At 37.8% G+C, this 121,896-nt stretch overlaps 1 long non-coding RNA gene across 1 annotated transcript; it reads right to left on the reverse strand.

Moving 5' to 3' along the window:
- Positions 1–2,927: 2,927 nt before the first annotated feature.
- LOC131410928 (uncharacterized) lies at positions 2,928–113,569 on the reverse strand. The gene is made up of 2 exons (XR_009221437.1): positions 113,358–113,569; positions 2,928–3,629 (listed from the first exon to the last, which is right to left on the reverse strand). It is a non-coding gene; the product is annotated as an uncharacterized LOC131410928 (long non-coding RNA).
- Positions 113,570–121,896: the final 8,327 nt, after the last annotated feature.

The raw sequence follows: 121,896 nt of genomic DNA on the forward strand, positions 1-121,896 counted from the left end.
ATTTTGATTCACTGCTGGGACTTCTTCCTTAAAAATAGTTCCAAGTTCTCCGGAACCCAGATTTAGTACAAGAAAATTTGACAGACAAAGCCTTACTGAGCCAATCTTAGAAGAAAAGTTCCTGATAGCTGAAGAGGAGTTCTAAGAGCAGGTTGGTGTTTGGGGTAAAGACCTAGAAAAGGAAATGGGAACGGCTAGTTTCCATTAGTGGAAATAGCTATTTTGTAATATGGAGAAGAAATGGTTAAAGAATATTCTTAGGACATTTTTATGTGTAGTGAGAAAGACACTTCCATCATTAGTCTTCTCTCAGTCTTCAAGAGTTCTGGAGTTGGAGTTCTCTCTCAGTGTGTGTGTGTGTGTGTGTGTGTGTGTGTGTGTTTTAAATACAACTCCATGCTGCTACCAGTGCCAAGATGGCTCAGCTTATTCAGGTTACATATATTAAAGGTATATGTTTAATAAAATTTACTATTTTATGTTTTTTCCACTTTTTATCTTATTCATTTAATAGTTCATTATTATTTGTGTTACTTTATAAAACTACAGAAATTTAGAGCTAAGAAATATTATAAAATGTATGTAGTCCTGTACCATCGTTTACTGATAAGTAACCTGAGGGCTAGCGAAGTTAACAAGTTCCATATATAACGCAGCTAGTGTGGGAGGCAGTGAGAGCCAGAGACAGGTCAAGAATCGAGTTTCTTGATTCCTAGTGTCTCAAACGTGGAGTAGAAGCCAACCTTTTCTTCCTTCAGGGAAGAAATTAACATTTCTGGCAGAATGCTTAAGCAAATTTCTGATGAAGTTTAATTTAAAGTCTTGTTATGGGACGCTATTTCCTTGCCATGCAGCTGCCAGTCAAGAGTGACCTTTAATCAGGCTTTTTTTTTTTTCGTTTATATCTAATCCAGTTCTCAAGTTTTGTTGCACATTAGAATCACCTGGGATAGTTTTTAAATTTCCAAACCCAGATCAAACCCCATACCAATTAAATCAGAATGTCTAGGGGTGGAAGCCAAGCATCAATATCCAATATCTTTTAAAGATCCTTCCCTAGGGGTGAGCCCAATGTGCAGCAAACCACTGACGTAGCCTAACAACAATTAACTAACTGTTTCTCCCTCTCTCTCTCAAATGGCCCTGCTAAGAGTGCATCTTGGAATTGATCTAGTAGGTGCATTTTCCTTTGTATGGATTAACTATTTTTCTAAAGTTTACCCCTCTTTGCATTATCTTCCAAAGTTAAATGATATGCTCAGATACTTTTAAAGTAATAACTTTTAAAATAATAACTTTTAAACCCATTCCTTAAAGTCTTTACACTTACATTAGGAAAATCTAAGAGAATCTAGTTACACTGGATGAATAAAATCACAACTAACAATTTACTGTCAGAAAAAGTCTTTGATTAATACCAAGTAAGTATTTAACTAAGCACATTACATTTCTTCCACGATTGTGGAAGCACTTGCTTGCTCTTTATTATACAATTATTGAACTGCTAATGCTCTAATCACTTTTTTTTGGCTTTTTCCCATCTATGGCTGTAGCTCTAATTGAGTTTACTATGAAAGTAAATTATGCAATTGTCCATAATAAGATTGGCAGGACAATTTCCCTACTTCCTGAACAGCCAATCACAGAACCACAAAATCTGGCAGAAAATACTAGAAATCAGGAAAATCCTACTTTTCTGTCAGACTACTTGTCTAAACTTTGTTCCCTATGCATTTATTACCTTGTAAGATTAAATTATATGCTTAAAGTATGTGAAAGCAGCCAAAACTAATATATTGATACGGCAGAAAGAGCTATTTATTGAACTTCCAATATGCACCAGGCTCTAACTGAATACCTATACGCAATACCTTATTTAATCTTCACAAAAATTCTAAGACACATCTTTGTTTTACAGTAAGGTAAACCGAGACTCTGTAAAGTGAAGTAACATGTCCAGGACAGCCTGGTTGGGAGATAGCAGAGTCTGGATTCATACTGTCAAAGAATAAGAAAAGAACACTAGATTATTGTTGCTGTTGCTGTTAAATCCAAATCCATTGACTTGCCAGGCAAGGGAATGTAGGCCAGTGAAGATATTCCCTGAATAGTTGACTGAAGGAAAAAAGTCAGGGATTTAATTGCTAAAAAAGAGGAGTTCATGATGTTTATTCTAGCACAGTATTGAAAATTTAGCCCTCTGGACAAAAACAAATAAATATATATTGTCTGTGTATAGTTTGTTAGGACAAATTCCAATTCTCCCAAAGCCCTTGTAGCCAGAATTTATTTATTTTTTAAAATTCTCAAAACTCAATCATGACAATCCAATTTTTAAAAATAAGGCAAAATGGGGCCAGCCCCGTGGCTTAGCGGTTAAGTGAGTGCGCTCCACTGCTGGCGACCTGGGTTCGGATCCCGGGCACGCACCGACGCACCGCTTCTCCGGCCATGCTGAGGCCGTGTCCCACATACAGCAACTACAAGGATGTGCAGCTATGACATACAACTATCTACTGGGGCTTTGGGGGGAAAAATAAATAAATAAAATCTTTAAAAAAAAAAAAAATAAATAAGGCAAAATGTTTGAACCAAAATTTCACCAAAGAAGATATACAGATGGCAAATAAGTACATGATGACACGCTCAATGTCATTAGTCTTTAGGGAAATGCAAGTTAAAACCATAATGAGTTCAGATCTATTAAAGTGACTGAAATTCAAAAAATTAACAATACCAAATGCTGGCAAGGATGCAGCGAAACTGGAACTCTTTTACATTGTTGGTGGGAATGCAAAATGTACAGACGTTTTGGAAAACAGTTTGGCAGTTTCTTAAAAAGTTAAACTTATGTCTGTCATGTGACCTAACAATCTCAATCCTAGGTATTTATCCTAGAGAAATGAAAATTCATTCATACAAAAATCTGTACATAAATATTTATAGCAGCTTTACTCATAATCTCCAAAAACTGGAGGGAAAAAACAAATATCCTTCAAGAGGTGAGTGGATAACAAACTGTAATATACTCATACAATGGACCACGGTTCATCAGTTAAAGAAATGAATTATGAAAAGTGCAACAACATGGATGAATCTCAAGGATTATGCTGAGTGAAAGAAGCTAGCTTCAAGGCTCCATATTCTATGATTCCATACATATAATACCCTAGAAAAAGCAAAAATATAGAAACAGAGAACAGATCAGTGGTCACCAAGAGTTGGGTGGGGGGTAGTATTTGACTACAAAAGGGCAGCAGGAGGAAATTTGGGGATGTGATGGAGTTATTCTATGTCCTGATTATGGTGATGACTACACAAATCTATACAAGAGTTAAAACTCACAGGACTAGATACATAAACACACAGAGAGAGAGAGAATTTTATGACATATTAATATTTTTTAAATAAAATGAAATCTTTAGTCAGAGGAGAAAAAAGTCGCATTGTTCATTCACCAGGAAAGAATCTTCATTTGGGTCTAATAAGGGTCTGGTGTAGCGGGGACACTCAAAGTTCAGGATCATTTATCAGCTTTAGTCGATTGGAATCAACTGTGATGACGCCCAACATTCAGCCTTCAAATCTCCTAGAAAGAGCTGCTGTACTTCTTCCAGTCCCTCTTCAGCCTGAGGAAAACAAAACGAGCACACAAAGCATAAGCAAATCATCAGATTTTAGAGTCTATGCCACCGTATTGCTTCAAATGTCACTCTCACAAGATTCCATTTTATTTGTTCAAGTGATTCAAGTTCTTTTGATGTAGAATTATTTGATACATGAAACTGCAGGATGGTGGCTGTTCAAAAGCAGTTAAGGCCCTATTAACTATACACTTGAAAGTAGCAACAATTAGAAAGAACATAACAAATGTTTGTAAAGCATCCCTTAAACAAATGTCTGTTTGGACAAGCCCGAAAAAAGTGCAATATCCAATGGGTTGGTTTTTCCCATCCTGGACATCCAACTGACTTATTACTGAAGTTTACACAAGGATCCCAATGCAATAGGAGTTATTAGCTAGTACACAAATGTTACGTTCTTCAATGAGTAAAATATCTAAAATGATTCTATTATCTAACATCTTTAGACAAGCAAGTCTAAACTTTTTTATTGAATTTGTATAGCACACACAGTCTACACAGTGTTGTTTGCTATTATTGCAATTGTAAGGAGTTTCAAATGCAGCATTCAAGGACCTCAAGCCAAAGGAGAAAGCTGTGCTCAAAGCAGTGGAAACCAGGATCTCCAACCTCTCCTGGTGGGTTTGCATATCAACAGACAGCTAGATGAGAGAAGAATAATCCATCTTAGATACTAGCAATATAGAAATATCACAACCCAAAGTGGCATATAATACTTTCCCAAATGGCATCCTCCTTCCTTTCTCCAAGGCCCACAGTGTGAGGTGATATTACCATGGTATAAATATACCAAATCACATGTACACAGCCTGAAATTTTGGTAAGTTATGTCAGTATAATTCTTGGGTATCTTAGGTTACCACAGAAAATGTATAATTGACCCAAGTAGTGCAAAATTTTTCCTTGACCTCTGGGCCTCATAGCCAGTCATACTGGGGGCCTGCCCTGCCCACCAGCGTGCCTGCACCAGTCATGCACTGCCAGGCCTCACAGCCAGCCATGCAAGGGGTTTGCCCTGCCCACCAGCATGCCCACAATGGTTGCATGGCACCAAACCTCACAGCCAGCTGGCCCAGGGGCCAGCCCCACCTACTAATGTGCCTGCAGCAATCACAGCCCCACCACAACAGAAGGGCACACTCAGCCCACACAGGGGACCACCATGGGGCATCTGGCTCTGGCGACCAGAGGAGAGGGCACTGCTGGGCCCCACAGCACATCTCCTACATAAAGTCATTTTTCCAAGGTCAGGAGACATCCCTGACCTACCTAATACATAGAAATAAACATAGAGAATTAAACAAAATTAGGCAATAAAAGAACAAGACAAATCTTCAGAAAACGAACTAAACAAAACAGAGATAAGAAATCTACCTGATAAAGAGCACAAAGTAATGGTCATAAGAATGCTCCCTGAACTCAGGGGAAGAACAGATGAACACAATGAGAACTTCAACAAAGAGTCAGAAGATATAAAAGGGAACCAATGAGAGCTGAAGAGTCCAATAACTGAAATTTTAAAATTCACTGGAAAGAATAACAGCAGATCAGATGATACAGAATAGATCAGTGATCTGGATGACAGAGTAGAGAAAATTACCCAAGCTGAACAGAAAAAAGAAAAAAGAATTTTAAAAAGTAAGGACAGTTTAAAGGACTTCTGGGACACCATCAAGCATACTAACATTTGCAGTATGGGATCCCAGAAGGAGAAGAGAGAGAAAGAGGTAGAGAATTTATATGGAGAATAATAGCTGAAAGCTCCCCTCACCTGGGGAAGGAAACAGACATCCATGTCCAGGAAGCACAGAAAGCCCCAAACAAGATGAACCCAAAGAGGCCCATGCTGAGACACATTATAATTAAAATGTCAAGAATTAAAGATCAAGAGAGAATCTTAAAAGCAGCAAGAGAAAAGCAGCAAGTTACATAAAAGGGAACTCCCAAAAGACTATCAGCTGACTTGTCAGCAGAAACTCTATAAGCTAGAAGGGAGTGGCATGATATATTCAAAGTGCTGAAAGAAAAAAACCTACAACCAAGAATACGCTACCCAGCAAGGTTATCATTCAGAATGGAAGAAGAAATAAAGAGTTTTGCAGACAAGCAAAAACTAAAGGAGTTCATCACCACTAAATCAGCCTTACAAGGAATGTTAAAGGGACTTCTTTAAGAGGAAAAGAAAAGGTCACAAATGGAAATAAGAAAATTATCAAGAAAAAAATGACTGGTAAAGGCAAATATATAGTAAAGGTAGTGGATCAACCACTTATAAAACTAGTATGAAGGTTAAAAGACAAAAGTACTAAAATCATCTATAACTACAATAAGAGGTTAAGGGATACACAAAATTAAAAGAGGTAAAATATGAAATCAAAAACATAAAACATTGGGGGGAAGTAAAAATATACTTGCTTTTAGAATGCATTTGAACTTAATAAACCATCAACTTAATATAGACTAGTACTATATATATAGTTGTTATACGAACCTCATGGTAATCAAAAACCAAAAACCTATGATAAATACACAAAAAATAAAGAGAAAGGAACCCAAACATGCCACTAAAGAAAGTCATCAAACCACAAGGGAAGAGAACAAGAGAAGAAGAAAGGAACAGGCGAAATACAAAAACATCCAGAAACGAATAACAAAATGGGAATGAGTACATATCTATCAATAATTACTTTAAATGTAAATGATTAAATGCTCCAATCAAAAGACATAGGGTGGCTGAACAGATAAAAAGACAAGACGTATATATATATTCTGCCTACAAGAGACACACTTCAGATGTAAAGACACTCACAAAATGAAAGTGAAGGGGTAGGAAAAGATATTTCATGCAAATGGAAACAAAAGAAAGCTGGGATAGAAATACTTAGACAAAATAGTCTTTAAAACAAAAACTGTAACAAGAGACAAAAAAGGGCATTACACAATGATAAAGGGGACAATCCAACAAGAGGCTATAACACTTGCAAATATCTGTGCATCCAACATAGAAGCAACTAAATACATAAAGCAAATATTAATAGACATAAAAGGAGAAATTGACATAACACAATAATAGTAGGGGACTTTAACACCCCACTTAAATCAATGGATAGATCATATAGACAGAAAATCAATAAGGAAACTTAGGCCTTAAATGACACACTAGACCAGATGGACTTAATAGATACATACGGAACATTCCAAAAACAACAGAATACACATTCTTTTTGAAAGCACAGGGAACATTCTCCAGGATAGATCACATGTTAGACCACAAAACAAATCTCAGTAAATTTAAGAAGATTGAAATCATATCAAGCATCTTTTCTGACCACAACAGTATAAAACTAGAAATCGATTACAAGAAGAAAACTGGAGTGGCTGGCCTGGTGGTGCAGTGTTTAGTTTGGCATTCTCTGTTTTGGCCACCTGGGTTCATGGGTTTGGATCATGGCCTTCATCAAGCCATGCTGTGGCAGCATCCCATATACAAAATAGAGGAAGATTGGCACAGATGTTAGCTCAGGGCCAGTCTTCTTCATCAAAAAAAAAAAAAACTAGAAAAAACACAAACTCATGGAGGCTAAATAACATGCTACTAAACAACCAATAGATCAACGGAAAAATCAAAGAGGAAATCAAAAAATACCTTAAGACAATTGAAAACAAAAACATAACAGTACATAATCTATGTGAAGCAGCAAAAGCAGTTCTAAGAGGGAAGTTTGTAGTGATACAGGTCTATCTCAAGAAGCAAGGAAAATCGCAAATAAATAATATAACTTTACACCTATAGGAACTAGAAAAAGAAGAACAAACAAAGCCCAATGTTAGTAGAAGGAAGAAAATAATAAAAATCAGAACCAAAATCAATGATATTGAGACTAAAAGAACAATAGAAAAGATCAATGAAACTAAAAGCTGATTCTTTGAAAAGATAAACAAAATTGATAAAACTTTAGCCAGACTCATCAAGAAAAAAAGAAAGAGGGCTCAGATGAATAAAATCAGAAATGAAAAAGAAATTATAACTGACACCATAGAAATACAAAAGATCATAAGAGATTATTATGAACAATTATATGCCAAAAAATTGGACAACATAGAAGAAATGGATAAATTCCTAGAATCATATAATCTTCCCAGACTGAATCAGGAAGAAATAGAAAATCTGAACAGACTGATTACTAGTAGTAAAATTGAATCAATACTCAAAAAACTCCCAACAAACAAAAGTCCAGGACTAGATACCTTCACAGGTGGATTCTACCAAACATTTAAGTTCTCAAACTATTCCAAAAAATTGAAAAGGAAGGATCACTCCCAAACTCATTCTAGGAGGCCAGCATTACCCTGATACCAAAACCAGACAAAGACATAACAAAAAAAAGAAAATTATAATCCAATATCCCTGAGGATCATAGATGCAAAAATCCTCAACAAAGTATTAGCAAACCAATTCGACAACACATCAAAAGGATTATACACCATGATCAAGTGAGATTTATTCCAGGGATGCAAGGATGGTTCAATATTCACAAATCAATCAACACAGTATACCACATTAACAAAACAAAGGATAAAAATCATATGATCATCTCAATAGATGCATAAAAATCATTTGACAAAATTCAACATCCATTTATGATAAAAAGCCTCAGCAAAGTGGGTATAGAAGGAACATACCTCAACATAATAAAAGCCATATATGACAAACCCACAGCTAACATCCTACTCAATGGTGAAAAGCTAAAAGCTTTTCCACTAAGATCAGGAACAAGACAAGGATTCCCACTCTTGCCACTCTTACTCAATATCGTGTTGGAACTTCTAGCTACAGCAATCAGACAAGAAAAAGAAATAAAAGGCATACAAATTGGAAAAGAGGAAGTAACACTGCCACTATTTGCAGATGACATGATACTATGTATAGAAAACCCTAAAGACTCCACTATTAGAACGAATAAATGAATTCAGTAAAGTTGCAGGATATAAAATAAACATACAGAAATCCATTGTGTTTCTATACACTAACAATGAACTATCAGAAAGAGAAATAAGGAAAACATTTATAATTTACAATTTACACTTATAATTGTATTTACAATTATATCAAAAAGAATAAAATACCTAGGAATAAATTTAACCAAGGAGGTGAAAGACCTGTATACTGAAAACTGTAAGACATTGAGGAAAGAAATTGAAGACAGTACAAATAAATAGAAAGATATACTATGCTAATGGATTGAAATAATTAATATTGTTAAAATGTCCATACTACACAAAGCAATCTACCAATTCAAGGCAATCTCTATTAAAATACCAATGGCATTTTTCACAGAACTAGAACAAATAATGCTAAAATTTGTATGGACCCACAAGAGACCTCAAATAGACAAAGCAATCTTTTTTATTATTATTATTAATGTCTTAATAGTTTATAACATTGTGAAATTTTAGTTGTACATTATTGTTTGTCAGTCACCATATAAATGCCTCCTTTCACCCCTTGTGCACCGCCCCAGCCCCCTTTCCCCTGGTAACCACCCAACAGTTTTCTCTGTCTGTGTGTTAGTTTATCTTCCATGTGAAGTCATGGGTGTTTGTCTATCTCTGTCTGGCTCATTTCTCTTAACATAATATGCTCCAGGTCCATCCATGTTGTTGCAAATGAGACAATTTTGTCCTTTTTTATGTCTGAGTAGTATTCCATTGTATATATATACCACATCCTCTTTATCCAATCATCAGTCGAGGGACATTTGGGTTGCTTCCACTTCTTGGCTATAGTGAATAATGCTGCAATGAACATAGGGGTGCATAAGCCTCTTTGGATTGTTGATTTCAGGTTTGTTGGATAGATTCCCAGTAACGGGATAGCTGGATCATGGGGTATTTCTATTTTTAATTCTTTGAGGAATCTCCATACCGTTTTCCATAGAGGCTGCACCAGTTTGCATTCCCACCAGCTGTGTGTGAGGGTTCCTGTTTCTCCACATCCTCTCCAACATTTGTTGTGCTTTGTCTTCATGAGTATAGCAATTCTAACAGGTGTAAGGTGATATCTTACTGTAGTTTTGATTTGCATTTCCCTGATAATTAGTGATGTTGAACATCTTTTCAAGTTCCTATTGGCCATCTGTATATCTCCCTTGGGAAAGTATCTGTTCATATCCTCTGCCCATTTTTTGATTGAGTTGTTTGTTTGTTTGTTGTTCAGTTGTGTGAGTTCTTTATATATTACAGAGATTAACTCCTTGTCGGATATACAGTTTGCAAATATTTTCTCCCAGTTGATGGGATATCTATTCATTTTGATCCTGGTTTCAATTGCCTTGTAGAAGCTCTTTAATGTGATGAAGTCCCACTTGTTTATTTTTTCTTTTATTTCCCTTGTCCGAGTAGACATGGAATTTGAAAAGATCCCTTTATGACCTATGTCAAATAGTGTACTGCCTATACTTTCTCCCAGGAGTTTTATAGTTTCAGGTCTCACCTTCAGGTCTTTGATCCATTTTGAGTTAATTTTTGTGTATGGCAAAAGAAGATGGTCTACTTTCATCCTTTTGCATGTGGCTGTCCAGTTTTCCCAGCACCATTTATTGAAGAGACTTTCCTTTCTCCATTGTATGTTCTTAGCTCCTTTGTCGAAGATTAGCTGTCCCTAGATGTGTAGTTTTATTTCTGGGCTTTCAATTCTGTTCCATTGATCTGTGTGTCTGTTTTTGTACCAGTACCATGCTGTTTTGATTACTATAGCTTTGTAACATATTTTGAAGTCAGGGATTGTGATGCCTCCAGCTTTGTTCTTTTTTCTCAGGATTGCCCCAAATAGACAAAGCAATCTTGAGAAAAAATAACAAAGCTGGAGGTATCATGCTTCCTGATTTCAAACTGTACTACAAAGCTATAGTAATCAAAACAGTATGGCACTGGCACAAAAACAGACACATAAATCAATGGAACAGAATAGAGAGCCCAGAAATAAACCCACATCAATATGGTCAATTAATCTATGACAAAAAAGGAAAGAATATACAATGGGGAAAGGAAAGTCTCCTCAATAAATAGTGTTGGGAAAACGGGGCAGATATATGCAAAAGAATGAAATTGGACCACTTTTTTATACCACGTACAAAAATAATCTCAAAATGGATTGAAGATTTAAATCTAAGACCCGAAAACATAAAACTCCTACAAGAAAACATAGGCAGTAAACTCTTTGACATTGGTCTTAGCAATATTTATTTGGATATGTCTCACCAGGCAAGGGTAACAAAAGCAAAATTAAACAAACAGGACATCATCAAACTAAAAAGCTTTTGCACAGTGAAGGAAACCATCAACAAAATGAAAAGGCAACCTACCAAATGGGAGAATATATTTGCAAATGATATATCCAATAAAGAGTTAACATCCAAACTACATAAAGAACTTAACTCCATAGCAAAAAAAATAAATAATCTAAAGAAAAATGGGCAGAAGACCTGAATAGACATTTTTCCAAAGAAAACATACAAATGGCTAACAGGTACGTGAAAGGTGCTCAACATTACTAATCATCATGAAAATACAAATCAAAACCGCAATAAGATATCACCTCACTCCTATCATAATGGCTATTATCAAAAAGACAACAAATAACAAATGTTAGCGAGGTTGTGGAGAAAAGGGAACCCTCATGGACCATTGGTAGGAATGTAAATTGGTGCAACCACAATGGAAAACAGTATGAGGGTTCCTCAAAAAATTAAAACTAGAACTACCATATGATCCAGGAATTCCACTTCTGGGTATTTATCCAAAAAAAATGAAAACACTAACTCGAAAAGATATATGCACCCCTATGTTCATTGCAGCATTATTTACAATAGCCAAAATATGGAAACAACCTAAACGTCCATTGATGGATGAATGGATAAAGAAGATGTGGTATATATATACAATGGAACATTATTCAGCCGTAGAAAAGAACGAAATCTTGGGGCCAGCCTGGTGGCATAGGGGTTAAGTTCATATGCTCCGCTTCAGCGGCCCAGGGTTCACGGGTTTGGATCCCTGGTGTGGACTTACACATCACTTATCAAGCCATTCTGTGGTGGCATGCCATATACAAAATACAGGCAGAGGAAGATTGGCACAGATGTTAGTTCGGCGACAATCTTCCTCAAGCAAAAGGAGGGAGATTGGCAACAGATATTGGCTCAGGAACAATCTTGCTCACCAAAAAAAAAAAAGAATGAAGTCTTGCCATTTGTGATGAGGTGAATGGATCTAAAGGGTATTATGCTAAGTAAAATAAGCCAGACAGAGAAAAAAGAATACCTTATGATTTCACTTATATGTGGAATCTAATAAAACATAACAAATGAACAAACAAAACAAAACAGAAACAGACACATAGATACAGAGAACAAATGAGTGGTTGCCAGAAGGGAGATACTGGGGGAAAAAGTGAAATAGGTGAAGGGGATAAAAGGTATCCCCTTCCTGTCATATAATAATTAAGTCACGGGGATGTAATGTACAGCATAAGGAATATAGTCAACAATATTATAATAACTTTGTATGATGACAGATAGTTACTAGTCTTATTAGAGTGCTCATTTGTAATGTAAAGAAATGTCAAATCACTATATGGTACACTTGAAACTAATACAATATTGTATGTCAACTATACTTCAATTAAAAACAATAAATTTTCCTTGATCACTTTGTTGAGTGAAAAAGTATTAGTTATTTCCTGTGATGCAGTGTCATCAGCAGTATTTTACATTATATGGATTACAGAATAGCTATTAGCCTTTATAGGAGGTATTCGTGTCATATTTATAAGGATTAAAGTAATACTAAGAACATACTGTAAATTTTTTGATCATTATAACTATTTTTTGTTTTTTCACAAAACTAGTGGCTGAATATTATCAGCCTGGATAGTATAATTGTTACAGATAAGGTTTTTAATTGTGAGATAATCAAAAATTAATTTCTATGGGTGAATCTTATCATAATTGCAGCTGGTAATATTTTTAGTAGAATATTCTAACAGAAACCTCCCTGGCATAACAGAAGGATGACAAACTCAAGTTAATTAAATTTCCTGATACAGTTATGGCCTTGCTGAATCCAACAAATAGTTGCCTATATAAAGAGTTTGTCCTAGAATTTGGATGGTCAAAAAAATAAGAGATAGAAGTTTCGTGATTTAAAACAGTTAACAAATTAAAATGTAAATAAGTAGGCCTATTAGTAGGCACTGATCTGAATGTCAGGTTACCTGTTTTAGATAATTCAGGGTAAAATATAAGTGAATTAAATCTTGCCACCAAGGGAGGAGTCTTTGAAATATTGGAGGGAAAAATAAAACATAAACAAATTTAAAAAGTGACGATGATAAAAACTAAAGATTGGCAATCAACATCACTGCCCAATACAGAACTCAAAAGGGCTGGAACAGAAGAACAGGCAGAAAAGATTCTTAAACGTTCTTAAATGGGATTTCTGAGGGAAGAATTGTCAAGAAAAGTGTCCAAGATCAAAACAAAGAAGTCATATAACTATTTCTGCCTAGACACTGAGTCAAGAGATATAGCAGTAATTAGAACTACTGAGACTCGAAAGTCAAGGGTGGAGATAGGGCAGAAAAAATGAAAACTAAGCAAAACACAGAAGCCACTTGGGTGCTGAGTACAGGTGGTCCAAGATGAAACCGAAGATGTGGTTCTTGCTGTCATCTCCATTATATGCAGGGTGGCCATATAATTAATCATCCCAGCTGGAACTCTTTTGAGAGAAATAGGGCATTAAAAATAATTAAAATTACATGACTTTTTGAAATATTATTATCCAACAAATTCGTTGAAATATATTGTTGGACTATTTAATACTTTAAATAGCACTACCCAAGTACTATCTTTGAAAACAAAACATTTCTAAAAAACCAAAAATAACACACCTCCAGTACATCAAACAAAATTTTAAAAACCCATATTGAATATCTGAACATTAACAAATAACAAAAGTAGAAAAACTATTCTCATCTTAATCATTTTTTTAAATAATATTTTTCTCTAATACTATGTCCAAGTATTTTTCTGAAGAATTTATTTTTCTATATAATCTTATTCCTTTTTCATGGTTTTCATAAAACTGCCTGCAATTTTCTTTTTGAAATTATTGACATCTTCAATTGGTACTTCTTGTAGACCATATTAAAATAAGAACTCTCTCTATAGGTGCTGAGATACTTGGTAAACTCAGCAATTTCTGCTAAATAGGGAGTATTATCAATGATAATTTTGTACTCAAGTGTGTCAGTATTTCAACCCAAATATTTTCACAGGTACTGCCTTTTTTGCTCCCATTCAAAGTGCTTTTCTTTAACAAATATTTTTACAAGAAAAATCTTTTCAAATAAATCATCTCTTTTACGATTATTTTTAATGCTTTGCCAGACTTGGATGCTGCAAAATCATAGTCCTTCTCAGTTTCATTCCATTCTGGCATAGACTATAAATTTATCTAATTAAAAATAGAAGCTCCATCAAAAGATTCTCCTCACAAGTCAAGATATTTCAATATGCAATTACAGAATTTCAAATTTAAATCTTATACTCCAATTGAAATCACAAGATAATTTGTTCAGTTCCGTCACTGGAAAAAGTTCTATGTCACAAAGTTTTGCAATAATTGTAATTTGCTTAAAGTTTCAAACGCTCACATTTTGGGAACTATGTTCATTAACTACAGTGATTAAAATTTTCAACTTATTTTAACAAAAGTACAATAAAACTTTAGGACTCGTTTAGATAAAATTTCTATATCATTACAGTTAAACTTAAGTTGAGTTACAAAGAACTTATCCAAAGGTTTAAACATTCCTCAAATTCATTTGATAATGGAAGCTAAAAGAAAAAATACATACCACCATGTTACAGTACTTTCTTAAAATTCAAATTTAGCTACATCACAAAAAATTTGTAGTTCCCTGTATATATATTAAGACATTTGTAAATTTGTGTAACTACAAATTACACAATTTGTAGAATTTCAGCTTCTATTGTATAGACTATTGCACCACAAGCAATCCTGGAGTCAATTTCAATTTAATGAGAACGTTGTTTTTGCCATGACCTTGTGTTCCACCAAAATACATAAGCATATTACATGAAAAACAAACGATTTTACCAACGGTGAATTTTTAAACTGAATTTATAACAGTTGTCATAATAATGTCAGTTGTTTCAGCTTTAACAGAGTAAACTCCCAACGTTTTACTTTAACTTCTATTAATTGGACGAAAATACCAAACCATTATGGAAATCAACAAATAATTTTCTATTTGAAGTATCTGATGGCAGGATATACAACTGACATTATTTAACTGATTGCAAAGTTCTACTAGTGTAACTGACACATAAATAGTATTGTTTCTTAGGTGTACAATAAACCAAATCAAAAAGGAGCAGAGCTAATTTAGAAGAGTAATCATTTGACACAAATGATTACATTGATTATAAATCATTTCCCAGAGCGAAATACAAAAACTCACATTCTGCAGACTCACATGTTAAATTGTGGTCTTCAGGTGTAACGTTCTTAAAGGAACTATTAGTATTTGAAGTAGATGCTTTAGTCTTATGCCTTCAGGTTTTCATGTTGTCAGTTATGTTGCTCTGCATGTGCCCGCCCAACGTTGTGGGTTAGTAAATGTCCATAAACATTCTGATGAGTTACCCCTGAGAATCTGAAATTCACTAATTTGTCATTTGTAACGCACTTTTGATTTTTGAGAGCTATTAAAAATTAAAAAGCATTACCAGTTACTAAAACGTATAAATAGGTTTAGAGTTACAATTTAACAATAAATGGCAATACCACTGTAGGGAGGGTAATCAGTTCTCTCTCAATACCCTCTAGAGCAGGACAGCTCAGCCTCTGTTCTCCACACATTTTCTTCATACCCACCTAACGTAAAATCCCCATTTCCCTCTGACTCCAATGACTGGCAATGACTTCATGAATTTCACAAGCCATAGCATGGGCCGTAGCACAATTGGCTGGGACCTCAAGAAGCTACCTCGCATCCCAACCTGAAACCAGAAGGAATGATCTGTTCCCATGTCATGTCCTCGTGCAATCTGTTTTATCAACATGGGCTCTGCTTGCGGTCCTCAAATGGGAGGTGTCAGATATATTGCATCCAAAAAAGGGTCAGGTTATTGCTGGTTATCTTTCTGATTTAACCATAATACATATTAGTGAGTATTCGGGTCACTGCTCAAGTATTGCATAAGACCTTGGTAGAAGCTGAAAGTACAAAGTGGGGTATGCAAACCCATCCTAGCTTATTTTAATGCAAATATTAATAATATAATACCTTATTAAAAAATAAAAACTCCAGGACAAGCAATCAATCAGACAGGATATGAGTACTACAGATGGAGACTCGTACTGGCATTCTGACATGGGCTCTGTCCTGCCTGCTTGGTAGTCTGCAAATGGTAATCCTGCCACAACATCCACTATCGACCCATAGAAAAAAGTGTCCCTGTGCATCCTACAGATGTTACTAACCTCCACTTTATGAGGTAAACATCTGGAAAAGGCCATCCAGCATGACAGTCCAAGGTTTACTCTGCCGTGAAATTTAAGAAACAGCCCCTCAAACTCAATATTACAGAGGTAGAAGTAAGTGAAGATAGTAGCAGATACTCAGGAACCACTATCTAGATGTGCCGACAAACTGGCACATCAGATTATCATTTGGCAAGGCTTCTAAGTTCATAACCTAGAAGAGATTTCCTGAAACATTTAAAATGAGCAAGTATACTCATGCTACAACAATTACCATCTATCAAGTAAAAAAACCGACAACAGTGTATATTCTATTAAAACAAAGACACTTGTCACAAAATCCCCAATGCTAATACATAACGTAATTTTGTAAAACTTCAGTTCTCACCAGTAATAAAACCCCTAACTCCCAACTTGTTAAGAGCCTATGGTGGGCCGGCCCCGTGGCTTAGCGGTTAAGTGCATGCGCTCCGCTGCTGGTGGCCCGGGTTCGGAGCCCGGGTGCGCACCAACACACTGCTTCTCCAGCCATGCTGAGGCCGAGTCCCACATACAGCAACTAGAAGGATGTGCAGCTATGACATACAACTATCTACTGGGGCTTTGGGGGAAATAAATAAATAAAATTAAAAAAAAAAAAAAGAGCCTATGGTAAGTTTTTAAATCACATTACTTATATAGATAAAGAGTCCCTCAAGGTAACTGACTAATGTAACCAAGTTGTTTTAAACTGAAAAAATAATGTTCCAAAACGTATCCAATAACAATATGATAAGCTCCCATCATGTGCAAGACCTACGCTAAGGGTTCCAGGTATGGTCCGATGAATAAGACATGAGTTTATCCACAAGAGGTTTATAATCACCTTAAGAATTTAAAGCATCACTTTAAGTGAGCCAGGACTCGGCCATCACATATATATTTTTGGTAGGCAACAAAATAGATGAGATCTGTTGAGATCTATATATGAGCAGCGAACAATCTAACAGTAAAATTAAGACTACAATCCATTCACAATAGCATCAAAAAGAATAAAATGTTTAGGAATAAATTAAACAAAATAAGTACTATACTTGTACACAGAAAGTTACAGAACTTTGCTGAGGGAAAATAAAGATCTAAACAAATGAGAGACTCCACATTTGGGAATTGAAAGACTCATTATCATTAAGATTGCAGTTCTCCCCACATTGATCTATAGATTCAATGTAATCCTATGAAAATTTCATCAGTCCCCCTTTTTTTGTAGCATTTGGCAAGCAGATCCTTAATTTATATGGGAATAGAAATCTAGACTAGCCAAGACAATTTTGAAAAAGAAGAACAAAGTTGGAGGTCTTTCACTTTTATTTCATTTATTTATTTATTTATTTATTTATTTCATTTTAGTTCTTTCTAAGTATGCACAACAGAAGCTTTCTTGACACATCCATTGATGTGTCTCACACACACAAAAACAAAAACCGTCCAGTCCCTCCCTAAAGCACACTGATCTGCCCATAGTGTGCTGAATTCTCAGAGTCCGTAGTTCTCTCACAATAAACCTGGGGATGTCTGTTCCCATCAGTTGTATCACGTTTACCTAAAGTCTGCTGTTTACTCCCAAATCATTATTGTAATTATGTTATTTAATTAAATATTATCAGTGAGTAATTGAAAATGGTGGAGTACTTCCCCAAATCATCTTCTCCATCAAAGCGATGAAAACATGGAAAAAATTTGTCAGAATCAACTTTTTCAGAACTCTGAAAGTTGACTAAATATTTGCAGCAATCCAAGGAATGTTTATTCAAAAAAAATTTGTTGACCATCAGTAAGAACAAGTTTTGTGGCATTTTAACTTGTCATATTCTCTTCTCCCTCTCCCCAGCTATGCAGTAGCCTTAAAAACCAATAGCACACAATCATGTTAAAAAAAAAAGGACAGCAGTCTAGAAACCAGTGGAAGGGGCAAAATGAGTTGGAGCTCTTTCAGAGCCCCATTCCCAAAGAATGGGCATTATCTGACCCATCTAGTGGTTCCCCGGATGATCCCACTCACAAGCTTTCTTGACCTGACTCAGAGTCTGCCCTGTGCGAACAGCCCTTTCCCCAGGAGTATTAGTCAAAATCATCAGAGGAAATTGTTTAACATCACAGTTGCCTGGCGTAGTGGATTACAGTTGGGGCAAACAAGAGACTGATCAAAAAGCTTAAAAGGAAAAGCTGGAGAAAGGAGACAACTCTGTAGACGGCTTTGAAAAGCTCTGACATATTTGGGAATCTAGAAGGTCATGTGCATGTGTAGGTCATACCTATTCTCTGAACTTCTGCTGTAATTATTGTCAAAACCATATCATTTAACACTTAATTATAGGGTAGTACATGTGATTTAATTATAGGTTACTTTCATCTCCCCAACACTATATTAACAGCTAACTTTTATATAGCACTGACTGCGTGCCAGGCACTGTTCTAATTGCTTTAGAAGTGTTGGCTCATTCAATCCTCATATTAAGTTAAATACTATTATTACCCCCATTTCACAGATGAGAAAACTGAGGCTTTGAGTGCTTATAATCCCAAGGTCAAATAATTACTAAGTGGGGGAACTGGGATTCAAATGCTGATCTTTCAGTCGAGAGGTCATGCTCCTAAACACCAAGTAATATCACTTCCAGCTTGGCCTCTAGCTTGTAGGAAGAGCAAAGGCTTTGGAACCAAAGACTTGTGGGCATGCCACTTTCAAATTTGGGGAAATCATTTAAACTCTGTGAGTCTCAGTTTTCTTCTCTTTAAAATCAAATACTACTACTGTTTCACTAGGATTATTATGAAAATTAAACAATTGTGTATGGAAATACACTTTGTATATTAAAAAGTTCTAATAATAATGTTCGTTCATTAGATAGCCAGGTGGGGGAGAAGGCAAAAAGAGCAGCATGGAGGAGCGGAGTCAACAAGATCTGGGTTTGCTTCTGGCTTGAACAGTTACTATCTCTGAGGCCTTGAACAAATCATTTAAGATTCATGGGTCTTAGTGCTGGTATTTATAAAATAAGGATAATATACACTTTCTGGGTTCTGAGGATTCACAAGAAAATATAAACAAAACCCCTGACAAATATAGTGTACTCAACAAACATCACCTCCCTTCCAACTCCCCTCCATCATTATAGAGTAGTGCCCCATCTCCACTTGCTTTACTCTGCTTTATTTTGCTTCGGAATACTTGTCAGCCTCTGACGTATTATATATTGATTTGTTTCTTTATTTTCTGTCCCTCCCATCCTGGATGTAAATTTCTTGAGGTCAAGGACTTGCCATTTTCTTCACTGCTGTATTCCCAACATCTAGAACAGTCCCTGGGAAATAGTAGGTGCTCAATAAACATTTGTTGAAGAACTCATTATTACCATCTGTCATGATCATTGTAATAATTGAGGTCAGGGTCTGTATCGCTATAATCACTTAACACAAAATGAGGCAAATATTCATTGAGTAGCTTTAAAATGTATAACATGCTCTCAATTTATTTATTTATTTATTTTAAAGATTTTATTTATTTATTTTTCCCCCCAAAGCCCCAGTAGATAGTTGCATGTCACAGCTGCACATCCTTCCAGCCGCTGCACGTGGGACGCGGCCTCAGCATGGCCGGAGAAGCGGCGTGTCGGTGCACGCGCGGGATCTGAACCTGGGCCGCCAGCAGAGGAGCGCGCGCACTCAACCGCTAAGCCACGGGGCGGCCCAACACGCTCTCAATTTAGGTTTCTCAAAGATTAATTGCCAGGCCAGACTACCTGTATCAGAGTCACCTTGAGTATTCATTACACCAGAACTGCTGAATCAAAATGGTAATGTCCCAGAAATTTATCTTTTAAGCAAAATCCACCTTTGTCTTTCTTTCTTTTTTTAAATCCAGATTCCCATTTACCAGCCATTTAAAAATTCTATTTAATACAAAATTTTTTTATAATTTGGCTGAAGGGAAGACATGGCTATTAAATTTTAAATTCAAAGCCTCTGAAACTAATTTTATTTTCTTAACTACGTGCTTAAGGATTAAAGCCAGGAAAAAAGATTTATGTCCTAGTTACCATATAATTAAAGTCAAAATATTTTCTCTGGACCCGAACATTTGTCATAATTTTTATGAAATGATTTTTCTAATTTTTTTTCTTCTCACTTGAATGTTTACAATACATTGTTGGATAATTTTGAATTCATTAGAGTTTAAAATTTTTGTTCCGGTAAGAGGGTATCATTGAAAAGTCATCTAGGAAACCATCTATATGTTACAAAGATAAACTTTCACAATGGGAAAATAAAAATACAGCATTCAAGTGACTGCCTTCTTGTCATTCCAAATGGTTTCACTGTGCTGTGGACCTACCCTGGGTTAAATGCAGTAATGATTCCAAAGATGCAGCAGCAATCAAGACCATCCAACTACTCGAGAGCTCAGTGTACATACTGAAGCTTCTGTCGCAGCTTGAAAGGTGTTCAGAGTTGCCTGCACACACACTAGGTCTCTGGCACTAAGCACAGTGGCAGTGGTACCTCCAGTCTTCGTATGTTCTGGAGTTCAAAATTTGGACATATTGACCTCTAAGTAGATTATATATTTACTCAACTAACTCTTAAGTATAAATAGTTTCATACTCTGGTCTACCTTCTGTCTACCTGCTATTACAAGCTGGATAGAGAAATGAGTGAAGAGACCATGGAATAAGCTCCTCCAAGTTGCTCCAAGTAACACCCGGAAGAGGAGCCATGACGAGAGGAGGTCAAGGGAAGCCCCAGCCACATTGCTGAGCTGGTTTTTTCCCCTTTTACTCATTGACTGTAATCTCCAGGGAACACAGAGGTGGAAATCTGTGAAGGATGCTGTGACATTGTGAAGTGACTTCTCTGGAATCAATACTTTAGGTACACTGAAAGGAATTAGCAAATGCCGATTTTAAGCTGAGCGCTACTACAGGCATTCAATGAAAGACAGAATAGAGGGCCGCCCCGTGGCTTAGTGGTTGAGTGCGCGCACTCCGCTGCTGGCGGCCCGGGTTCGGATCCCGGGCGCGCACCGAGGCACTGCTTCTCCGGCCATGCTGAGGCCGAGTCCCACATACAGCAACTAGAAGGATGTGCAGCTATGACATACAACTATCTACTGGGACTTTGGGGAGAAAAAAAATAAATAAATAAAATCCTTAAAAAAAAAAAAGAAAGAATAGAAGATGTGGATCACTTACATCTTAGTTGGGAGAGTGTCAGAAATGGTGCTAATAAATGTTAAAATATAGTACACAGTTAAGGAATATTTGTAAACAGACCCTAGGCAACAGAGCATAGTGGTTAAGAGAGCAGATTTCAGAGTCAGACCAGCATGTGAATTCTGGCTCCATCTATACTAGCTATGTCTGTGCGTCTGGGTCTTAATGTTGCTAACCCAGAATTTCCATATCTATTTAACTATGATGAAACTACTTCCCAGAGAGTTCTTATATGGATTAAAAGCCTGGTGCCATGTGTACCCAATGGCAATAAGAATATTAAAAGCAGAAATTACTGAGTGTTTGCTATCTGTTAGGCAATTTTCTGAATATTAACTCATTTATTTCTCTTAGGAACCCTATGAAGAATTATAGAGCAGAAAGCTGAGGTACAGAGACGTTACATAGCAGGCTCAACACCACACCTAGTAAGTGGCGGAGCCGAGAGCTGGGTCTACACCCTTAATCATGGTGCCCTTCTGCCTTTCATAAATGGTAGCCTGAGTGGCAAGGTGGCCAGAAGCAGGTGATGGAGTACATGTTTAGTCACACCTCTGGGACACCTGGCTGCACATAAAGAAGTCACTAGCAGATAGTAGACACTTTATTAGGACACATAAACGAGAAGCCAGAATTTCTTAAAGGAAATGGGATATAGAGTAATTAATGTTCTGCTTAGCCACCTATGAGAAAAAAGGGGGAAAACCTTCCTTGTTTCTATGAAAGAACCATTGACTGTAACAGAACAACAATGCTGTGATAAAGATCAAGATTTTACACCCACAATAATGCATGCTCCCTGCAGCCTACATAGTCTTTGTTTCTGTTACTATTACTTAAATCAAGCAGTTGTATCCTATCCTCTCTTGGAAGCCACTTAGAAGCCTGCAGCACCATTGTGCTCAGCAGCTTGTCTCACTACGCCTGGAGGCAGCTGGAACCTAAACTAGGAGGGAGCCTCAGCAAGGTTATAGCAGCCTTTAATCGCTATAATGACAGCACTTAGACTCTAATTATCCAGGCAAATAATTCATGCTACAACAGGGAGCAAAGGCCCCTTTTGGTCTCTTTTCTCCCGGTGTTTTCCTCTGACCAAACTCAAAGAGAATATCATGGCAGTTATCTAAGGTGGACTTGCGATGAAACAGAATAATGCCTCTCTGGGGAGGTCATGACTACCTGAAGGATACTTGATCACAGAATAGGAACAATTCCCTAAATCCTGCAATTTAATCAGTCCTAACTAACTACTAAACAACAGTCACCTGGTTGCTGCTAATTCCAACTGTTAAAATTTAGTCTTCTAAAAATGCAGAACATTTGCACCTTAATTGGTTCTCTAAAAATATAGAGCCATAATTTTCATAAGAGACAGTCCCAGCCTAAAGACAAGAAAAGAAAAATACAAAGGTATCATACCATTACATGTACAGACTAAGGGGGAAATATCAGAAAGGGAAATATCCCTGTGGACTAGGATACATGTAAAAGATCTTATAATAACACTTTTCTCATCCTCATTTCACAGATGAGTAAAGTGAGATTATAGAACTTGTTCAAGGTCACATAACCCATCAGTAAGAATTCAAACCCCAATGTTCTGACATCAGAATCTAGACTCACTCCACTGTACTGGACCATCTCTCCTGAAAATGGTAGGATTTGAACTGGCCCTTGAACAACGTAGAATTTATCAAAGTTAAAAGAAGAATGCAGTGCATTCCAACAGGGAAGAAAATAAACAGCAAAGGCACAGAAGTGAACTGGAATGTCTTGAAAAGACATAATAAAGAGAATGGTACAACTTAAGTGGAGAATTTAGCAAGAGATCAGTTAGAAAATAAGAACAGGAAGAGGGCTTCAAGAGAGCAAAATGAAGAAAGTGGTAGTTTAGGGAAACTGATCTGATAGCTATGTGTTTGAAAATAATGCCATTTATTGAAAAACTTCTATGTTTTAAGCAAACATCATTCAACCTTCATGCCTTTGGAAATATAAGTATCATTATTATTATTGCTCTTGCTCTGATAGCAAAGCCTCTCTGGGTGTGGGAATCCCATAGTACTTCTCTAAATCTAGGTACAAAGTAATAAAGTAAACAACACCCAGATAATGGAAACCAGTAGAAAGATCTTCTTTTGTGTTCAGATTTTCCAACCTAACAGTGATCTTCAGAAAGAAATTCTAGACAAAAAAATCACATTTTTAAAATCTAGAGCTTAAAATATCGAATTATGCACCAGTTTAAAGAACTATCATTCACAAATCTAGATGTATTTAGCATGCAATCACAAAACTGTGTATGAACAAATTGATTTTATAAATAGAAAATGATTAAATAGTGCAATTAACTTTGAATGGATAAGTACTTAATGAAATATCTTATTCTAAGCATACTCTTTGAGGAGAAAAAATAATTATTGTGGTAAGATTTTGTTCACATTAGGTTTTAGATCAATTCAGTAACTATTTGTAGAAGACCTACTGTGTAAGCATTTTCCAGAGTCTTTGGAAGAATCAGCGCCTCCAATAGGCCCTATGACACTAACGGTCATGTTTTGTTATCTTATGTGCTCCCGCCCCCTTTCTCTCTTCGCACAGTTGTTTAAACCAGGGTACAAACCTGGCTCAAAAGTAGCCAATCCTTACTCAGCCCAGTAACCCGCAATAAATTATGGCCTGGATCAAAAATAGGAACTACAAGAATCCCCGCTTGGAAATTTGGACTAAGAGACTACAGAGAAAATTGCTAGATAGTGATGAAAGCTGAAAAATACAAATCATGTACAGTCCACGCCAGAACAGTGTGGGCATTGTGCCATCAGATTTAGAGAGAACATGAGACAGAAATGAGAGTGGCCATGCATTCCCTGAGGGGGAGAGAGAGAGAGAGATGAAAACAAAATTCTTAGTTTCTAATGTTTTCCCAGTTCCATTTCCCAAGAGTCTTGTACGTACTCTGGTGCCTGTACTTAGATTTCTCTGTGATTTCACCAGTTGTCCTCACAATAACCTTCTTGTTGAGTGCTTCTCAGTGATTTTCTGTTCCCTACCAGAAAGATATTCTAGCCTAAGACACTTGCAGTGATTCCAGCTCTGAACTATCATCCCAAGGGTTCAAAGAAGACTTAGGGAGAGTCCCTCCTCCTAAAAATCTTGCAACCAGGTGGAAAACAAATACAGGCACATATCAAATATAATACAAGACAGACTGTGTAAAAGAGCACAGAGTACCATCGAAGTACCATGGAAAGAATGTCTGGTTCAAACTAGTTATATCTAAGAAGGCTTCTTGAAGAAGGTGCAATTTGCACTGAATCTCACGTTAGGATTTCGAAAGTAAGGAAAGGCGGAATATTATATTCTAGTGCAGGGAAGCAGTGTTAGCACACACACAGCAGCAGAAAAGGGCAGCTTCTTTGAAGAGCAATTGTTCTGAAATGAGTTTACTATATGGTGCATGTAGGATGGGAGAATTTAAGAGAAGATAAATAAGCATGGTACACATCATAGAAAGTGGAAATTATTGTGTAGCCCATGGAGACTTTTAATTAGAGAAATTAGTTTATTAATAAGGCTGTAAAAAGCTTAAAATTCAGTATTTAGTATTCACTAGGAGCAGAAGTCAAGGTAAGACTCCATTTATTAGGCTGATTCTTGTGGGCTTGATTCTAGAAGGATCTAGAAATGATTTTGTGAGTTAAATGTAGAAGCAAGATTCAAGGAAATGTGTTTACTAGGAAACAGAGTTCCACAGGTCACAGTGGAAAGAGTTGGGAGAGAAATCAGTAGTGAGAGGATAGGCGAGGAGGAGAGAAATGACAAGGCAGTGCAAAGCTACTGTATGTGGGAAAATAGATACTTCGTGAATGGCATCCAAGGATGACAGACTTCAGAAGCATGGTGAAATTAATTAGCCTCAATGTTCCAAAGGAATTCAGTTGTAAAGTAATCATAGTGGTTTGCATTTATAGTAAAGAAATAATTTTTCAAATCACAGAAATTATCGGGGTATCACGGTGACTCGGTAGGTTAGTGGGTAATCAGGCCCATGAAAACCAAAACACTGAAATGGATATTTAGAACTCACCTTAGCTATATTTCTAGATCCTAGGAAAATTCCTTTATAACCTAACTCCTATGAAGGGTATTAAAACAAATCTAAAATAAATATCAAACATTTATATTTCTGAAAAGACATTAATCCCTTCAAAGTAAAAAGTGTTATTCTTTTTTCCCTTAATAGACCATTAAAAATTTTATAAATTAATTGCAAATACTCAAGCAGTCTAAAACTTAAAATATCAATCTTGGTACTGTATTATTCATGAAGCAGTCACTAGAAATCACTTGATCTCTTTCTGCCTTTTCCCAGTGGCTTGAACAAACACTTGGTGTATGGTAGTGCTTAACTCTCGCAGAAATTATTCAACGAACTGGTTAATATGCTGTGGACTGTCGGGGGTTCAAGTTTGACGAGGAAGATAGTCGTTGCAAGAGACATTCCCTTATTGCCGCCTGGTTCATTATTTTGTTCTTATTAGAAAATAGTAGTTATCACCTACAACATCATCCTAAATATGAGCTGAAGCATTGTGTTCTTTCTGGGATGGAGGATGAAAGAAAGATGGTCAATATGTTACTCCTGATATTTTATATTATTTGGAAAACTACATTAAGGACTTGAAAAAAAATTAAACTAGTATATGATATAACTTAAGAACTTGATGAACCAGGAGAATGACAAACCAGCACTTGAATAAGTCTAGGTGTTTAAAATCAAAATAATGAATCAAAATAGAGAAAATCCCTCCAGAATAAAATTGGAGAATGGTGAAAACTCATACCATCATCTCCAGAAAATATCTGCCAACCAGATCTAACATCCTTAACTGAGTACAGATTTCGCAAAATATCTTATATAAGAGGTTTCTGAAGGATCCACCTAACAGTATTTCATTTAGAAAATGGAAATGAGGAAGAGGGACTGGGAATATTGGCCATGGGAAAAGTAGAAAACAGTGCCAGTGGTCATGCAAGTAACTTGATGGAGTTGAGGAGATGCCGGTTCTGGAATCAAAGTTAAGTTTAAACTCCCCTTCTTGTTAGATGTATAAACTTTAAGTTACTTTATCTCTCAAGTACCCACTTCTGCTTATGTAAAGTAGCAAGTAGGATACTAATATCCTTCTCACAGGGTTATTATAAAGATTATATGAGATTGATAATGTTTGAAACTCCTGGCACAGAATGGGTACTCAAAAATATTGGTTCCCATCTTCTTTCACCTTCTATATCATCACTTGGTCTTCTGGGATTAGGCCTACAATAATCACACTATTGAAACAGGTAATTTTAGCTATGAGGAGTCAATTCATGAATTATATATTTCTACAAGCTCTCCTTGAATCTCTGATGTGTAAAATATAGCTTTAGTCACAAAGATAAAGCACAATATAAAGACATTATCCATTGGGGCTAATTTAGACAATCAACAACGACTTGACATTTGCAGGAGTTCAAAAGTAAAGCAAAAAGTGGTAAAGAATTGTTTTCTACTGTTTTTAATTATTTAAAATCCAAGAAGTAGCTATAATTTAGAAATGATTGAAATTGAATTGCTTTTCTATGTTCTGTAGATAATAAGAAATATGCAGATTATACCCCAACTACTTTGAGAAATTCTATTCATGCTTATCCAAAATAAGAGAAATGGTCAGAAAATGATTCATATGTCCTTTTATTTTTAGACATTGCACTGAAAATAAACATTATTTAAAAGAGTGAAACCACAACCTAACAAAGTTAAATGGGCTATGAGAGGGGCACATACCTAAAACACCTCCAGGTCACACTTAATCCATCATTTCTTTTTGATGTGGCTAATTTTAGGGATATATAATGTTCACCACACCCTCAAAAAGTGAAAGTACTTGAAACCACTTTCTTATGCATGAAACACCCTAGAGACAATTACAAGTTATATAATTGGTCATCACTTTTTGTTAACAATCAAAACATCCTAAATTGCAACCCAACCAAGTATTTATAAAGCACATGCACAACAGAGTCAGAATTAGAAGTAAAATGGTCTTGACTCTAAATTCTGTCTTAATTCACCTATTATCAGGCTTCATTCCTCAAAAATGGATGCATTTTATGTCAATCAAACTGATTACATAGGATGGCAACTAGGCTTTTGGTGGTGAACACAGTGCAATCTGTACAGAAATCGAAACATAATGATGTGCACCTGAAATTTATATAATGTTGTAAACCAATGTTACCTCAATTAAAAAAATAAATTTCTACGTCTTGAAAAAAATTGATTATATTTTTTAAATTGGAGTCATCATCCCTCCCCAACAACCTGTGAATTGTTTCTTAAGGCTTTAGCATTTGGGGAGAATTGAAATATCTTTCAACAAAATTGTCCCTTCCTCAATATAATCTCTAGTGGTTTTTTAAAGTTTTATTCATCCTTTGAGAGTTCTTAAGCTCTATAATTGTATTATGGTAGTTACATAATTTGGTGATTCCAAATGATCAATTCACAGGTACATATGGACATTTGGTTTAGATTAGATTTAGGCTAAATCGTAGTAAATCCAAATAGCCTCTTTGAGTCCTGTTATTTCCAATTAGTTTCATTCTTCCTCCATGGCAATAAGCTATATGCATGGCTCTCATTAACATTTCACATATGTGAAAAGAAAACTGAGATGAGGGGGCAGTTCAAGTCACTACCAGAAAAAAATTACCTCAAATGTGTAGTGGTTAATGGAGAAGTAATTTACCCAAAATTACAAACAAGCTAGCATTAAAGATGGCATTACATATTTTTTGTATCTAAAACCTCATTCATCTTTGCAATTCCAGCCTCCTGATCTATGGTCACAGATCGTATGGTTTACAGTGTTGAAGGTACCTGGGAGCAGAGAAAAATCTCCAGGAAAAGGCAAACCAGGAAAGGCAAAAACGCACTACCTGTGCTACCACCGTCCTACAACCATAGCAAACATCATGAATCATGCCACTCTTTTTTACTGAACTCGTCCAGAGATCTTACATATAACTCCATTAAATGATAAGAGCTATGGTTAAATTTATGTTTTAAAAAATGTTCAATTCATGTCTTTTCTTTTTTTTTTAATTACGTGATTTTTTTTTTATGTTTTATTTTATTTTACTTTTTTGTGAGGAAGATCAGCCTGAGCTAACATCCATGCCAATCCTCCTCTTTTTGTTGAGGAAGGCTGGCTCTGGGCTAACATCTGTGCCTATCTTCCTCCACTTTATATGAGACATGGCCACAGCACCGCCTGACAAGCGGTACATGGGTGCGCGCCCAGGATCCGAACCCAGGCCACCAGCAGCGGAGCGCGTGCACTTAACCGCTACGCCACAGGGCCAGCCCAACACTTTTCCTTCTCATTGTTAATTAACAAAATAACTGTATGATAGTAATCCTCAATTAAAATATTTTAGTATTTTAAAAACTTAAAAAAAAGTCTTTGCAGTGAAGAAGGGTCAAAATAGACAATAAGAAATGTTATACTGCTAATGGCCTATTGCTTTCTGTCTAAAGTAGATTACTGATTTTTTGATAAAATAAACAAACAGGACTACATCAGGCTAAAAGGCTTCTGCAAGGCAAAGGAAACCATGAACAAAATGAAAAGACAACCCACCAACTGGGAGAAAATATTTTCAAATTATATATCTGACAAGGGGTTAATTTCCAAAATATATAAAGAACTCATACAACTCAACAACAAAAAAGAAACAACGTGATCAAAATATTAGCAGAGGATATGAACGACATTTTTCCAAAGAAGATATACAGATGGCCAACAGGCACATGAAAAGATGTTCAACATCACTAATTATTATGGAAATGCAGATCAAAACTACAATGAGATATCACCTTACACTGGTGAGAATGTCTATAATAAACAAGACAAAAAATAACAAATGTTGGAGAGGATGTGGAGAAAAGGGAACCCTCATACACTGCTGGTGGGAATGCAAACTGGTGCAGCCATCATGGAAAACAGTATGGAGATTTCTCAAAAAATTAAAAATAGAAATACCATATGACCCAGCTATCCCACTGTTGGGTATTTATCCAAAGAACTTGAAATCAGCAATTCAAAGAGATCTATGCACCCTTATGTTCATCGCAGTATTATTCACAATAGCCAAGACGTGGAAGCAACCCACGTGCCCTTCAACTGATGATTGGATAAAGATGTGGTATATATATACAATGGAATACTGCTCAGCCACAAAAAAAGACAAAATCGTCCCTTTTGCAACAACATGAATGGACCTTGAGGGTATTAAGCAAAATAAGCCACACAGAGAAAGAAAAACACCACATGATTTCACTCATATGTGAAAGATAAACAAACACATGGATAGGGCCGGCCCCGTGGCTTAGCGGTTAAGTGCGCGTGCTCCGCTGCTGGCGGCCCGGTTTCGGATCCCGGGCGCGGATCCCGGGCACGCACCGACGTACGGCTTCTCTGGCCATGCTGTGGCCACGTCCCACATACAGCAACTGGAAGGATGTGCAGCTATGACATACAACTATCTACTGGGGCTTTGGGGGAAAAAATAAATAAATAAAATTAAAAAAAAAAAAAACATGGATAAAGAGAATAGATTAGTGGTTACCAATGGGGAAGGGGGTTGGAGAGTGGGTGAAAGGGGTAAAGAGGCACATACATATGGTGATGGATAAAAATTAGACTATTGGTGGTGAGCACGAAGCAGTCTATACAGAAACTGGTAAATAATAATGTGCACCTGAAATTACACAATGTTATAAACCATCATGACTTCAATAAAATAATTGAAAAAAAAAACTTGTAACTATATATGGTGATGCATGCTAACTGGACTTATTGTGGTGATCATTTTGCAATATATAAACAAATATCAAATCATTATGTTGTACATCTGAAAGTAATATAATGTTATATGTCAACTATATCTCAATTAAAAAAAAAACACTAAATTCCAAACACACACACACACAAATAATGATAAATAAATAAACAAAATAGATTATTGATCTTTTCAAACAGGATGCAAATTCATCATGCTGAGTGTTATATATTTTAACTTTTTATTATGGAAAATTTTAAACATTAAAAAAAGTAGAGAGTGTTGTCTAATGAACTCCTATGTACATACCAGGCAACCATCTCTAACAATTATACACTTTCTGCTGTTCTAATTTTGCCTATCCCTTTGCCTTTTTTTTCCTAAAATATTTTAAAGCAAATTCTAGAAAGCATGTCATTTTACCCATAAAAACCTCCATATGTATCTCTATCAGAAAAGAACTTTCTAAAACATATCACAATATCATTACCACACTCAATAACATTTACAATAATTCCTTAATATTGACTAATAACCAGCCTATGTTCAATTGTTCCCAACTGTCAGAAAATGCTTTTTCAAGTTTTTGGTACAAATCAGAAATCAAGATCCAATTTGTTGATAAATCTCATAAGATACCTTTTAATCTATAACATTCTTCCTTTCTCATTTTTTTTTTCATGTTCTTTGTTGAAGAACCTGGATCATTGTCTATAGAATTTTTCCATTCTATATGTTGCTAATTGGATCCTTAAAATGGTGTTTAACATGTTCCTCTATCTGTATGTCCTAAAAGTTGGAATTAGAAATAGAGGCCTATTGATTCAGGTTTATTTTATTAATTAGCTTTTTTTCTTTTGGCAAGAATACTTTGAGATGGTCATTATTGCTTTACCTCAGGAAGCACGTGTCTCAATTTGTCCACTTATTGTGATATTAAGACCCATTATCAAGTTCCCTATCAACCTTCCACTACTGATTCTAGTAGTCATTTGTGATTGTTGCCTCAATCCAATATTTCATTAGGGCTTACAAAATGGTAATATTGAGCATTGTCCCTGCATTTAATAGCAACAACTTTTCTATACATAAGAAATTCTCTCTTATAAACTATTGGGTATTCTGAAATATAGCTCATACAGAAAAGCCAGAAAAGATAATTAAATTCTTTCCTTTGTCAATTTCAAAAAAAAAATGAGTTCATGTCTAAGCTACCTCCAAAGGTGTTCAAAAGGTTTTGTGTTTTGCTTTTCTGCTTGTTTGATTTTATTTTGGGTACTGTTAACGTGTTTCACTACATTGTGGTCATTATACTTTTGCCCCATCTTTGGCCAGTGGGAGACTTGCAGCTTGGTTTCTGTGTAATTTTGACATGATTGTAATATGCTTAGGATAGCTCTTTTATCTGCTCTGACAAGATGTCCCAGCTCATCTTGTACAACTCCTGCCTCAACCTGCAGTCAGTCGTTTTTCTAAAGAACTTTGGTTTCTTTTAGTAGGAAATGGCATTTAGAAGCCTCTGTCTGAGTACTCATTGTGACCGTGTGGTCATTGCTCTCAGGGCTTTTCAGTGGACAAACCTAGAAAACATATATTTTCAGATAGAGAGAAGTAAGTAAGTACATACATCTCCAGTTCAAGTTAACAATTACAGGATTTTTACTTAACTTTTCTGATTTTATATTTTCTTTTTTCTCTTACTCTGAATATCCTGGTTTCCAAAGTTAACATGATTACTTATTTGCTTTATCCTATTTATCTATGTATCCATTAATAATAGTTTAAAAATAACAATGCCAACATTACCAGCTGCAGTACCGTTGAATGCAGCTTAAAATTTCTTTGTGGTTCTTTTGTCTTCACCGTATATCTCACTAGTGATGTAGAGTCAAAATACTGTGTTTTAAAGTCACTGAAAATCTGTTCTTCTTTGCATAGTTCTCTGTGATATAGAGTCAGGTTCATTAGTTTCTATTTGTTTTCTATTTTACAGATTGATTTGTTGTTTTCTTAAATTAATTTTGTTTTAAATTACATAAACACCTACACGGTTCCCAAGCCAAAAATTATAACTGAAAGCACTTTGATACAGGTCTAGCCTTCATTGCTATTTCTTCCCTACTGTTTTCTCCACCTCCCTATTGACAATCATTTTGATATGTTTTTGGCTTATCCTTGTATTGTTTCTTTTTGAAAATATTAGTAATACACACACAGAGACACGTACATACTCACCCACACAAACCAATACTTCTTGCCCAAGAAGAAACTTACAGTACATACTCTTCTGCCTCTTGCTTCTTTTTTTTTTTTTTTTGGTGAAGAAGATTGGCCCTGAGCTAATGGGCCATGTATGTGGGTTGCCACCACAGCATGGCTTGACAAGTGGCGCAGGTCCGCACCCGGGATCTGAACCTGAGAACCCGGGCCACCAAAGCAGAGCACACCGAACCCAACCACTATGCCACTGGGCGGCCCCTGCATCTCGCATTTTTAATTAATAGTATATCTTTGAGATAACTCCAAACATTTTTAGAAATCTACTCTATTTTATGGATGTACCATCATTGGCTGTTTTTTAATAATTTTAAAAATAATTTTATAATAATTTGGTAAGTAGTTTATTTTTTTAAGGGATTTTTTTCCTTTTTTTAGTCCATGACAGCTTATTTCCCATTGAAATAAAAAGTTAACTCTGTACTTTTCTGGAAACATCTCCCTATCAAGAGCAAAACGGCTGTCACATAAAAATGTGTATGTCCACAATGAAAAAAAATGAAATAGTCTTTTGAAACCAAAGCAGAAATTTGTGGCTAACGTTTCCCCTTTGACATGGATTGAAACGGAGCATTTACTCTACGGGTTATAGAATTCAAGAAAATAAGCAGTAAATTATTGGTTTAAGGTCATAAACACTAAACATTCCTTATAAGTTTTGATGTTGCTAAGAACATGCTAAAATATATCATAAGTTTGAAAAATGAAAGTTTTGAGGCAAACAAGTTCACATTTTTCGTAACACATCTCCGTTATCTCTGCCAATACAGAAATGGCATAAATTTTGAATTTAGGCGTGCAAAATTACTGAATATATATACACATCACAAGAATCTATCAAACAAAATTGTTGCTGAGGCAGGAGTCATCGAGGATACTCCATCAAACAATTCGACAAGTGTATACCGGGTACCTATCGTGGGTCAAGCAAGCCACTAGCCACCGGGAATACAAAGCTGACATGGCTCCCTGAATTTAACTTTTCTACTAATTTGTGAGGTTTTAAAGGGTTGACAAAAGACAGGCATAATTTAAAAATTCTGAAAGAGTGTGCTAAGGACAATAATAAATATTTACAAACGACAGTGGAGGCGGCACAGAGGAGAAGTTCAAGTGATTAACTCTTGGGAAAGCTCCCAGCTAAGTGGCAGCTGGGCTGGGCTGGGCTCTGAAGGATAAATAACTCCGAGGCGGAAGATGGGCAAAGGAATCTGACAAAGGGAAGAGCAAAGAATATTATATTGTCCATTAGAAAACTCAGCAAATGGCCTTTGCCAAGACTCACTATCTCTAGGGGCTTTTAAAAATGCCCAGGCCTGAGCGTCCCCCCACCCCTACAAATGCACATTCAGATTAATTAGCCTAGGGTGAGCCTGAGCATAGGATTTTCTAAGCTCCCCAGGTAATTCAGTGTGAAACCACGGCTGAGAATCCTTGCGATAACTGATGTCTGGAACTACTCCAAAAGATGTGAACCATATATCAATAGGTCTTTTGAGCTCTAAGATAGAGGGATGTCCCCTTTGCTTACAGGAATCCTATAATTGCTGTCCGATGCTATATCCTGGGGGTAATGTTCTCAATATTTCCCTTTATCACATTCAAATCACGAAATCATCACCTTTTTCAATGCATATGAAAATCAGCATTCTAAAACCATGTCACTTTTTTTGCTTGTTTTTCTAAACATATAGGAGCAGTGAGGCTCTTAGTACTAGGAACAAATTAGGCTTCACCTTAAGCCAAAATCTAATGCAGTTGAAAGAAGATTGCCCATCTTTTTGGCCATTAATGCTTAATTATGCATTTCATTAAGTAAAGTTTTTACTTTAAAAGGTTCATTAGTAACAATTAGTCTTCTCTCTGTTCTAATTTATATGCACCTGTTTCTAATTACAGTGGCACTATGTCAACCCCAGAAAATGCATCTTAAACTCTTTAAAACAACTTGGATATTTCTGCTTATCCAAGTATATTCATCTTCCTGTTTAAAAAAATAACACTACCTTGTTTTATCTCAAATGCATTTCCTGTACTTTTCTGGTGTAATGATTTTTGAACTTCTCCAATATTTAAAAGATAAATATGAGCATTTATGTTTTGTTCTTGTTCTGAAGGCTTACATCTCATTGAAGGTGGTGAGCATGTCTGAATAAAAAAGGAGACAGGAAACCCTGAAAAATAATTTGTAATCATTAGATGCTTTTTCTAATTCTGTGACCAGCTATGACTGAATATTTGTGTTCTCCCCCCCAAAAAAATGGTATGTTGAAGCCCTAATCCCCAATGCGATGGTCTTAGGAGGGGGTTCTTTGGGAGGTAATCAGGTTTAGATAAGGTCCTGAGGGTAGAGCCCTTATGATGGGATTAGTGCCTTTAAAAGAAAAGGAAGATGCCAGAGCCCTCTCTTTCTCCACCCGGTGAGAACTCAGCAAGAGGACAGCCATCTGCAAACCACAAAGAGGGCCCTCACCGGAACTGCATCTGTCGGAACCTTGATCTTGGACTTCCCAGCCTCCAGAAATGGGAGAAATAAATATTTGTTGTTTAAGTCACCCAGTTTATGGTATTCTGTTACAGCAGCCTGAACTGACTGAGGCAGACGCTCAGAATCTAAACCAAAGCCACATTAATTAGTATCGGAAAGTCTTCTGCCAGAAAATGTGACTACTCCCTTGGCAAAGGAACGGCCATAAACAAATTCTCTCCTCTTAATAGCACCTTGAGCTGAAAGCACAGAATCCGGGATTATCTGTAGGGGCAAGTGGAGAGAAAGGCTTACTAATAACAATCTATTTTTATAATATTAGTATGGAATTTTACATGTATATTATGAATTATGACTGACTAATTTACAAATAAATTCCTATTTCAGAAAGTTTCACAATTTCAATATAAATTAATCCTAAGGAGAATAAAAGAAAGCATGATGTTTAAACAAGATCATCTAATTGTTTTTAGGTCATAATTATATAACATGTGGCATTATAAGTTGTAGACATGAATGCTACTTTTGGAAAAATAACTAAAATTAATTCCCTGTAAGAACAGCAAAGAAAATTCTCTTACTGAGGTAAGGCATGGGGAAAATCTGTTCTCAACATTCTCACTCTTCACCTGGTGCATCTTCTTTCACTGTGCAGCACTCTTCGTTATCCCTCCCCGCCCAACTCTCGAATTCCACATACTCTCTATGACATCCCACCCCAAGCCTGGCTGGCCCTAAAGAACTCCTGGACCACCTCTCTCACATCAAAACTTAGCCACCCTTTTTACCATCCCCTCTGATCTCAATTTTCTGGCTATGACTCAATGAACAAATTCTTATACATACATTCATGGCTGATAATAAGCTCATTCCAAGTACATTTATGAATTTTCATAATTATCATCTAGATCTTCTGTTTTAAAATGAGTGAGTTATCCTAATGCTGAGAACAGAAGTGATGTAGTAAAAAGAAAAAAAAAGTACTAAACAAGGTACCAAAACACCTAGTTTCACAACTCTGTGTAACTCATTTAAACTTTGTGATCCTCAAGTTTAGCAATTGCAAAATTTATATAATACCCACCCCACTTGTTGTGAGGATTTTACGAAAGGAGATAAGTAAAAGTACTTTGAAGCTTCAATATGTATAGGAATATTATATTCATATGTATATATGTGAATACATATGCACACACACACATACATATAATAAGATAGTATTATTTACTCAATATTGTGGAGCACATGGACCTTTCAGTCCTACCTTGTACAATCGTCAAACAAATGAATGACCAGTTAAATTATTAGATGAAAAAGGGAAGAGAAATGACCTTTCAAAAGAAAAAGATTGCTATATACCTTGGAGACTACCACTGAGATGCCCAGAGAAATGGCTTTTAGAAAAATGGTCACCATTTCATACTTTTTGCCTTCTGAGTCCAAAAGAGCTGAATTTGACACAGCGGGAGAATACAGAATAAAAGCGGCCCTGCAGATAATGTCATCCTATTATGTCTGTATGAAAGGAAGACTGTGAACTCTATGCATTTTTTTTCAGTGTTCTTTCTTACAGTTTTAGTGCACTGATCAGAACCAACCTAAAGCTATGTGCTGAGGGCTATAATTTCATAGGAAGTGTCACAGTAAAAAGTTTGATGGATGTGTATCCGTAAGGAGATGACCTAGGGAAGTCATCAGAAGCAAAATAAGATTGTCTTAAGTAAACCCATTTAGGGCTAGCCTATCACAGAGACTCCAACACTATAAAATTATGGATTGGTTAAGAGCAGCGCAAAGCTTGTGAGATCTGCTGAGGAAACAAGTTCAGGCTAGTGTGTAACCTTAAAGCCGTTGAGGCAGCAAAATCACTAATTGCATGTTCTGAGTGACGTTTTTGATCATTCTACCTTCTCACGAAAGAAGATTTTCTGAAAATTGAAAGGGTGTTAGGATGTTGAGAAATCAGCCAAGTGGTGATGTGTTTTGCTGAGAATATCATTTTCTGTTTTTGTGGGGAAGACTTGTTTTTGTTGTTCTTTTTCCCAGAAATCATACTGTGTCTGAGCAGTAATTTAGGATGGATCTTATACACAGGATTTCCTGACACGACTACTGAAGTGGATGGAAATTCATGCCAACAAGACGTAAATGTCATTGGCTCCCTTTTCTTGTAATTTTTCAGAAGAATCTTATATAAGTGTACTGATGGGAACAACCAGTAATGGGATTCCTCAGTGAGGAACGGACAGAACAATGTAACAAATGGTGAGCTGCAGGGCAGGAACAACATTGGCAGGAGAAAAAGAGACGTTGAGCTGTGTTCAGACTGAAAAATTATTAGACAACCAACAGACTAATCTCGGCTGATATGTTAGTGGCTGTGTGAATATAGCAGCTATATCACTCTTGTTGGGATAACTGCTCTTTTCTGTGTGAAGAAAGATCTAAATACTCAGGCTCTGGTGCCGCTGAATAAATGGAATTATAGCCCTTAAATAGAATCATTTAAGGAAAGGCACTGGCCTTTGGAAAGAGAGCTACTTCTCATATTCTAAAAGCCATGAGATCAGCTGATAACCGCCAATTAAGTAACTGGATAAACACAGGAGAAGGCAAAAGGGGAGGGCTAACCTACTTGTGGAAGAAAAGTTTACCTCCCTCTCACCTCCTTCAAGGTCATGTTTTCTGCTCTCTGCCCCAGAAATGCTTAACTTGACTATTTAAAAATTGTTATGGGGGCTGGCCCAGTGGAGTAGTGGTTAAGTTCATGTGCTCCACTGCAGTGGCCCGGGATTCGCTGGTTCCGGGTTGGGATCCCAGGTGTGGACCTACACACCACTCATCAAGCCATGCTGTGGCGGCATCCCACATACAAAATAGAAGAAGATGGGCACATATGTTAGCTCAGGGACAATCTTCCTCTCCAAAAAAAATATATATATATAACAGTTTTTTTTCACACTACAGTCACGAGCTGCATTACAAAGTTTTCATCAACAATGGACCCCACATACGATGGTGGTCCCATAAGATTAGTACCACAGAGCTTGGGTGTGTAGTAGGCTATACCATCTAGGTTTGTGTAAGTACACTCTATGATGTTCACACAACAATGAAGTCGCCTGACGATGCATTTCTCAGAACATACCCCTGTAGGTGAGTGACATGTGACTGTTTCTACAGTTACTTAATATGCATCTCAATAGCCCAATGCTATTCAACATTAGAGAAATGTTAGATTAGCTTCAAACATTTATTTGATTCAGCACTCTGTTTTATTTATATACTTTCAAGCTTCATAGTTTGTTGATCACACGACAAGGTCTTAATCTACAACATTTAAACATGAAATGGGAGTTTGCCACCTACCTATTTAAAATCTAAATCACACTAACTTCTATAAACCAGATTGCACACTTTTTTCTCCTATATCTATATTGCCTACCAGTTAGTCAATCTGGATGAGATGAACACTGGGGAGAGGATTCAGCGGAGAAAAAAGAAAGATGTAGAATATTTTCTCACAATGCTAAGTAACGTACTTTGTTTCTAGACAATTTTTTTTTTAAAAAAGATTTATTGAGCACTTACTACCTGCCCACTTGTGCTCAGAACTGTGGGAGATGCAAAGAAGAATAAGAACAGAATCCTCAGGCTTATTTGGCTGAAGAAGAAACTCAGCAAAAAAATAGATTAGATAGAGAGAGAAAGAGAGAGATTTGGAGGAGGGAGAGATTATACCCAAACTGTAAAAATTGCATTAAAAAATATAAATTAATAAGTTGTTTTCGAAAATGATGATTAGACAGACATGAGTATCTCAGTATATGCACCACAAATTAGAATGAAAAGAAATATGAAATTTGGCAACAATTATTTTAATTTTCAGATTGTTTTCCTTTTTGCATTATTAAAGTAAGAAAGTAAATGGAAAAAAGTGAAAGATGCTTTGGTTTTATTTTATGGTTAATAATGGGTCCTAAAAGAATTATCATTCTGATTCAAAATGGATGTGCACTATCACAATCTGAGACTCCCCAAGTCTGTCAAATGTCTGTATATTTAGGACTCAGTCCATAAAAGATCAGCAGAGAGAAGCCTAAAGCCAAAGTAAAGGAGTCATTCTGGTACATCTAGGAAAGAAGCTTTTTCTCCTATCGAACAACAAAGCAAGATGAACCCCAGGACGGAAGAGTGGTGGCCTCAGAGCAAACTGCAGGTAAACTGGAACCAACATGGAAAAATCGAGGATCCAGATTAGGACAAGACTGTACGTGGTGAAACAGAAGCCACGGGGGAATTGAATTAGAGTTGAGGATCTAGAAGGAGATACACTTGAGGCCCACCTCTACTGAAGAGGTGGTGCTAAAAACCACACATAGTTTCACATATTTTTATGATGGGGCCAGAAAACATGCTTTTGTAAATTGCTTCTTCCTCTGAACTACTGTTTATGCTATTTGTCCGCGAGCTTATACTTCTTTATATTGCTATTTATCTTCTTGCAACATTTCCCCAACTGTTCTTTAAAACTCTCTTTGAATGTTCCAAAGCCCAGTGCATGATTGTTATGTAACAGGGAAAGTGTATTTTAAACAGATTAGAGTGCTTTTCTTTTGCTAGCATCATTGTGTGAGATCTTTCTCTCTCTTAATCCATTGCTCAAGGGAGAACTGGAACTTTTATAGCAGAAATAAGGAGTCTATACATTCTCTCTTTGACACTCAAAATAAAAATGTGAAGCCCGATTTTCTCTTAGCCTAATTTTATTAAGAAAGTAAGGGGTTTTCTACATTTCGAAACTCTTCCTTTATACATAAAAAGACAAGCCTGGCTGACTTAGATCAAAGAGTTATAGTGTGGAGGTAATGGAAAACACGGTGTGTAAAGGAATTTTCTACCAGGAAGAGAAAATAAATAGGAAGTCTTCTGAAATAGTAAGAATAAGGGACATTCAGAGAGGATGAGATGATGTGACCATTATCTGGGTCCTCGAGAGGGATCTATTCCCTCTAATTCCCAGAGTCTCAACCAAAGGGAACAAGTGGACAGAATAAAAATGCCAACATAACCCCAGATAGGTTAAAGAGAGATTATGACAACATTCACTTTGTGTTATCCTCACGCACCTTGTCCAGCATGGCAAAGCAGAGGGAGGGCAGCAATGACTGATGGAAGTCTCTAGTCTAGATCAATGTGATGGGTAATGTTTGTGTCAACTTGGATAGGCTATGGTGCCCAGTTCTTTGCTCAAACACCAGTTAGATGTTCCTCGAAGGTATTTTTCAGACGTGATTAACATTTAAATGAGTAGACTTGAAGTAAAGCAGATTACCTCCCATAATATGGGTGAGCGTCCTCCAGTCAGTAGAAAGACTTAAGAGAAAAGACCAAGATCCCCTGAAGAGAAAGTAATTCTGCCTCCAGACTGTCTTCGGACTCAAAACTACAATCTCTACTCTTCCCTGGGTCCCCAGCCTGCTGACATGTCTTGCAGATTTTGGACTTGCCAGCCCCCACAGCTGTGTGAGCCAATTCCTTAAAACAAGTGTCTATCTCTTGATAGATAGATAGATAGATAGATAGATAGATAGATAGATAGATAGATAGATAGATAGAGATAGAGATATATATACACATACACGCACACACAAACGTACATCCTATTGAATGGACATATACATAGAATACATATGTGTATGTGTGTGTGTGTGTATGCAATATACGTCCTATTGGTTCTATTTCACTGAAGTATCCTGATTTATATAGTAGATAAATTTAAAAGAGCACTGAGCCCACATTGCATGAAAACGTCGTACAAAGGCCCAGTAGTTCCCGGGTGGAAGACTAGGAGATGTAGAGAGAACAGTGGAATATCTGAGAGTGGGGGTCAGGAGAAGGGGGCTGTAGAATACAGAAACTTCATGACCAAAGTAAATAGCAGCAACCACGGATTTCAGCAGCAGCTACCCAAGTGACTCCAAAAATAGCAAGTCACACCCCAGAAGATGCCAGCTCACGGAATCCAAGGGCCAGCACAAACTAACCATACCACAAAAGTTTAGAGAGGATATTAAGAAGAGTATATGAGCCAGTTCACACCCCCAGCCCTCCATAGTAAGATCACATCAGTTTCTTACCGGCAACCTTCATGAGAAGAGGCACCTCAAGAGAGTAGAATAATAGCCCTAATAGAAAATTTGTACTTTGAATTGACTATTACATGAAATACACCAGGGTAATCCTAAATGGACCATATTAAACCCAAACCTACCTTTATTGTCAAGATTAAGCTCATTCCGAGAGAGGTGAGGTCAGCAAGATGGCAGAATACGAGGTTCCCTGTTCATAACCCCCCTAGCAGCAATAATTTGGCAGCCATCCACAGACAAAAGTGCCTTTGTGGGAGCTTTGGGAAGCAAATAAGAGATGGCAAAACCCCAGTGGAATTCAAGACCAAAGAGGGCCATTTTGAGAAGGCAGGCCCATGCCCAGGGGCAGGCTCGCTGACCAAGGTCCTGGCTGCAGACACAGAAACAACACTTTCCCTTTATGGACTTGGCTACATCCCTGTTTGGCCTTGGTCCAACCACCAGCACCATCTGCTGAGAGACCTGGGAAGAGTCACACCCACCCTTGCCTCAGGTAACAGGCCCGCAGAACTGGCTCCCAGCTGTGGACCCTGAAATGTCCCATAACCTGGCTCCAAGCCCTCTCAGCTGTGGTCCGGGAGTGATCCTACCCACCCAGGGACCCAACAGAAAACATACGTCAGTGTCCTTGGAGGCAAGCCTGCTGCCTTTGATCTGACCATGGATTCTAAAATGATGCTGTGACTTACCTCCAGACCTGTTTGGAAAGCAGTCCTGACCACCCAGGGACCTGGTAAGATTCCCCCATCCGTGATCCCGAAGGAAGCCCTGGGGACCTCCATCCCAGCTGTGGACTCTGAAGCAGTCCTGTGACTCGGTTGCAGCCCCGCTTAGCTGCAGTCCCAAGTGAGACCTGCCCATCCAGTGACCTGCCCAGTGATCCAGCCGGAGCCCTACCAAAGACCCAGCTGGAGAGACATCCATCTGTGTACCTAGTAACAGGTCTGCCATCCATGGACCCAACTGAAGACTGTGAAGTGGACTCTTGTTCCAGCACCGATCCTACTAGCCAAGGTCATGGAGGCAGTCCTGTCCACCCAGGGACCAGACAATTCATGCCTGTGTTCCTGGTAACATGAGCACAACTGTTGGATCCTATGGTAAAAGCATGTATAATTTAGTAAGAACCTGCCAAACTGTCTTCCAAAGTGGCTGTACCATTTTGCATTCTCACCAGGAATGAATGAGAGTTCCTGTTGCTCCACATCCTCACCAGCATTCAGCCAGTCAGTGATCCAGATTTTGGCCATTCTAATAGGTATGTAGTGATATCTCATTGTTGTTTTAATTTTCAATTGCCTAATAGCTTATGATGTTGAACATCTTTTCATATGTTTACTTGCCATCTGTTTATCTTGTTGGGTAAGGTGTCTATTCAGTCTTTGTGTTTTAAGAATGTGCCTTTCTGCTCATTTTTCAAGCAAAATATGCAAAGGACAAATTCATTTACCTCTACAATAGCGTCAAAATTGATTTTCTTCCTAGATTTATCCTATTTCCATTCTGAGATGGGAATGAAAAATCAGGGCTATTTAATTAGGGAAAAAAAATCAAGTCACTCATAATCCTCTCTAGAAACATGAAGGAAAAAACAAAACTGATGTTTTTCTCAGGGAGGAGCCTGGACAACAACGTACCTGGAAATAATAATAATGCACGTTGTCCAGCTAGCCTGAAACATTTGTGACTTGACTTCCATTGTTCTGATTTCACCTCTAAAATATTGACAGGACACAATGGTTATCACCATCCCATGCTGCGTGACTAATCTGAAGGTCTGTGCTATTTTTGAACTGTCACTTTAATTTTATGAGAGGAACCCTTACTTGTTTTGAATGCCCTTGTATTTAATTTTTATCAATTTTATGGCCAAGTAAAACAGGGATCAAATTTACTAAACAAGCTCTGATTCATGAAATTATTTGAACAACTAGTAGCATTGGACCGAAAAGACTGTTACTTTCTAACAAGGAATAAATTTCCAAATAGCTAGCAAGTCAGGGATATTTATTTTCTGAAAATATGTTATATCAAAAGACAATAATGCACTATTGGGAAAAGTTATAAGCATCTTATTAATCCATGTTTTGGCACAAGTATGGTTTAGAATATGAAAGCAGTTGTTAATGGGTCTCAAGCAGTTTATAATAGATTTATAAGCATGGCTACTAATGGCACAAAAAATATCATAACCTAAAAAAGAGAAAGTAAAGATATGTAATTGTAGAACACGGTCAAAATATCTTTAAACATCAATAATTTAGATAAAAATTAGACTTTACTTTCTAATACATTTTCTTTTATTGGACTAAATATTACATATAATGATTCAGATAAAAATCCTATATTCTTTTAACTTTCTACTTTTACCATTAATGATCAATATATATGTACTTTATGCTCTAATAGAATCTCTATGTTTTAAAACTCTTGTTTGAAAGTGTATATCCATATAATGATTTTTTTATCAAATTATATCATCAAAGATAAAATGAATATATTCAAGGGCAGATAAAATTCTGAAACAACAACAAAATCAACCATTATGGCAATCACTAGGAATAATTAAAAAGCAGAATTATCTAGGGCCAGCCTGGTGGCGTAGTGGTTAAGTTCATGCACTCCACTTAGGCGGCCCGGGGTTAGAGGGTTCAGATCCTGGGCATGGACTTACACAATGCTCATCAAGCCATGCTGTGGCAGTATCCCACATCAAAAAAACAAAATGGCGAGGATGTTAGCTCAGTGACAATCTTCCTCAAGCAAAAAGAGGAAGACTGGCAACAGATGTTAGTGCAGGGCCAATTTTCCTCACCAAAAAAAAAAAGCAGAATTATCAATGCATCATGAATCACTAAATAAAAGAAAGTTATAGAATATTTTTGGAAGTGCAAGCAAGTCAGAAGGTCATTTGATCCATCTACCATATTTGAATGTCTATAATTAAAAGTTATCTTACACAAATAGTTGTCAGTTGCTCTTCTAAAGATGCTTGGAACATTCCCTGACCATCAGTTCCAGGACCCAACATTTATTAGTTACATTCTAGAATGTCTTTCTTCTCTGCCTGAATTCTCTCCTGCTGCTATTTCCTCTGGTTTACCTTAGGAAAGAATTGCAAATAATCTTTCAAAAACTAAAGCAGTGTTGATCAAACTTCAGTCTAACTAACATTTTTACTTAAATGAAATAGAAAATATCAGAGTGCACTGGGTAAAGTATGAAAAATAATTGATTCATGAAACTTGTTTCACTGATCCATATTTATGTATATGTGAAATGGATATTCATTTACACATAAGTATATGCCTGTCAGGATAAAAATATTGTCTTATTAAGTACAATAGCAAAAAAAAATTTTTTGAAAACCATAAATGTCTACTATGACATCAAGAATTATTCCTTGGCCATTTTTTATTCCTTCTATAGTTGAAGAGTATTTTCTGACTATATGTTTCCCCTCTTTTGGACTCACAAAATTTTTATTGTTGTTCACACAATTATACTCATTGTTGATTGTCCAATTTTGCTTTGGGAAAACGCATAAAATGTTTTCTTACAGACTAGTTTTTTTACTAAATTATGTAAATGTAGAATTGTGACTCCTGGAAAATGAGACTAATTTAAAACCTTTGATGTTTGATTTGCAGCATGGCTGCTCTTTAGCCTTCGTGTCAATGAGAATAGCTCATAACGTATGTATCAGCAAACTTAAACTGTTGTTAGAATTGATGATATAGCTAGGAAGTGTTTTCTGTGCGTGGTGCAATTGAAGCATCAATTATGTTACGATAAATATCATTCCTTTGACATGCAATACAAAAAGGCATTTAAAAAAGAATTTTTCTACACTAATTTGGCACAATTTCTCATTATTAGCAGCAGTAACAAAACTTTGGATTAATTTCATGCATTGATAATATGAATCTTTCCAAAAATAAACACTAAAGAGATGAAATGGAATGTGATATTATAATATCCAAAAATTTTTCTTGAGATTTTTTTCTTCTTTTTCTTTTTAAATCAACTTTCTTCAGGTATAATATACACAAAATAAAATGCTGCACGTTTTTAAGTATACAGGTGCAGTCTGATGAGTTTTGACAATGTATATACCCACGTAAACACCACCCTTTCCAGGAGGTCCTTCCTCAGCCATACTGTACGAATCAATAACGTTGTTGAAATTCATTTATATTGTTCTACACAGTTGGTTTCTTTTCACTGCTGCATAGTATTCCATTATATTGATATATCACAATTTGTTTATCTACTCACCTATTGATAGAGATTTGAGTTGTTTCTAATTTGGGGTTATTATGAATAAAGCTGGTATGAATATTTGTGTACAAGTCTTTTTGTGGACATATATTTTCATTTCTCTTGGGTAAATACCAAAGATTAGAATTGCTGAGTTGTATGTTAAGTGTATGTTTAACTTCATAAAGAACTATCAAATTTTATTCCAAAGTGGTGGTGCCATTTTATACTCCCACTCAATGTATAAAAATTTATTTACTATACATCCTTGCCAAAACTTAGTGTTTTATCTTTTTGATTTTAGCTATTGTATTATTCAGGATTCTCCAGAGAAACAGAACCAACAAGAGATAGATAGATTAGATAGATAGATAGATAGATAGATAGATAGATAGATAGATAGACAGACAGATAGATAAATGATAGATAGATAAATGATAGATAGATAAATGATAGATAGATAGATAGATAGATAGATAGATAGATAGATAGATAGATAGATAGATAGATAGATGATAGAGTATAAGGAATTGTCTCACGTGATTATGAGGGCTGAGAAATCCAAGATCTGTAGTCAGCAAGGTGGAGACCCAGGAGAGCTGATGATGTAAGTTCCAGTCCCAAAGCCAGCAGGCTTGAGATCCAAGAAGAGCAGATGCTTCAATTAAAGTCCAAAGCCCAAAAAAGACCAATGTCCCAGATCAAATAGTCAGGCAGAAGGAGTTCCCTCTTCCTCAGACTTTTTGATCTATTCAGGTCTTCAAGTGATCGGATGAGACCCACTCACATTAGGGAGGGCAATCGGCTTTACTTAGTCAATGGATTCAATGTTAAGTTCATCCAGAAACACCCTCACAGACACACCCAGAATAATGTTTGGCCAAATGTCCAGGAACCCTGTGGCCCAGCCAAGTTGACAAATAAAATTAACCATCACAGCTATTCTGTGGGTAATCTCATATCTCATAACACATTCTAAACACTGAGAGGAATTTCTGTAATACAATACCACAAAGACTGTGACAAGAAAGTAAGATAAACCAAGGAAAAAAAGAGGGAGAAGAGAGAAAGCATGAGCAAGAAAGTAAGGAAGCACATAAGCAAGGAGAGGGTTTATCAATTTATGTGTCTGAGTAGAGTTACATAAAGTGCCTCTGGAGGGGCTACAGAAGGTGTTTCTTTACTGTGCAAGTGCACTGCTTGATAACAGAAAATTCAAAATGCCGTTTGGAGACCTTCCTTGTAGCTTAGGGTTCTAAAATCACCAAGTCCACTCGCTCAATTATTTGCTCAACATTCACCTTCCTCATCCCAAGCAAGTGAACATCCTCCACATAACCAGCTCCATTCTTACAAACTAAGAAGTAAACGGAAAAATGCTCCTGAAAACTTATACTCACAAAATCCTGAAAAGATGATTTGCTTAAATCTCCTTTTCTGTGGGACTAGTCCCACTCCCGCCTCCTATTTCCCAGTGTTTACAGACAATAAAGGTGGGATCTAGACGGATGGCTTTTGGAGGGATGACCTCCGACAATTGCACACTTGGCCATCAGCCATGAAACTGTCCTCTGAACCAATTCTGGTTCTTGCAGGAGTAAGAACCTCTCAAAGACTATCTCGTTGGTTTCTTGGGCACTTACGTTGTAACCCAACATTCTTTCCCATTTTCCTTTGTTTGTTTGGTCCAAAGTCTTCATGTGTATTTCCTTCAGGGTGGATGCAGGGACCTGAGGGATAGTCCTGTTGTAAAGAGGGTGTGAGTCACACTCTAGGCTCCAGGTTCCCACGCTGGGGTTGTAGTTGCCATTCCTTGGGCATGAGCTCAAAGGCAAGTTTTCTAATCTGTACATTTTATGTTTTTAGTGTTAAATGAAAATTGGCAAGTTTCAAACGTCTGCCATGATTTTCTTCATATTTGAAAGCATTTACAACTTTCAGGTGTGTGCACTGAGACATTTCAAAAGAGTTTCATTCTTTTAGGCACTTAGGATTATAAATCTGAGTATTTAATTTTGGGAATGAGGTTTTCCACATACTGAGGTTTTTCTATAAATGGGCACCTATATGCCAAGAACAGCTCAAAGTGCTTGATGATTTTTTAACTCATTTAATCCTCCTAATAACAACCGTAGGAGTTGGTTACCATTATTACCCTTATTTTACACCCGTCCATGGCACAGAGACGGATGAAGTACTTCCACAAGGTTGCACAGCTACCAAGTGAAAGAGCTGGGAATCAAACACAGACAGACTGGCTGGCTGCAGTATCCATGTTCTTAACCACTGTACTATGCTTCCTCTCCATAGAGTCTCTCCTCTTGAGGTAGTTTAATTCCTGAGGTTAAAAATGAGGCTAGGGGACGGCCCAGTGGTGCAAGCAGTTAAGTGCGCGTGCTCCGTTGCAGCGGCCTGGGGTTCGCCGGTTCAGATCCCGGGCGCGCACCGACGCAACGCTTGGCAAGCCATGCTGTTGTGGCGTCCCATGTAAAGTGGAGGAGGATGGGCATGGATGTTAGCCCACGGCCAGTCTTCCTCAGCAAAAAAGAGGAGGATTGGCAGATGTTAGCTCAGGGCCAATTTCCTCACCAAAAAAAAAAAAAAAAATGATGCTAATATAAAATATTGCACCTAGTTGATTAATATATCATGGGTCTTAGGAAGAGCATTACATTGAGACCTTCACGTGTTTCTTATTATACCACTCTTAGACAATCTTATCTGTTTTTTCAAAGTAAAGTAGATACACTACCATTTAGACGCTATAATTTTTTAGGTATATTAATCAAAGATCTTTTTTGAAAGTCTAGAAATCACATCAAGCAAACAATAATTTTAAAATTTTATGCCATCAATGACCTGATTTCATTGATTTCCAGGTTTTTTCCTCTTCAAAATTTGTCACAAAAATTTATATCCCCAAAACAACTAATTCTCACATGATTAGACAGGAAACCACCCTATACTTAACTAGTAAGTGTCCTCAATTTTGTACCCTCTTCTGCCTTTGGTGAAGAGAAAACATCTGGTTTCCATTCTTCATATAATAACATCACATACCTGAAGTTGATAATTAAGCTTCCCCTGAAGACTTAATAACTATGATTCTTGAAACTCCCTTATAAACTCTCAAACCTTTAATCAGTTACTTCATTACGGATTCTTGCCAAGTTCTCTTCATTTTTTTCATGTCTCTTAAAATTGGTGAGATCCAAATTGGGCACATACCATAATTAATTATTAAGATATCTCTATCATCATATCACTCTATCTTGTGAACATTGGTCTGAGAGTCAGGAGATCTGGTATCTACTCCCCCTTTCCAGTTTATTAGCTATTTTGAGTTGGATACGTCATCTCACTTATCTGAATCCTAGTTTGCTTGTACAGAGGTAATAGGAACTAAACTAGAAGATTGTTATTGCCTCAGGGTGGTATAATTTTATGGCTTCCTCCAGTGAAACAATAATTTTTAATGGATATCCTTGTATAGCTAACTTTTTTTTTGCATTCTCTTTTGCAGATTTTTTTCTTCATAAAGCAAACTATCCATCCTTTATCCCCAAGGAGCTTCATTATATTTATTTTCTCAGCTTGTCAAAGTCATTCAGAATTCTAATTTTCTACAAGGTAAGGAATTCACTTAAAATATCAGTCCTTCAATGCCAACATGCAGTACCTGGGGGAATAAACCCAGAATATGCTTGTGTATATTGAATCAGTTTCAGGAATTTATATAAGATAAACCTTTTCTTTTTCATAAAAGAAAAGTTTAACAGGATAAAGACTAGGTCAAAAGGTGAGATTAACCAATCTTTACTGTTCCTCTCCCATTTCTTTCTCTTCCAACAATATTTAACATCCTCATTTACTGTGCTAGGTGCTATGCCAAGAAAGCATAACAGATGTATTTCTTGTCCTTGAAGAACTCAGATCCTAAAGTAGGTATCATTGACGTGAGAAAAAGGGTAATAAATAGACTTAAAGTATGCAAAGAATAAGTGACTCTTTCAAAGTATATGTACTTTTACCATACGTGCTGGTTGGAATCTGGTAGTAAAAGGTTCTTCATCATCAGGTCTGATCTCACTACTTGGGCAACAGCTTCTACCTTGCTCACCTCCATAGGACTTAGGAAGGATCTTGTCTGGAAACAGACGTTGTCCGTATTCTTTTACCACTACTGTGTTTTCACTCCTACCTCCTCCCCATTCCTTGCCTTACCCTCCCCCAACCCCCTCCCACTCTCCCCACACACTTGCTACCCTCCTTTGCTTATAAAGAATCCACTTGAGGTACTTCATGTAGAGTCAACCCCACACTCTCCCTGGAACCTGAGTTCCCAAAATTAGTCTCAATTTTTTTCTTAAAATTACTTAAATTTGGGGCTGGCTGGGTGGTGTAGTGGTTAAGTTCATGCACTCCACTTCTGTGGCCTGGGGTTCACGGGTTCAGATCCCAGGAGCAGACCTACGCACCACTCATCAAGCCTTGCTGTGGCAGTGTCCCACATACAAAATAGAGGAAGATGGGCACAGATGTTAGCTCAGGGCTAATCTTCCTCAGGAAAAAAAAAAAAATTACTCAAATTCTTTCTTCCTGAGAAAGAATTTAAAGGGTTCCTGAGAAATAACACTGATAAATCAAGTGAGGCTTCTTTCCATAAAGAGGTTTTGACTCTCTGGTATAGGGACTATAAATAATTCTTGCTGGGGTGAGGTGTAGATATTCCTAATTGTGGCCACATAGTTGGAGAAGGTCATGAGAAAGGAAGAGCTGGAAATTTTCTGGTAGAACTGAAATGGGGAGAGAGAAATCTTAGAAATAGTCCTGCAATGTTTGAGAACATGCAGAATGTTCTAAGGAGAAAATGTAATAGAGGAAATGAACAATATAATAAGTAGTCTGAGGGTATTCTTATAATCTAATTTATAACTACAGATAAGGAATTGGACAGTCGAGAAGAGAGACAGCAACAGAGTGGTTTGATGATGAAAGTGATGGGTCACTAACTCATTCTTGATAAACATATAAACACCCCCAGCCTTCATTCTTTTGTAAAATGTGACTAATGGTGCTCCCCTACTAAGGGAATGTCAAAAATAATAATAAAAATCATTGAAAAGTTACCAATAAAAAATCTCTTAATAACAACTTTCCTTTCCTGAATTTTTCAAAGCTTTATTCAACTTTTGTATAGATTTATTTTAACACGCCATTTTTTATTCTATACAACTATCCTGTTTGGAAATCTAAGAGAATTTTTCCCTTCGTCAACTGAAACATGTCCTTCATGTCTATCAAGTTCTAATAGTGATTATTATAATATAAAATATGTGCGTTTTTTCTTTTTCAAAAAAATATGATATACCAGAGCAAGACTGGTAATGAGAGCGACAGTAAACAGAAACATGATAATGGGGAGATTCTGAATCAGGTAAGCCACAATATTTACTATAAACCAAATCATTTAAAGTTTATGTTACAGAAATAGATGTATTTAAATTACAATTTAGGTGCTCTTACACATTACTGTTTAGAGGGTATGGTTTAAATTCACTGCTCATTTAGTTACAGCACAGTTGGTAAGCATGTTAATGAACAAAGTAGAGTTTGAGCCATTTATTTAAGACGCGCAAATACTTTCAGGGAAGGAAAAAGGGTCTTCCCCTCTGCAGGGGCTCATATGTAGAAAAACACTGATTTTATGTTGATTCTGGTGACAGCGTTAGAGTTAATAAAAGTTTAAAGCTAAATACTTGATGGGACTTGTACATTCAGTGGAAATAAAATTCAGTGCACTTGTCTTCACAGCCTTTTTATTTTTTGCTTGGAGTTTAAAAAATGCTTCTAGAAGAGGTGAATGTTTTATTGATTAGCCAACACAACAATTTTTTACCACATATAAATAATTGCTAGGTGTTTCAGCAAATTCTGGTTGTAAAAGTGACTGGAGTCAACGCTATTTGGTAAATTACTTTAATTCCTTACTGAACATTTTTCATATTTCAATTAACTTTGTTCCTCCACTAAGTACTAAACAATAAAGTAACTATGCAGTTAGAAATTGTTTTGTCATGCCTGAACATTACTATTTCACAAAGAGCAATCATTTTTGGATACATAAGCTGTCAGTAAAACAATTTCATTCACCCTTTAATTGATGTGTAAGCCTTTTTAAGACCATCATTAACAAACCTCTTTTAACGATTAGCCAGGAAATGTCTTCATATAATTAGCACTTTTCTGACACCAAGCAGAACACCTTTGTCCTAGAGAAGTAGAGAGTGGAACAACTTTTGAGGGGACCCACCAAAAAAAAATTCTAGGCCAGATATTCCCAATGGTCACAGAGGACGACTATCTGGAACCATTTAATAAAACTTCCATGGGGAGGAGAAGGGAATGCTCTTTAGTATCATCATCATTTTGTAAATGGTTGTGATGGATTTCAAACATTCTTCCCGTGTATAAATGTGGAACATCTGTGGGAGCAAATGCCTGTGCAGTCTGTGGAAACAAAAATAGAAAGATTTCTATTTTGAAATCTCTTTCCTGGGTATGGTTAGGGAAGAGAAATAAAAAACTAGATCCTTTCTATGGTATTTTAAGTTAGTATTTGCAGTTGCTGCAGAGGATAACCAGGTTTGCCCCTCGTTTCAAGACAATGATCTTAATTGATAACTTTCTTAATGTCCCCAAGCATAAGATTCACCTATGTAGACAGAGGCAGGTTGATGTAATGCTTTTAGCAAAGAGATAGATTGTGTTACTGTCTGCTCCATTCAAAGTCTCCATGATGATTACAGATCAGAAAGTAATTTGAAAAGGACATATTAATTAGAATATTATAGTAATAATTAGAATATTTCAGTTAGATTTGGCTCATAACAATCCTTTTTTGTTATCACAATCTGAGACTAATTCCCTAATCATACCGAGTTAATTTAGACCAAATGATTGAAAACAATGGAGAAAAGCAGTAACTATAACATTTGAAATAATTTTTTTCCTCCTCTCAGGTGTTTATAATACCCTCCCAAGAACCAATGAACACACCACTCTTTGAGATTAGAAATTTTGTACATTACACAAGTCCATGTAAGAATCAAAACTCAGCAAATGGTATTTTGGTTTTTCTGGTTGAAGACAATGTATTTTTAAATTACTCTTCAATTGCCAGTTTTGACTGTCTCATAGGTCATTCTACCCCGATTCCATTCATTATATTGTGTAAGACAAATTTCCCAATTTGAGGAATTTAGCATATAATTATTAGGGGCTTCTTTTATCTCTGTCAAAGAAGTTATTTTAAAAACATTTTAGGAGAAACATGCCATATATTGAAAATTGCATTCTGTGAACCTTATTTAGCATGTTCTATTTGGAAAATGTCATGCTAATTATATATTTTTAAACTTTTGTGTCTCAAGGGAAGAGGCTATACTTCATTTCAATTTAATTTAAATGTTACTTATTAATAAGCAGTAGTATTTTAATATATTGAAGAAAACCCTTATGGTTGTTGGAAAGAAACTAGAACTGGTTTATAAAGAGTAGGCCAAAATTTTTTGAGACTGGATGCCAATATTTTAAGCTGTGATGAAAGAATGACATACCACTACTGATATATTGAAGTGGTAAGGTGACACTATACAAAATGAAAGCCTGAGATTGTTTTTGAAAATTTTACTGGGTCTGTTAGACTGGAAAGCTGCTGATAATTGATTATATGAATTATTCTAGAAATTCCCAGCAAATGAGATTAGTATTGTCTCACCCCAAACTGTCCCGTCAATTCCACATTAAAAAAGTAATTTTCCATATGACATTGAAAATTCAAAATGGCATTCACTACATTAGTCGAAACGCATTGAATGTTTTTGCTGAATAGAGAAAGGCTTGTAAAAACCTGGGTGATTTTTTCTGCATGTTCTTATTGTCTTTAAATTTATAACATTTCCCTTCATCTCTGCTCTCTGTAATTTGAGAATGTGGGGGAAATTGTTGCTATAAAGTTTACTACGTTTCATTGTGGTTTATGCGTGCAGAGTCTAACTCATCAAAAGTGTATTATGTAGGTCTGATAAGCTCCCTTGCAAACGTCTTTTGGAATGCATGTCACGTACTCTGCATGCAATTAAAAGTAAAATATGGGTGGATATAGGAAAACTGAGGTGGGATCCTTGACTATGCTTACAGAATTCCAGAATTGAAATCAAAACATGTTTTCATAATTACCATTTATTTTTGCTACATGTCAGTCTCTAACTTGATTACTTTTTAATAAATAACAATCATATGGACAAAAACTTTAAAAATAAAATTAGATGCCATGGAAGATACAAAACAAAGTAAGCTATGAATTCTGACCTTGAGAAGCTAACGGTTTATTATAGGAGATAAGATATGTAAATAACCATAAAACAGAGAGATGATAGGGGATATGAAAGGAATCGCTGGAATCATTTAGCGAAGAGGAAAATAACTTCAGAGCAGGCCTAGTGGGGAATATGGCAGATGAGTTCTGGGAATGAGTGTGGTGTAAATAATCAGAAGATGAGAAAAGCGGGGACGTTCATAGTGCATACAATTACTAATAATGAGAGAGTGATTGTAATGTAAAATTTCTGAGATTGGGGAGTTGTAGCTGCTGCTGGAACAGGACAGGCGAGACCTGGAGGCTGTAGTTCTGCGCTTGGCCCGTGTCTCAGGCCAGTTCATTTGCAGCTCTTGCACATTCGCCTTTTCACATTTCAACAGCCAACCCCATGAATGTTGTGAATATTGAAGGCGGCTAAGGGACTCCCTGCAATTTATTTTCTCCTTTTGCTATTCCATTTTTAATGAACAGAATAACACATAGGGGAGGTTCATTTTCTAACAATGTTCATTTCACACTTAGAACCAAATTCCCAGGCAGCATCTGAGAATGAGTCCTCGCTTCGAGCATCGGAGGGCTGTGCAGACAATCACAGAGGAAGTGGTTTTCAGATGAGGCACAGCGGAGCCACGCCGACACCCGGAGAACTTCAGGTCATTAGGGATTCCCAGGCCACGCGCTGCCGAAGGATTAATGTCAACCCCAGGTCCTGGGCAGATGCCAACAAGGATAATTGCTCGTGGAAAAATTAACTTGGATAAATTGAAAACTTCTCTTTGCCCATTTATTAAACAATCTGGAAGCTGTCATTTTTCCATATGATTTTTTGTTTCTGGCAGCCTGATTACAGCTAGAGGCTGTGTTTTTTATATTATTCACTTGCTGAACATTGGGTAAGGAGGAAAAGTTTAGACATTGAGTTAAACTTGAGGTGGGCTGCTTCAAATGTGTGGGAGATGGGGTGAACTGCATTCCAGAGCCTTTTAAGGTGGTCATTATCGAGCGCGTTGTGGCCTCCACAGGTGAAATTTATCTCATTAATTTTAATAGGGGAAAATCACCTTTACTTCCTTTTCCTAAAGCTCACACTTCATTCCATGGTTTAATTATGTTATTAGGGCACCTCACAAAAAAAGCAGTTCATCTCTTCTTGATCTCCTAATAAGCGTCTTACAACAGTTCATCCAAAACTCCCCCACTGTTTTCAAGTATTGCTTGAAACATTGCTCCACACGCCCTCCTTCTCAACAAATGAGCTCACGCCTATTTTACGAAGGAACTGAAAGTCATTTAGCATAAATTCCCTCCTCTGTTCTCTTCTTGGGCTTGATTTCTACACATATCATGTCTCTTTCCCTAATTTAGTCTCAGAGAAAGAGGTGTTTCCTTTCCTTTCAAGGCTTAGCACTGTGTCTGGGTTCCCGGCTTCTCTAAGTGTGGCTGGAAAAGCAGAAACATCAGCATCACCTGGGAGTTTGTTCAAAATGCAGACTCTCCAGGCCCATGCTGGACCTAAGAATCAAAATCTGGCTATTAGAAAGATTCCCCAGGTGATTTGTACACACATTCACATTTCATTTTAGATCCTAGTCAATCCTACATCCCCCAGGACTATTTTCCTTTAGTTACTTACTCCCATTGTAATATATCATTGTAATAGATCTTTCTCTCTCTTGGCTTTTTAAAGGCTCATAGCTTCTTTTTGTCTCTTCCCACCACTTCTCACTTAAATTGCACTTTCCAAGATTCTTGGCACATTCTTACCCCATTGTCCTGGTTCTTACATGGTTGTCTCAGCATCCTTTCATAACGACTTCCGATATTTTACCTCTACATGTGCCCTTGAGAGCAACTGATGATCTCCAGTTCCCTAATCCAACAATCTAGACTTAGTCTTCATGCCTTTGCATTTTTGTAGAATTTGGCATTGCTCAGCAGTTTCTTGAAACTCTCCTCTGGCTCACTTGACCCTAAGGCTCTAACACATGGTGCTGGCTTTTTTTACTTTCCTGTTCTCAACTGGGATTGAAGAATGGGCAGGGGAGAATGCTTAGGTATAAATGTGAGATAACTTAATCATAAGAAAGGCCCCCTTACTTTAGAATTAAGGTGGCATCATTGCAGCATTCAAGGATAAATCAAAGTGAAATCCAGAACTTGAATACATATTTGTTCAAAACAAAAGGGAAGGAGGAGACTTATGGGAAAGTCATGGGGACTGAAAATACTACAGTTCCCCATTAGATTTTTTCAGATGCCATCTTCTAAGGGAGGCAATAAATGAGATGAACAGCTTTTAGACTCTTTTCTCACGATGTGGGGATTTTGATATCACAATTATTCCTTTGAAGGGAAGTTTCTCTCAGCTGAGATCTCCTTCCTCCCCCAAGTTGGTGGAAATAACTTTAGGAATCAGAAAAAAATTCATCAATATAGGAAGTTAGAAAAAAAGTGACCCAGAATTCTACTTTCTCAGAGATAACCACAGTTAACACTTTGGGGTTCATCTTTCTAATTTTTTTTTTTTTTTTTTTTTGGTGAGGAAGATTAGCCCTGAGCTAACATCCATTGCCAATCCTCCTCTTTTTGCTGAGGAAGATTGGCCCTGGGCTAACATCCATGCCCATCTTCCTCTACTTTATATGTGGGACGCCTGCCATAGCATGGTTTGATAAGCAGTGTGTAGGTCCATGGCCGAGATCTGAACTTGCAAACCTCAGGCTGCCAAAGCAGAGTGCGCGAACTTAACCACTACACCACCAGGCTGGCCCCCACATCTTTCTAAATTTTCATTCATGAATAGATATAGATAGAGAGAGAGGTATGTGTGTACATGTATACATATTTGTATATTTAAACTTTTTTCTTTTTTACTATTTTGTCTACAAAGAATGAAAGCTGCTTTTTTTTTGGTTACTTATATAGTATGGCTCAAGTTTCTATGTAAAAGCATATATAGCTACATCATTTTTAATTGATCAATATTATTCTGGTGAATGGCTATGGCATTATTTATTTGAATAAGTTTTTATCATATTTTTCAATGTTTTGCTTCTTTTTTTTTTTAATTTTATTTATTTATTTTTCCCCCAAAGCCCCAGTAGATAGTTGTATGTCATAGCTGCACATCCTTCTAGTTGCTGTATGTGGGACGTGGCCTCAGCATGGCCAGAGAAGCGGTGCGTCGGTGCGCGCCTGGGATCCGAACCTGGGCTGCCAGCAGCGGAGCGCGCACGCTTAACCGCTAAGCCACGGGGCCAGCCCTGTTTTGCTTCTTTAAACCATGTTTAAATGAGCATTAATGTGTAGATACCTTTATCCATTTATCGTATTGTTTTTTTATGGTAAGTTCCCCAAAGTGAAATTTTGTGTCAAGCACCATGTAAAGTTTAATTGTGGATGTACATTGCCAAATTGCTCACTAATTTATAGGCCATTCCCAGTGTATATGAGTGTTATTTCTCCTGATATTTACTAATATATGCAGGGCCAGGATTAAGATCATATAAGTGCAGGGCTAGATCCTGCTTTTAATTAAAATTTTGATATTTTGTTTATCATAGATTTTTTGGATTTTCATCCAAATATCATTTATTCTGGTTATTGAGCTTTCTGTGTCTGAGTTAAGTAACATAGTCTCAACCCTGAATATTGGGTCAGACATTAGAAGAAAAAATGCCAATATGATTGGTATAAAATGATCCTTAATTGTCACTTTAGTTTACATTTTTAAAATTTCTAATGAGGGTAAGCAATTTTTCACATTTAATGATAATTTGTGTTTCTTCCTCTAGATTGCTTGTGTTCTTTGCCAACTTTTCTATGGGTTAGTGTTGTTTGCATTTTGATTTGTAAAAACTCTTTCTCTGTTTATCACATACATTATAATAATCTCCCTAGATATTTTTTATTTTTCAAGATTTTTTTGGCATGATTTTTTTCCACATAGAAGTTTGAAAATATTTTGTAGTTATGACATGCATTCAAAGACTTTAAAATGAAAAAACTAACCTTTTCGTTTTCCTCCCCTTCTTCAAATATTTTTTCCTAAGAGAATTTGAAAACCAAATTCTCCTTGCGCGTGAGGAAATGTTAACTGTTTTGCAGTCGTTCATAATTTGAGTATTTAGAAATTCACCATCAAAGTCCGTTATAGCAGACAAAGAGGGAGGACAGGAGGGAGAGGAAAAGCAGAGTAGGGACACAGGAGTTAGGGTCGGATGTTCCCCTCCACTGTAAAGAGCTTTCAGAAGAGACAGGACTTCCCATTTCAGAGCCAGCGCACTGGGGAGTGAAAGGATCCCAGAGAAGAAGGCTGCATCGTACATCCAGGCAGAGGAGGCTGGTTCCCTAAGTCCCCATGTAAGACAGAAGCCATAGATAGCTACCTGACTTCAAGGACCCACCATGGACTTAGATATTGAGAATGGAAACGTGAGAAATCCCCTGGAAATTAAAAGCAGTGACATTTGCATCCCCTCATCCCTCCCCACTCTACCCTGCAACCTGCCTAATTGTCTAGCTACCACGTAAGCCTCTCTGATTTCCCTGTAGCCTTGAGGAAGAGAAGAGGGCATCAGCTATAACAAGGCTGGAATTTCCTGACCATCTGTTAGAAGGTTGAAATTAATTTAAAAGAAACAAAGTCTTATGGACTATATACTCAAGTTCAGAGTCTGAGATTCATACTTGCAAAATGATTAGATTTAAAAATCTTTTCTTATATATATTTTTGGTTTTGATATCATGCTAAGAATAGGCTTTCCTATCCCAAGAATTTTTTTAACTGTCCTATAATTTTTCTAGTACGTTAATGATTTCATTTTTATTTTTAATTCATCTCCAGTTTATTTTGGAGTGTTTTATGTGTAGTGAGAATGTAATTTTAAAATTGTTTCCAAAATGGTTAGCCAGTTTGATTACCATCTCAACCCTATATAAAACTCCCAATGGTATAAGCTGGACACCCTAGGAATGTGAAGCAGAAGTTGTTCCTTTCTTCCCTTTCTTATAATTTGTCAGTCTAGTCTGGTTCCTAATTTGCTTCAGGTTTATTCCTTTTGCGTTTACTCTACTCTGCAGCCAAAGAGATCTTTCTGAAAGACAAATCTGCTCCTACCATACTAGTTGCTGACAAATATTAGAAGGGCTGTGTTGTATACGAGGAATCTGCTCTGTCAGGCAGAACCAGGACTCCTGGTAGGAAAATTTGGTGCAAATTTAAATTGTCAAACAGTGAAGTATCCTGTAATATAAGGAAGTGATTCCTTATTTGGTTTCTCTGTCTGTGAAAATATTTCAGACTGGAAGAGTACTCATCAGGAATGCTGTGAAGGAGATTCTTTCATAGGCAGAAGTCAGAATAGATGATTTTAAGGTTCCACAATTGTGCTGTGAGTGGAGTTCCACAGAACCAGAGCTCAAAATGCAACAAATTAGGGAAAAAATTACAATTGTTAAGTTATCTCCTGTTCAAACATATCCACTCTTCTATTAAGTGCTATGTTTATTTCATAGTTTTATAATAATGAAATTGAGCTTTCTGAATATCTAATATATGTATTTATAAGTGTTTCCTTTGCTATTGGTATAATATTTTATTGCAAAACAATATTCTTATGAAATGGTAATGTATATTCTCTATCTCTGTTTTAGATGTCTAATTAATTATGATGGTATAAATATATTAGCCAGAATTTGATCTTAACATAACTCATTAAAGTGATTTCTTTCTTTTAGTATAGAGTAATGTTATTAGACCATAACTTTAGTTAAAAAATTGAAAAAAGAGTTTATTATACTTTTTAGCAATATCCATCAGCTCAACCCTAATTATCATATGAAATGGGGGCAAGGAGAGTATCAGAACTTCATGGTTGAGCAATTTAGTCTCTGAACCACCATCGAGTTAAGAGGACAGCCGCAGGGTTACTAATACATTAGGACTAAGGTCACAGAGGGGAATCAAGTGCCTTATGCCTTGACTTGATTATTATTAAATGTTTCCCTTCAGGAACATTACATTAATTTTCCATTTCAGAAAGAAAATTGCTTTTGCAATAGTTAGAACAGGGCGCTAACTAGGTTCCTGAAAAATCTGGACATTTGCCAACTGCCTTGAGCTATTCTTGATAGATAATTTCCTCCCACCTCCTCCACACATGCACTATGTTCTAATTGTCTAGTAGGTGGGAAATATAATTTGGTACTAAATGAATTTCCACAGATACTATTTGGAATACCTATACAATCTAACCGCTAATCCACAGGGGGCCATTTGCCTAGAAAAAGCCTTTAAATATATGGTGGTTTTGTAGTTCTGCATATTTGCCAAAAAAATATCTTTAGTAACATTTCTCTATTTTTTAAATATATAAGATTTAAAATGTGATAATGCTTAGCAAATAGAGGAAGAGCACATATAAAAATAACAGCTTGTTCAATCAGCAAATGTTTGAGGGTCTACTCTATATATACATAACCCTCTGAAAACTTTTTATCTCCCAAGGATAGCATACTTCTTTGTATTGTGTGAAAACCTACTTAATAAATTTTCTAGACTGCACAAAGGAGAATTAACATTTGTCAGAACATTCCAGGCTTAAAAAATTTACTTTATTTGGCTTCTATATGAGCACTTTTTGTGTCTTTATAATATTTAGGACTGTTTCCAAGAATACTATATTCTTTGTACCACTATATATGTGGTATAAGTTGTTAATTCCTTCACTCTGTTTTTCACCAGAGAACTTCCCAAATGCCACCTTATTATGAAGTTAGAATACAGCTCCTTAGAATTATCTGTTTACTACCTAAAAATCATAAAATTGTATATTTTTTTCCTCCAGGTATGCTCTGTGTCGTAGATAATTCAAACAACACTGGTCATAAGATTAGGTTTTGTTCCATGCAGTCTCTGTTTTTTGAAAGTAGCAAATGCTTTAGCATTAGTTTTGTCCAACCCTAATCCAAGAAATGAAACACTTCTTGAGTGTCTTTCAATCTATTGCTTTGTAACAAATCACCTAAAAACTCAGTGGCTTTAAATAACCACCAGTTATTACTTATCAAAATTCTGTGGGATGACTGGGAGGGTCTTCTGGCGGTCTCAGCTAGGATGGCTGAACCTCTCTCTCCAACCTCTGGGAAGAAGAACTGGGCTTCTTCACGGGTTTGGCTTCTTCACATGGCAACTGGGTTCAAAAGGGTGAAATTAGTAGAAGCGAGCCGTCTTTTGTGTGTGTGTGTGTGAGGAAGATCAGCCCTGAGCTAACATCCATGCTAATCCTCCTCTTTTTGCTGAAGAAGACCAGATCTGAGCTAACATCCATTGCGAATCCTCCTCCTTTTTTTCCCCAAAGCCCCAGTAGATAGTTGTATGTCATAGTTGCACATCCTTCTAGTTGCTGTATGTGGGACGCGGCCTCAGCATGGCCGGAGAAGGGATGCGTCGGTGCGCGCCTGGGATCCGAACCCAGGCTGCCAGTAGCCGAGCGCGAGCACTTAACCGCTAAGCCACGGGGCCTGCCCCCAAAGCGAGCCATCATGATACCTTGGCTTGGCAGTGACTCACTGTCACTTTTGCTACATTCTATTGGCCAAAGAGAGTCATAAGGCCAGCTCAGATTCAAGAAGATAGAGAAATAGACTCTACTTCTTTCTTGATTGAATAAGTGGCAATGTCACTTCCTAAGATAGGAGAAATTTTAGGCCATATTTTGCAATCTACCACGTCTGGGAAGTAAGGAAGTGACCATGGGCAAAATCTAATCAATCACCAGAACCAAGTCAAGATTTCAGGAAACCAGAAAATATAGGAAATTCATACAACCCAATTAAACAAAAAATTTTAAGTGGGCAAAATTCGAACAGACACTTCACAAAAAAAGATATATAAACGGTCAATAGGCGCATGCAAAGACGCTCAACATCATTCGGCATCAGGGAAATGCAAATTAACACCACAGTGAGATAACACACTTTGCTCCTTCTCTCATTCATTTATTCAACTATTTTTTTCTCAGTGCCAAGCATTGTGATAAGCAATAGTTATATAAAGATAACTTGTGTTTCTTGAAACTCCCAGTAGAGATGAACAAACTGATGGCAAAACAGAGTAATAACTATTATAGTAGAGAGTGCACAAAATTTATACAGGCACAGAGGCAGCAGTGACCAAACTTTGGGAGACTGGAGAAGGAGGAGGCGGACTGATTTCCAGATGGTCTTGGAGGAAGGGTGAGAGTTTACAAGAAATAAGCGGGATAAAGGGTAGTCCAAGAAAAGAGGCAAGCCTGTGCCAAAACATAGAGCCATGGCAGGGCTTCGCAGATTTGGGGAAATATAAGGAAGCTTAGTGTCCAAGGGACAGTGGTGAGGTTACTGTGATTGATGGATAGGCGAGCTGCATATTGAGCGATGAGAGGCTCACAATACCCTTTCCTGCTCTACTGTTTCATTTTTGGTGGGCCAGCACAAAAGACAACCTTCTACCAAGTTCTTTAATCTCCTCCTTCTCCTCTTCCCCACTGTAAGAAAAAAAAAATCCCACCTTCCCTTGAGCTTCAGTAACACTTTATTTGTATACTTATCACATTTTGCCTCATATTTACATTCTTTTTCTTCATATCTAATCTTCCCTATTAGACTGACAGCCCCTGTTAAGGCAGGACCTATGTCATTGCTTTTTTCATCAATATTTTTCAAGATTCTTTACTTTTACAGGTTACCAATAAGTGATTGTTAAATACATTTTTACTGTATCTATCAATTTTTTTTGGTATATGATGTTGACACGTTAAAAAGAGAAGACCAAATACAGCATAGTTTCCTGCAATTGTCTCATAAGTTTTGGATGAAAATGAAATTCAAATTGTCAAACTTAATCTTATACACTGTAGGCTTTCTTTAAAATCAAGTAACTTTACGCATGTTTTAAATGATTATCGCTTTTGGTATATATTTTTAAATTATGGAATATTTATCATTTAAACTATGGATTTCTTTATGCTATATTTTAAGTTGAACTAACTTTCTTGGCCTTACATACTAGAATTTACTCTCAAATTCTTTGTCATGGAATCACTTTCTAACAGTAATTCATAAAAGGTATATTAAATACATTGGCAATGTGAGATATCAGATGCATTCATGTATGGGCTAATGATAAACTCAAAATATACTCTAGCAATTCTTGGATGTGAGTTTGGGGATAATGGGAAATAGTTTGTCTTTAGCATTTTAAGGAGTGGAATGTGGATAGTTTGAAAATGTAAATTAGGTCTAAATAGTATATATAAATTATTTTTAAAATAAAAACTACACAAAACAAGGCTTGGCTGATATATGTGAAGATAGAGTGAGAAAAAACACAGAGAGATAATAAAATAAAGTTTTAATATTTAGTGTGTACTGGACCTATATGTATTAATTGAGAACTATATGGATAATTCAAGAATAAGAATTTTTTTTATTCACAAAATTAACAAAGTTCATTGAGCATCTATTATGTGTGGCACACGTGAGGGCTTTCATTATCTAGCTGTATTCAGATGAAAGCTTTTACTTTCTATTTTATATTACACGTCTAGACAGAGACTTAGTTTCCACCCAGAACTAAAGGACAGTTAAATAATTTATTCCTAGATGCAAGGATTTATTCTCTAGCTCCTGTCAACCCATCTCCATCAATCAGGCCAGTCCCTAACTAAACAGATGGCATTTTCACCAAGCTCTGACGGCCAGCAGGCATTGTTGAGCCAAGAATGAAAATTAATTCCACAAACAATGACCTTCTTCTGAAAATGCTAAAATAGTCAAGCTTTGCACTCAATCACTCAAGGAAGATGTATTCTACTTGATTTAAGAGAGGCCTCTCCTTCTATTACTATATTGCTTGCTATTGAACAGGAACTTATAGGGAAGGTATTTGTCAGAAGACAGTTCTCTGCCTCTTTCCAAATGATGAGGTTCGGGTCATTTAAAATACGGTTTCCCCATTTGTGAAGGAGGATAATAACACTCATCTCCTCTCCAACTGCAATAATAGCGTTCAGTGTATCAGGAACCACAATAATTTGTAATGTATTTTGAGTGTCACAGACTCAAATACCCGTAGCATTTTTTAAGTGCTTACCCCATTACAGACAATTTATTAACTTTATTCCAGTAGATCCCAGAGCAACAAGGAGGAAGTATCATTATTCCCATTTTACAAGGAAAGAGAATGAGATTTGGCGATGTTAAGAGGTTTGGCCAGGGTAACATTTCAAGTTAGTGGTGGAACCAAGATTTAGAATCGTGCATTCTGACTTCAAGTTCAGAGCCCTCTTAATTCTTCCACGTCTCCCTCTCAGAGAAATGCTGTCGGCACAATTTTGCACCATTTCATCCAGATTGTTCAGTGTGTTGAAGTAACCCTCCATGTAAGTTCTATAAACTTCAAGCTGGACTCTACCTCCAATCATGCAGCCCTCATAGCCATACCACCTCCAAGGAAATGTGTCATTGGCTCAGAGACTGGTTTACAAACAAAAGTAGCTCTTCATCGTTTTACCTGTGGTTAAAACAACCCTTATCCCAAAACATTTAGAATCAGGCATTAAACCAAACTACTCTGCCTTTTAAACGTATTTTTAATGAAATAAAAGCCTAAATGGTATGAATACAGCTTTCAAAAAAAGTTTCTAACGTCAGCGGAATTTAAGAACAAAGTTGGGATCTTTTCTCAAACTACAAAAGTAATTAATTCACCACCTGGCTCAGTGCCTCAAAAGGATTAAATATAAAACATGAAAATAGCTTTCAGAGAAGGGGCAGTGAGATGAGATCGCATGAGAACTTAGTAAAAGACTCAGAAGATCAAAGACTCCGCGTTGGCAGCAGGTCAGGAGTATCGCTGAAGCACAGCTACTCTCACGGTTCAAACAATTGGCATTTATGTGGAGCTAGGAATAAGCAAGATCCGTCAAGAAAGTGTGCCCAGTTTCTGCTTTTTAGAAAGCTCTGAGGAGAGGTGTATTTATCCCGGATGGTTGTGCTTATTGGCTACGAATAGGTTTTTGGAACCAAGTATCATTGGCATAAAGGGAAAGACATCAATGGATTTTCCAAAAAAGAAAAAAGAACTCCAGAAAATAGGTATAAGATTCATGCTGTGTACTCCGTAAGTCTAAAGTTCATTTTTCAGCCCTTAGAGGGAGGATTCAGATCATATTCTTATTTGTTTCTCTCCTTCCTAGCACATGTCTTGGCACATAATAGGCTTTCTAAAAAATATTCGATGTCAGAATGATTAGGGTGATAAGTCAGGAACATCCACAAACACAATAAAGCTGTCAGGACCCAGTGTAATAGAGTCAGTGATTAGACGCTGGAGTCAGACTGTCTGGGATCAAATATTCATTCCATCACTTACTAGCTTTATGATTGCATGCATTATAAAAAAAGGAAAAAGGAAAAGAAGTGTTATAAATCCATTAAATGAAATATGGTATGTAATAATCTTAGCACAGTTCCCAGCAGATAGTAAGTGCTCAATAAACATTAGCATTTGTTGTTATTGTCATTGGTCCAGAATCCAGTAGAGTATTTACCAACTTGAATCAGCATATCTTTGTGGCTCACAGAGAGAAATACAGGATGAATGATGGTTCCATCAGGTGAATACCAACTGGTAAGCGACTGTACAAAAGAGCGATGATAAATGACTAGATGGGGATTGCAGGGGCTGCAGTTCAGGGATCTATCTTTGGCTTCTTCTAATTAACATTTTTGTCGGTGACTTGGTTGGAGATTTATCACATTTGAAGATTATCTGACATACCTGGTATAAAATGGCATCTAACATTCCCTGATTTAACCTTTCCCAGCTTCTCACTAAAATATCTGTGAGAAACAAGCAAAGTATCAAAATACCAAAAACCAAAACTGATGATCTGTGGATTGGGGAATCCACAAGGTATTTGCACTATCAATATGATGTAAGAAGCTTCTACATTAATTTATTACAAACAATACCCTCCTGAAATATATTCATTTTATCCAACTAATATTTATGGATTGCCTACAACGTGTTCAGCACTGTTCTAGGAACTTGGGATCTATCAGTGAACAAAACAAAGATCCCTGTCCTCATGGAGCATGGGGATAGGCAGACAGTAGTCATAATTAATAAATAAAATTAATATATTGTGTGTTAGATGGTTTTAAGTGCTGTGAAACAAAATGAGGGCGAATGGGGAATATCAGCAGAGGAGGGGGTTGCAGTATTATACGGGGTGGTCAGGGTGGGCCCCGTTGAGAAGGTGAAATTGGAGCTCAGACTCAAGGAAGGCTTGAAGGAAGTAAGGGAGTTGGCTATGCAGACATCCCAAGGAGGAACATTCCAGGTAGAGAGAAGAGCTGGAGGAAAGGCTCAGAGGTGGAAAGAAAGAAGAAAACAAGTTAAATCATCTCCTTCTATGCTTTTCCCTAATTGAAAAAAACATAAAGTGAGCCAGAGGAGTTTGTTTTAGAAAAGAGGAATAATGTATGTATTGAATAACAAAGTCAGAATCAGAATTCAAGAAAAGCCAAGCTGAATAAAATGAAGTTTAATGGGGATAAAGGTAATGTATTGCAACTGAGTTTAAAAAGAAACACCTAACTATAGTATAGCAAAGACATAGCTTAAGAGCAGGAGCTATCAAAGACACTTGGGGATTTCAGCCGATTTTTTTAAAACCAATCTGAGTCAACACTGGGAGTGGCTGCCAAAGTAGCCCTGATATTAAAATGCCTTACTCCTATGTAGTATCCAAAACCAGGAAATTGATATTTTGGCCCATTCGACATGGTTGGTCAAATCTCGGAGTATATTGATCAATCCTGTGTTCCACACTTAAAAGTGTACTCAGAGGAGTGCAAACATTATGTTAAGATGACTAACAGTATGACATCTGAGAAACAGTCTATGGTACTGAAACTGGAAAGCTAGAAAAGGAAAGGCACGGGATAGAGATGAGAACATATTTAAATGGTCACAGATAAAGTACAGACATGGAACACTTTCACGTAGTTATTCCTGTTACATCTTGACAATATCCAGAGGTGATTATTATTATTACCTTTATGCCACCTCCTTTTGTAAGCCAAAGATTGAGATTCAGAAAGGTCGAGAGACCAGGTTTGACAGGGGCCCCCAGGAGTGAACACACACGCTCCCCTGAGCGTGACTCCAATCTAAGTGTGTGCACCACACTCTCAGGACCAGCTCTGCCGCCTCCCAGTCTCCATTCCAGACTCCTCCACCTGCTCCCTGACAGACTCAGGCCCAGGGTTCCCAGGGGCCAAATGACTATCAACTAACCAAAGCCAGTCTTATTTCTTCCTCTTTTTTCGTTTGTCGTCTTCTTTTAGCTCTCATTACCCTCAGCAACCAGCAAATTTCAGTCTTCCGTCCACCTTGAAAATTTACGAATAGCCATTAACTACTTACCATATGAGTGGCAGGAGAAGAGATGGGGGGATGGGGCATAAGGAGATAAAGATGAATAAAAGACTATATCTAGTAAGTTGGAAATATATATACATCATGACTCAGTCATTCCCCTTCTAGGTATATTCTCTAGAAAAACTTGCATGGGTGTATAAGACAAGTAGAAGGATATTTCTGCAATGCAAGTTGCACTGTTTGTAATACTTAAAAATTAAATAGAACTTAAAGGTGCATCAATAAAAACATGGGTAAGCAGAAAGATAAAGTGAATGAACCAGAGCTGTGTAGAGGTAGAGAGGTCACAAAAAGAAAGGTGAACAAAAAAAGTGGCAGAATGATATGTACAACATGACGTCACCTATAAACATTTTTAAAACGCACAAAGTAATGTCATATATGCATATGTATTTCTCTGCTGGCCTCCATTCTTTCAAGACTTGTCTTCCTCCTTGTCACTTCACTTTCCCCTCTGTTCAGATGTATCTATTTGCCCTTTTCTGGGGACTTGATGAAGTTTCCAACAGAGATGAGTCTTTGTCCCGGGAAGGAGGTAAATAGAAAGGCCCAGATGGGAATACTTTCATCTGGATCTTAAACATCATTTTTCTCATGCTCCTTACCTGTGTCTCTTTGCTTAGAATGTCCATCCGCATTGCCTGATATAAAATTCTTACCCATTCTTCAAGATTCAATTTAAACCAATCTCCTCTAAAACACTTTCCCAACTACCCCAAATTACAATTTAATTTTCCGTTCTCTTATTCTGGTAGCTCCTTTCTCAACCACTCTTTTAGCATGCCTTGCAAAGTTATTTATGTCTGTCTGTCTCCCCACTAACCTGATTGCCTCTAGAGACTGTGGGTTTTTTCTTACATGTGTCTGAATTCCTCCTCAGCACCTAACACAGGTGGCAGACCGCAGGAGGTGCTCCACAAATGTTTGGTTAATCTTGACACTTTGTTGTCAGAAGGATGTTTGATCTCTTGACACCACATTACCTGGAGCTAATGCCTTTTTTCTATCCTCCTAAAACTAGTTTTGTGACTGTAACTAGACCTAACTAGACTCTGGATTAATTGCTTGTCCCCTTCTCTACCTTGGCAGACTTCTCCCGACTTGAAATACCCATCCACTCATTCCTGTCACAGCACTCGGCTCCACTGTTCTATCTTTTGTGTACAGTGTGTGTGTGTCTGTGTGTGTGTGTGTTTCTACTTTCACACTACTTTTACTTATTTTTAATTTTGAGAGCTATAAACTAATGGTCAACATGATTGAATTGTGCCTAATTCTTTCAGAGTTGTTTCCACGCTAATCTTTAAACATGTACCACACACAATCTTGGCAGATAATATCAGCAAGAACTGATGAACGAGCTACTTTTAAATGGATCTTCCCAATCATTGCAGGATTAGAAAGTTAATAGAGTTAGAAGAGGAATTACTGGGGGCTCTGGGAGTTTTCTAAAAGTCATTCTAAATTAGCAGATAATGGGGAGCTTTCTTTGATACCTAATTTGTAATTGAATGAAGGTGAATAATAACCAACCCCAAAGGAAACTCACTTGTGTAGCATAATTCAGATTTTTTTTAACAGATAATTCGTTAGGACCAGAACAGCCAATTCACGTTGTATTTTTTTCCCTCTCTCTCTGCATCTTTCTAGGTTTACTTTTGTTCGTACTGAAGCAAATCCTCTAGTAGTTCTTTCAGAAAAATCTGTGGGTGGCAAACTAATGTCGTCTTTTTCTAAAAAATGACTTATTTTCCCTTCAATTTTGAATGATGCTTTAGCCCTAGTACTTTAAAAATGTTACTCTCATTTGTCTTGTGGCATCTATTACTGACAGACGTCTAATGTCAGTTTAATTATCATTCCTTTGGCAGTAGTCTGTCTTTTCTCTCCATTTAGGTTTCATCGTTTTCTATTTTTAAATTATCGTTTTCCCTTTTACTATACTATTTCTAAGGATAATTATATTCTTATTTATCCTACTCATTAAGGAAGTATGCGTTTAATCTAAGAACTCAGCTGTTTCCTGTCTAGCTAAATTTACAACCTTCGGCTCCACTGGTTAGAACACTTAAGCCCAGATAGTTTTCTCCAATTCTAGAAAATTCTCAACAATTATCTTTTCAAATCTTTTCACTTCGATTCTTCTAGGTAACTATTAGACATAAATTAGAGCTTATCAGTGGTCTCTCTGTCTCTTTATACTTTCACACCTTTAAGTCTTTGTTTCTCATTGTGTTCTGGGTAAATTCATCAGTACAATATTCCAATTTATTAATTCTCTCTTCAAGTTGTGTTCAGCTTAGAGGCTTGATGTGTTTTGTAGTTTTGGTTTGCTGACTCATTTTTAGAAGTAAGTATTATTTCTCCCTCCAATTCACTTACCCCTTGCAATCTAGCAGTTTTGGGGTCCACCTGCACAATTTTCTGGGGAAATCAGCGCAGAAACTTCTATTGAGGCTTAGTGCTCTGGACTGTGATGTTAATAAATGCACAGCTTTGCTCAGATCCTTCCTTAAAGCTAATCTGGATCCTTCTGCCTCCCCAAACGCCCAATTTATCCTAGCCCTGTAGCAACTGTCTACAGCAACTCTTTACAGCCTCCTTCATAAGAGAGAACCATAAGGCCTCTGGTTTCAACTGATACCCCTGGCTCTAGTCCTCTACCTTATGCGCATTTTCATTCTTCCTGTACCCAAAAGACACAAACTCCTGGCAGCCTCGCACCCTTAGCACCTCTCAGTAGTTTAATTCTGTCCTATTTCTGGTCCATGGACATGTGTGTCTTATCTTGGCCGTGGTCATGTCCTTTCAGTTTTCTCTTTTACATGTTATCTGCCATCTCTCTGTGTGTGCGGCTGGAGTCGGGGGAAAGAGTGCCTGATGTCTATCCTGCCCCACTGTCATCTCCGTTCTAGCTCTTCTGGAGGAAATTCTGCTTATCTCACCAGAAACCTTGCTTCCTCTACCAGTCTAAGTTGTAGATGTCAGTTTATGAGACTCAAGTTCCTTCAAATGACCCCAAGATCACGAGACTGTTCCTCAGTGTGTCCATAGACTCTTTAATCACAGTTAAATGCTTGGTAAGTGTGTGTACACTGTTCTCGACTGATAATAGGGCAGTAGCATCATTTCGCACAACCAATTGGCGCTTCACATCTATTTAAATCTGATGAGCTAGCAAGAGAGGGGTACATGAGCTCTATGTTGAGAGAATTTCACACTGCACAAGATCTGGGAAACTCCGATTATGTGGACCCTGGCACTGAGTGGATCAGAGTGGACACTTAGAAGAGTTGAGTTCTCCTTTACGTTTTCACCTGGTGAATTGACCACTATCCCCTTAGGGAAAACTGCAGAATTTCAATAGATACATAGATATAGATAGATAGACAAATACACAAGGCTCCCTGAAAGGCGAGAGTGGGGACTTGCCTCCACGTTGTATTTGTGTTGTGAAAGTGCTGTTTTTACTTAAATTATATGTTTAAGTTGGTAGAGTTTTAAGAAACCTGGTGAAACATGGCTGCAAGATCCAGCATGTATTATGAAAAGAGTCAGTAATTGGCTGATAACAGAGTAAGCTGGTAACCCGTAGCAACAATCACCATTCACAAACAGCACTTTCAAAAATAATTAAGAATTTAATCACCACTTTTTAAATATTATTTCTTCAAATACTTACATGGATTTATTTGTATGGGAGAGATAAAAAAGAGAAAAAAGTGTTAATGGAGAATGGAATTAACAAAAGCTCTGATCTAGAATCTCCCACTTTTGACTTTCGCTATCACTTCAAGTGCATCATATAATTTCTCTGTCTACAAAGTCAAATGCTAATATTTGCCATATCTTCAACTGATAAACACTCTTTGAACAACTAAGATTAAGACTCCAGGTAAATACAGCAGAGTGCTATTTTTACTAACATTTTTCGAAGGCTTCTAAAATTTTTAATGCACTTGAAAATAATTGCTTAATTACATGAAAAGATATGAACACCTGACTGAATTAAGATTTCACGCCCTGTGGGAGAATTCACATAGAGTTGTCCTGTGAATTTACAGAGGGAGTAAATTGGGCCTATAAACTTGGAGCATTAGGTTGGGTTTACTCCAGTCTAAAGCTTTTTCCAACAGTAAGGAAAAATTTAGCTTTGTTTTATGAGATGAAAAAGTCATAAAACATACTGCTCTCACACAACTGAGCAATTCAAAGTGCTATTTCTCTCAGCAATTCTCATACGAGCTACAGGAATCGAACAAATTCAGGGGACGCTATGGGCCGCTGCAGAATGCCAATGCCGGAGTTGAAATGAAATGGTTGAACATAGTCAAAAGAAGAACCGCGTTATGAACAGTGCTAGCTTTTGAAAAGGAACCGTGTCTCTGTGTTGGGAGGGGAGAAGGGTGAGTTTAGAGTGGTCCACGTTTGCTTTCTTCATTTTTTACTACATGTTTAATTTGAAAACAGCTCTTCAAATGTCGCTAACAATTGATGACTGCCAGTTTGCCAAATTCAGTGGTCTTCCTTGAAACTCCTCTACTTTAACGTGTCTGCATCATTATTGATTCCCTTTTCTAAAACATCTCATATGTGTGGTCAGGCAGAACACAGCACTTCTCAGATTCCTCTGATAAACTTGGATGGATCTTTTTCACTCTTATCTACTCACACTTTGTTTCTACAATCACCTCTATGTTGAAACTCCTCAAACTCAGTATCTATCCCCAACTTCTGTCCCAATCTTTAAATTCACATCTCTAAAAGCCTTCACTGACTTGGCCCAGAGACCCATTAACTCAACGTGTCTCTGAGCACCCTACTATGGAAGTCACCCAGGAACTCTCTAATACCTCTCTGTGTTAAGCCTTTGTCTAGTGCTTATTGCAACCAAGTCTTTCCTTCAGGTTATTTTGTTATTGTTCTTGCTCTTATTCACTGTCTGTCTCTACCAACATGAGAGCAGGGACATTGTCCATTGTACTCACCACTCAATTCTGAGTACTTAGAACAGTGCCTGGCACATAGTAGGAGGAATATAAATATTTGATTAATAAACAAACATTTGATTTAAATATTTGATATTTAAAAATAAATATTTGATTAACAGTTGAATAAATGAATAACCTTCTGTTAAAATGATTAATTTTTCCCTTTCTCCAAATGACACTGTCATTATTCTAGTCACTCAGGTGTGAAATATACTTTGTCTCATCTCTCTCATTCTCCTAGTCACTGTATCAGTTAGGATTGCATTCAAGAATCAGAAACAACAAAAACCAACCCCTCTCCACCCACCAAAAAAAACCACTAATTTTAACCAGTAAGTAATTTTTTTAAATGTTTACCTAAGTAGATACCTGAAAGTGAGTGGGCCTGGACTGGTATGGCGTCAGGGAACTAGGATCCTCCAACTTTTCTGCTAAGTCATCCTTGCGTATGGCTTTTGTCCTCACGTTATATTCCAAAATGGCTATTCCACCTCCAGGCACAGAGTCCGTGTCCCGGGCAGGAAAGAGTGGGAGAAATAGTAAATGGCAGCTGTGAATGTCCACTGAGTTAACCTCTTTTTGAAAGATCTTTGCTGGAAAACCACTCAACTTGTCCTGGACACCACCATCTGCAAGGGAGGCTAGGAAATGTCAGTTGTTAAATAGGAATACTAAACCTCCCCCTGCAAATTGGAGCCTGCTATAAGGGAGATAAAGGAAATGGGTATTGGGTAGGCAACTAGTCATTGTCTGGAGTTGTATCAATTCTATATCTGCAATCTCCCTCTCAACCATCCCTTTCTAATCTCACTTCAACAACCTTAATTCAAGTACCTCATATTTCCCACCTACATTACCACAATAGTCCCCTAACTGGTTCCAACAGCTTCTCTTTGCCAGCCTGAGGAATGCAAAACCTTATCTTACCATATTAGACTTGTCTACCGCAGCTCCTCTACACACACTTAACACTCCTGTCAAACCAGGTGTGATGGTTAATTTTATGTGTCAGCTTGACAGGGCTAAGGGATGCCCAGATAGCTGGTAAATCATTATTTCTGGGTGTGTCTGTGAGAGTGTTTCTGGAAGACATTAGCATTTGAATCAGTAGACTGAGTAAAGAAGATCACCCTCACCAAGCAGGTGGGCATCATCCAATCCACTGAGGGCCTGAGCAGAACAAAAAGACAGAGGAAGGGTGAATTTGCTCTCTCTGCTTGAGCTGGGACATCCGTCTTCTCCTGCCCTCAACATTGGCCCTCCTGGTTCTCAGCCCTTTGGACTTAGCCAGGGACTTGCACCTTCAAGACCCCCAGTTCTCAGGCCTTCAGATTCAGACAAGGACTTACACCATTAGCTCCTCTGGTTCTCAGGCCTTCTGGTTTGGACTGGAACTGCACCAACAACCTTTCTGGTCCTCCAGCTTGCAGATAGCAGACTGTAGGACTTCTCAGCCCCCATAAATATGTGAGCTAATCTTTCATAATAAATCTTTTTCCATATATCTATACATATCCTATTGGCTTTGTTTCTCTGGGGAACCTTGACTAATTCACCAGGCCACTTGTTATTCCCTGAATCACTGCCACACTCTTTCCCCTGACACTGCTAATGTCTATCCTTTAAGACCCTTCATAATTGTCACCTGTAATGGACTAAATTATGTCCCCCAAAAATTCATCTATTGAAGCCCTAACCCCCAATGTGACTGTATTTGAAGATAGGGCCTTTAAAGAGGTAATTAAGGTTTAAATGAGGTCATGATGTGTTGTCCTTAAAGAAGAGGAAAAGACATCAGGGTGTAGGTGCACAAAGAAAAGACCACATGAGGACACGGTGAGAAGGCTGTCATCTGCAAACCAAGGAAAGAGACCTCAAGAGAAACCAACCCTGCCAACACTTTGATCTTGGACTTCCAGCCTCCAGAACTGTGAGAAATAAGCTTCTGTTGTCTAGCCACTCAGTCTGTGGTGTTTTGTTATGGCAGTTCTAGCACACTAATACACCACCCCTGACGTGAAGTCTTTCCAAATGCACTCACCCCTCCATGGAACCCTTTAAAGCACTTTCTTCCGCTTTCTTTCCGCTTCTGCCTTTATGGTACTTTTTTTTTAGCTTTTTGCCTTGAAATAATTTTAGACTTACAGAAAAGTTGCAGAAATAGTACAGAGTTCTCATATATCCTTCACTCAGCTTTCTCTGCTGTTAACATCTTATATAACCAGGAAAGTAACATTGGTACAATACTATTAATTAAACTATAGACTTCACTCAGATTTCACCAGTTTTTCTCAAATGTCCTTTTCCTGATCCAGGGTGATACAGAATCCCACACGGCATTCAGTTGCCAAGCTTCCTTAGATTCCTCCAATCTATGACATGTTCTAATCTTTCCTTGTTTTTCATGACCTTTACACTTTTGAAAAGTACTGGATAGTTATTTTGAATGTGCCTCAGTTTGGATTTGTCTGATGTTTTCTCATGATTCAATTGAGGTTATGCATTTGTGACTAGGACACCATAGAGATGAAGTTGCACTCTTCCTCGTGCATCATATCCGGGGGCACGTGGTGCCAATATGTCTTATTTTGGGTGATGTTAACCTAGATATTTGGTTAAGGTGTTGTCTGCCAGGTTTCTTCACAGTACAGTTATTATTCTCCCCTTTATAATTAATAAGTATCCTGAGAAAGATAAAGATTATGCAAATATTCTATATATTATCTATATATATTTAACTATTTGTTGAATCCTAATATACATATAATTTCAGAGTTGCTGACCCACACCCTGTGAAAAACAAACTTAGTAACTATAGCACAGTATTTATGCACAGTTCATTTTGTCTAATCTTACAGTATACAGCCAAAATACTGTTTTCTCAAGTTATTTAGGTTAGTTTTTATCTTCCTCACCTCCTTCATTGTGGGTGTTATTCATTTGTAACACGGTTCAGTTCACTTGTTACTGTTTGCATTCCATTTGGGATTCCTCCCACATATGGCGAATTTTAATTAATTATTGGAGGGAACAATATGAGAAACATTACTAGGATTCTAAGAGTTAGAACTCTACAAAAAATTTACTCAGAGAAGTGTCACTTTCCCCTTAATCCTCACTACTCAATTCCCATTCTTCCTCCTTTCCACCTCTTTCCCTCTCACTCCCTATAGAAAGCCAATCTTATTAGTTTTTGCTTTATCCTTTCTCTATTTCATTTGTACAAATGAGCAGATACACATATGTTCTCATATCCCTCTTTGTACTTACATGAAGGATAGCATATTGTAGATACTCTTTTGCACTTTGCTTTTTGCACTTGATAGTATATACTGGAAATTACTCCACATCTGTTCATAGAGATCTTTCTTATTCTTTTTTACAGTTGCATAGTACAGATAGTCCCCAACTTTTGATGGTTCAACTTACTATTTTTCAACTCTACAATGGTGCAAAAGCGATATGCGTTCAGTACAAATCCTATTTTGAATTTTGATCTTTTCCTGGGCTAGCAATATGCAGTACCATACTCTCTCATGATGCTGGGAAGGGCAGCAAGCCACAGCTCCCAGTCAGCCATGCGATCACGAGGGTAAACTACCCCCACACTTACAACGATTCTGCACTCATACAACCATTCTGTCTTTCACTTTCAGTACAGTATTCAATAAATTACATGAGATACTCAATACTTTATTATAAAATAGGCCTTGTGTTAGATGATTTTGCCCAACTGTAGGCTAATGTAAGTGTCCTGAGCATGTTTAAGGTAGGCTAGGCTAAGCTATGATGTTCAGTAGTTTCGGTGTATTAAATGCATTTTTGACTTATAATATTTTCAACTTATGATGGGTTTATTTGGATGTAATTCCATCATAAGTCAAAGAAGATCTGTACTCCATAATGTAAATATACCATAGTTTATTCAACACCTTTCTGATATGTGGGCATGTGTGTTGTTCCCAACATTCTGCAATTATAAACAATGCTGCAATGAATAACCTTGCACATATGTATTTTCTTATGTTTGGAGGTATATCTTTAGAGTAGATTCCTAGAAGTAGGATTGTTGGTCAAAAGGTAAACACATATGTATTGACAAATTTCCCTTCAGAAGGATTGTACCAGTTCACATTCCCAGTAGCAATGTATGAGAATACTTGTTTCCCCAGTCTTGCCAACATCATATATTCTCATCTTTTTAAATTTTGCCAGTCTTCTGGGTTGAACATGGTATCTCCATGTTGTTTTGATTACCATTTCTCTAATTATGAATGAGTTCAAACTTTTTTTTCCATGCGAGGACCATTTTTTTGATATTTTTATTTTTTTAATTCATTTTTATTGAGATATAATTGATATATAACATTGTGTAAGTCTAAGGTGTACAATGTGTTGATTTGATACATTTATACGTTGCAATATGATAATCACGGTAGCGTTAGCTAACATCTGTATCACATCACATATTTATCATTTCATTTTTGTGGTGGGAACAATTACGATGTAGTCTCTTAGCAACTTTGAAGTTTATAATACAGTATCGTTGTCTAGAATCACTATTCTGTGCATTCAATCTCCAGGACTTATTTATTTACTGGTTTCAATTTTATACCCTTAAACAACATATTCTCAATTCTTCCACCCCCAGCCTCTGGTTACCACCATTCTACTCTCCGTTTTTACAAGTTAGGCTTTTTCACATTCCACATATAAGTGATATCATACAGTATTTGTCTTTCTCTGTCTAACTTATCTCATTTAACATAATGCCTTAGGAGAACCATTTTTGTATCTGGTTTTTTGTATGTGAATCGTGTGTTCATGACTCTTTCTGTTTTTTCTATAACATATTTGGTCCTTTGTCCCTCAATTCTCTCTATATTAGGAATATTAGCCCTTTATCTCTGATATATGTTGTAAACATTTTCTCCAGTTTGTCATTTTTCTTTGGCTTTTGTTTATGGTATGTTTCGCTGTGCCAAGAAATTTTTCTGTAGTCAGATTTACCACTCTTTTCTTTTATTGCTTCTAATTTTGAAGTTAGAAAGCCTTTCCCTACTTTGAAGTAAAAGAGGAATTCATCCATCTCGTCATTCTTCTAACACTGTGTTCTGTCTTATAGTCATTTGTGTTGGTCTCCACTGCCACCACCACTAACTTCTCCCTTCCTTGCTAAACTTAAGCTTCCTGAGGGAAACCTCCTCCTTATTTTACAATCCCTTGAGTAATTAGCCCATCCATTCTTTACATTAGGTCTTCAATAAAAAATTAAGAAAGTGAATTAAATTGAATTGAATTTACATGAAGACATTAGCTGTACTCTAATAAATACCATATTTCTAAAGTTAGGGGAGATTTAAACAAATCAGTTCTCAGTTTCTCCAAAATTAAGTAGATTAGTTTACAAAATAATGACATTGGAAGGAAATGTAAAGATAATCTTACTCAGTCCCCTTTATTTTGCAAATAGGAAAACTACCACTCATGTAAATAAAGTGACTTGCCTGATATCTTATGTCCAGAAGATAGAAGTATTAACTCATGGGTCTATGAAATTCAGTTAAATTCTTGGTCTACTAAACTTTCCATCCTACTATCCCAAACTCTCTCAGCTTTTCTTTCTAATTAAGTAAAGATGGTTTTCAAAACTATCTACACTCATTCATATAATCCAAACAGATTAGTTGATAAAGAATGAAAAATTTTTCTAAAAGGTTAACAAAGCAGCCAGCCTTCGAAATGTCTGGCTGTGGTTAAGTTACACTTTGAGTAAAGGAAACACCATGGATTCCAAAAACGATTTTCTTCCAAATACACTCTTACTAGAAAGTCAGTTACATCGTATGTGAAAGACAGGATTTCCTGTTAATAAATAAGGATCCAACTGCTCAAATACAGCTCAATGAATACATCCTGCAGAACTTTCAAACTCGTGGATAGCAGGCCAAACACAGCTAACAGACCTGTTTTCTTTGAAGTGCTATTTTCTAATACTGAGCAACATTATTTTTACAACGATTACTTATAAAAATATCCATTTTCACTGTTTCCTGAAAAATTAAAAGAACTGGCAGCTCTGAGCTCACATTTCCACATGATATTAGTTGGCCACAGTTGAGAAGTGCCTGGTTCTTTTGGACAGGTTATAAGCTCTTCAATTTATCACCATCTCTGCCACTTCCCAACCTAACCCACTTCGTTCATTTGTGTTCTGCCAAGGCCTCGTAGACATGTGAGTTTGTAACCACTGATGTGGAGTTTAGTGTGGATGCTAATAGGTAATAAAGTCAGTTTGGATTAACATTATTAAAACAGTAGGTACCACTTACTGATCATTTTGGGTGCTAGGAATTTTTAAGTACTTTATATACATTACATCATTTAAATCTTACATGGTGAGGGAGGTAGAATCCTCCCATTTTACAGAAGAGAAAACTGAGGCTCCAAGAAGATAGCTTGATTAAAAGTGCACTGCTACAAAGTGACAGTTTGAGCAGGGATTCAAAGTATTTAAAGACAGCAGATGGTGAAAACAGATGGAGTGATAGTATAGAGGAGATTCAAGAAGTTTTTGCATGGAAAGGGTCATAGAAAAACCAGCAGAAACTGTTCAGAAGAGTAAACTAGTATAGCAAAGAAAGAGAACAGAATAGGAAACTAAAGCTCTAAGAACACTCAGCAACAAGAGCAAAGCCCCAGCAGTAAAATATTCAGATACAGAGCAGGAAGGTGAGACTAGAGAGGACGCTGAGGAGGCAGCAAGATCCAAGACAGGGATGGTGGAGTGGTATGTCTTAAGAGGATGGGACCAGAGGCACTCTCAGCCCACACATTCATTGGATATAGAGCAAAGTGATCTCTGGGGTCCTTCACATTGTATTAATTATTCATGACCTGCTTAGTAAATCTTTTTCTAACTCCATCCACAGCAACTGTAGATTGTCTGAAGTACTTTAGAATGCAGGAAAATGTCCATTGGCCCCTTGGAGCTGCCCTATCTGCCTTAGCAAAATTGACTCAGTACCAGCTAGAGGAGATATTCACAACTCAGTGCTAAACCATAATCCTCAATCATTTCCTTGAACCCTTCCCTTCTGTTCCTGACCCTCTCAATTCCAGTTTGCAGTTTCCTTTCTCTTGTCATTCTTATTATTCCTTGTACTCATTGGCTGCTGCTAAATGTTTACAGATATAAAGAAAAGGGAAGTCAGGGAAGGAGAGAAGGAAAGAAAAGAGGGAAAAAAAGAAATAAAATTCCTGATTGGTAGCATTTGCCAATTCCCACGGCGTAAATATTCCAGCTAAGGCCAATCTCAAGCTATCTATGTGATGTCGATGAAAACCTCTTGGGAAGAGATGTGAAGTAAAACACCATTTTATAGAATTTCCAGCATACCATACACATGCAATAGATATATCTAGAGTTTAGGTAAAGTAAAATGTAGTGAAATAAATATGAAGAAATTAATTTGAAGTAATTTATTACTTTGTTTTTAATATAATATATTTAATTATAAGTTGATATAATTTAATATTTCATAATGGCTCTGTTTAACAACCAGCTAACAAAATACCTGAAAATTTAACAACTAGCTCTCATGAGCCAGTATGAGCCAGCTCGAGCACACATCACTGCTTGTATTTCAAACTTCTAGAGAACATGACACATTTAGGTGGGCTAGAGATCTTCTTTTTCTGTTTTTTATAATTAAATTTAATTTTTGACTCTGAGATCCTCTAAAGGAAAAACACCTTCTTCCTGTGTGTCTCCACTACTTTCAATTGTCTACTACAATACTCTAGTACTTCACTTCTGACACCAGACTTAGGGGTTTTCACACATCGAGCAATTCTGCAACACCGATTGGGTGTCCTATAATTTAACTCAATTTTGACACTTTCCACCTGGAGATAGTGTCGGATCCCACAAGCTAAGGGTTCAGTCCCAGAAGACTGCCCCCTCTCCCTTCAGATGACAATCTCAAGACTAGGTTGATACCTGTGCTTCTGACTGATTGGTTATAAATTGGAGATTCCTATGACCCCCTCCTTGGATTCAATTAATTTCCTAGAACAGCTCTCAAATCTCAGGAAAACAGTTTACTTATTAGAATACTGGTTTATTATAAAAGGATATAACTCAGGAGCAGCCCAATGGAAGACATGCAAAGGGCAAGGTATAGCAGAAGGGGTGCAGAGCTTCAGTGCATGCCACCCTCCCAGCACCTCCTCATATTCACCAACCCAGAAGCTCTTTGAATCCCATCCTTTAGGGTTTTTATGGAGGCTTCATTATGCAGGCATGATTGATTAAATCATTGGCTATTGGTGATTGATTCAACCTCCAGCTCCTCTCCCCTCTCCAGAGGTGGTTGAAAGGGACCGAAAGCTCCAAGCTTCTAATTACATGGTTGGTTCCCTTGGCAACTAGCTCTCATCCTTAGGGACTTTACAAAAGTCATTTGATTAACATAAAGTCAGGTGTGGCTGAAAGGGGCTTGTTATGAATCACAAGATGCTTTCACCTTTATGGCTTTGGAGCTATTTCAGGAGGAGGACAAAAGACTAAATATTATAACAAAGGTGTTCTCATTGCTCTTATTGCTAGGCAATTCAAAGCGTTTTAGGAGTTCTGTGCCAGAAACGGAGATAAAGATCAAGTATATATTTCTTATTATAAATCACAACATCACAGACCCCCATCCTGTCAGACTGCCATAAGAAAGAAGAAATTTAATCTCAGTCTTTTCTGTGTACCATCTCTCCCATAAGTTGTGCCACTCATTTCTAAAGTCTCTCCAAGTATCAAGAGGAGACACTAGGTTCACAGTTGTCAGTGCAAACAGATGCCACTGAGAAGTCCATTGTCCCAGCCCACATGATGCGCGGATCCAGCATCTCTCTGCTCCTCTGAGCCATGTTTGACAGCTAAGGGCCAGATGTTTTTCAGTGACTTACTCAAGGTCACACCACAACTCAGGAACAGTCTAGGCAATGACCCAGGGGTTCTATCCCTAAATCTACAATGCACAGAGGGGCTCTTCATGATCTGATCCCTGCCCACCTACCACTTTCTATGTGTTCTCCAGCTCCAGCCTGCTATCCTTTTTCTCCTCCAGCACACCCATCTTCATGTTTCTGAGCTTTTGCCTACATTGTTCCCACCACTTGAAAGCCTTTCCCTCATTAACTCCCTTCCATTCCAAAGAAGAGCTTGTAAATTTCAACTTATCATTCAAGACTTTAGTGGGGAGCCTGCTCCTTTGGACTTCAATGCATTCTTGTCTTTTAGTTCTTAAATTTTCTAACATTGTCTGTGTTCGAATTTGTCTCACCTATTGAACTGTGGGGTTCTTGAGAGGCAGATTCAGTGTTCTGCTCATCGTTAGCACAATGCCTATCATGCAGTAAATAGTAAATAATTGTTTATATTAAAATGACCTTAAAAGCAGGTGAGTCTCATTTAGTAACTTTTAAAAATGATCATTCATTGTACAAATAACCTATTGACTACAGATTAAACCAATGATCTAATCAAGAAAGATGCTGGCTGGAGTTGCAGCAGGTCACATGTATCACTGAAATAAAACCCAAAGAAGCACCCCGGAGCAGATCATCTGGGAAGTAACAGCCACACAGCAAGTGAGTGAGACAGTCTCTGTAGCCTCCTTTCCAGCAGCTGTCACCGTGAATTCACCTTTCCTTGAGTTTTAATCGAGCTTCTCTTCACTATTTACCTCATCAACAAAAACATACAAGCAGCAGCTACAAACAGAAGGTTTTCTACTTTCATCACTAAGGAAACCACATTTTGATAATTCTCAAGACAGTTACAAGGAAAAACAAACCCAAGCAAGAACATTTGACTAAATCAAGTCAAAAGAGAGTAATTGTGGAATGAGATGGACAAAAAAGACAAAGGTCAATGGAAGAACATTCTCTGTAGGTGCAGACTATTTAAATGTACAGTAATTTGCATGACTGCCAGTATGATAATTGCTTCTTCCTGAAGACTTGAGTTAATACAAATGAAATTAACATGATCTATTTCCATTCTAGGATCATTGCCGAGTTAGTACAAAAATAGTGACAAACTTTCATAGTGTATAAATCGAGAGAGGAAAAGCATTTCTAATTTTTAACACCAGCAAAGTCAAAAGGCCACAAGAAAAAAATTCAGCAGCAAGCTCCTTATTGCCTAGATTCACAAAAAAAAATTGCATGTGGAAAAGAACCTTTCTTCTTTCCCGCCCCGTGCAAAAGCTTATTTGTATTCTTCCCTTTAAGCACCCCTTTGCCTATTGTTATGGTTGAATTGTGATCCCCAAAAATTCATATATTGAAGTCCTAACCTCTAGTACTTCAGAATGTGACCTTATTTGGAGATAGGGTCTTTACACAGGTAATCAGGTTAAAAAGGGTCATTAGGGTGGACCCTTATCCAATATGATTTGTCCTTATGAAAAGGGGACATTTGGAGACAGACACACACTGAGAGAGTGCAGTGCGAAGATGCAGGAGGAAGATGATCATCTACAAGCCAAGGACAGAGGCCTGGAACAGATGCTTCCATCATAGCCCTCAGAAGGAACCAACCTTCCTGATACCTTGATTTTACAGTTGTAGCCTCCAGAACTATAAGACAACAATTCTGTTGTTTAAGCCATTCAGTTTGTAGTACTTTGCTATGGCAGCCCCAGGAAACTAATATACTCCTCCTAGAATATACTCCTCCTAGACATTTTTCTCTGGATATCCTTCATCTCTGTTCTTCCAACACTTCCCAAGATCAGAAAAAAAAATCACTTCACATACGTATAAGTCTTATAGTTTCATTTGCCTTCTTTTAACATCAGTGTGTAATCTTACCTCACAAAGTTAGCTGTAATGTGGGAAAAACCTCTACAGTTTTCAAACCCATAATAATCAAGTTCTATAATTACCAAAAAGGAAGAGTACAGAAGAAAACCAATGCTGAGAACTCTCGTAAAGCAAGTACAAAGGCGGAAGACAAAATCCACTGTGCACTCTCATTAACTAAAGCTCTCACAGTCCCTTTGTCATATTGAGCAGCTGTTCCATGATCTCTTCACTTGCAGTAATGAACTGAGCTTTTGATAAAAGAAAATATTTGATCTCCTTTTAGCCAAAAAATCTCCCTTCCTAAGTCCATTTAATATTCTAAAAGGGCTTCCTTTCCTTTGGAGAAATATGTTTGACATTCTAAAGGCATTTGTATTTTAAAACCTACAAAAAGATTTTTGGAGAGTACCTGGTGAAGTACTGACTTGCCTCTGTGGTTCAAAAGTGCAATTATTAGAGACATTTCACTCGGAATAACATTTCTACCTTTTAACCTTTATCTAAATAATGTTCATTTCTCTTTCACTGTGATAGAGTTCAAGCCCTTGCAATACACTGTGAAAGTTGTAGGAGGTATACAATTGTACTTCTTTTTCTTTGTTCCTGGATTTTAAACATCTGTCTATACCCCAGAATATAATAAAACTCCATGTTTTCTGCAGATACAAGTTTCCCAGGAAGAAATCAGTAAGGATAGATTGCAATTCTCTCAGAGAATGAGAACGTATCAGGCAAATATATCTCTTTCATTGTGTTTTTCTTCTGAAACACAAGAAATAGAGTTCCTAATTTTGGAAAGCTGATTCCTGTGAAAGCATTTCTAAACTGTGAGAAAATTATCTCAGCAATGAGGAATGAAACTCTCTTTCCAAAAATATTTACATGATTTGCAAAGAGAGGGCTAAAACACATCTTAACAGGCAGCTTATATTTGTTGTAGGTGGAAAGGGCTACAGAAAAGTGATTGAGCATGACAAGACTTAGCTTTTAAAAACTGACTTCATTTGGCAAGTAATACAAAGAATTGTGCTTACTTGATTCATGGCACTTTTCCCATATGGGAAGCAGTAAAACCCAAATAAAGTAAAAAGAGTACAGTTGACAAAGATGTAAAAAATCACGGGTGGAATGACCTTGACTGCTATATCAGTCAGGGTTCTTGGTTGGTAAGCAACAGAAACTGACTCTGCCCACCTTCAACAGAAAGGGAACTTACAGGAAGAACATGGGAGTGTCAAAGAATAAACCAGCCTGAGAGGACAGGACCCAGAACATCTCCAGGATATAGCAAGAACTAATGAGCAGTTTCGCCTGGGCACTACCACTGGGATGAATCCGCTCCAACTGCTTTTCCCTCTAGATTAAATCTGGGGAGATTCTGATTAGCCAGGCTTGGTTACCCATCCAGAAGAGTCAAGACTCCTTTGAGCAAAGTTGCTCACAATCTGGGAGAGGTAATTTCTCCAAAGGAAATGGGGAGGTGTTTAAGAAAAGAAGGAAAAATGGATGCTAGGGTTCCATAAGTAAGTAAATAAACAAACAAACAAATAAACATGTTCTACAAGTAAGCGTCTATAAAAGCAAAATACATACTTTACCTATTTTAGAAAGAAAAGGTGTTTAAAACTCACTTTTCACCTAATAATGACTTTATATGAAAGCCCTAGTGAACTTTCAAAAATGTTTATTAAATCTGCAATTCACCTAAATAATTTTAAGCCTTTGACACACTAAAAACCAATCACTTGCAGGTTCTTCTATGTTTATAAGTTAGCATACATACATTAAATAGCTCTTGAATGCATTTTTGAAGGTTGGTTATATAAAGAAACAAATATTTGTGTACTTTAAGAATAATACTTCAAATATGCAGACATCCCTCATAAAAACGTGTTCTCAATCCTGCATATTTTTATCTAAACTTTTGCAAATAGTACCTGATCAGAAAGCCTACATCTAATTTTATGATTTTGAACTTTGAAATTAGGCAGCAGGAATCATAAAAATTAATTTATTTTACGGCTTACATTCTGAGATTGACTCAGGAACTACTATTCAAGCCATCAAATAAAGATCTTGAAATTAACTACTAAAACATCTAACATTTCTGAGCACACACAAAAAGTATGGAAATGTAATATTGATCTTAAATTTTCAAAAACATACTAAATGAACAATTCAATTGAACAGACATTTGACATCAGTCCTCTACCAAATTCTGTGACTGTGAAGATGGCATAGACCCTCACCTCAAACCACTCAAAACTGAGAAGCCTATTAATAAATAATTACAATGTTGTGTGGATAAGCAATAAAAGAATTATGTGCAAGATGCCGGAACAATATAAAGAAGGGAAGACTTCAGAAGAGATAGTGTTTGATCTGGAATTTGAAGGATGAGAAGGCGATCAGAGTGGAAAAAACTTCCTAACCAAGAAGATAAAAATAAAAGTCTTAAAATGTTAAGCAACGTGGAGAGATGTAGGAAAAGCAATAAATTTACTATTTCTAGAGCATAACTGTGACATGACCACAGAACCCGTAGCTGGAAGTCAGGGGCCATATCATAAAAGCTTATCATGTTATAATAAAGAATCTGAACTTAATCTTATAGATCAGAATTTCCTAAACTATCTACTCTAAGAACAAAGACCTCCTAGTCAAATAAGCTTGAGAACGCTTCATGCTAAAAACCTGTGCCGGGGCCATTCCAGGTGGCTGACGGTCATCTATTTCACCACTCTCTCCATAAAGTTTCAGTACAGTTTGAGGAACTGACTCCTTCTCCATAGGCGGGCCCTAATTAGTCTAAGCAATTATAATATCCTGTCTCTCTCACCCAAGATTGGTTAAGGAACTCTGGCCTAAGCCAATCAGCATATGGCATTCCCCTGGAGGTTACTGGTCTGGAGTTGGACCTAAACAATTGCATCAGACTGAAAAGGAATACGACATATTGTTCCTTGATTGGGGAATAGCACTCTCTTTCTCTCTCTCCCACTCTCTCTTTTTCTCTCTCTCTCTCCCAGAGGACTTAAGTGAGAATAAATGCAGCCTTAACGCTGCAGGCAATGGGCAATGATCCTATGACTACAAGCAGAAACAACCTTAGGATCATCAAGGTGGATGGCAGAACAAAAGGTAGAAAGAACCAGTTCTTGATTATATCATTGAATTGCTGGATCATCCAGTGCTGAAGACAGAAGTAAGACCTGGTTCATGATGTCAAGGGGCTTATTACCTTCGGGGAAGAAGACACATATACTGTAATTTCAATACACTTTAAAAGTACTATAGTAGAGGGGCTGGCCCCGTGGCATAGTGGTGGCATAGTGGTTAAGCGAGTGCGCTCCGCTGCTGGGGACCGGGGCTAGGATCCCGGGCGCGCACCGATGCACCGCTTGTCAGGCTACGCTGTGGCGGCAGCCCATATAAAGTGGAGGAAGATGGGCACGGATGTTAGTCCAGGGCCAGTCTTCCTCAGCAAAAAGAGGAAGATTGGCATGGATGTTAGTTCAGGGCTGATCTTCCTCATGGGAAAAAAAAAAATTACTATAGTAGAGATTAGTACAGGCATGAAGCAATAAAGAAGAGATTGGTTCTGCTATGTAAGGCCGGAGAAAGTTCTCATGCTCTTCACGTGAGTCTCCAGCAATACGCAGAAGCCCATAGTCAGTCTACATATCCATTTCATTTTAATACATTGATATACTCAGTGTTTTATATTATACCCAAAAAAGCCATAAAATTTACAAAAAGTAAAATCATATTCAAAATGAAGGTGCTGACAAGTGTTGACAAGTAGCACATGAATTAAAAATGAATTAAACATAGTTTATGATTCTCATTATACATAGTAGGATTGAAAAGGGGTTTATTTCTTTTAGATTTCAATAGTTAAATAAAAATAATGACTCCTAGAATAAAACAAATGATTTTGAACTACCTATGTATATATTTTTCTGCTTTTTAAACAACATACTGTTATTGTAAAGTCATAAATGACTTTATCCACTATTTTCTCAGTTTTGCATTCATATTATATTTTAAATATATCATTCTATTCAGTGGGATTTCACTATTGGCATGAGTTTAATGCCACTTCTCAAATACAATTAGCCAATCCATGACACAATTTGTTTGAAAAGGTAGCCAAAATTTTAACTTCTCATAAATACAATGTCTTACAATTACTGTTCAACAGACTATATTTTTAATGTTGAAGTATCTTCCCGCCTGCTTCACTTGTGCCATAAATGCCATTGGGTTTGGGTTTTGCTTTGCTTAAAAGAGATGTATAAAAATTATCATTGATGATACAGTTAATTTCCTGAAAACACCACACCCAACAAGCTTTGTTTCTCTACCTAATAACTTGCTAAATGCGCTCTCACCTAGAAACATTCTGACGAGTTTCTCACCACATCATAAAACAAAGTGTTAAATTATCCTCATGGCTTGTCAAGACCAAGGAATTGGAAAGAGACAGCTTGAAAAAGGAAACCACATCAAAACCACTTTCAAAAAACACTTTTCAAATTTAATTTTAATTGGACTTTTTTAAACCTAAGTGGATGGAGATGGAAACATTCTTGCTCATTTTATCTTAGCAAAATAGAGATAAATGCAAAAATGTCATGTGCATTCTTTATTTAAAATGAAGAATCTTCTCTATAGAGTCAAGGCTTTAGGCATAAAGTTCTTCATCTAATAGCAATATTTTGACTATCTTTATGCTGGAATCTTCATTTTGACAATCTTGCAGCTGTGAAAGTTTTCGGCTTCCCGAGCTAAACTCAAGAGGCTCTGAGTCTGCGCCAGCTGTCTTTCAATTTCACAACAACTCTCTTGATATTTTGTCAGTTTAAAGCTTTTGCAAAGTTTGCAAGGCCTGAATTCATTAGATAAGGGAAATGGGTCATCTAAATCTTAGCCAACCTCAACTGCCATAGAGATTCACTATTGTAAATTTCCTTCAAGACTGAATTAGAAAATAGACCCCATGGGTCTTTGTCAGTTTTGGTATTTGATGATACCATTGTAACAGCAGCTGCTGAAGCTGTGTGTGCCTCGATAAAAATTTCTGGTTCAAATTCTCTTTCCTTTAGACTTTCTATATAAAATTGGATGCTGACAGCTGCAATAATAAGGGCAAAAAGGTTGTTTAAAGTTCAGTTTGCTAGGCACGTGGTAGGCAACAAATTCATCACAAAGGCACTTTTTAAAAATTATGGTAGCTATTAAAAGAAGAAAAATCCATCTTGTTTTTAAAGAATTCTGCAGCATCCTAAAAGAGCTAAAAAACAGATTGTCAGGGATAGTTTAGGAAGTTGGAACACAAAGCTTCAACCAACAAAAGGGTTTGATGATTCCTCTGAGAGTGAAGAACAGCCTTATTATCACAGGCAATCATATGTTATCCATATTTTGATACAGTATGCATCTTGGATCTGCAGACACCCAGCCCTTGCCACATCTCATTATTAGATAGAAATATTTAAGTGCATGTCCATATTTTAAACTGAAGGGGAAAAAGCTAAATGGTACGTGGAATAGGAAAAAGTATTGCTAATATTCTGTAACACTGTAAATGAATGAGTGCTTCATTTCATGAAGACTAAAATCTATCAAAATTTTACATTCTGGAAGTAATTCCTAAGACAGTGGGGAAAAAAAGAAAGTATCAAGGCAGGAGACTTTATAGAGAGGTGGAAATGGCCTTCAATAGAATTTCAGATGATGTGAACCAACTTACATTTATTGCCAACTACTTTCCTTTTTTTCTTTTTTTTTGAGGAAGATCGGCCCTGAGCTAACATCTGCCAATCCTCCTCTTTTCTTTGCTGAGAAAGACTGGCCCTGGGCTAACATCCATGTCCACCTCCCTCTACTTTATATGGGACACTATCACAGCATGGCTTGCCAAGTGGTGCGTCGGTGCGCGCCCGGGATCCGAACTGGTGAACCCCGGGCCACCACAGCGGAGCGCACACACTTAACCGCTTGCACCACCCGGCCGGCTCCACTGACTGCTTTTCTATAACTCAGTTGTTCTAGCACAGTATGACCCAAAGCATGGTCTTCAGAATTCGAAAGATTCACATTCAGATATGGCTTGGCCACTTATTATTTGATCTTAGACATGTGCTTCATACTTTCTGAGCCTCAGTTGTCTTGTTTGGATAATAACTTGTGGTGCCACTGAGAGGGTTAAATGAGATATAATGCATGTCAAGTACCTGGCATATAGTACACGAACAATAAATTCTAACTATTGTTTTTAATGGATGCCATGGTACAAAGAATATAAGTGTATTGTGCTCACTGAATTTGAAATGCAGAGTAACTATTAAGCCTATTCTTGGGAAATTTGTGGAAGTTTGAGTGCCTACTGAAGCTCTATTTGTATAGATTGCTCTTTGCCCTCTTGGGAGGAAGAAGGAAAACATAGTTTAAGGCACTTGACAAGCCAACTAGACACCTACTAGAGAGGTCACAGCTCTATTACCATGCCGTCCCATAGAACTTTATGTGATGATGGAAATGTTCTACATCTGCACTGTCAAATATGGTAACCACTATCTACACATGGCTATTGAACATGTGAAATGTGGCTAGTGCAACTAATTGAAGCTTTAATTTAATTTAATTTTAATTAATTCAAATTTAGATAGCCATATGTGGCTAATGCTACCATATTGGATAGCACAGCTCTGTACGATTGACACTTTCATTAGACCTCCTTAGGGAGCATAAGAGAAAAATAGTTCTGAGTGAATACAAGTTTAACATAGATATCAAAAAGACCTGCTCCCTTAACACAATCTCTGGATCTTTAGAATAATTTTATTTACTAAAATGTGATGCATCAAAACTTCTAAGGGAATCACTAGGACCTTTGCTAGGTGGTATTGAGCTACCATGATACCAAATAGTGAGCTACCCAGATACCAAAGTATGGTAGAGCACATTATCAGCTGCTTGATAAGATGAAAAACACCAGGACCCTATAAGAACTGCCACTGTCATGAGCTCCCCAAGGAGGTATCCGTGATGGAAGCCAATGACAATAGGAGCCACTACCAACAGAATCGGTGCTCGAGAACCAACAGGGAGTAATTGTTAGGGTTGGCTTATAAGGACATGACTTTTTGGAAATCCTCATCATCTCTACTTTCAGTTGGATGCTACTCTTGCAGAAGAATAAACTTTATTTCCCCTTTGCCATGTAACCTAACATGTTCACAGTTTCTGGAGATGAGGACATTTTTGAGGGGCCATTATTCTGTCTACCATACACACATATACTCCAAATAGAGTAGCCATGATGATGCTTTGGGTCCTCAGGTAGCAACGTCAACTTGGACCCTATGTCCAACAATTAGCCATATGTTTGGGTACTCCTCTTTCCAAAGTATATGATTAGCCAAGTAAATGGTCACAGGCCCCTTTGGGTAAGGACTGGAGAAATCATTACTCTTTATACATGCCATCAGTGTTGGAGGATTCTTCGTCATAGGAATTTGGCCTTCCCTTTAGTCAATGAGTTCTAGATCTGAGAATTGGTTCAGGTCTGTGAACTGAACAAGGGATTATGACATTTTGTTTGTGTGGCTGCTTTAGCTTCCTGATCATGAATACTTGATTTCTTTGGTTGTATAGATTGTGAAATATCATTCTCGGCTGCCCATCTATTTTGCCCCTGGGAATGCCATGCTCTATCTCCATAGCTCTCTGTGGGTCAGATATGCCTAGCTTCCACTCTGGCCTTTGGTCATTACAGTAATTGCATCTGCCTTGCTTCTGACAGTTAAGTATATCACCTCACCTCTATTATTTCAAGATTCTTTTATCCTCTTTGCTATCAGTGATCCTAGTTCTGTGACAGCATCTTCTTCTGCCAGTCCTGGCCTATAGAGAGTCATTGAGCTCAACAATGTTGGCGCCACTCTCATCAGTGCAATCCATATCACTATGGTTAACAGTTTTTTCTTCCAGCATATTAAAGATGTCACTCCATTGTATTCTGGCATGCATAGTTTCTAGACAAGAAGTATGGCTTATTATACTTGTTCTTCTCTATGTAATGTATCTTTTTCCTGAATGTATGTATGTTTGGTTTTTATCATGCTGGCTTTCTTTGGTTTGATGTCTAATTAAATCTTTGGTTTAGTGTCTGTCATTAATTTTGGAAAAGTATCAGCCATCCTTTCTTCAAATGCTTTTTTTTTGTTTCATGCCCGCCCTCCCCATTCTGGTATTCCAATTACACATATATTTGACCATTTGACATTGTCCCATAGTTCTTGCTCTGTCCTGAGATAGTTTTTTTTTCCATTCTCTTTATCTTTGTGTTTCAGTTTTTGTAATTTCTATTGAGCTATCATCATGATCACTGATTCTTTCCTCAACTGTGTCAAGTCAATTGATGAACCAAGCAAAGGCATTCATCATCTCTATTACTGTGTTTTTCACTTCTACCATTTGCATTTGATTTTCCTTATAATTTCCATCTCTCTGCTAGAATTGCCCACCTTATCATGCATGCTGTTCATCTTTTATACTTGAGTCCATCTTTTATACTTGAGTCCTTAACATAGTAACCATAATTATTTTAATTTCCTGTTTAATCTTTCCAACATCTGTGTCATATCTCAGTAAGGTTGTGTTGGTTGCTTTGTCTCTTGACAGTTGATTGATTTTTATTACTTCTTTGTGCCCCTTGTAATTTTTTGTTGAAAGATGGAGAAGGAATTTTTATGCTAGGAAATGGGCATGCCTTTCTTTCTGCTAGGCCTTTATTATGAGAGATTGAATAAATTTAGCTAGAAGTTGAGCTGGGTTTTGGATTGTTGTTACTATGGTTACCCTTAGTACATCACAGGCATAGAATTCCTCTAGTATTACCCTATGTTTAGAGTGGAGGCTGGTTTAGGGTAGAAACTGGTTTATCTCAATTTCTGCTCCACTATCAGCTTTAGGACTTCCCTTTGTGCTATGCCTCAGAGAGGCTCTCTCTCCATGCTCTTTCCCCTCTGCCATCAGTAAAATGCTATTACTTGGTGCTCAGTTTTTGTTAGCTGGTGTCTGTCCCAGGTGAGCAAGTGCTTAATTCCTATCTCTCCTTGAAGATGCCTGTCTATCCTGATTTGGGGTTAGTTTCTTGCCTTGTATCCTCAGCTCCCCCATGGGTTCAAGAAAAGTCATGAATTTAAAGATTGCCTATTGTGTTGTTGTTGTTGTTATAATGATAGAAGTATGCTCTTTCCAGCCTCCTATAGCCCACAAAGAAGCCAAAATGCACTTAGCACTTTGGTAAAGAGAGTGTTCTCTAGTCCTTCTCACAGAACACAGTCAGCTGGTGGGTGTTCTGGTCTTCTTTAGTATATCCATTCTCATATGCCCAAATTCTCTGAGCATTTTGATTGCTTTCTCCATTATTTGTCATGTAAGTTCTAGTATTTTTACTTCTTATAGTATGGGCTATCATTTTTTCCAATCTCCCAAAATCCAACCCAGAAGGCTCTTATCGCTCCCTCTTGAGGTCTTGCCAGAATGTTAAATCTTGTGTCATGATAAAGTGATCTCATATCAATAATATCTCCTATATTCATCTTTATTTTCTTTCATACTTGAATCAGCACCCTTAGAATCTAGTCCCATATACACTCTTCCAGTTTCTACTAGTATATATTGACTAGCTCCTGCAACTTTCTTAGAACTCTTCTTTGCTTAGCAGACTCAGCACTTCCCCAGTCATTTTATGTTGTATTTTGACCCTTGCTATTGGTCAGGAGAGACAGGAAGAAAGGTAAGTGTAGATGCTGGAGGGTGGGAGGGGGAGAAGAGGGAAGAGCATATGCAGATTCCTTTTTGTAAGGGAAAAGGAGAGTCTCTCTACATTGTCTATAAGCAAGTGCCTCTCTACATTGTCTAAAGCAAGACTTTAAAAAGAAGGTAAAAGCCCAGGGTTCAGAGGAATATGAAGATTGGAGATTTTCATGTGTTTCAACTAAGATGTCCCTATCCCAAATCCCACTCCTTCCCAAATAAGGTGCTGGATTCTGTAAAGCAGACCTGCCAGGGTTGAGAACTTAACCTTCTTTGGTGCTCTGACACTCCTACAATTAAGTCCTGGATTTGATCCTCAACCTTTTCTACACACTGGCAGAAAATTAAAGTTTATGCTTCTAAGGAGGCCCTCTGGCTTTCGCCCTTCACTTTATAATGGCAATTCATCACCCTTAGCTTTCACTGTTCTTCTTTAATGCATCAGTCCACCCTAGCAACAGATATCCAGTTCAATAGTCCTTAAATCACTATTTCACCTGAACCTCTCAAATGCTTGACCTGTCATACCTGCCAGTGTATTTCCTTTCACCAGTACTCTATCACTGTTTATCACCAGTGAAAAAAACTTTTTTTTTGCTGAGGAAGATTTGCCCTGAGCTAACATCTGTGCCAATCTCCCTCTATTTTGTATGTGGGTTGCTGCCACAGCATGGCCACCGACAAGTGGTGTAGGTCCATGCCTGGGAGCCAAACCTGGGCTTCGAAAGTGAAGCACGCTGAACTTAACCACTAGGCCATGGGGCACGCCCTCACCAGTGAAAATTTTAACAATTACAGCGCAAACTCATGCCTGGCTCTATCAGCATTCCATGTACCAACAGTTATGGTAAACCAACTCTAAAGTCCCATCTTAGAATCTGTTTCGTGGACCCTTCCACTTCTCATATCAACTGGAATAGTGTTTTTCCTTGGAAAATAGTCTCTGAGACACTGATATTTGCATACAGAAGGTATATTGCTGATGCTCTTGGGAACAACTGTGGATGGTGAGAGAAGCAGGATCGGGCAGAGGAAGAGGTTGAACAGTGATGAATTTACAGCAGGGGCCTTAGACAACATCTCAGAGACCTCTGGAACAAAGATGGTCCTTCAGAATTATCTCAATTAAGGCAAGAGGGTTGAGCATTTGTACCCCACATCATTAGATACAGATCATTAGATACAAATTGCTACCATTGTACGAATGAAACCAAGATAAATAAGCTTCCTGCACCTGAAGACAATTCCTAGAAAGGGACTCAGTTGTGAGCCCATCAGCAGCAAACTCTCAGCAGCTGCAGGCATGAGTGCCTTGATCCTGAAGAGAGATCTGAGCAACACACCACAGAACCCACCTCAAAGGGGTTCCTACTGGTGAAATTTGCAACATTGGAGATAGGACCTTTCCCCAACATCTCATGCGAGCTAAAGGGCTCTAAAGCTCACATAATTTGTAAGCCTGATCAGCAAGATTCATGACACTCTGTTTCTTTCCCATTTTTGATATCCCAAGCTTAAGTATGATGATGCTTCTGGGAATTTTCTATGACTGTCTCAACCTTATCTCAACCATAAAATGAAGAAAGGAAGGCCATTATATACAGCTGGAGTTTTGAAGACAGAACCGCAAACTTCCAATACCCTGGTCAGGACGGTGGTAGCAGTAGACAGTCAAGAGAAGTCACAAAAGAAGATGAGCCTGTGATCTGAGTCAGGGTCACCAGGGGCCACTTCTTCCAACAACAATGGTGGAGGCTCTGGGTTTTATTTTTATCAAACAACTAGGACTTCTTTACAGTGCACAATACTAAAACTCTGCTCTCTTAAGCATGTTCTTTCTTTGTGCATGATACTTCAAGAGGCTTGGATAAAAATATCCTAGGAAATCCAACCATTATTACAGTTTACTCATTTTGGTACAACAGAATATAAAAAATAAAACTAGTAGAGATAGTGACTTGTATGTAATATAGTTCTATATTTAAGCTTCTCCTAAATACAGTAGCTAATAATTAGGACCAAGACTATAACAAATCATCTGAAATTTAATGTGAAAAATGTAAATATTGCTGTTATTCACACTGACAACATAAAACAAGTAAAAAGTTGTTACTTATTTTCACAAGTGAACAAAATCTGAATGCAATATTATTTTACTCCTTATTACTATATTGAGAGCAGAATTTGCTGAAGGTTGGACATTATCGGGTTATTCCAAATTGCTTCATTGATAAAAATATGTAATTTATTGAATACTTACTATGTGCCAGAAATAATGGTAAATGTTTTACACACACCAACTCTTTAATTCTTATAAGAATACTATGTGGTCATTGTTATAATTTTAGCTAAGATTTAGAGACTTCGAGTAATTTGTCCAAGTTTACACTGTTGGTAAGTAACAGATCAAGGATTCTAGGATGATCTGTCCTCAAAATTCATGCCCCTAAATACTATGCCAGAGGGCCTCTGGGGAGTAAAAGGAACTATATGATTCTAAGCTCAAAATTTTCTCTGAAACGATTAGGTTTATGTAATCTAAAATCTTTCTATCCTGAAGATATAGTATTACTTTTACCAAAGCCTTAGCCGTGACTTCTTCCTGCGCATGCATGTCCCTGGGATGGATTCCAAGATGTACTAAAGTATCACCTCGATACAGGATGAGTTCCATTTTTTAAAAAACAAAATGTATTTAATAGTGCTAGGAAAAGAGGCTGGCCAGTTGAGGGGCCCAAAAAAAGGCCCAGCGTCAGCTCCTTAAACCCACAATTGACGGCGGAGAAGGACCACACAGACACCCAGCCCCGGCGGTTACCTTTATCTCCGTCTAAGCATCTCAGGAAGAAGTGGCCAAACCAAGTCTCGCTGAAAACAACAATGCCTTTCTCATGACAGAATAAGGTGGAAGAGTCTGGAATATTTGGCTCTATTTCTCAAGAGGGCTACCAATTTTAGTCAAATACTACAAGAGTAAAAATAAGCACAAGAGGAAACAAGTGTACGCTGCAAAACTTCCAGAATAATAAACCAACTGGAAAAGTCAAGTAAAAGTGATCTTTGTTCAAATTCAGTCTAACCTTGGAATGAGACAGTTCTCTCTCTCCCATGGCTGAGGGCATACACATGGAGCCAACGATTTTAATTAGGTTGGTGTGGCGCACAGGATGACTTCCATATCTGATCAATCTGCTGATACCTGCTGCAGCCCAGTTCTTACCAGAAAAGTAAAGCAGCAGAAATGATAGATTTCCTGAACAGATTAAACAACTCTTCTGCCCCTATAAACGTTCTTCTGGGAAATTAAGAAAAGCAGTTACTTGTACGTGGGGACAATATTTCTGTCCTCTCAGTGTCAGAGGCTTTTAGACTTGAAATCAGTATCTCTCCTCTAACTTGAGGCTACTTCAGCCCACCCTCGTCGGATTTTTTTTTTTTTTTAATCAATGAAATTCTACAGTCAAGAGCCACTGTTTCCTGATAGAAAAAGGGAGATGGAGGGGAAAGGGTGATTGGGGTCCTTGCAGACAGACAGTCAACCTCCTGGCTGAAAAGTGAGAAATCTATTCATTTCTTTTCCCTTCACCAGTCATTTCTCCTTTCAAATAATCAAGTGAATAAACATTTCATTCAGTTCCAGTTTAACTCAAATTTTTTATGTATTAAAAAAGATGGATCTAGATTTTGAAGTCCCCCTCACTGGTTTTGAAAAAGCAAAGCAGACAGGATATCCCCAGGAAATTCAGCAGTCACCTCTACTTTTTATAGCTGAGGAGGTGCTGATAGAATCAGTCTGGTATTATCCAGATCAGAACCACAGGGCTAAGTAAACTACGAGATTTAATTAAAAGCATATTGTATCACTGGGATTTTTTCCACATCACGGTGATAAGCTTATGGAATGCAGAGAATTTGGTAAGGTTTTTACTCGATTTTACATCATAGTCTCATGAACTATTTTGAAAGATTTGGTCCGGACAACAATGATAAAAAGGAAGACAATCCATTTGTAATTTAACAAGAGTAGAAGAAATAATTATCACTGAATTGCTCCCCAAAACAAAGCACATATAACTACAACTCATAATCTTAATTATCACATGTATAGTACTGCAAGAACATAATTGACATCTTAACATCTGAGAGACTAAATAGAATCGCTAGAATCGGAGGACCTAAACCCACCCTCATACACACTCCCCGCAGAATGACGTTCAAGCCTGAACAAGTGTAACATCATGCAATATTCACCTACCCATACTATTTGAGGGCAGCAGATATAGCACGAAAGAGATTAACCAAAGCCTTTATACCTAATTATAAGGTTAGTATAAGAATTTTGCCACTTAGATCTACTTAACTTGAAATTTTTTACTTGGTTCAGGAGAGGGAAATTTTTCAGACATCATTTCATTTCACTTGAGTTTTGAGTCGCTCTTATAGCTTTCTATCTAAAAACAAACAAAAAAATCCTAATTAATTTCTTTTTAATATCCATATTGTTCACTAGGTCTTATTTATCCCTAATGTATTATTGTAACATTTCTGAGGAAAATGTTCCCAACTCTGGGTCAGGGGAAAAGAGCCATCTCCAACTTAGAAATTAACTCGCAGTATACAAAGCATTCTTAAGTCAGTTGATGCAAACTTAAAACTGTCCCCAGAGGAACAATCGTGTAAGCGGTGGTTTCGTCCCAGGTCAGCTTGTACAACTCACCATGTGATGAAATTTACCACAGTATCCTTTCACCACACACGGTGCTGTTTTAACAGCGTTAAATGAATTAAACAAGGAGGTCGTTAGACTGAGGTGGCGTTAACGCCTTAGCAGCCTAGGTTAAGCAGACCAAAACCTAAGCCTGAAATGCCTCAAGGTTAGGAAATCAAAACCTGAGAAAAACCAATCGCAGACAGCCAACTGGGCTTTCCAAATAAGGCAACTGCTTAGGCTACAGCCAATCAAATAATTTCCTTGCTTTGCTTTCGCCTCTTCTTTATAAACGTCTTTCCCCAGCTCCTGGTGGTGGAGCCTTCTCTCCACTTCCGGTTTCTCGCTGTCAGATTGGAATTGATTTTCCCTTAACTCAACTCATAAAATGTAATATGCCTCAGTTTATCTTTTAACAATAGCAAAGCACATCCACCCCTCCAGGTAGAGGATAGAAACAGTTGTCTCAGCCCCACTGTAAGAGCAGAGAATCTTCCGGCTTTGGTCAGAGGAGCTCGGTGTGGGATCAAAGCATATTCGGGAGCAGGAAGTGCTGGCTGCTCTCCCGGGAGCTGCCCCGGCAGGGACAGACAGCGTCATAAGAAGGGCTTCAGCAGCGCCTTCCCCTCTGCCGACCTTAAGGCAGGCTCTCCAAGCAGCAGCCCAGGATTCCCTTGACAAGGCAAACTAGACCTCGTTTCCATCTCAAAGCTCTCCAAGGTTTCCCAGCATACTTGGGAAAAACTCAGTCCTTACTCTGACCTGCATGATCTCTGGCTTCTGGCTGCTTCTCTGATCTCATTTCCTGCCACTCTTCCCCCCACTCTCTCTGCTCCAGCCCCTTTAGCCTCCTCTCAGTTCTTCAGACAGGTCCCCACGTTCCCAGTTCAAGGCCTCTGACTTGTGGATCTCTCTACCTGGAATGCCTTCCCCCAGATGACACAGGACTTGCTTTCTCATTTAATTTCTGCTCTAATGTCACCTTCCTAGAAAGGTTTTCTCCGATGACCATAAAATAGCACTCCACTCACTCTCAAGCAATGACCTTGCTTCTTTTTTTATCACAGCACTTAATACTCTCTGACTTATTACATATTTGTTTATCTTCCTTAGTACAATGTAAGCTTCATTAGGGTAGACAATTAGTTTTCTTCGCCACTGTGTTCTCTAAAACAGTGCATGGCACATGGTACACGTCATACATATTTGTTAAATGAATGAATGAGAGGTATGGCTCTCTAAGAAAATTTTTCACAAATCACAGCCTGCCTACATTTAAAGTTGGCTTCTGTCATCTCAGCATATATCAGCCAATGCCAGGGACAGATATGTTAAATAGGAAGAAGAAGGAATAGTCAGCCATACAATAACTAAAACATTCCTCTTGACAAGAGATTTTCACATATTGGGGTATATGGGGTAACTTCTGGTTCAAAATTGATTTGGCTTGAACTAAAGATGCCTGACTTATGGCCTCTCAAACATATATTATACATCTGCTTTAACCATTAAAGTAAAGAGTGCACTTTCTTTTTTTTTTTTGTGAGGAAGATTAGCCCTGAGCTAACATCCGATGCCAATCCTGCTCTTTTTTTTGCTGAGGGAAACTGGCCCTGGACTAACATCCATGCCCATCTTCCTCTACTTTATATGGGACGCTGCCACAGCATGGCTTGACAAGCGGTGCGTCTATGTGCACCCAGGATCCGAACCTGAGAACCCTGGGCCGCCACAGCAGGGTGCGTGCACTTAACTGCTGCGCCACCGGGCCGGCTCCCAAGAGTGCACTCTCTTAAGATAAGAATGCATACTTTCCCTCCTATGCCAGTATTGGTAATGCCCATATTAGTCCCTTTCCCTGTTAGTCCCTTTCCCAACTTCAGGGTCATGTTGACCTGCTGATTTGCAGTTGAATACCTCTTTGAAACTTTGATGAATATGTATCCTGGGTGTGTTTAATGTATGTTCTTTGTTCTAAAAAGGTATAAGACTGGACTGAAAACTGTGCTTCTCTGAAACGCTTTCTTCCTTTGTGAAAACTACCTTCCTGGATTATAATCCTCACCCTGGCTCAAGTAAAATCACTTTGTCTCTCTTATCTATGGAATGGTTATTGGTTATTTTGCATCAACACCCGGAAGAAAGTCCATTCTGGAAAATTAACAACCAGAAATTTTTAAAAATCAATGTATGGAACCTTTCATCTTATCACTTGTGCCCTGATTATAGCCAGAAGCTCTGAAGCTATCCGCAACTGCACTCTCCCTACTCCTGTGTATTTTCCAAATTGTGCATCTCTGTGTGGTCCTCTAAAGCACTTAACTCAAACGGATAATACTTAAGGCTATTGGCTTTCACAGGTGTAACAGCTTCACTTTCAACATACCTCAGCCTTGAAGGCTTAGGGAGACAACCTACTCAGCAGGAATGATGATTGCTGACCAAGGAATGAAAGTGTGTTAGAGCTGAGACATCTAAGAAATTATTTAATCAACCCCCTAAATTTATGTTTGAGCAAATCAAGGCCCAGAGAGAAGTTGCTGAAGGGCACCAGACTATGCCACCCGAAAAAAGTCTCTTTGACAGATATATTATTTTGAACTAAAGGCCGTTGAGAACCAGCAGACACAGAAAAAGCGCCAAAAATGTGGCACAGGTTTTCCTTTTTTAAAGGAAATTTACATTCATAAAGAAAATTTCTTTTAAAAATGTCTCCCCTTCCCATACCGGGAAGAGAAGGACTCTTAGCTTATCAATGGAGAAGGCACCAACTTAAACCTGCATAACAAACCCTACTAAACAATCCTTGTTTATCACCTTCCCATAACTTACCTCCCTCGCCCAAAGCCCAAAACCTCTTTTTATTTATTTGGCGTAAGATGGTATATAAACCCAAATTCTACCCACTCTTTTGGGTTATTCACTGGGTTCTCCATTTGTATGCATGATGTACATGTTAATAAACTTCTGTTTGCTTTTCTCTTGTTAGTCTGTCTTTTGCAGTGTAATTTACAGGGCTCCAGCTGGAGAACCTAAGATGAGTAGAGGAAAAAGGTTTTTTTCCCTCCCCTACATTGCTGATGAATCTTTATAATTTCACTAAATATCTTAATAAACAGGTGTTGTTTACAAGACATTATTTATCATTTCCCCCACTTTTGTTAATTTAGGAGCATAAATTTGTGTTGCGTGATTCAGTTATTTCTTTAACGAACAAGTCTTTAAAACTTGGTGTCATGGACAACTGTTGACTTTTGCCTGCCTCGTAACCCTCCATTCCTCCCCTAGACACATACACCTCTGAATCACTTACTCTTTCCTCATCCTGAGCCCAGGTCCTTGGATGGAATGAAAACCATCCTTGGCTACAGAAGTCAGCCTCTGACCCAAGCCTAGTTAATAGGAGCATAGACTAGCCCTGTTCACAGTAACTGGTTCATGAATGGACACATGACCCAATTAGATCTATTACAGGACACTGAAGTCCTAGTTACAGGAGTAAACAGGAGAGGAAAATTCAAGAAGATAAGTCTTGATCCACAGTCAGCCACAGAGAGAAAGCCTGCCTGAAAAGTGAGCCAACACAACTGAAAGCAAAGACAACAGATGGAATGAAACTGAGACCTGATGACATCGTCAGGTCCCTTAGATCCAGTTATGTCTACATGTTGATTTCTCAGTTAGGTCAATACACTGAGTTGAGTTTTCTGTCACATGCCACCAAAAGTATACTAACAATAACTACAGAGAGTGTTGTATGAATTTACAGAGGAAAAGCAAATATAGGGATATTATATAGAGAGTGATCTGAACACACAAGAATAAAGCTTTTCACATTCATTCACCTCAATAAAGAGGCTAAAACTAGAAGCAATATAAACATATAGTTAGCAAGATTCTTGGCTCTAGTTTAAATCAAGGAACCTACTGCCTGAGTTTTAATCATCTGCACACTTTCTTCTATCCCAATCTCTAGCAGAAATAAGTGCCAATAAATTGTTCTAGAAAGAAAAAACCTTATGAATCAAATTTCTATTTCTACTGGCTGATGAAAAAGTTTTTAGTATAAAAAGATACTGTAATAAAAACACTGCAGCTGCAAAAAATTAAGATAAATTTGAAGATTTGTTTTTACTCTTAAGGCAGAAAAATTGATGACTGTAACTCCAACTGCATACATAACTATCCACTATCCCTGTGACCCATAAATGTAGCTACAAAAAAATGCTGTCATGCATACCAGCTTTCAGCTGGAGGGAATAATAGCCCCAGCCAGAAGGGTTCAATTTTCCCTTTTCTCTGTGTGGGGTCACTCACCTAATAAAATTGGCTGTAATAATAATCAGCAAAACAAAATGGAAAAGCTACATTGAGGTAAGCACTTTTCAATTGCAACTCTATTTTTAAAAAGTATAGTAAAAGTCCTTTTTTAGCAACACATTTTCCCATCTTGAGGAGCTTTGGAAGGTTTCACGTACTCACAGTCCTCTCTGGAGGGCTACAATCCATGAGTTATTGGCTAAATAATCTGCTCTCACCCAACAACTCAAACATGTATTTGTAGTTTGACTGGAGGTAGAGCCATAGTTTCTGTGATTATCCATAGCTGTGTCTGTACAGAAACAAAAGTTGTGCTTATCAACATTAACGTAGAAAATTAGGTCAATCCAACGAGTTCAAGAGAAAAAGAAGACACTCTCACCTAATGGTGAGTAAATTGAAACCAATGTGTTTTTATTATGAATTAGACGAAAAGCTTCCTCAATTCTTTACTTATATGTGTAAAAACAACAAAAATGAATTGAATCTTCTATTAATTTAAAAGTGGATTGACATAATAAAGACGCCCATTCTCCCCAAATTGATCTATAGTTTCGTTGTAATTCCTAACAAATTCCCAATAAGTTTTCTTGTAGATATGGATAAGCTTATTCTAAAATTTATACTGGGAGAGAAGTCAAGATGGCGGCATAGGCAGACTCTGAACTCACCTCCTCCCGCGGACACAGCCAATTTACAACTACTCGTGGAAAAATTACCCCTGAGACAGAACTGAAAACTGCATAAGAGGAACTCCTGCAACAACGGACAATCCTAACTGAGGTGGAAGAGGCAGAGACTCCCTTCTGGAGAGGAAAAACGCCGCCTTCACAAGCCACCAGCTTCACGGCCGCCGGAGCAGCTCACAGATACGCAGCCTCCCTGGAGGCGCGGGGCCCTGAGCCGGGAGCACCCCCGCTGGGGGCATTTTGTGGACCCAGCACAATCGAGATGAGTGGCATAATATCTGACTTTGCCTGCTACTAAAACATTGGGGAGCACCCCCAGAAAAGCTGGTTCACAAAGAAACTAAAACTGGCTCTCAAAGGGCCGGTGCGCAAACTCACCCGTTTCAGAAAGCAACCTAAAATCACCAGAAAGAAAGGTGCACAGTGCTTTGGTGAAAAGAGACTCACCTAATAGGCCCTGTGTGCATCTCGGTGAGAGGTGAGACCTCTCCAGGGACTGGGACATTGGCGGCGGCCATTGTTGTGGCCTGGTGTGGGCGTGCTGACACAGACGCCATTGGAGTTCTCTCTGAGGCCTGCTAGCCCAGGGTCTGCCCCACCCGCTAGAGCACCGATTTAATCCAGCTCAGCCAGGGCAGGCAACCCACTCTGGAGACTGGCCCCACCCAACAACAAGCCTTCAAGCAACTTGTGGGCCTGTGTAAATTGGTGACTGGATTCTCTGCAGCCTGGCAACTGAGCCGACTTCAGTGGGGCAGGGCATGTACGAGGAGTGGATGGAGAGTGTGGAGCCGTGGTGGAATGTGTGGGGCTCCCGCCTTGCAGAGACTGGTTCCGCCTCGGGAGCTCGGGGCACGCACACAGGGCAGGACTGTGTTGACTGTGTATGTGGACCTGTGGGTGGTGGGGCTTGTCAGCTGCAGAAGACTTGTGCTTCTCAAAGATCCACATAGGGGGTTTGCCCCACCTTCCAAAGCCTGAAACAATTGGGTGCCCCTGTGCCTGAGGCCAGCCCCACCCAGTTGCAATCCTCAGAGAGCTGACAAGACACCTAAAGGCTGGAGGCTTCTAGTAATTGTAAGCCCCTGAGCCTAACAACCTGCCACGCTGGGGGCCTACTCACTTAAAAGAAATACTGCAACACAAATGTGGTATTAGAATTTGCAGCCAACTGTGCTGGGGCTCCCCACACCTGATAAAGAGACTGAAGGGCCCACAACAACTACAAGCAGCTGAGCATTACAACAGCTGTCCAGGAGCATAACTCGGCCTCCCTGGGCACCTACAGGGAGAGCAAACAGGCCACAACAGAAGGACACACGTAGCCCACATAGGGGTCACCCCTGGAACATTGAGAACTGAGGGAAGCACACTGCAGGCCTCCTAAGCCATCACTTACATAAGGTCACCTATACAAGAGCAGGAGACATAGCTGACCTACCTAATATGTAGACACAAGCACAGGGAAAGAGGCAAAATGAGGAGGGAAAGGAATACATTCCAAGTAAGGGAACAGGACAAAACCCCAGAAAAGGAACTAAGTGAAACAGAAATGAGCAACCTACCTCACAGAGAGTTCAAACAAAGAGTGTTAAGGATGCTCACTGATCTTGGGAGAATAGATGAACTCAGTGAGAATGTCAACAAAGAAATGGAAGATATAAAAAAGAACCAATCAGAAATGAAGAATACAATACTGGAAATGAAAAATTCACTAGAGGGACTCAAAAGCAGAGTAGAGGATACAGAAGAACAGATCTGTGAGCTGGACGAAAGACTAGAAGAAATTACCCAAGCCGAACAGGTAAAAGAGAAAAGAATTAAAAAGAGTGAGGACAGTCTAAGGGACCTCTGGGACAACATCAAGCGCACTAACATCCGTGTTATAGGTGTCCTGGAAGGAGAAGAGCGAGACAAAGGGGCAGAGAATCTATTTCAAGAAATAATAGATGAAAACTTCTCTAACCTAAGGAAGGAAACAGACATCCAGGTACAGGAAGCAGAGAGAGCCCCAAACAAGATAAACCCAAAGAGGCCCACACCAAGACACATCATAATCAAAATGTCCAGAATTAAAGATAAAGAGAGAATCCTAAAAGCCGCAAGAGAAAGTCAAGTTACATACAAAGGAAACCCCATAAGGCTATCAGCTGACTTCTCAGCAGAAACCTTACAGGCTAGAAGAGAATGGCATGATATATTTAAAGTGCTAAAAGGAAAAAACTTACAGCCAAGAATACACTACCCAGCAAGGTTATCATTCAAAATGGAAGGAAAGATCAAAAATTTCCCAGACAAGCAAAAATTAAAGGAGTTTGTCACCAAGAAACCAGTGCTATGAGAAATGTTAAAGGGACTGATTTAAGGGGAAAAGGGAAGACCACAAATGGGAAAAATGATCTATTTCCATGATAACAGGGTAATGGATACAAATGCACAAAAAAGAGGTTAGATATGATATCAAAAACATAAAAGGAGGGAGGAGGGGAGTTAAAGAGTAGAGCTTTCAGACAGGGGTGAAACTAAAGAGACCATCAATTCTGTATAGAACGAGAAAGGAACAGAGAAGGACTACTGAAACACTGAGAAAAAAAAGTTAAAAAATGGCAGTAAGTACATACTTATCAATAGCTACTTTAAACGTCAATGGACTAAATGCTCCAAGTAAAAGGCATAGGGTGGCTGATTGGATAAAAAAACAAGACCCATATATATGCTGCATACAAGAGACACACTTCAGACCTAAAGACACTCACAAACTGAAAGTGAAGGGATGGAAAAAGATACTCCACGCAAATGGCAATGAAAAGAAAGCTGGGGTAGCAGTACTCATATCAGACAAAATAGACTTTAAAACAAAAACTGTAAAAAGAGACAAAGAAGGGCATTACATAATGATCAAGGGAAGAATCCAACAAGAGGATGTAACACTTGTAAATATCTATGCAGCCAATGTTGGTGCACCTAAATATATAAAGCAATTATTAACAGACATAAAAAGAGAAATAGACAGTAACACAATAATAGTAGGGAACTTGAACACTCCACTTACACCGATGGATAGATCACCCAAACAGAAGATCAATAAGGAAACATTGGCCTTAAATGATACACTAGAACAGATGGACCTAGTAGATATACACAGAGCATTCCATCAAAAAACCGAAGAATACACATTCTTTTCAAATGCACATGGAACATTCTCCAGGATTGACCACATATTAGGCCACAAAACAAGTCTCCATAAATTTAAGAAGATTGAAATAATACCAAGCATCTTTTCTGACCACAACGGTATGAAACTAGAAATCAACTATAGGAAGAAAATCAGAAAAGCCACAAATACGTGCAGATTAAACAAAATGCTACTGAACAATGACTGGGTCAATGAAGAAATCAAAGAAGAAATCAAAAAATACCTGGAGACAAATGAAAATGAAAATACGACATACCAGAATTTATGAGATACAGCAAAGCGGTTCTAAGAGGGAAGTTTATAGCAATACAGGCCTATCTCAACAAAAAAGAAAAATCTCAAATAAACAGTCTAACAATGCACCTAAAGGAACTGGAAAAAGAAGAACAAACAAAGCCCAAAATCAGTAGAAGAAGGGAAATAATAATAATCAGAGCAGAAATAAATGAAATAGAGACCAAAAAAACAATAGAAAAAATTAATAAAATCAAGAGCTGGTTCTTTGAAAAGATCAACAAAATTGACAAACCTTTAGCTAGACTCACCAAGAAAAAAAGAGAGAAGGCACAAATAAGTAAAATCAGAAATGAAAGAGGAGAAATTACAACAGACACCTCAGAAATACAAAAGATTATAAGAGAATACAATGAAAAGCTTTATGCCAACCAGTTCGACAATTTGGAAGAAATGGATAAATTCTTAGAATCATACAACCTTCCAAAACTGGATCAAGAAGAAGTAGAGAATTTGAATAGACCAATCACCAGTAAGGAGATCGAAACAGTAATCAAAAACCTCCCCAAAAATAAAAGTCCGGGACCAGACAGCTTCCCTGGTGAATTCTACCAAACATTCAAAGAAGACTTAATACCTAGCCTTCTCAAACTCTTCCAAAAAATTGAGGAGGGAGGGAAGCTCCCTAACTCATTCTACGAAGCCAACATTACGCTGATACCAAAACCAGACAAAGACAGCACAAAAAAAAAGAAAATTACAGGCCAATATCACTGATGAACATCAATGCAAAAATCCTCAACAAAATACTAGCAAATCGCGTACAACAATACGTTAAAAAGATTGTACACCATGATCAAGTGGGATTTAGTCCAGGTATGCAGGGATGGTTTAACATTTGCAAATCAATCAACATGATACACCACATTAATAAAATGAAGAATAAAAATCACATGATCATCTCAATAGATGCAGGGAAAGCATTTGACAAGATACAGCATCCATTTGTGATAAAAACTCTGAATAAAATGGGTATAGAAGGAAAATACCTCAACATAATAAAGACCATATATGAGAAACCCACAGCTAATATCATCCTCAATGGTGAAAAACTGAAAGCTATCCCTCTAAGAACAGGAACCAGACAAGGATGCCCACTGTCACCACTCCTATTTAACATAGTACTGGAAGTCCTAGCCAGAGCAATCAGGCAAGAGAAAGAAAGAAAAGGGATCAAAATTGGAAAAGAAGAAGTGAAACTGTCGCTATTTGCAGATGACGTAATTTTATATATAGAAAACCCTAAAGAATCCACCAGAAAACTTTTAGAAGTAATAAACGAATACGGTAAAGTTGCAGGATACAAAATCAACATACAAAAATCAGTTGCATTTCTATACACTAACAACGAAGTAGCAGAAAGAGAAATTAAGAATACAATCCCATTTACAATTGCAACAAAAAGAATAAAATACCAAGGAATAAACTTAACCAAAGAGGTGAAAGAGCTGTACACGGAAAACTATAAAACATTTCTGACAGAAATTGAAGAAGACACAAAGAAATGGAAAGATATTCCGTGCTCTTGGATTGGAAGAATTAACATAGTTAAGATGTCCATACTTCCTAAAGCAATCTATAGATCCAATGCAATCCCTATCAAAGTTCCAACAACATTTTTCACAGAAATAGAACAAAGAATCCTAAAATTTATATGGAACAACAAAAGACCCCGAATAGCTAAAGGAATCCTGAGAAAAAAGAACAAAGCTGGAGGTATCACACTCCCTGATTTCAAAATATACTACAAAGCTATAGTCACCAAAACAGCATGGTACTGGCACAAAAACAGACACACAGATCAATGGAATAGAATCGAAAGCCCAGAAATAAACCCACACATCTATGGACAGCTAATCTTTGACAAAGGAGCCAAGAACATACCATGGAGAAAAGAAAGTCTCTTCAACAAATGGTGTTGGTAAAACTGGATAGCCACATGCAAAAAAATGAAAGTAGACCCTTACTTTACACCATACACAAAAATTAACTCCAAATGGATTAAAGACTTGAATGTAAGACCTGAAACTATGAAACTTCTAGAAGAAAACATAGGCAGTATGCTCTTTGACATTGGTCTTAGCAACATATTTTCAAGCACCATGTCTGACCGGGCAAGAGAAACAATAGAAAAAATAAACAAATGGGACTACATCAAACTAAAAAGCTTCTGCACAGCAAAGGAAACCATCAACAAAACGAAAAGACAATCTAACAATTGGGAGAAGATATTTGCAAACCATACATCTGATAATGGCTTAATCTCCAAAATATATAAAGAACTCATGCATCTCAACAACAAAAAAACTAACAACCCAATTAAAAAATGGGCAAAAGACCTGAACAGACATTTCTCCAAAGAAGATAGACAGATGGCCAACAGACACATGAAAAGATGTTCAAAATCATTAACTATCAGGGAAATGCAAATCAAAACTACAATGAGATATCACCTCCCACCCGTCAGAATGGCTATAATTAACAAGACAGGAAACAACATGTGTTGGAGAGGATGTGGCGAGAGGGGAACTCTCATACACTGCTGGTGGGAGTGTAAACTGGTGCAGCCACTATGGAAAACAGTATGGAGATTCCCCAAAAAATCAAGGCTAGAACTACCATATGATCCAGCTATTCCACTGTTGGGTATTTATCCAAAGAACTTGAAAACACCAATGTGTAAAGATACATGCACCCCTGTGTTCATTGCAGCGTTATTCACAATAGCCAAGACTTGGAAGCAACCTAAGTGCCCATCAAGGGACGAATGGATAAAGAAGATGTGGTATATATACACAATGGAATACTACTCAGCCATAAGAAATGATGAAATCCAGCCATTTGTGACAACATGGATGGACATAGAGGGTATTATGCAAAGTGAAATAAGTCAGAGGGAGAAGGTCAAATACCGTATGATTTCCTTCATTAAGTAGTAGATAATAACAACAATAGACAAACACATAGAGACAGAGATTGGATTGGTGGTTACCAGAGGGGAAGGGGGGAGGGAGGAGGGAGAAAGGGATAATTCAGCACATGTGTGTGGTGATGGGTTGTAATTAGTATTTGGGTGGTGAACATGATGTAAGCTATGCAGAAATAGAAGTTTAATGATGTACACCTGAAATTTATACAATGTTATAAACCAATGTTACTGCAATAAACAAAAAAATTAAAATTTAAATTAAAAAAATAAAAATAAACATGTTACATTAGGAGAAAAAAAAAAAGAAAACAGTATGGAGATTCCTCAAAAAATCAAGGACAGAACTACCATATGATCTAGCTATTCCACTGCTGGGTATTTCCCCAAAGAACTTGAAAACACTAATGCATAAAGATACATGCACCCCTGTGTTCATTGCAGCGTTATTCACAATAGCCAAGACTTGGAAGCAACTTAAGTGCCCATCAAGAGACAAATGGATAAAGAAGATGTGGTATATATACACAATGGAATACTACTCAGCCATAAGAAACGATGAAATCCAGGCATTTGTGACAACATGGATGGACATTGAGGGTATTATGCAAAGTGAAATAAGTCAGAGGGAGAAGGTCAAATACCGTATGATTTCCTACATTAAGTAGTAAATAACAACAACAAAAACAAACACATGGAGACAGAGATTGGATTGGTGGTTACCAGAGGGGAAGGGGGGAGGGAGGAGGGAGAAAGGGATAATTCGGCACATGTGTGTGGTGATGGGTTGTAGTTAGTATTTGGGTGGTGAACACGATGTAATCTATGCAGAAATAGAAGTATAATGATGTACACCTGAAACTTATACAATGTTATAAACCAATGTTACTGCAATAAACAAAAAATTTTAAAAAAAAAGTCCACAAAAAAAATGGAAGAGTCAACAGAAATGAAAAAATAAAATAAAATAAAATAAAAGGCAATTTGTCTCTGTTCTCCAAGCAAAAAATAAAATAAAATAAAATTTATACTGAAAGACACAAGAATTAGAATAGCTAAGACAGTTTTGCAAAAGAAGAATAATGGAAGGAATCACTCCACCCAATGCTAAGGCTTGCTACATAGTTACAGTAATTAAGACAATGTGGGAACCCTCAAACACCGCTGGTGGGAATGCAAGCTGTTGCAGCCACTATGGAAAACAGGATGGAGATTCCTCAAAAAATTAGAAATAGAAATACTATATGACCCAGCTATCCCACTGCTGGGTACTTATCCAAAGAACATGAAATCAATAGTGCAAAGAGATTTATGTACCCGTACGTTCATTGCAGCATTATCCACGATAGCCAAGATGTGGAAGCAACCCAAGTGCCCATCAACTGATGACTGGATAAAGAAGATATGGTGTATATACATACAATGGAATACTACTCAGCCATAAAAAGGAGACAAAATCGTACCATTTGCAACAACATGGATGGACCTTGAGGGTATTATGTTAAGCTAAATAAGCCAGACAAAGACAAACATTGTATGATTTCACTCATATGTGGAAGATAACCACGTGGATAAGGAGAACAGATTAGTGCTTACCAGAGGGGAAGGGGGTTGGGGGAGTGGGTGAAAAGGGTCAAGGGGCACTTATGCGTGGTGGTGGATAAAAACTAGACTATTGATGGTGAGCACGATGCAGTCTATACAGAAACTGATATACAATAATGTATACCTGAAATTACACAATGTTGTAAACCAATATGACCTCAATAAAATAACTTTTTAAAAAAGACAATGTGGTGTTAGTGGAGGGATAGATGCACAGATCAAGGGAAGAGAACAGAGAACACAGAAACAGACCCACACAAACATGCCTGACTGATTTCTGTCAAAGGTGCAAAAGCAATTCAATAGAGGAAGGATATCCCTTTCAACAAACGATGCTGGAGAAATTAGGCATGCACAGGCAAAAATAAATAAATAATAACCTTGCCCTAAACCTTAAACCTTATACAAAAATCAACTCAAAAGGATGATAGACTTAAATGTAAAACTATAAAACTTTTGGACAAAAACATAGGAGAAAATTTTCAGGACCAAGAGCTAGATTTGACACTAGAAGCACAATCCATAAGAGAAAAAATAACAATAAATTGGACCCCATCAAAATTAAAAATATTTGCTTGGCAAAAGACCCTGTGCAGAACAGGAAAAGAGAAGCATCAGACTGGGAGAAAGTATTTGCAAACCATGTATCTGACAGAGGACTTGTATATAGAATATATAAAGAACCTCAAATTCAGTAGTACTAGCTTCCATTGCCACAGTCATAGCTTGATAGGTTCTGCAGACCTACTCCCCAGAGAAACAATCATAACTGGTAAAATTACAAAAACAAAGTTTCTGGAAGAAATATTTATTCAAGAAAATCTACTAAAATTTGGTAAGAACTGGACTGGGGGTGGTAAAAAAATTAATAAGTAAATAAAATTCGGTAAGAACAGCAAGAGTCTGTGGCAATCAACTACATCCCACTCCCCCACCCCCATCTCAGCTCAGCATGACAGTATTTCCACTCTAGGTGGGTGCAGCCAAGAACACAGTAATTCCTCTCCCTCCAACTCACAGTCAAGAGCTGTGCTATCTCCCTGGGAGGGACAGGCCGCCAGCATTTCTCTTCCTTCCCCCCAGATCCATGTTGTGGAGGCTAAATTCAGTCATGTGCAGCCTGGATGTCAGGACACCCTTTCTCTACCAGCCCCATCGTAGAGTAGAGGCTCTACCGCAGGCGGGGCACTCAGTGCTATGAAGACGCTGAGAAAGTGGATCACTCATACACTGCTGGTGGGAATGTAAAATAGTACAGTCACTTTGGAAAAGAGTATGGCAGTTCCTCACAAAGCTAACTATGTGCTTACCATGCAACCCAGCAATTGCACTCCTGGGCATTTTCACAGAGAAATGAAAATTTATGTTCAGGGGCTGGCCCCACGGCATAGTGGTTAAGTTTGTGCACTCCACTTCGGCGGCCCGAGGTTCCCAGGTTTGGATTGCAGGTGCAGACATATGCACTGCTCATCAAGCCATGCTGTGGCAGCATCCCATATACAAAATTGAGGAAGATGGGCACAGATGTTAGCTCAGGGCTAATCTTCCTCAGCAAAAAGAGGAAAGATTGGCAACGGATGTTAGCTCAGAGCCAATCTTTCTCATCAAAAAAAAAAATTTTTTGAAAAAATAAATTTATGTTCACCCAAAAGTTTGTACATGAATATTCATAGTAGCTTTATTCATAATAGACAAAAAAGCTGGAAACAACCCAAACGTCTTTCCATAGGTGATTGGTTAAACAAACTGTGTTACATCATAATACGGAATACTACTCAGCAGTGAAAAGGACCTGATACACTAAACTTAGACGGATCTCAAGAAAATTATATTGAGTAAAAAAAAAAGCCCATCTCAAAAGGTTACATACTCTATGATTCCATTTATATAACATTCTTGACATGACAAAATGATAGAGATGGAGAACAGATTAGTGGTTGCCAGGGATTGGAGGTGAGTGGCTGTGGCTAAGAAAAAGTAGCAGAAGGATCCTTGTGATGGAACTGTTCTGTGTATTGACTGTGGTTGTGGTCACGTGAATGTACTCGTGATAAAACTGCATAGGACAAAATACATACACACACACACACAAATGAGTGCATGTAAAACTGGTGAAATCTGAAGAAAATCGATGGATTGCATCCATGTGTTATGAGAGGTTTGGGGATTCGATCGGAGACGTAAAAGAAACTTTCCACTCCAAACAAATGGACTGAAGGTATATTTTATTATATAGAGGATAGTAAAGGCGATAGTCCGCAAACAGGTCCGAATAGGTCAAATAATAAGAGGGGAAAAACACCAGCTTGACTGGAAAGGGAAAACATCCACATTGGCTGAGATAGCAGCAGATTCGAATAGGTCATATAATAAGAGGGAAAAACATCAGATCGATCGAAAAGGGAAACACCAGATGGACTGAAGGGAAATGACACAAATCAACCGGAAAGAGAAACACCAAGTTGACCGAAAAGAGAACACATCAGATCAATTACTTCACAATAAATCAATTACTCACAACATCCACGCCCCACTGCCGGGAGAGTCCTGTCAATCAACACGGCTGGGCAAGGATCACACGTCCTGGGCAAGGCGTCCCTTCCACAGGTGGAACTCTCACCGGGTCTCAGTCTCCAGCAGTTTTTTATAGCATCAATCATTTCCAGAGTAAGCAGTTACAGAGCTTTTTTCAGAGCAAGCATCTAGTGTTCCCATGCACAAATGGTTATCAGTGGCATACGTGCACTGAGCACCCCCCCGCCCGGCTGTCGTCCCAGCCCAGTAGTTGTGTACGTGCATTGTTTACCTTGCTTATCGTCCCAGCCCGGCACAGATGGCCAGTCTGCCCCAGGCTGCGCCGCCCGAAAGGCCTTGAAATTTTTACACATTGCAACTATCTCCATGGGAGAAGGGCCAGTTCCCACCACGCAGAAAGCAGCTTTTATATTTCTTTTTGTGCTGGCGGCTGTAGGTCAATGGAGCGGCCAAACATGGCTGTACTCATGTCAAGACACCACGTCAATTTCCTGTTTGTAATATTGCACCATAGTAATGCAGGAGTTACTATGGGGGAAACTGGGTGAAGGGTACATGGGATTTCTCTCTATACATCTACAATTATCTCAAAGTAAAATGTTTTTTAATGAGAGTGCAGAGAACGTCATGCAAAGTTGAATGCTCAGATGGTTTTTAGGCTCTTTACTTTGGCTCTTTATGACACCAAAGACAAAAAAAAATAGTGTTTGAGGGCTACTACATCCAGCTATGGTCTCCTGGTAGCTAACAGGTTGAGAAATTTGCTTTTGTTAGTCACAGGTTTTACAGCGGAAGTGATCTGGCGCTGAGCAAAGCACGCGGTCCACGGTGTCGTGGGCATGGAATCGGGTCCTGGCTTTGTCTCCTGCAAGATCTGTGGCATTGAATACGTTACTTACTCTCTCCCAAAGTCAGGCCTGTAAAATGGTATAAAAATAATAACTTCTTACAGAATTCTGTGAAAATTAAATGTGATAAAATATATAAACAAATGGCCGTATTAAAGGGTTAAACGATTATTGCTGCTAAATAGAAATAAAGCCATAATGGTACTTCACAGCTCACCTAATCAAGTCCCTGGATTATACAGATGAGAAATCTGAGGCCGGGAAAAGTAACTGAGAGTAGACAAAGAGTGGCCTATCAGGTGAGGAGCAAGGACAATTGTCTCTCTAAGGCCCTGCCCTTTGGAAGACCTGTCCCATTTTTATAAGAGAGAGATTTTAAGCATTTGAAGGGCATCACTTCTTATTCAACTTTTTATCTCCCACGGCACCCAGGTGCTACTGCACACAATATAGTCGTTTCATGAATGAGGACAGATTCAATTACCAAGGAAAATTGCATAGGCAAATTCTAACAATATATATTTATTTCATATACAATTTTTTGTCATATTGTTAGTCTCAATGCTTTCTCCCTCTATCTCAGCAGAAAGAGAGCAAAGTTCAATATTTGCAGATATTTGTTTCTAAATTTTCTTATGTGGTGATACAATCAAGCACCTCAGCCACTTTTTATTTCATTAAAATCCAAATTGTGTCAACATAGGCATTGTCTTTGCCTGTGGAAAATGAGCTTTTTTGGTCTTTTCCCTTTATGGAAACTGAGCAGATGTCAAAACTGACAGGCTTTTCTTGGGGAATATCTGGACATTTTACATTTTCGTTCTATTTCTGTAAAGTTATTCTGAATAAAACCTTTAGTACACCTAAAACTAATACAATGTTATATGTCAATTCTATCTCAACTAAAAAAAAATCACCGTAGATATAAGCTGTGTTTGATGACTGAGTGGTGGACATTCTTCAGTCTTAGAAACCAAAAGAAGGGTCTAAGCAATGCTTCATGTCAAGATCCACTGTTCTTTAGAAAAATGATAGAGGTGAAGCAAAATGGCCAAGGAAAGGTAGATCAGAGACGGACAGACACTCAGTGGAGAGGGTGAGTCCTCAGCCTGTAGCTAGAAGACCCTTGGCAGAAGAGAAGGTACACAGTTCTCACAAGAAATCTGTGAAACCGTAAATGCACCTCACATCACGTGTGTGTCTCACACATACATACTACTTCCAAGGGCACAATAATTCTGTTGAAATTAATAAAGAAAATTAAGTTTTAAAAATCAACATGGGGGGCCCAGCCCAGTAGTGCAGCAGTTAAATGCACGTGCTCCGCTTCGGTGGCCCAGGGTTGGCAGATTCGGATCCTGAGCGCGCACCGGCGCACCTCTTGTCAAGCCATGCTGTGGTGGCGTCCCATATAAAGTAGAGGAAGATGGGCACAGATGTCAGCCCAGGGCCAATCTTCCTCAGCAAATAAGAGGAAGAGTGGCATTGGATGTTAGCTCAAGGCTGATCTTCCTCGCAAAAAAAAAATCGACATAGGGATTGAGGATTCATCTATTTAAAAAAACTTCAGGATTTTGTTTTACAGCAATGTTTTAGTTCTCAAAGTCTTCAGGCTTTTTGTACTGCTTGATAGACCTGAATTTTCAAGTTCTTACCTGAGCCAATAATAAGAAATACGTCTAAGAGAATGTTTTTGCTGAGCTCCTGGACCAGGAATATATTCATCTTTACCAATGCATGTTCTGATAACCTTCTATAACTTTCTATGTCTCATTCTTTAACTCATTTCTTTCGTAAGCTGGTCCTGCTGAAACAGTAACTTGAAGCTCTCTAAGGGGTCCCCCACCATAACATCAGCTTTCTGGACTCGACTGTGTCACCTCAATTCCTCAGGGCTTAGTAATAATAAAAACTTCTACATGTAGAGCACTTTAAATTTTTCAAAACACATTAACCATATAATTTTATCCTGTGACTCGTTTATTGATGGTATTTTTTTTTATGTTTAAGGGTGAGGATGAGAACGGGAAAAGAGACTGCCCTAGTTCGCAAAGATAGAGCTCGGACCAACAGGCAGGAGCCCTTCTGCCTCTGGCTCAGCTCACTCCCTGACAGTAATCAGCACTCACTGCCACTTGCCCTGAGCCTTCCGGAAGCTGTATTAGTGGTATCAGAAGAGACCCCCACCTGGACGGTCTACCAAGGGGAAATGTTACCTCTCAGGAGACCGTGTGCTTGAAGCTCCTGGGGGTGTTCACATGGAAACTGAACAGCCAATTAAAGCGGATTCAGTCACATGCAAGGTTAGACAGGAAGACTTTGAGGGTCATTTCTAACTGAAATTCTGTGATTATAACAAAATACTTTCAATCTAAACTACAATTTTTTTTAGTAAATTGCTTTCTCATCTTCCTTCTTCCTTACAGACTATGATTGTTAAAAAGAAAAAAATGCTAAAGGTGTTGTGTAAAAAAGCACTTGGAGTCTCACTTTTTGCCTCGTTTTTTGAGTCAATGCTCTACCACATTAATAAATCCAGATGAACGAAAGGCTGTGGCTGCTGCTGCTGCACACAGCAGATTTGACACCCAATCAATTTCTCTTCTGGGTGTGAGTGTCGCAATATTTTGAGAACTGATATTCACCTAAGTATCTGGATACAAATGGCAACAGTGTTTTTCATTACTTTATGAGCTCTGTCAGAATAATCATTGCCAGAATGCTGCCATAATTGGTGGTGGGTGAAAGATAATTTTAGGTGCTTGTTGGTGGATATTTTTATAACGGTACCAGTTTGCTGAGAAGTCCATTCTCTGGTATCATATGGTCAATGATACAATGTCTTTTACTTTCAAAGGAAAGACTTGTTGAATCATTTTGCCAGTGTATAAAGACGGTGGATGCTGTTCTTTATTTTATCATAAATATGGTAATTTTCATCACATAAAAGTATGCTAAATGCCTAAACTCACTTTGGTAATTACTCTTTTTCAATAAAATAAATAATATATTAATTATATTACTCACAGAAGAGTAAAATATTACTCATAGAAGAGTAAAATAAGGTAGTGATCTTAGTTTCTATAATTGAATTAAACCACCTTATGAGACCCTATCCCACTGATGGGGGGAGGGAAAGGTGCATTCAGATTTCCTAATTAAAGCTAATTTCACATGTTCTTTCTTAAAACAGTCTCTTTCAAGTAAATACTCAGTTAATTCAAAGTATACCTTCCTATGAGGGTTTTTTCCCCTCTATTCCTTTTTTCTACCATGGCGTCTGCTTCCCGAGGCAGCCTTTCCAACTTCATAGCAATAAGGTAGGGGCCTTAGTTTAACCTTAAAGGGACCATTAGACAAGACTTCATTTGCTTGGAGATTATGCTTTTCATTCTGTTGCATTTACTTATGATGTCTCTATTTAGCTGCAAGATTTCTTCTGATTTTTTTCAAAATGCATACAATTTTTTTCCTTTTTAAACATCATTGCAATGATAATGGCTACAAGAGACATCATGTTTTAGACTCATTTGCAAGCTCAATGAAAAGCTCCGTATTTTAAATAAACATCTAAGTATTTCTTTCTTTCTTAATATCTCTTTTCATTTGGTTTCCCTATGCATTTTTCTAGCTGTGGTTCGAGTGGTGCTCTTATCTTCTTTGCTGCCAGTGCCAGAGCAATGGGTCTCAGGGACAAAACTCACCTCCTTGATTCTAGGTTGTTCTAAACTTTCCTCATTACCATGGACATTGTCACTGATTTCAGACATCCTATTTTTGTTCACTGATCCCTCTTCCTAGTTGTCTTTTTAATTTTAAGTTGTTACACATTTAAAATGTAAATTGACTGACAGTAAGAAAAAATCATCTAAAATGTCCCCAAAATTTCAATATTTCTTTCTTATCAGAGAACACACCACAGGAAGTGGAGCTAAGCACAGCCAGTAACCAGATGCCTATAAAGTAATATTTCTTCAGCTGCAGTTGTAGAAGAATGTTGATCAGATATGTGAACCAACTATGTTTGTGTATATGTGTAACAAAAATTTGAGAAAAATAATAGCATTGATTCATAAACTGTTAAACATGTTTCTCAAAAAACTAACTCTGGTGAGTCTTCAGGAACTCAAGGAGGAAGCTCATGTTTTCCAGCTAGCCTGTCTCATAGACCAGAACTATGTATGTCGACCTGTGACATTGCCATATACGGTGGACACTGTGATACTTCCCCCCGAGTGTCCCATCCAAGGGAGGGATTTTTGGCCCAGCTGCTGGAGGTACTGTCCCCAGACAGTTTTCAGCTGTCAGCTCCTTCAGGATCAGCCTCAACTGCAGAGAGCCAGCTTGCCTAACGTCGTACCCTTCCCAGGGACACCCACGTCCCATGACTGACCAATGCAGGCTTGGTCCTTCCAGTCCAGTGCACGACAATGCTGACAGAGGATTTTAGCTCCAGGTCTCTCTGTAGGGTCTGCAGAGGTTATCATGGGGTCTGCTTTGCAGCTCCACTTCCGACCTCAGGTCAGTCCTGCGTCCTTTCCTTTCCTTCCACAGTAAACATCCTGCAGGCTAACCTGGATCTCAGTGTCTGCTTCCTTGAGAACTCAACCCGCAGAAGCATAATCATCTTCCTGAAATACTAGAGTCCTGCTTCTTACAGTGCTGATACCACCATCACAGAAAACTCCCCAATTTTCCAGTCACTCATTATACCATGGTATAAAATGTTATACCATCTAGCCCAGTGGTTCTCAATGACATGGAGAGATTTTCTTTTTTAATGCTAGTATCCAGCCCAATTAACTCTGGGAGTGGGCCCTAGGAGTTGATAGTTTTTCAAAATCTCTCCACGGGATTCTAAAATGCCGGGATTGAGAACATTCTAGGTTTTCAGGAAAAATATACAATTACAATTAACCAAGGTGGAAGAAAAGGATTCCGCTGTGTATGTTTGTGCTTACATATGCTAAAACACGTCTCCACCACCTAACCTGCCAGCCGTTCTACACACACACGCACCACCTCTGCTTTCCCTCATGTTCCAGCAGGCGAAATATTTGTGCTCCCGGGTAAGGCCAGTTTCGCCATCTGTGCAGTGAACTCCATCTTCTCAAGGACTTCTCTCTAGAAAATGCCCCCTCCTGCCTCTGCATCACTATTTTTCTCTTTCAGGGCTGCAGTGTTCCCACTAGCATGCAAACAGGCAGAAATGTCTCCATTCTCTACAAAAAGAAACAGCTCAACCCCACAGCCTTCTCCAGCCGCTTCCAGCCTTCTAGCTCCTGCCACATTTCTCTGCTCCTGCTTCAGGAAAACATCTTCACAGAGCTGATTATATGTGCTTTTTCCATTTCCTCTCCTTCCATTCTCTCCTGAACCTACTTTAATCAGGCTTTTATCCCCACCCTCCAACCACAGCTGCTCTTATCAAGGTTGCAGTGACATCCACATTGCCAGGCTCAGTGGTTAATTCTTCTTCTTACAAACCTATCAGGAGCCTTTTGTTTGTTTGTTTTCTGTGAGGAAAATCAGCCCTGAGCTAACATCCATGCCAGTCCTCCTCCTTTTTCTTCTTTTCTCCCCAAAGCCCCAGTAGATAGTTGTATGTCATAGTTGCACATCCTTCTAGTTGCTGTATGTGGGACGCGGCCTCAGCATGGCCGGAGAAGCGGTGCGTCAGTGCTCTCCCAGGATCCGAACTCAGGCTGCCAGTAGCCAAGGGCGCACACTTAACCCCCAAGCCACGGGGCCGGCTCCTATCAAGAGCCTTTGACAGAGTCCCTCACTCTTATGACACTGTCTGCACTTGGAGTCCTGGACAGCACACCCTCTTGAGATTCTCTCCCTTCCCTCATGGTCCTCCTTTTCAGTCTTCTTTGCTGACTCCTCTTCATTTTCCCAGCCTCTACACTTTACTTTCCTGAAGAGCTCATCTCTTCTCTTTGCTGTCTGTATTTGCTCTTTAGGAAATTATCCAAGTTTTATGGCTTTAAATACTATCTATATGCTTGAGAATCCCAAATGTAAATTCCCACTGTAGACTGTTCCCCTGAATTCCAAGCTTATTTATCCCAGCTAACTATTCCAATCTCCACTTGGATATCTAATTGTCATGTCACACTTATCATGTCTAAAACCAAATACATTTCTTCCCCAAAGCTGCTACTTCCCCAGTCTTCTCAATCTCAATAAATAGCAGCTCCATCCTAGTTGCTTCTGCCAAAATCTTTGAAGTCATTCTTAACTGTTCTCTTTTGATTCCACCTCACAAATTCTGTAGCTCTACCTTTAAAACAAATCCAGCTAAGACTGCTTCCCATTACCACCCTACCTAAGCAACCATCATCTCTCAAAATAAATCCCAGTGTGCTGAGGAGTTTATGGGCATGCTCTTCTTGCCCCGGACTACCTGTCCAGGTGTATCTCCTACAACTCCCCTCCATGAATATCTGTCTCACAGGATGCAGGGTACCATTGTACTTTGTGATGTCAATCTCTCCCACCAGACTGTGAGCAAGTTCTTAGTTGTCTCTTTATCCCCATTTAGAGTGCAGTGACTGAGCACAAATTTCAGGTTTCAATAAACGGTAAGTGGATGAATAATGAATAAATGATCTATCAATGTTACAATATTGACTAGAATGGATAAAGAGATATATTGATCTACATGACAGAAAATTCAAGAAGCTATTATTAACTACATTCACTGTGCATTCCAACTGGAAAGAATTTCACACTTGCTTTGATGCATGCATTTTTCTCTTTGATTCAGTCGGTAGAATTGAATTGTCTTTCTTCTTTTTCAGGGGCTGATTAATTTAAACGAAAGGGCATGTGTGGTGACCCTCATAGCACACTGACCAAGTTAGTTGACTCCAATAATTCAATATGCGCAAAGAAAGCCTGTTGAAACAAGACAAGAGCTAACTAAGCCAACAAAATCAGTCCTAAAAATTTAGAAGACCCCTAATAAGCTACATATTATTTTAATTATCTCAAAATTGTTTGTAAAGAGATTAGGTAGCTATCACATATTCTTGGATAACTCAAGTTGGCAGAATATAATCTTTTTAAAGTTTTGACCATTTTTATTTTTAATTTAGGTCTACTTGATATTAGTTCAAAGAGGCTTACACCTGTCCAAAATTGAAATTAATGTGCCATTTCCCTAATGAGAGTGACTTCATGATTTGCATTCACATTGATTCTCAACAGTCTTGCTTAAAATTGTTTTGAATTAGAGTTTCATAGTTAGGATTTAACATTTAAATCATATTCAGGAGACTGTGCATATGGTTAAACAGACTGCCAGAATAAATTACGAACTAACAAAATAGTAATCTATTACTTTAAGGCATTTGGTAAGTCATACTGTAGTTATCCTTTCACATCTTCTTACAAAAATATCCTCTTAGGTTTCTTAGCCACAGTTCACCCCTCTCTTTTGACCAGCGACACTTGCTTACAGTGATGTCACCGTCACCATTGCCACCCCAGGGTTCAAAGCTTAGTGGTGTGCTATGGGCCAATGACATGAGGCAGAAATTCAGTAAAAGACCTAATGTGTTTGCTTATGTTCTTACTAACCTGAGCTCTGCTCTCTTTTCCCATAAATATAGCTTAGCCTCCAGTAATGCCTTTTTCAACTTATAATATCACCTTCCCAATACTCTA

The sequence above is a fragment of the Diceros bicornis genome, chromosome 10 (assembly GCF_020826845.1).
Source record: "Diceros bicornis minor isolate mBicDic1 chromosome 10, mDicBic1.mat.cur, whole genome shotgun sequence".
Lineage (NCBI taxonomy): Eukaryota > Metazoa > Chordata > Mammalia > Perissodactyla > Rhinocerotidae > Diceros > Diceros bicornis.